Here is a 117,229-nt window from a genome sequence, read left to right on the forward strand (position 1 = left end):
CACACTTGCTGCCAGGTCTCCTGAGCTGGAGGGCTCAACAGCAACCAGCCCAGGCAGGCAGAGAATCTCCAAGTGGAGGCATGTGGACTGAGAAGGCAACTGATCCAGTTAAGGCTCCTCATAGTTCAGAGGATAAAGCCCTGAATCCACTACCCTCCATGGAATTCATGAAGAGAAATTTAGGGAGTTCATATATTTGGGTGGGAAAAATGGCTACTTTATTCCATTTGAACTGAAATCTAGTGTTTTCTTCTGCCATGAGACAATGAAGCACAGTGGAACTGTGACTGTGTCACCAATGGAAAACGCAGATATTTTCATCTCACTACCACTGGTGAAGATGCCTCAAAATGTCACTTACTCTCATCACTATAGTGGTCCCCCTGTGAATACGTTTCAAGTCCCCTGGTGAATGCTTGCATCTGGAGAGTACTGAACCCTATATACCTTATGTTTTTTATATTCCTATTTGTATACACCTATGATAATGTATTATTTATAAATTAGACATATAAGAGATTAACGGCAATAATGTATAAAATGGGACACTTGTAACAAGATGCTGTAATAAAAAAGTGATAGGAATGAGCTCTACTTCAAAATACCTCATTGTGCAGTACTCACCCTTCTTGGGATGGTATAAGATGACAGTGCCTGTTTTGAGAATTGAAGTGAATGACATAGGTACTGTGGTATAGCCAGCCCTAGGCCACTATCAACCAGATGATAAGTCAGAAGGACAATCATTGAACCAGTTGCCAGTTGACCACAGGTAACTGAAACCACAAAGAGAAACCAGGGAGAAAAAACTACTGTATTTTAACATCACTGTGACTACTTGGCCTGACACTAAAACGTACTGAGATTTGATACGTGAATAAAGAAGCCCATGTATCACTGTGAACCAGATTTGTTTTTAGTATTTTGACAGATGTGTTTCAATGCATTTCCTTTTTTACCCATTACATTTTTTTAACATATTTGAAAATATTATCCCAGCGTGGGGGTATAGCTCAGTGATAGAGCACTTGTCTAGCATGCATGAGATTGAGCCCTGGGACCTGGACTCCGTCATTCCTGGGCTTCCTATTGAGAAATTGAGGGCACAATCCCCAGCTCTGCAAAAATAAATAAATAAGTAACAAAAATATTATTCTAACAAAAGTCCACAGGCTTCAGAACATCCATGGCTATAAAAAAACGTCCAAACCCCTGCCTTGGAGAAACACATCTCCCCCCAGGAAAGAGAGAAGGAGGGGCCTCTAGTTAAGAAGAGTCCTCTTCCATCTTTGCAGAAATGGGCCAGGGAATCTTAGAAACCATTGTTCTGGGGCAGGGGCTGGGCAAACTTCCCAGAAAAGGACTTTATTCCATCTTGTCTTCTTTCTACTTTATTTTAACTTGTATTTTTGGCTTCAACTTCTGAACTTTTCCACTGTGCCCAGCATGCAACTTGGCAGAAGAGGGTTCCCAGCAGAGTAGAATAGAAGAGGAGAGTTTGACAGGCACTAGTCTGTGGCCTTCTGAATTGAGGTGTTAAGTGGTGGCCAGGGACCCACAGAGCAGCCCTCAGTTTCCCCATTGGAGGCCCAAGAATGACAGAGCCCAAGTCCCAAGATTTTCCTGGACAGCAACCATATTATCTGTCCTTCAAGACTAGTGAGACAGGGTTTGAGCTCCTGGGCACAAACTACAGTGAACCCTCACTGCCTTCCCTGGGAAGCTAGTGGCTGAGAGGAGGCCTTTAAAGTTCACAGCCTGGATCCCTGTTCAAGAGGAAGGGCAGGCAAAACTAGCAAACTCCCTCTGTCAGACATGCAGGGTGATTCCCCAGTCTGACCTCTGCTGCTTCTACCAGATAACCAGTGTTTTCTTTCAGGGAGTGGACCTCCTCTAATTATAGCCACAGCTGTGATAGATGGGTCTGTACAAGATCTCAAAGTTCCACTTCAAGAGCATATAATTTTCTCCCTTGTCAACATTATCAACAAGGTTATCTTTAAGCTGCAGAGTCATGGGAGTATTGGAAGGGGGTACAGCCAGAAAATGCAGGGGTGTTAATTTCCCAATCTGGGACCCATGGATGAAGATCCCAACTTCTAGCCCACTCAGAGAGGTTTCTGAGGTCCTTGCTGAGTTGAGCCCCCAACCTGAAGCAGAGACCTCAAGAGCCCTCTCATTGCTCCCTTCCTCTAACCCCCTATGAAGTCCTCTCACAAATAAATGACCCAGACCCACGTCCTTGGTCCCAGCTTCTTCTTTCAAGGAAACCCAAACTAAGACAAATAGTATTAGAATTTCTAAGCTGGGCATAAATGCTACATTTGTCTGCTGTGTATGAGGTCATGAGACTTAAGTTTTGGCAGGTGGGATATGAAAAGAAGTGACTGTGAAACTTCCAGATAACCCAATTAATAGGAAGGGGCATGCCCTCTTCTTCCCCTCTACTGCTTCCTATTAACTGGAAGCAGAAGTAGGAGTGAGCCAACCCTGGCCATGGGGACAAATATCTTTACCTCCTGGTATTCCCAGGAGCCTTCTCCTATACTCAGAGAGGAATGGTTTCTGTGACCAATAGGACATAGCAGAAGGCTAGTCAGAAAAGGCACTCTAGCTATCTTAATCCTTTGGGTCCCTTGCTCTAGAGGAAGACAGCAGCCATGGTAGAAGGAAACTCAAGCATCCCTGTGGAGAGCTCTAGGTGGCCTCCTGCCAATAGCCGTGGGATATGGTTTGAATATGAAGTGTCCACAAAGTTTCATGTGTTGGCTTTGTCCCCCGTGCAGCAGTAATGTTCACAAGTAAGGCTTTTGGCAGTTTATTGGATCATGAGAGTTCTGGCCTCTTCAGTAGATTAATCATTTGAATGGATTACTGGGAAGTGGGAAACTATAGGAGATAGATCCATTCTCATTCTCTGTCTCTCTCTCTGTCTCTCTCTCTCTCTCTCTCTCTCTCTCTCTCTCACACACACACACACACACACACACACACACACACACACAAACACACACACACACACACTCTTCCTGGCAGCCATGAGCTGAGCAGCCTTCCTCTGCCAAACTCTTTTTCCATGATGTTCTGCCTCATCTCAGGTTCATAGCAATGTAACCAGCCAACTATGGACTGAACTCTCTTAAACCATGAGCCAAAATAAATCTGTTCTCCTTTAAGTTGCTCTTGTCGGGTATTTTGTTTACAGAAACAGAAAATCTGATTAATACATGTGAGCACATCACCTTGAAAATGAATCCTCAATCCAGTCTTTCCTTCAGAAGATTGCTAACTTGGTCATCTGATCGCAAACTCAAGAGAGGGTCTCAAGCCAAAACTGTACAGCTGAATTGCTTCCAAAATCACAACCCACAGAAACCATAAGAGGCAAAAAAAAAAATATGGTTTATTTAAACCATTAAGTTTTGGGGTACTTTGTTATCTTGGGTAACTGTTATGGGTTAAATTGTGATCCCTCCAAATTCACCTGGTGAATTCTAACCCTGCCCCCAACCTGTATCTCAGAATGTGATGCCGTTTGGAGATAGGGTCTTCATAGAGGTAACTAAGTTAAAACGGGATAACGTGCCTTATGAAAAGGGGACAATAAGAGACAGGCAGATTTGCTAGGAGGGCATGACACAGAACCACAGACTAGGGGGATTAAACAATGGAAATGTATTTTCTCACGATTTTAAAGGCTTGACATCTGAGATCAAAGTACTGACAGAAGAGGTGGTTCTTCTGAGGGCTGTGAGGAGACCCTGCCCTACCTATCCTTCTAGGTCCTGTCTCATCCCAGGAAAAAAGCACAGGGGCAGAAAAAAACTGGCAAGTGACTTGGGCAGGACAGGACCCAGGACAGGGAGGAAGTGAGAGAGACATAAGTAGCTGAGGCTATTTTTACCCAGACCTGGGCAAACAGAGGCGTGGGCTGGTCTGGCCAGTTCCTCCCTTTCCTGGCACCTGGCCTAGAAGTCCCTTCCCAGGTAGGCAGTGCCCACTGGGTCAGGAGCCAAAGAAGAGTGATGAGTAGAGAAAGGGCAGATGTGAGAACTGCTTCCCAGTCGCTCCCCAGACTCCCAGCCTTGGAGCCCTGGCTCCCCTCTGGGTGCTGTGGACCCAGGCTCCATGGCTGCCTGCTATGACCCAGCCCCACTCTGTGTCCTCCCCTGTCAGACAGTGCGAACTGGGCTGGACTCAAGGTTAGGGGATCACCATGGGGTCAGAAGTCAGCTGGACTGAGGTCTGTGATCAGAGTCAAGGACACCCTGGGGTCACAGGTCACGCTGGGCTGAGGCCTATGATCAGGATCAGGGGCTAGTCTAGATTGAGATCTGTGATCAGGATTAGAGGTCAGGCTGTGCTCAGGAATCAGCTTAGGGTCATGAGTAACTCTGGGTGGAGACCCAGGATCAGAGGTAGCCTAGGATTAGCCTAGGGACACAGGAAAGGCTCAGCCAAGCCTAGAGTCAGAAATAGATTTAAGCAGAAAAGTCTCCTAGCCTAGTCATTTCTCCTACTTCTCCAACCTTCACTGACTCAGGGCCTATCATCCCTAGCAAAGGACCCCAAAGTCCTCCCAGAGAGGTGGTGGACATGGATTCCAGACCCAGGCATGACAAAGGTCCCCTGGGACCTGTGGGAAGGAAGGCATTCCAGGGAGAAGGAACAGGCCAGGCAAAGGTTCAGAGGCCTGAAAGGTAAAGCCCAGGCTGGGGTGCACAGAGGACTGCAGGCTCCAGGTGGGGAGAAGCCCCCCAAGGCCAAGGAAAGAAGGGCCTGGAGGAGTTATCCTCAGAGCTAAGTGAGAGGGCAGGGTCGGTCCTGGGTTTTAGGAAGATTCATTCATTCAGTAACATAGAGAGGACTTACTGTGTGTCAGGTACCACTCCAGGAACCTGAGACATCCTGAGAATAAAAGGTGGTCCTGAATCCCTACCCTGGTAGAGCTTACGTTCTAGTGGGCAGGGAGACAAATAATGAATGTAATAAAGTGAACTCACAGATAATCAAGTGGCATGGTGCCTTAGAAGATGATCAGAGCTTAAAAAATAAAATAAAAAAGTAAGGTGAAAGAGTTTAGGAGTCCGGCGGGGGGAGGGAGGGGGGAGAGCAGTTTGCAGTTTACAGGGATTAAGGTGAAGCCAGGGCTTCCGAAAAGAGGTAGGGGGACATGGGATACCTGTGGGAGAGAGCACTCCAAGCAGAGAAAGAACACCATGCAGACCCAAGAGCAAGAGTTGGTCTAGGAATAAGTTCATTGGGAGAGCAGGAGATCAGTGTGACTGGAGGGGGAGCAGAAGACAAGAGAGGAAAAGGGGAGTGACAGAGGGATCTCGGGGTCTGGCAAGCACTGTGCACTATAGAGCACCAAGATCTCACTGATGTTTTAAACTAAGCTCCGAGAGAAATAGCTTAAATAACACTGCAGGGATGCAGCCTGCAGACTCCCATTGTGGAATGCTAATGGAGGGGGCCAATGACCCCATTTTCTTCAAAAGAGAAAATGGAAGGAAAAGAGAGGCATAAGCAGAGAGATCAGGGGTAGTCTCTATATGAAATTCTAGTGTGTGGATCTTACTCCAACAAACTGGTTTAAAAAAAATAAAAACATCATAAGTCAAGGAAGGAAAATTAAATAATGACATCATTTAATGCTCTTAAGGTGTGAAATGCTCTTAATGGGTGTGAAAAGGATCTTGTGTGTAATGATATTGTGGTTACTTTTTTTAAGCATCCTTAACCTTTAGAGGTCCATACTGAAATACAGAAAAAGTGACAGATCTGTAATATGATTCAAAATGATCGTGGTCGGGGAGGGGACAAGAAGAAACACACCGAGAGGTGGGTGGACAGGAGTTCATTATAGTGTTGTATTCACTTCATACATTTTGAGTTTTTTTTAATGAATTAAAAAATAATAATAGTCAATCCAAATGTTGAGCTTGGAGTGTGGGTGCCATGGAGAAGCCAGAGGTCCTCAGCAAGCTCCTGGAGTGTGCAGGTGGCCTCAGATAAAGATGACCTGAGACAGAAAGCAAAGAATGGGAGGGGGACTGGGATAGGTTTGCAAGAGAAGATGCTCCCTCCCTCCTCTTCCTCTGGCTGCCTCCTCCTCCCCTGCCCATTCCTTTCTTCCTTCCCAAATTTCCTTCCCTCCCCCTACCCCTCTACCCCATGCCTCCTCCCCACCCTTCTTCCCCCACCTCTCCTTCCTCATCTCTCTTCCTCAAAGCTCTATTCATCTTCAGCAAGTGTCACCCTGGCTTAGTTCCCAGTCTTGTACAGGTGGTCACACTCATCTGGGTTTTCTCGGCAGCTAGGTTGCCAGGCAGCTCCAGTTTGATACACCCAGGCACTACCACCACTCCCTGCAGGCTCCTGCTGCTCTCTTTGCTGAGGGCTACCACCTCCATGTTTCCCCTCAAAAAAAGGAAACAGGTTGCTGCTGGAGTGCCTCTCCGTCCTCAGAGCAGGTATCACCTTAGCCTAAAGCGGTTCTGGCCCTACTGGGGGAAAGGTGAGGGTGGGTATGTGGGGGTAGCTGGTAAGGCCCAGATTTGCTCTGAGAATATGGGACGGTCCTTGCCATTCTTCTCCCTAGAAATAATTCCTCTCTTGGGCAAATCCTCTCTTACCACAGAGGGGGGTTGAGGCTGGGAGGAAAGCAGAAGTGGGCTCAAGACATTTCCTGTCCAGGCATTTGTTTTCAAGTGCCAAGCCTGGGAATTGGGAAGGAGGGAGGACTTCTTGATGCCTCCAGACGGCCTCCTGCACCTGCTCCCCACCTCAGGAGGAAACTGGAGGGTTTACAGGAGGCTGAACCTGGGATGAGGCTCCACCAAGATTCCCAGGCCTCCAAAGCCTCAGCCCCTGGACTTGCCAGGACCACCCAGGCTGAGCTACTATGGATCTTGGCACCAACCCACACAGCCCAGCAACCCAGGGGAGGATGGAAAGTAGGGGTTTCCTAATGCCTTCCCAGCACAAACCACTCAAGGAGACAAAAAGGCTGAGTTTCTATTTCCTACCATCTGACGTAATGTCTTTATAGTCAAAACTCATTAAAATTCTAAAAAAAATAATGATGAACATATTTCTTGAGCTCCAGTCTGAGATTCCTATCCAAATGAAGAAAAGACTGGGAGAGAGACTGGAGGCTTCTGACTCACAGAGGCCCCATATTATAGACCACAGTCCCTGTCCAGTGGCAGCACACTAGCTCACCTTGCCACCTGTGGGTGGCCATCAGGGATTATTCTAGAGACAACCTTGCGATCCTAAAATGGCTTTGTGTCCATGAAGAGAGCAGACGCATGTTCCCAAAGATGTGAGAGGGAAAAGCATGGGGCTGGGACTCTGATGGCAATCAGAATAATAAATGAGACAAGAAGGAGCATTTCATTATTTGCCTGTGGCCACAGTCAGGCCCCAGGGACTCCAAGGCCTCTTTGCAGGACACCATGGTCCTGAGGGTGTAGGACAAAGGCAGAACCTGAATCAGGCTCTCCCAACTTAGTCCAGGTCTCTTGCTTTTTCTCCCAGTCTTCAAGCCATTGGCTGGGTCCCAGTCCTAGAACCCATCCTTCACTTTGGAAAACAAAATCACACTGTGACTGCTGAAAAAGCCCCAGGTAAAATCCTAGGTCCTGCTGCTGGGTAAAAAGGAAGTCAAGTGGCAGCTCCCACCTCTACCCTGCAAGGACCAGAGCAAAGACTCTGCCTGCTATTTCCCAGGGCTGGGCTGGGTTCTACCCTCTCTGTGATGGAAGAGGCCCAGACTCTGATGCCCTCCCTTTTTGAGAACATCTGGCTTATCAAGAGCAACTTTCATGCTATCAGTCAGGGTCCTCTTCTGCAGAGTTTTACCACTTGCAGATAAAATTTGCCTTATACCCCTCCTTGCCCGGGTGCCCTCACCTCAATAGACAGCGGCCAGCAACACGCTCCCTCAGCAAGTGTTTCATACATGCTGTCCCAACCCTGCCCCGTTGGGGGCCATGGTTTGTCTCCCTTGCCTCAGCTCAGGAAGTGAGTTTTGTTGACCTTGTTGTTTCATTTTTACTTCCATGTTTCCGTATTAACAGAAATGTGAAGTAGATGTTAATTAAATTATGTGTTAGATTCATGAATTTATTAGTATGCATTAAATTGTAAAATGGAGTCACAGTTTTCTCTTCTTGGGCTTATCCTTTGTTTTATGATGATTATCATGGCAACTCATGGAACGTGCTGGTAAACACGACCTCTTCTTTACTACTCTGGAGCAGTTTGATAGGAAGTATCCACCCACTCAAGGTTAATAGACTTTTCCTACAAAACTATCTTGAGTTTAGTTTTAGGGATGATTTTAATAATTTCTATTTCTTTAGAAAATCACCCATTTCACCTAGGTGTCCAAATAATATATTGGAATAGAAAGAGTATCTTTTTGTAGTTTTAAAATACTCTATTCCTGGAACTATGTCCCTTTTTCTTATGTTTCCACTTTTATTCTTGATCATATTTGCTAACCTTTTGTCTCTTCAAAGGTCTTCTGTCCAGGAAAAATTTTATTTCAGTCATTCGTTGAATATTTTATTTTTATTTCAGTACTTTATCTTTAGTAATTTCTTTTTCTTTCCTTGGACTTAACTTATTGTTTCTTTATAGTTTGTGGTGTTGTTTTTGGCTGGTTGGTTGGTTGGGTTTTTTGTTTGTTTGTTTGTTTGTTTTTACCAGAGATTGAACCCAGGGGCACTTAATCACCAAACTGCACCCTTTTCATTTATTTATTTATTTATTTATTTTTTTATTTTTTTATTTATTTATATTTTTTGAGACAGGGTGTCTCTAAGTTACCTAAGGCCTTGATAAATTGCTGAGGTTGGCTTTGAACTCACAACCCTGCCTGGCTCTTTTTTACTATTTTTAGTTGTAAATTTTTTTAAGTGTTTTTTTTTTAATGTATGAAATTAAAGCTAAAACTTTTCTCTAATTATATAATATCCAGACCACTTGGTTTTTAATATTCATTGGTATTTAGAGGAATCATAGATTAATTTATAATTTCATTTGTATTCCTTTCTTTTAAAAAATATTTTTAGTTGTAAATGAACACATTTATTTTTATGTGGTGCTGAGAATCGAACCAAGTGTTTCATCCATGCTAGGCAAGCACTCTACCACTGAGCTACAGCCCCCAGTTTTTATTCCTTTAATACAAAAGTTACTTAGTGGCAGGTGGGGGGATTAAACTTATTGTGTTGATGGGTGAAATATTTCCAAACATACAAAAGAATAAGAAAATCAGATCCACTGTATCTACCACCTAGTCCCATTAGAAATATAATGCCATATTTGCTGTAGATATTTTTTTAAATAAGTCAGTGTTATTGGAGACCCACTGTGTATCCTTTCCTATGGTTAATAGAATTCTAAGATAGTGCCCAAGATTCCTGTAGTGGGGGGGAGCTGTATAATCCCCTCCCCTTGAGTATAGGGGGTGCTGACTTGATCAGGTGAGCCCTTCTTGAAAAGATCTAAAGTCTGGAAACAGAAATCAGAGAGGTTCAAAGATACAATGGGTGCTGTCTTACTGGCCTGGTAAACACAAACACCTATGGAGAGGGTCATGGGGCTGGGACCTGAAGTCTGCCTCTAAGAGCTAAAAAAAAAAAAAAAAAAAAAAAAAGAGTCCTACTGCTCCAAGGAACTGAATTCTGCCAACAACCTGAATGAACTTGAAAGAGGACCCTGAGTTCCATACAAAACTATAGCTCTGGTCAAAACCTTGGTTTCAGTAGAGGACCCAGCTAACCCACATGTGGACATCTGACTACAGAAAATGTGAGATGATAAATGAATATTGTTTCAAGCTGCTAAATGTGTGGTAATTTGTTACACAGCAATTAAAAATAAATATACTTTATTCCTTTCTCTTCCCTCTTTATGCAAAGGTAACCACTAATGTGGCTTGGGTGTTTACCATGCCTGAACACTATTTATACCTTCACTATATTATGATGTGTCCATAAAATACTAAAAATATTTAGTATTGTTCTCAGAATTTTAAATCTACCTAAGTAACATTGTAACATACATATCATTCTGCAACCTGCTTTGGTTGTTCAACAGCTTATTTTAGTTATGCACACCTCTATTGAGAGATGTGTGGCTCTTGTCCATTTATTTTAATGGCTGAATAGAATTCCTGAGAGAAGCATTGTAGACTTGACAGTTCTTCCCTTTTAAAATACCTGTTTTATATGCCTTGAGGCTATTTCATTCAATGCATAGATGTTTGGGGTTACCTTCTTGATAGACTGAATGTTCTAATAATATGAATTGTCCTCTTTGTGGTTTTTTTTTGTTTTGTTTTGTTTTGTTTTCCACCTTAAATTCTCATTTACTCAAGATCATTATACTGTCATGTGTAACTAATTAAAACAAATTTTAAAAATTCTCATTTACTTTGACTATGATAATTAATGTTTACAGTTATTCTTGATGTCTGCTTTTATGCTTCTATATATCATGTATTCTTGGTTATCCTCCCATACACACAACCTTTTATTGGATTGTTGGTATTTTCTTAAGTTTCATTTTTTTCTTTTGGTTATTTGGGAGTTACATGGAGATTGCCATTTTTTTCACATGTATATCTACGAATTTTTAACTCACACGAATCTCTGGTGGCATTATGTTTATTTAAAGTCAATGTCTATTTTGTCACACTCACATTATGTCTTTCTTCCAAATCTCTGCCCAAGGTCAATGACATACCAATTCAGGAAGACAGGCCTTGGAGTAGGGAAGTGAATATGAGAACTTTGAGCTTCCCTGTGGAGTCATTCTGAGCTTTCCCTATGGTTGAACATGCCATTCCCCGTGGAATCTAGTGCCCCAGAAATGAGCTCTGAGAAACAGTCTGGAGATGTCTGTGGTCCTGGGCACCATTTCTGAGATTCATCCCTCTCTGACCCTAGCTTTCCCCAGCTCTACTCTCCTGGGAACCAGCCAAGCCCTACTTTGACTCCCACCTGGGAACAGATGAATCAGTACAGACCCATGCCCATACACAAGGACACATACAGACACGGAAACATATGGACAGACATACATGTGCACTCATGCATGCACACACACACACATGCATACACATACTCGTACCTGCTGCAGTAAGCATTTGGCCAGAGTCTGTGGCTGTCATTGGAGAGTAAATGGGAGGGAGCAGTCCCTCCCTCTTCAGTCTCCCAGACTCACGGCACCATGACCCTCATGCCAAGCTGCCTGGTGATAGACTGCTGACCCCTGAACCAAACTGAGCCCAGGATTGTGAGGAAAGGAATTCTCAGGTCATTCTTCTCTGTGCCTAGACTAAGAGCTCCCAAGGGCAGACCAAGTTCTCCTCTTTCTCTATCCCCTAGAGCAGGGCAGAATCTCCCCCTCCCTGTTTCATTTCCCAAGCCTCAGTTTCCCCACTGTAAGATTTCCTGTGCCATTTAGCCATAGGGCATGCCATGTGACAGCCTTAGCTATATTACCTTCAGGGCCTACCACAGCATTTAAGCCATGACTATGTTCTTCTTGACAACCCCAACCATTGACCAAGTACAGTAGAGTGACTAAGGCTTCTATGTGCAATCTTTGTTCTGGGACTCACAATTGGGTTGGCAGAAATTTACTTTCAGATCTGTACAACAGTCCAAGGATCTCTCTGCCCAATTCTTCTTTCTTCTCTATCTTTCATAGGGACCCCCTGCCATCCAATAAACTTCCAGGACAAGCTCCCAGGACAAGCTAAACTGAGGCACCTATAGTTGACACTCCCTCTCCCCCACACATCTCTAAGCCCCATTCTTCAGGATCAATGATTGGCCTTTCCAGAACTGGTCCCTGGGCTTTATTTCTGTATCTGGCAGTCTGAAAAATTCTTTCTTTATCACCTGTACTTCATGAACTTTGTTTTCTTCCTAAACTCACTTTTAGCAATAGCAAGAGTTCCTCCCTAACCCCTGCCCAAGCAATGCTAGAATCTCCTGAAGGGGATGTGTCTAAGTGATTCTCAAATCCCTAGCCCCATCACAAGGCCAGACCAGGATAGGTGATACGTGAGAGGTGAATGAATGAACAAAATCCATGCTATTACCAAAGGGATCTCCTACCCTCCACTAAACCACAAGTTGGAGTTAAAATACACCTACACACAGAAAGAAATGGCCCCCAAAGAAGGAACAGCCTGGGGAGGTAGTAAGCACCCCATAACCCTGGAGCTGCCAGACCCATTCCATGAATATAGGCTTTCAGGTGTTGGTCCAGAAATCCAGAGAAGGCAAAGCTTGCCTATATCCTAACAGTAATGTGGATGGAGAATCCTGGAGTGGTGACTCCCCCTGGTCAGGTCATTTCCTCTGACCTTCATTATGCAGGTCAAGGCCACTCTAGGTCCCCACCCTTCTCATTCTACTGAAGAACCTTGCCACCTTTGAGTTCCTATGCAGGATCTTTAAGACAGTGTGTGCCTGATTATGAGAGGGGCTGAAGGACTGGAGGAGGCGAGGGTGGCACACACTGCAGGGATGAGGCAGGCAGGAAGCCAGGCAGGCTCCCAATGAGTAACTGCAGATTCCCTTGTGCTGTGCCTGTTGTCACGGGGGATGGCAAGTGATTCTGTCTCCATCTCTTTTCCCCCACTTCCTGCATCCTCTGAACCCCTGTGATTCTGAAAAGCAGGAGGGAGGCGGGAGCTTGAACCAAAGTCTGAGGGGAAATGCCAGGAATCCAGGTGGGGAGAACTCTGAACAAAACATTCAGAAAATGCAGAAGGATATGGGGACTGGGAGCAGGAGGTGTCTGTGGCCCTCCTCCCCTGTCTGTACTGTTAAGGCCACTAGAGAAGCTCAGACTTGGCACAGTGTAGGGAGGTAGGGAACAGACATCCCACGTAACTACTTCCACTCCCTGTAGCCTGTCTCTCCCACCTCCACTTCCTCCCCTCTCAGAAGCCTCCTCAGGTCACCTGAGTAAGCAAAAAATGACTTCCTCATCAGAACTCCCCAAGAGTGAGTCCATGTTTGGTTTCCCCAGTGTCTGAGAACACAGGACAAGACATTTTGGAGCAATTAGTTGAAGCATGGTCAAGTTTAGCCTTGGTTGAATTTTTTTAGGTTTTTGTTTATTTCTGCTATTTTCTCTTCTCTGCTCTTTTCACTTCTGAATATGTTTTGGGACCTCAGACAGGTAAGGAAGGGTGGATGCCCCAGAGGAACAATTCTGAGAGAACAAAGAAATGATTTTCATTGCAAAGAATGTACTGCAAAACTATTCTCCCTGAGTCACCTTCCCTTTCCTGGGAGGAGAACTACAAGGACACAAGGAGGCACTATTTAGTCTCCCTCTCTGCTCCAGCCCAGCCATCCAGCCCTCAACTGAAGAGGGGATTCGTGTAGACAGGCTATCCCGTTCTCACTGATGACCTTAAGATTCTCTCTCTCTCCCTTCTTACCCTGTCCAACAGCCACCAGGTAAGAGTCACATGGCAAAGTGGGATCCCTCCTACTCCCCAATCCTCATCCCTCTCAGTACTCTCTCAAGTACCTGAGAACACTGATCTCAGAGAGAACAGGAGAACTTCAACAGGCCAGGAGGATATCACAGCACCAGTGAGATACCAGCATCCTGCAGCTGGCTAGGCAAATGTGTATGTGAAAGGGGTGGTGGTGGTTATGAGAGCCAAGATGCACAGATTTGCTGTTCACATCAAGGGTTCCTGGGTGCCGCACCAGCGGAGGTGACTCCTCAGAATAAAGACATGATTCAACTGCCCTGCTGGGTACTGAAGCCTGAAAGGTGGTACACAGGATCATAAGCAGAAGCTAAGTCCTGAGCAAACAGTGTTGCCCCCCAGGAGTACTGACAGTTGAGGAACTGGCCAGCCATCATTCAAACACTCCCTTCACTGAGTGGTTGGGTCCAAACCCCAGAAAGACCAGAGCAGGGGGCTGGGGATGTGGCTCAAGCGGTAGCGCGCTCGCCTGGCATGCGTGCGGCCCGGGTTCGATCCTCAGCACCACATACCAACAAAAGATGTTGTGTCTGCCGAGAACTAAGAAATAAATATTAAAAAAAAAAAAAAAAAAAAAGACCAGAGCAGAGGCACTTCCAGTCCCCACATGTTGGGAAGCTCCCTAATTAATGAAAAGGAGGTGGAAACTGTAGGGAGAGCAATAACTACCCAGGTCCTCCTCTGTTAAAGGAGGGCCTCAGACGTATCCACCTCTATGCCACCAGTGCATAGCACAGGATCCAGGGCATAGCCAGTGGTTCATAGAGGACCATTGAAAGAAGGTCGACAAAAGAGGGGAGAGGAGGAGGTGAGGGGTGACGGAATGCTGGAAGAGAGAAAGGAGGGAAAGTAGACAGCCAGGGTACACCACAAGTAAAAGGAACCCAGGAGGGGCCGGAGTGCTCATCCTTTACCGGCTCTCCTCAAGCCCACCCCAACAGCAGTCAGGAACTGGAGCTTCCTGCGCTGTAAGGAGGGAAACCCCAGCAGGTCCTCAGAAACTCCAGCGCACCTGCTGGTCAGCAGACGCCTGGAATCAGATTTCGTGCAAGCCGCTGCAAGCTCTGCTTCCTGAGTGTAGACGCGCAGCCCTCTCCGTCTCTCCACTGGACACAGCCACTCCTTCTATTCATATTGATCCACTCCCCTCCTCCCATCCTGGCCGCTGCCACCACACCTCTAGTCTCTATGGTGCTAGATCGAGCCCTCGGAAAGAGGCAAGGCAGCTATCTGAGCTTGTTTCATAAGAAGACGCGCTCAGAGGGCGTCCCGTTCTAGAGGCGAATAAACAGAGCCCGAAGCACCGGCTGTGGAGAGAGGCTAACTCGAAATCACCCAGCGACCGACGGGCCTGGAAGCGCAGCGCCAGAGGCAGGCAGCCGAGTACTGGACCCTCTCTGGACCTCAGTCTCTCCAGCTGTAAAATAAAGAAGGCGGGATGAGGACAAGGTCTCTTGGTTCCTTTTAGGTCAGACCTTCCCTCCCCGCGCGAGGGCGCTGGAACTTCGGCCCAGCCTCCCTTGGGAGGTGCCCGAGCCGAGACGCACGAGGGTGCGGACGCTCCCATCTCCCTGGAGCAGGGCCCCTCGGGGTATAAAAGGCCAGGGCCTTCTGCCAGTGCAGAGCACGTCCCGCCAGTTGACCCCAAAACAGAAACGGCACCGAAGATCATCGGGCATCGTTTGCCGCTCTTTTGCCCTCGCCCAGCCTCTCGGGCGCGACAGAGAACACCGGTCAGTTGAAAATGTACCAAACAACGCGTCCCACCTACCCCCGGTCGCTGCCAGCCCTGAACCCAATGCGGGCCCCAGCCCTCGGCCTGGGAAAATAAGTGGCACTTCCTGTCTTGTAATCCGTTTCACGTTCCAGAGACCAAAGATGCGCAAAAGTGGGAAATAGGGAGGCTGGCGGGGAGGCCTCCTGGAGAAGGTGGCTCCAAAGGCAGATGTGAAGCGCTCTGGAGTAGAACTGAGGGGGTGGACGGAGGTGGGACACCGCATCCCGGAGCTCGGGGAAGTCGTGAGCCAAGCAAGGAAAAATGGGGCGTGCTGGGGTCTTGAGAATCCCCGGAGATGAGCCCGGAGGGGCGAAAGCTTATGAATGCCTCACGACGAAAAAGTGACGCGTGGGATTGGAAGAGGAAGCTCCGGGGACTCCCCACTTTCGGGGGCGCCCCAGCCCCGCCCCATACCTGCGCGCCGGCCCCGCCTCCACTGATCCATTGGCTAGACCCGCCGCCCGTCAGACGAGCCCCCGCGGCCCGCCCCCAGCCCCAGAGCAGCGCCTCTTAGAGCTGGGGCCACTGTGCCAGCGCCACTCTGTCAGGCTGCGGGCCATCTTCCGAGCTACGCCGTCCGCCAACCTCTTACCCGCGACCGGCCGCCCGCCGCGGGTTCAGGGCGGACCATGCGCCCGCCGAGCCCGCCGCCCGCCCGCTGGCTCTGCGTGTTGGCAGGAGCCCTCGCCTGCGCCCTCGGCCCCGCGGTAAGTGTCTGCCCAGCTGCCCAGATTCCCCGCACTTGGGGGTGCAGTGGGGGCGGCGGGAGCCGGGCCATCTGTGCGCGCGTCTGGGTAAGGCCGATGAGGGGCACCCGGTGAGGAATAAGGCGCACAAAGCTCCAGGTTCTCGCCTCCTCCCTCAACCCCCAACCGGATCTAGACCCGAGAGGTGGGGTCTAGTTTGTGCCCAGTCCTTCCCAGCGCAGCCCAGAACCCGCACAGTGAGGTGATCCCGGGATTGACAGACAGACTGGGAAGAAGAGAGGGCCCGGAACTTGCCTTCTGAGTGCATGGTGTACGCGGAGTAAAGAGACAGAGTGGCAGAGTCGGTGCTGTGGTGGGTTGAGATGGAAGATCTGATAGACTGCGGGTGGGAGACCGTGAGGGTTGCTCTCTGTGTGGTGCCGGAGTAGAGGTGTCCCTGGGACGTTGTGGCTAGGTTTGGGATGAGGTCTCAGCAGCAGATCCCAGCGTTGGAGCCCAGGTCCTGGGAAGGGACTCTTAGGATCAGGTGGGTGACAGGCAGACGACGAGAGCAGGAAAATACTGGAGTCCAAGGAGGATGGTGGTGAGCAGTGAGGGTGTAGGGGTGGTTTTTAACAGGAGGGACCAGTCATATGCATGGGGAGAGCTGATCAGGGAGCCAATGGCCAACAAGCTGTGGTTTCCGTCTCTTCCTCCTACTTCTGCTTCCTCCAGACAAGCTTATGTATGCCCCTGACCCATGTATACCCCTGTGCTCCACTTGCGGGTGTGCTCACGCGTGGCTGTGGATGGCTCTTCAAGGCCACAGGGCAGATGCTGGATCATCTACCCAAGAACAACAAAATCCTCAAGACTCACTGAGTCTACCCAAGCCCATTTGTAAAATGGGCAAAGTGAAGCTCAAGAGACGTCAGAGCCACACCTTTTCCCCACCAATCAGAACTGGACAGAGGATGTTTTTGTTTTTGTTTTTGTTTTTTGTTTTTCCCTACATCTACCCGATCCCTTGAGGAACCTAGAGTTGCTGCTGGAGCAGGACCTACAATGCAAGAGAACTCCAGTTCTGGAACCAGCTCCAGTTTGGCTGTGGGAGGGTGGGTGATCTTGATTATCGATCGAATCCCTTCTGTCCCAAGATCTCTAACCACCCTCTCCCATGGCAGGAATCTGATTTTCTACCTAGTTGGTGTGTTGCATACCTTGGGGACGGGAAGCTCATTAGCTGGCCTTAAGACCCTACCCCTCACACTGATAGACATGAGACCCACCTTCTAAGCTTTCCAAGCTTCACCAAGCTCACAGAGGCTACCCCAATAGGCTACTCCAACAACCCTCTGGTTCTCACATCCCTGGATTCCAGCCACCTCAAAATCTTTTTGGATGAGCCAGGGATCTTGGGCTACCATTGGCAACACATTCCTTCATCCTTGGAAGTTTCTGTGCCCTGAGACACAATGTTTTCAGAGAAGCCTGCCTCTCACACCAGACCATATCTGCCCTCTGCATCCTGAGACAACCCAAACCAGGCTCCTCCAATTCTCATTCTTTTCTCTTTCCACTACTTATTTGGTGCCCAATCCTAGCACTCCTCAGAGGACCTTCTCCGATTTCTCTGGCCTACTCAGCCTCCCCCAGCTACCCTTCAGGCTTACTCACCTCCCAGCCCAGGCTGTTCTGCCCATCCCCCAGGATCAGGGACAGGGTGTCTCACTCTCCCCTGTTCCTCACAGCCCAGACCAGGACTGGGTCCACAGGTCAAGGAGAAGCCAGAACTGGTTGAGGGTGGGCTGGCGTAAGAGGTTCCCATTTCTCTCTCTGCTTCTCCCTCCATACTTGCTCCCTCATGGAATGGACACTAGGTAATTCTGCTCCAGTCGGACTAGGGGGGTGGGGGATGGGGAGAAGTTATCAGAGTCATAAAATGGCAGCTGCAAAGTTCAGTTTGAAAGCTCAAAGCCTTATCACTCCTGTTTATGGTGCCCTGGCCTCAGCCTGGGGAAGGGAAATCTCTGAACAGGGAAGCAAAAAAAGGAAAGAAAACCTCTAGTGTCTCAGAGGAGGAAGTCTGCCCCAAGGCCACCCGTCAAGCCTTCCACTGCTCCTGCCCCCTGGACAGTAGACGCCGGGCTCCTCCCTCAGAAGCAGAGCCGCCCAGGGCAATGCCAGCACAAGACTGGGGCAGGGGCCCAGATCCTACCCTGGGAAGGTTCTCAGAACCTGGGAGGTTCTCACCCTCCTGGGTGGGGAACCCAGGAGGAAGGGTCCTGGGGTTTTGCCTCTCAGAACTGGGTAGTCAGGGAAGGCTCTCTGGAGGAAGCAGGACAATGTCCTGAAGAGTTTAACTAAATGAATCAGCCTTCCACCCCAGACCATAAAACATCCTCTCTTGCCTGATCCCAGAAGGAAGAGGACTCCCCCAGCTGCCTTCAGTGTGGGATGGCCAGGGGTTTAGGGAAAGCATGGCTCCTCTATCTGCTGAGGCAGGGGACTGGCCACCTGCTCTGGGGACATCATTTTGTCCTAGGCATTCTGCCCTGGCCACTTGCTTTCAAACACTACAGGGCTATCCACAGCTGCCCTGGCCTCTTGGCCCCCAGCAGGCCACCCTGTCGGCTTTAGGAAACATGACTACACCCTATCTCTAAATAATATACAAAAATAGGGGGCTGGGGATGTGGCTCAGTGATTAAGCACCCCTGGGTTCAATCTCTGGTACAAGGGTGGGGGTGGGGTGGGGTTGACATGACTGCAGCTAAATCAGGTCGCTGCCCCCTGAAGGGAAGTGACACCTTGATTAGGCCTGCTCAGGGATTCCAGGGGGCTATGCTAGAAGAAGAAGCTATTCTTGGAAGTTTTCATCCTCCCATCCTGGTGCCCTGTGATTCAGCCTTCCCTGAAGTTTCTGGGGATTCCATGGGGAGCCAGCCCCTATTGGGGACTAAAAACCTAGCCCATAAACCATCCATAGCAAGGGCCAGTTGACCTGGGAAACATTTTTAATCTCTGCAGGTGGTCCTCTGTTTCCTCATCTCAAAAGAGAAAGCAAGAACCATTGGTTCAGTGTGCAGGAAAAATGGGAAGACAGGGCTGGAATAGAGCCAGCTCCCCCTCCTGACTGGGGCATCTTCCCTGAGCCCCAGACCCTCTGTGAAACAGGGCTGGGCATCCATTAAGACCTTTATGAGCTTCAAAGGAGGTAAAGGTGGCAAAAGTGCTGTGTTATCTGTGACAGAAATCCCAGGGATGGTGCTGATCCCCAGCTAGGGAGACCCAGGGACCCTTATCCAAGGTAGCCAGGAGCTCTGGGAATGGGGACTGTGACCTCATGAGATGGCCAATCTGGGGGTGAAGCTCCAACTCCAGATAGATGATGGGTCCTCTCAGAGAGGGCTGGGTGGTGGGTAATGCATACTGTGGGGCAGCCTCAGTGGCAATCCAAACTGGGTCATAACATCAACATAGGACCTCTAGCCTGCCACCCTCCTGCCATTGTTGAACCCCTACGGTGGCCCCTCTGGCCATGGATGAGAATGAACAAAGCCTAGAGACTAAAGGAAACCCTACCCTTTTCTCAGTCTCCCAGAATCTACCCTCCTGTTTGAATTCTCAGCACAAGGTATTCATTCATTGTGCCCAACAAAATTGCACTATGTCTACACCCCCTCTTGTACCTTAAGTACCTAAGATGTACTTTAGAAATTTTTCTGAAGGAGAAAAAAAAATTAATCTCCCTACAACATGTATGAGTTTTGGTTTTTGTTGTTGTTTTAGTATTAGGGATTGAACCAAGGACTTCCAAATTCTGAGCTTTATCAGTAAGCTACACCACCAGTCTTTTTATTTTTTATTTTGATACAGGATTCTCACTAACTTTCTCAGGCTGGCCTTGATCCTCCTGCCTCAGCCTCCTAAGTAGCTGGGATTACAGGTGTGTGCCACCATGTCCAGCTGCCTTAAAAAAAAAAAAAAAAAAAAAAAAAAAAAAAAAAAAAAGAAGAAGAAGAAGTTTTATTTCTTTACTAGCAAAGGGACGCACAGGGGACTCCTGTCCCAGAGGCTGTGATTCTGCCTGTGGGGGAACAGGGGATTTGTAAAGAGGTGATTCAAAGGCTACATTCCATGCATTCTCTGTATGGAGTTGTAATTCACTTGTTAATTTGGGAGGTTGTCATTTCTGAGATCTTCTGGTACCATCCCCAAAGACTAGATTTTTTTGTGTGGGGGTTACTGGGGGTCAAACTCAGAGGTGCTTGACCACTGAGCCATATCCCCAGCCTATTTTGTAGAGACAGGGTCTCACTGAGTTGCTAAGCACCTCTCGGTTGCTGAGGCTGGCTTTGAACTCAAGATTCTCCTGCCTCAGCCTCCTGAGCCTCTGGGATTACAGGCACACGCCACCACTCCCAGCTGCTTTTTTTTTTTTTTTCATTTTTACTGTGGAAATTTTCCAAGGTATGAACAAGTAGAAAGAATGGTATAATGAGCATGCAAATACTTGCTAGGTTTGACATTTATTAGCTATAACAATATTTGCATCATTTGCTTTTCTTCCTAAGTATATTTAGTCAATTGTAGACATCCTGACCTTGAACCCCATATTATTTTGAAATACACATCTAAAATCGAAGGACATTTTCTTATAGAACTACATTATCACACATAACAAAATTCGAATGTTAGTGTCCTTAATATCTAATATTCAAATAACCCCGATCACATTTAATGAAGCACCACAAAGTGAGTGGTGACATCAGGGAACTGTCCTATCCCAGGAGCTTTTATATCTGTATCTGATGGAATTGGATAACAAGGTGGCAGGTGCGTGGAAAGAGAACAGTGTGCATTGGCAATGAGCATCTAACGGGGCTCCACCCAGTTGGATCAGTCTTACATGCATCCCCCCTCTTGTGTAGCTCAAGATATGAAGATCCATATCTCTCAGGAAGTGCCTCCTCCTATCTAATTCCAAAACAAGTTCTTCCTGTATATTGAGTCACCAGAGGAGACTGCCTGGTACTGAGGACATGCAGCCTGGTGGCTCCTTGTTCTAGGGGCCTAGCCCTCTGCAGATGGCCCCAACACCAGCATGGCTCACAGACAACTTGTTTGTAAACTAGATCCTGTCAACCCCACTTCCCAGAGGGTGCCTATGATGACTTTCAAGGGGCAGAGGATTTAAAGTGAATATTTAGCCTGAAAAACTTCATGTCCCAAAGGAAATCTTCTAAGAAGCACTCTCAGATGGGAACTGGATGCATGTTTTTGCTTAGATTCTGCTAATTATGAGAGCCCTCGTCCTGGTTCCTTTCTGAGCTCTGGAAACTTTTGTTTTGTTTTGTTTTCCCAAGCCCAAACCTGTATCCTTATATTTCCCCTTCTTCCTCACTTCAACCCCAACACACACACACACACACACACACACACACACACACGTATTCTCATTCTACTCTTCTACCATTCTAGATCCCAGCCTTCCCCAAGAAGAAGTATGGTTTGCAAAATTTGGCTTTGGGCTACTGAGAGAGGGAAGAAAAGCCAGAATCAGCAAGGTAGGGATATGGGGGAAGGAGAACAGACAGACTGGACACTTCTACTCTGGTGGTTACAGCTGCCACTTATCAGTGGGTGAGCCAATCAGGCTGCTTGCGCTTATGCAAAGCACTAAGATGGGGTCAGGGCCAACCTGGCTTGGGGACTGGATGTGACAATAACTGTTAATCCTTATAGACAGTCCCTTATTGCCAGGCTGATATCCTCCAATAGTGACCTTGGACACAATCCTAGAAATTGGTGGTACTTTTGCCCCATTTTATAGACAAGGCTGGCAGAAGTCTGTTTCCAGAAGCTGTGGTTTTTAACTGGACTTTGCTTCAGTAAGAGGTGCTATTTCTTCCAGAGGGGTTATGGCATGCTCCATGCTGCCCTGAGATTTTAATTAGTAAAATGTATAAATCTGAAGTGATGGCTCAGTGAATTGTCATATATATGCATAATGGTGTGACTAGTTCCCAGGTCAAACCGTTAGGCCCAGGATAACACGTTTTTCTGTCATCGCAGCTGGCTTCCACATGCCATTTCACAATAAGATAAAGATCTTATTGTCAACTTTTTTAGTGCCCTCCGCAAAGCTGAGAGCATGTTTCTCCTCTCTTCTGTGACTTCCAGGTTCCATGATCTACTTTGCTTTCCCACTCCCAGCCCCCTCCCTTCCTGCCCTTTTCTCTTCCTCTCCTTCCCCCCCCACCCCACCTCCCTGACTACAAGATCTCTGCCTCAGACACAAAATGCCATACAGAAAATCCCATGTGCCTTTTTTTTTTTTTAATTTTAATATTTATTTTTTAGTTATTGGCGGACACAACATCTTTGTTTGTATATGGTGCTGAGAATCGAACCCGGGCCGCACGCATGCCAGGCGAGGGTGCTACCGCTTGAGCCACATCCCCAGCCCCCCATGTGCCTTTGATCACACTGCTTTTTCCTCTCTGGGTTCTCAGTTTCCCTCAATGTCTGTGACCTCTAGATTTCAAGTTGAGAAGGTTTAAATAGATGTCGGGGTCATGATGGTTTCCTCACAGGACTGCAGTAACAGAAAAGATGATAAATGAACACTCCTGAGCATTTTGTCCTCTCCTCCCCACTCCCCTCCCTCCTCTGATGGTCCCAGGAAGGAAAAAGAGCCCCAACCTTTGACAAACCTCAGAAGCCCAAATTATCCATGGTTAGCTCCCAGTGCCTGCCAATTTGCAGGCAGAAAATGCTTTCTCCTGACTCTCTTAATCCTCCTGTTGCATTTTAAATCCCCCTCAGAAATAGCTGCTCCTCTCAAGGACTCACGTTCCCTTGTACCCCTCCAGCTGCAACCAAAGGGATCTTTGCAAAATGTGTATCCCCCCATTCTCATTCTCCTGCTTCAAATCTTTGAGGGTCCTCTGTAGCCTGTCACTTTTGAACTGTTATTCAAGGTCCTTTCCAATTCCACCCCTTCCTGCATGTCTCCATTCATCTCATGATGCCTTCAGAATTGCTTGCAGCAGCCACACCAGGCCTCTTGCAACCTTGAATATGCTAGGTATTGTCATGCCTCCATGCTGATGCATACACTGCTCTTGCTTTCTGGGATGCTCAAACTCTACTTCTAAATGTCCAACTCTTACACATCCTCCAGGACCAAGCTTTACTACTCATTCTGTATGATGTCCACACTCCAGCTATGTACAGCCCTGGAAAAGACTAGGTTACATTGGGCCAGGGAATTTTCCAACTCTGTGTGTGTACCTGGAGTCTGGAGGGATAATGAGGATGTTTAGAAAAGGGAAATAAGTGGGAGAGGAAGTCCAAAGTCTGCCTGAATTCCTCAGTGATAAGGACTACAGGGAACTGTCCTGGCCCTGGCCCTTAAAGGGCAATGGTTGACCAGAAGGCCAAAGGCAGGGCCATGAAAAAGAATTGATACTGTCCAGACCGATAGTCAGAGACTTGGTCCCATCTGGGAATGCACATTTTCTGGATGACCTCAGGTCCCTCTTTGGTTCTCCATTTCCTCTAATCTTTTCCAGATGAGGTCCATCACTCAATTATATTCCGTCAAAGGAAGAATTCATCTTCTAGGTCACCCCGACTTGATTCAGAGACATCCCAAGCTCCTGGGTTACCCTGGACACTCCTACGCCCACCTCTCTTCCAAAGTGCTTCTCTAAACTACCTCTCAGGAAGGGCTCTGTGGCTGTGCTTCTGGGGAAGCAGAGTTGGTTAGCAAAGTTGGCCTAACTCTCTTTCACTCTCAGAGAGTTCCAGGCATAAGCTGCTAGGAATCCTAGGTCCCCACAGTGACTGGGCAGGGGGAATGTATCTCTTGGTCAACTGAAAGATCATAGCCCTGGCTTAAGAGGACCTAGAAAGTAAGGACATCCATTTTCCTGTCCTCAGACCATAACATTAAACATTTTGAGTTCCAAGGACAGAAAACTCAACTGGCTTAAGCCATAAATAAAGGCATTGGCTCATGTTGTGGGAAACAGTTCTGGTTTCAGGCACAGCTTCAATCAAGGGCTTAGATGATGTTAAGAAAACCTGGTTTTTCTCCATCTCTTTATTCTGCCTTCAGTTGTATGGTTTTCATTACTGTGTTCCCTTTGTCAACAAGATGGTAATGGAAGTTCCAGCCCCTCCTGCCTCCTTTAGGTTTCCAATCCAGTGGGGAAAAGTAAATCCACTTGCCTAGTAGCTTAATCCAAAGTCCCAGGAGTGAGCCTTCTGGCTCTGAGCAGCCTGACTTGGGCACGTGCCAGGCAATGTGGCTGGGAATGCTCTGATTGACTTAAGTCTTGGGCATATGTCCATCCTCTGGAAAAGGGTTCATCGTAACCCCATGAACTAGGGGTAGGGAAGGAAACAGCTTCCCAGATAGAGATGAGGATGTGGCACCAGAGAATAGTAAAGGGTGGTGGAAGGTAGAAACAACAAGATGTCCCCTCCACTTCCTCCATCCAGCTTTCATGTCACAGTGTGATGGGAGGTGAGGATGGGCAGGACAATCAGGAGAGGCTGGAAGGGGCCCGGAAAGCATAAAGAACCCTGTTGTTGGTAGACAACAGGGCTGGCAGGTACCTGCAGGAGAAGCATGCTCCTAGACAAGCAAGATAAACCAGTGATCTTGCTTAGGGTGGCCAGTCCCTGGATTTCTCTTTTAGAGACCATCTCTGGGATCCTCTTGACCATCCTTCTTCCCAAACTTGAGTATGAGCCAGGCACAATGCTTAAGACACAGCATTGTGAGCATTTCAGCCTGAATAACCCTCATGGAAAAGAGGGGAAGCTCGTGACCCCCCACCCAATGAGAATCCCTCGGCACAGTTTCCTTTAAGTCTCCTGTCTTTTAACTGTTTTGCAAATAACTGTATCCTGTTCCATGACAGATGTGTTTTAATATGCCAAGTTTTAAATGACTTACCAGCTCAGGTGTTTACCCCAACTGACTGGCAAAGTAAATGATCCAAGATGAGACCCATGTTCACTGTTTAGCTTCCAGGCCAGTGGCACATGGGCAGGGTTCTGGATGCTGGGAGAGTCTGAAAGGTGTCTTGGACAAGGAGACCTTTCTTTGGACCTGAACTAGGTCAGCCATGGTACCAACCACATACGGGAAAGCTGGACTGTAGGAGAGCTGTCAAACAACAAAGCTCCATAAAGCCTTCAACAAAGAATGAGAGAGTTATTGGTGTGAAAGAGACTCAGCTTTGCAGCCTGATAGGCATTGGATTGTTCAGCCTCAGCTGGGACCCTTCTCCCTTGATGACAATGGAGAGTCACTGTCACCTGGGATGCACATTCTTCACAGGGTTGACTTACTTAGCTCAATGGTCAACTTGCTGTGTACTTTGGTGCCTGCAGTCCAGATAGGGACCCCCTTAAAGGAAGGAAATGAAAGGAAGCCCCCACCTATGCTCTTCCCACAGACTCACTTCAAGAAACCTTCAAATCAGCAGGGAAGGTGGTTGGGATCCATTTTGCCTAAAGAGAAACTGAGGCCCAGGGAGGTAAAGACCCTGTCCCAGGATGGGAAGAACAATTTGAAAGAGACACTAAGAATCTCTGATTCTGGAGAAGTCTTTCTGGATCCTCTCCTATGTGCTAATGCAATATTATCCTTCCTGGGCATAAAAAAGAAAACTTGTTGATTTGCCAGGAATGGCTGCTACTCCTCTAAAGTCAAAGAGACAGATAGGAGCTACCACCAGCTTAGTCGTTCCTCCATGGTAGATTTAACCCACCTTTTCCCACTCAAGAACTTCCAAAAACTGTTTTTTTTTTTCTTTCTGGTTGCTCCTATACAGCCATCACCCCTACTCACATGTCTGCCCAAGTGCCAATGTCTTCCCACACTGATCTGCCCTACCTACACATTGATCCCTGTCCAGAGCACTGTGGAAAGCAGGAGAGAAGTGTAGGATTTTCCACCCCTTCCCTCCAGTTTCCAGAGACAGAGGAGGCCTAGTGGGAACTCAAGACATTCTAGAGGAGTCTTAAACCTCCCTGACCTTCATTAGATCTGGTATAGCTTGAATCATCCAGAAGCTAAGGAGGAGGAAGGTAAGGTCTAGACAAGGCACACCCCTTCCCAATCTAGTGAGCATGGGACTGACAGGCTCCTGGAGTGAGATCAGAAGCTGGAAAATGCCTCTATTCCTGGATTCCTCCAAGGCCTGGCCACACAAATTGGAAGATGGAATCCAGCTCCTCAGAACAGGGTAGCCCAGCTGAGCCCCAGCCATCTAGGGAGACTAAGGTGAGAATGGCCAAGCTGAAGAATGGCAGACTCCAGTGGACCAGCTCAGGGATCGAAGGAGAGGCTCTCTTATCCCTTGCCAGGGTCATGCCACACACTTATGGTCAAAGCAGCATTACTGGGGAGCCACCTAGAAGCCATGACAGTGCCCTCAAAGCAGACCAACTTTGGGAATAATGGACAACGATGTGGGGTCAGATCTAGGTCAGGGTCAGGGTCCAGTCTGGGCCTAGGATGGATATGTAGTCTGGGGTTGGGATGGGGGTTCAGTATGGCATTTGGATCACCCCAGGGAAGTCCTGACTGGGTCCTACCTGGTCCCATGCTCCTGGAGGTCCTGGATGAGAGGCAGGCTGTGGACAAGGCTGATGAGCACCCCCCTGTCTGTTTTCCCACAGGGCGGCCGGGCAGCCAGATTGCAGCAGGAATGTGATTATCTGCAGATGATCGAGGTGCAGCACAGGGAGTGCCTGGAGGAGGCCCAGCTGGAGAATGAGACAGCAGGTAAGGCCCCATGGGAAGAGAGGAGCTGCAGACCCCATGGAGCCCCATGTCTTCAGCTCCTGTTGTGAGCTGAAGTCCAAGTCACATACACTCCACATTGGTTAGATGGAGATCACAGGGGACAGGGATTGCACCACAGAGCTGCTAGGTGGTAAGTTGGGAGAAAGAAGGGCGAACAGGTCTTCCTGTTCTCCTCACCCTACCCCAGGTCTGGGGAGCTCCCAGCTATCAACAAAGAACCTACTAATCTGAGGCTCTGAAAATGGTGTGGATCCAACTTTACTTTTGGGGGTTCAAAATGAGTGGGGATGATACCTATGGCTGCTGGCCCATCCAGGAAGGGAGGTCCAGGGTTCTAGGTGATAGAGGCTTATAGACAAGAAGGCAGGCAAGTTCCAGGACACCCAGCCCAGCCCAGAGAGAGGCTGGAGTAGCTGCCCAATGGGAGCACTACTGAATCAAGTCTCTAGCCACGGACTTGGTTAGAGTGAGGATGCGGAGGCCTGGAACTAGAACACCATACTCTAGGATTAGACCATTGTACTGGTAGCATCTCAGAGGAAGAGTGGGGCATTCAGCCATGTGACCTCCATAGGGACTACCTGGAAGCTCAAAGCCATCTTGGAAATGCAGAGCAAGGAGTACTAGGCTAATCTGGACAAATCTGGAATACTTAATCATAAGAGAAGCTGGAACCCTGCTTCTTTCTCCCAACCCTAAATGCTGCCACCACAATACCCAGAGGACTAACAGTGACACTGCCCATACATAATAGTCCTTAGGCACACACAGTGGCCTCCCCATCCCAACCCACCCTCAGCAGGCCCAAGGAACCATCAGTTCATTATCCTGCTTAGTAGACCAGTCAAGGTCAGCCCTAGAGGCTGAGCACATGAGAGTCCCTGCTGCTCCTCCTCAAGGATCTGGGAGAACTCCAGCCTGGTAGTATGAAGAGTGGTACCCAGCTGCCCAGGACAGGGCCACCAGGACAGATGATAGTACCTTCCCCTCAGCTCAGCAACAGAAGGTTGAGCCAGATTTTGGAGGGTGAACAGGTTTGGAGAAGCAGAGAGGCTGGGAAAGTGGGGATACCAAGGCAGACTGCCTGTTGAGAGCCAGGCGGGTCAGGTTCAAGGCTCACTGAGGGTAGAAGTTGGTTCCTCAGGCAGAGAGAGTGAAGTAACTGCACCTGCTCTGGGTCTCCATCCCAGGTCATCTCTATAAGGCTAGGCTTACAGGGATGGGACAGCCTCAATGAAGAGTCAGGAGCACCTCTCTGTCCTGCTGGGTTCTCCAGATCCCCAGCTATGGCCCTGAGGCTGACAGTCATGGAACCTCTCCTGAGCCCCTGCTCCCTGGCTCTGATGCCCAAGCTCTATCTCCTGCACACATAAGTGAGTGTATGTGACCTCACAGATGGGCCTTGCCCCTCACAGGGTAAAATGACCCTGTCTCCTGAGTCCCGGGACTAAGGCCTGGGACAAGGGGTAGCTAGACTTGCCCACTGCTTATGTGTCCACACTTGCCTGCAAGGGTAGAGAGGAGGATCAGGCTGCAGATAGGTCCCAGGAGGCCTTCAGATCATGGGCTGGCCTGGAAGACCCAGACCCCAGACTCTAGGCCCCACTTTTGTGCCTTCCCAGCCCTGGGGCAGGCCACCTCGTGATGTTGATGAGATCACTGCTGGCACCGGGTGCCTGCTGAGTGCCAACACCCTGTCATTCGGCAGCCAGCTTGAGATCCAGGGGAGGGCAGGCGGGGGTCTATGGGCTGTGTGTCTGCCCGTGACCTTGTGTGGGACTGGGTGTGTGTTCCTGTACATGTGAGTTCACACTTCTGGTGCATACCTATCTGGGGTTCTGTCTGTCTCTCCGGGGTCTGTTGCTCTGACTCTGAGTATCCCCAGAAGTCGTGGATATGTGCCTGTACATGCCTAGATGCATCTGCCTGGTATGCTGTGCCCCTGTGTGTCAATTTGGGAGCATTTCTATTAGAGTAAATGTCCATGGTATGCTCAGATGGGTCTGTCCTTGTGCATGTCCGTCTCTGTGAATTGTGTGGCCTTCTGTACCTGTTTGCTTGTGTCTAGTCTTCTCATGCCCACATAAGTGTGTGTGTGTGTGTGTGTGTGTGTGTACACACTTGTGCACGCGCCTGGGGTTCTGTGTGAATATGTGTCTCTTTGTGCATGCACTTCTAGAAAATGACACAGCAGAGGCCCAATGCCACCCTGCCTTGCCATTCCTTATTTCATGCCTCAGGTTGGGCTTTCCTATTGGGATAACAATCCCATCCAGTGGGCACACAAAAAATATTCCCAGGCCAACAGGCCATTCCACATACCAAGCATTTTCATGGCTATGACCCCTCCACTTCTTCCCTGACCCTGCTGCCTCAGCAACCAGTCCTACCCTGCCTTCTACAAGAGGCTTCCCCGAACACATCCCCCATATTGTCCTCTTCCCTGGCTTCCTGCCTTACTTGATGGCCTGCACCTCAGGACCAGTTGTTTGGTTGTGATTCCTTGAGGCCCAGTGTGACCTACCTGAGGTCAGGGCCTAGTCTCCCTCTCTTCTAATCCACCTCTGGTGAAGCCAAGTTCCGGGCCAGAAGCCGGGTTCTGAATCGGCTCCCCAGACTGTGCTGGCAGCTGGAGCTTCAGAGTCTGAAGTCTGGAGGGGACCCAAACAACAATAGCTGGCCTACAAAACAGGGTGTGGCAGGCACTGTCAGAGAAGGGTAAACAAAGGCCAGCAGCAACCAAATCCACAGAGAAATGTCTCGGAGCCCTTCAAACCAGCAGTGGGAACAGGCGAATAGGCTGCACCTCCCACCAGCAAGGTGACCTTCAGCTATGCCTAATCATGACGCCTTAGTTTCCTCAGATGTGAAGTGGAAGGGTTAAATAAGCTATTCCTTTAAAGAGGGCAGAACAGTGCCAGGCACATACCAAGCCTACATGTGTTTGACATTAACAGGGTCTTAAACCATAAGCAGAATTTGACTGGCCTGACAGGCCTCTACGTGGCCTCCAGAGAGGCTGGCACAGGAAAGGAGGAGAACCAGCAGCCAGACCAAGGCTGAAAGTGCTCTTGGGGTAGGTTGGGGTGGAAGCGGTTGGGGTGCACGAGGAAGGGAGACTAGTCCAACCAGACCCCAGGGTTCAAGTGTCTTCTTCAGCCTTTAGCTGCAGGTGCCACCTGACTACTGCAAACCCAGAGGTCCCTGCCTCCAGTCTCCACTCCCACTGCTGCCCCAATCCAGCACTCAGAGTCTCTTCCCCTAAGTGGGGACATCCCTCCACCTCCTCTTCCCAGGCCCCCTTCTTGGGAACTTGTGAACCTTCGGACCTGGGCTGGGCTGGGCTTGGCCCAGCTGGCGTTGACTTTGGCTCAGGGGTTGGGTTTCCTGAGCAAATCTATGGGACTGGCAGGATTGCAAAGAGACAATTAAGCCTCCCCCAGGGGAGGGGGTCCAGAGTAGTTGTAGTCACTCAAGGGCACCCTGATCCTAAAGAGGCAAAATTATGGCATTTGCATCTGCCTAGTAAATCAGATCTCTGGAGACGACCCTGACTAGCCAGGTCCTGCAAAACTCATAGCTACACAGCGAAGCCCACAGCCTGTGCTGCAGGCGTTTCTCTGATGCCCCCATCACCATTCCTAACCCAACTGAGCTGGAAGCATCTGTTCTGATGTGTGAGCTTTATGCAGAGTGTCAAAACCTTGGTGAACCCTCATATACTTGTCACCCCATTGTACCCAACACCTCCTTTTTATAACAACATTTTTTCTAAGGTCACTTTTTACTATTATAAAATGAGATTCACAATCCACTCATATTCATTCTTTAAAAAAAAATAGGGTTTATAATCGGCCCTTCTGGGACATGTTTTGCTTTCTGAGTGTGTCGTAAAAGTCTTGTTTGTGTCAGTAAAGTAGGATCTATCACCATTGTTGAAATTCCTTAAACTGCTGCTGATGAGAATTTTGTGATACATTTTTGAAATCTAAATGTCAGTTTTCTCAAAAATCGTAAAAAGAAAGGTCATTGTGCTACCAAAAAAAGATGTTCTAGCTATAATATGAAAGACAAACAAAAAGGAAAGTAACTTGTAATACAATGCTGTGTACACATTCAGGCATGATTGCACTAAAAGATAAGAAGATATGGTCTGAAGGTTGTACCTATAAATATAAATTCTGGGAATGTGAGGGCTATAAATGCAGATTGATATATGCAGGTGGTTATATCAGTGACTCAAATATCACAAACAGTGTTGCTGTGGGTAACATGATTTCCCAAATCATCAAATGACTCTAAAGTTCAGAACAAAACAAGGTATATATTCCTCTCCCCCTTTTCTCAATGGTTACATTCCTGGAAAACTTCATGTATGTTAAGCCTGTGCAAAAAGCACCTTACGTTTTTACATAAAATAGAACAAGAGTCCAAGCTCTGGTCATTGCAAAAGGTTTTCATCTACACAGAGGCCCAGTGGCACATCTGAAAGTCATGCAGAATGTAAGAGGATTTATCACTGTGTAGGACCATCCAGGTCACCTGCCTGGCATCCCTGGTTACTGCCCATCAAATACCAGATGAAGCCTTCCATCACTGCAATAAACAGTGAGAAAGGGAGTCCCACCCCAAAGGGGCACTCCATCCCTCACGAGGACCATGGAGTGGTAGTCATGCCTTCTCTCCCCTCTCCCTGTCAGCACATGTCCTGAACAGCCTTGGCAAGTCTGTGCCTCCCCTCTCAGACTGGAGCTCCTCAAAGGTAAGAGACTGTCCGGAGGAGGAATAGAGTGGTACCTATGAGCTCAGGTCCCAGGGCTTCTCTGGTGACCCATGTGTCCTCTGCCTTCACCACACAGGCTGCAGCAAGATGTGGGACAACCTTACCTGCTGGCCAGCTACCCCTCGCGGCCAGGTGGTCGTCTTGGCCTGCCCCCTCATCTTCAAGCTCTTCTCCCCCATTCAAGGTAAGAATCCTGGTCTGAAGGGCAGGAGCTTTGGTGGGTAAATGTGAGCCTGCTGGAGTAGGGACTCCCTTTCTCAAGGAAGGGGAAAGGTAAAGGGATGTAGACAAAAGGGTTGAAGTGATGGGGGGGGTCCTTAACAGGGAAGCAACAACACTGGATCTTTGAAGGACTCAGGGGATTTGATTAGCTCTTCACAGAGAGATAAGAATGTGGGAAGGGCTCACTAAATATTTGCTTAACAATTGATAACTGATTGACTGACAGGTGCTTAATTAAATTATGGCTCCCATGTTCCTGTTGTCTTGGGTTGGTTGTGATTCAGTCTTTTGCTGCCTGGAGCCGATGATCTTTTGGGCTCCATGAAACTGCCATATAGCTTTGCTTACACACATTGTCTTGTTCTGCTTAAATGAATGTTCACATGTGAGACAGAAATTTTTTAAAAAGGTGGGGGGGAACTCTTTAGGAAGTGGGTTTTCTTGCTCCTGAGTCATTAGAAGCCTCCAACACACAGTCATTCATTCTTCCTTTCAGTGGATGAAGTACCTGCTAGTACACAAAGAACAGGGTTAGAAAACAGTAGGAAGGGGACACTGGAAACAACCACCCTCTGCCTGCCCTCTGGGAACAAGGATCTAGCTGGAGAGGCATTTAGTGTGGCAATAAACAAATACGTCATAAGGGGTCAGAAGTTCTGGGAAGGAGAAAGAAGAGAGTGAGGGCACTGTAAGGCAGGTGTTTCAAACAGCATTTCTGAGGAGGTGATGCTTCAGCTACAGTGTGAAGAGCTGGCGATGAGAAAGGGTCACTAGGCAGAGATCCTAAGCCAGGGGATAAGTGTGAGAGAGAATCACTAACTGTACAATAAACATTTAAGGAAACCCCTGAAGGATGGCATGGCTGGAGCTCAGAGGAAGGAGGTGAAGGTAGATACAGATTCTGCAGGGCATTGATGGCCTATGTGAGTTTTGTCCCAAGTCTGGTGAGAAGCCATAGGGGATTTTGAGCAGTGGACAGGCACGGTCCAATTTAGGTTCTTGTTGGAAACTCTGGTTTCTCTGAGAGGGAAATGGGAAGACTCAATGACAAGGCATGCAATATTTGATGGTGGCTTGAATTCAGTTAGAAACTGTGGTGGAGGAGAAAAGTGTGAGAGGTTTGTGTAATGACAGTGTGGAGGTGAGAGAGGGGACAGAGAGAGAGTCTACATACACCCCACACAAGTCCAAGTTGCAGGAAAGTACAGGAGGAGCTATAAGGGGGCAGGAAGGATCCAGAGAATAGCAGGATGGATGGAGAGAACTGAGGAAGGAGGAGAGAATATGGAAAGAATGGATAGAAGAGCAACGTGGTGAAGTGAACTGGTAAAGGATTAGGATGGATGGAGAGAAGAGAGACAGGGGAGCATGATGGACAGAGAGGACTGAGTCAAGAGGGGATAGTTGTGGGATAAGGAGTTAGGAAGGATTGTGGTGGGTGTAGAGAACTGAAGGAGGAAAGGGGTGTAATGAGAAGACCGAGAGACGGGCAGGATAGAGGAGGAGTATGGGAGGAGCATAGTTACATGGAGATGACTGAGGGAGGAGCAGGATGGATAAACAGGTCTCCTCAGCTCTCTCCATCCATCCTTCTCCATAACTCCTACTGATCACAGCTCTGTTCCTCTTTCCTCGGGCCTCTTCATCCACCCCCGGTCCCGCCTTGGACCCATACATCCACCCTGTTCTTTTCTCAATCCTTTCCACCCATCCTGCTCCTCCCTCTGTCCTCTCCATCCTTGTTACTCCTTCCTCCTCCTCACTGTGTCCTCTCCATCTGCCACGTGCCTCCCCAGGTCTGCCTGGTCCACATAGTTCCTCCATCTTGATTTTCCTACCATATTGATCCTGCCTCACTGCTCCATATCTGTGACAATTCTCTCCTCCTGCCGTCCTTTCCAGCCATCCCGTTCCTCCCTCAGTCCTCTCAATCCACCATGCTTCTTCCTCTCTCCTACACATCCTGGATCAGGATGGTTGGAGACGACCACATGAGGAGCAGTGTGGAAGGTGAGAGAGGATGGGGACAGCATACATGGAGAGGACTGAGCGAGGAGCAGCATAAATGAAGAGGATTAGGGGAGGAGCAGGGTGAAGGGAGAGGACTGAGGGAGCAACCAGCTTGACCTAGAAGACAAGAGAGGACATGGATGAATGGAGAGGACTTAAGGAAAACAAATACAGATGGACAAGACAGAAAGAGGAACATGAAGGGTAAGGAGGAATGAGAGTTGCAGCACTAAAAGGAAAGGACAGAGGGAGGACTGTGTGAATAAAGAGAACTGAGGGAGGAGAAGGGAGGATGAGGAGGAGCCACCAGGGAACAGGCTGAACCCAGAGGGCTGAAGTAGGAGCAGGGTGGAATGAGATGATTGAGGGAGGAGTTGGATACATGCAGAATACCGAAGGGATTGTAGGAGAACAGAGGGCTAAACCAGGCAGATGAAAAAGACTGAGGGAGGAAAGGGAATGAAAAAGTCCTAGGGAAGAGCATGATTGGTGAGGATGAATAACAGAAAATGATGTTAATGTGGAAACTAAGTGCGGAGGGAAATGGATGGAGAGGACCGAGGAAGGAACACAGGAACACCACTTATGAGGTGGTGCAAGGGGAGAGCACGGTTTATGGAGAACACTGAGGGAGCTTCACTGTGAATGACAAGCAGTGGGGAATGTGCACTGTAGGAGAAAGGCAGGTTGTGTGGGGTAGAAAGGGGGACAATCACCCTGAACTGACAGGACTGAGGTAGGAACAGGATGGCTTTAATGAGAAGAGTAGGGCTGGGGATGTGGCTCAAGCGGTAGCGCGCTCGCCTGGCATGCGTGTGGCCCGGGTTCGATCCTCAGCACCACATACCAACAAAGATGTTGTGTCCGCCGAGAACTAAAAAATAAATATTAAAAATTAAAAAAAAAAATGAGAAGAGTAAAGGCGAAGGAAGATAGATGGGGGAGGAGTGAAAGAAGAACTGGGCGGGAAAGCAGGAGTGGGGGGAAACAGGGTTGGACGGGGAGGACTGAGCAGGTTGGATATGAAGGAATGAGAGAGCAGCAGGGCTGGATGGTGATGCCTGGTACAAGAACAAGAAGTATGCAGATGAGGAAAGAGGGGGAATAAGGGTGGTGAACAGAATCGTGGGGGATTATCAAGGTGGATGAGGAAGGAGAAAGATGGAGAGGACTGAGGGTAGAGCAGGGTGGATGGAGAAGACTTCGAGATGAGCCATTTAGATGAGCAGAAGAAAGGGAAGGGAAGGTTGACGGAGAGGACCAAAGAAAGGACAGTTGATGAGGACTGATGACAGAGTGGGATGGAAGAAGAGTCCTGAGGGAGAAGAAGTGATGGAGAGGGGTGAGGAGATGATGAGGAGAGTGAGGAGGACAGAGGAATGAAGCAGGTGAGTGAAAGCTGGAGGGGTGAGCAAGGCTGAGGAGAAGGTGTGAGGGAGGATCAGGGAGGAGGGAGAAGGAGGAGGAGGGCAGAAGACTGAGAGACGATGACTGATCATGAGGAAGAGGAGGGGAGGGCAGGGCCTAAGGAGAGGACTGAGGAAGATGTTCTCTGGATGTACAGGACAAAGAGGGGGAACATAATGGATTTGGAGCAGGAGATGTGATGGAGGAGAAGGATGGGTGAGGATAATGATGAATGGATTCATGAAGGGAGTTTGGAAGGAGGAGGGCAGCATGGAGAGATTCAGGACACATATGGAAGAATGGTGGAGTGGCAGGGCTGGAGGGAGAGAACTGAGATGATCAAGGTTGACAGGTAGTGAGGGAGGATCAGTGTGAATGCAAAATACTGAAGGAGAAGCAAGATGGATGGAAAGGACAAAAGAAGTAGGGTATTTGTGGCAGAGGAGGAGTGAGGGAGGAGCAGGTTTAGTGGAGAGGACTGAGGGAGGAGCAGGATGGATGAAGAGGGCTGATCCAGGAGCTGGATGGATGGACAGGATGCCTCATTACACTCCATCATCCTGCTCCCCCAACACCCCTCCTAACCTCAGACCTCCTTGTCTTACAGCCCTCCCTGTCCAGCCATGCTCTTACCTCAGTCCTCTTCAACCTGCTGCTATTGCCATCTCAGTCCTCTCTATCCATCCTGCTCCTTCTTCAGGCCTCATCTTCCATCCTGCTTCTCCATACTCCTCTTCCTCAAAGCCCTCCTTCTTCAGTCCTCTCTGTCTAGTCCTATTCCTCCCAGTCCTCTCCATCCCCCCTGCTCCTCCCACAATCCTCTCTCCTCCTACTGCTCTGTCCTCAATCCTCTCCTCCTACTGCTCTGTCCTCACTCCTTCCTCTGTCCTCTGCATCCACCATGACCCTCCATTGCCCCTCCTCATCCACATTGCTCCTCCATCCCTTTTCCTTTCCATACTGCTCCTCCCTAATTGCTCCTCAACAGCAACTCTCCTTCCTCTAGGACCTCTCTAACCATTATACTCCCTCCTCAGTCCTCTTCATCCACCATGCTTTTTTCTAACTCTTCCACATCCTTATTCAGGGTGGTTGGAGGGGATCATATGAGGAGAAGTGTAGAGCGCTGGGCATGAGAATGCAGCATCATAGATGGAGAGAACCTAGGGATAATGATGGACGGAAGGATTGAGGGAGCATCAGGATGGATGAAGAGGACTAGAGGTAGGAGAATACTGGGAGAAGGTAACCATGGGAGGAGCAGGTTGTATGGAGGTTAACTAGGGGAAGGCGTAGATTGGGAAGCGAGGTCTGAGGAAAGAGCAAGATGGAAGGAGAGGGCTCTGGGAGGGACACATTGGGATAAGAAGACTGAGGGAGGATCTGATGAGTAAAGAGGTCTGAGGGAGAAGCAGGATAAATGGAAAGGGATGGGGGAGGATCACAAGGATAAAAAGGACTGGAGAGGAATAGGGTAAGATATAGGGAGAATGACTGGAGAGGACTAAAGAGGAAATTGAGGGAGAAGCAGGAATGATTGAGAGGAATGAGAGAGGAGCAGGATAGAGGGAGAAGAGGGAGGGAAGAGGAGGGATGGAAGGAATGAGGGTGACGAGTATTGGGAGTAGACATCTGAGGAAGTATCTGGAGGGATAGAGAGGGCGAAAGGAACAGCAGGGTAGATTTAGAGCGCTGAAGGAAAGGTAGGATGGATGGAGAGGACTGATTGAAGAACAGGATGAATGGAGAGGACTGACAGATGAGTTGAGGGATGGAGGAGAGGAGCAGGATGGATTTGACAGGACACAGTGACAAACAGGATGGTAGGAGAGGAAGGGGAAGAATCAGGAGGGATAGAGAGGAGTAGGTTATGGAAAAGATTGGGAGGAAAAGACTGAAGGGGAGGGAGAAACAAATTTGGAGTGAGGAGGAGTTAGGGAGGAGCAAGTTGGATGGAGGGAGAAGGATGGATGGAGAGAAGTGAAAGAGGATCAGGATGGATATAAAGGAATGGGGTGAGGAACAGATTGGGAGGAGAGGACTGAGAAGGAACAGATTATTTGAGATAGCTAGAGGAGAAGAATATTAGATGTAGAGAACTGAGAGAGAAACAGGGTGTATGGAGAGGACTGGGGTGAGGAAGAGATGAGGAGGAGAAGATTTGTGGAGAGCAGGATGGATGAAGAGGAATGGGGAGGATAGTAAAGATGGAAAGGATGAGGAACAGATTGGGAAGAGAGGACTGAAGGAGGAGGAGGAGGAGGATGGAGAGGAATAGGGGAGAAACAGAACTTTTGGGTGAGGGTGTGTGAGGGAGGGTCAGGTTGGGTTGAGAGGACTGAGAATCAGGATGCATAGGAAGGAATGAGGTGGTCAGGATGGCTGGAGAGGGTGGATGGAGGAAGAGACTGGGATAAGAGGACTAAAGAATAAGCAGAATGGCTGATATGACTGAAGGAGGAGCAGGATGGATAGAGAGGACTGAGAGGGGAGCAGAATGGATGTAAAGGACTGAGCCCAGAGCCAGATGGATAGACAGGCCAGCTCAGGCCACTGCATCCATCTTGCTCCTCCAACATCCCTCATCACCACAGCCCTTTTTTTTCTTCTAGCCCTCTCCATTCAATGTCTTTCCTCAGTCTTCTCTATCCATCCTGCTCCTCCATCACTCCTCCTCTTCATAGCCCTCCTTCTTCAGTCCTCTGCATCCAGCCCTGCTCCTCTCTCAGTCTTCTCCATCTATTCTGCTCCTCACATCAGTTCTCTCCATCATTCCTCAAAATAGCCCTTTCCCTTCTTCAGTCCTCTCTGTACAGCCTTGTTCTGCTCTCAGTCCTCTCCATCCATCCTTCACCTACCTCAGTCTTGTCCATTTGTACTGATTCATTCTTACTCCTTTTTCTCTCCTCTATGTTGACCATGATCCTTCATTCCTTCTCATTATCCACATTTCACTTCCACACTGCTCTTCCCTCACTATTCTTCATCCACAACAACCCTTTATCCACTCACTTCTCTCCTACCATCCTACGTCTCCCCCACCCCAGTACTCTCCATCCACCATGCTTCTTTTTAACTCTTCCACATCCTTGTTCAAGGTGGGTGGGGAGAACTATGTAAGGAGAAGTGTAGAAGAGTGAGTGTGAGCATGGAGCACTATGGATGGAGAGGATTGAAGGAGGAGAAGGGTGGATAGAGAAGAATGAGGGAGGGTCAGGATGGGTTAAGAGGACCAGGGGAAGTATATATTGAAAGTAGACATCTCAGGGTGTAGCAGGGTATACAGAGAGGACTGGATGAAGAGTTGGATGGATAGAAAGGACTGAGGGAGGAGCAGGGAAGATGTAGAGGAGTGATGGAGCTGCAGGATGGAATTGAAAGTAGTAAGGGAGGTAGGAACATGGTAGAAGGAGAGGAGTGGATAAGAATCAGTATGGACAGAGAGGACTCAGGGTAAGGAACAGACTTGGAAGAAAATAATGAGGGAAGCACAAGACAGATAGCTAGGAGTGAGGAATAAACAGAAATGTGTAGGCTGAGGAGGAGTTAGGGAGGAGCAGGTTGGGTGGAGAAAACTGAGGGAGGAGCGAGATGGAAGAACAGAAGTGTGGAAGGACCCGGATGGATGATGAGGAATGAGAAAGTTTTGGATATGTGTAGAGGACTAGGGATGGGGGGACATATTGGGAGGAGAGGACTGAGGGAAAAACAGGATGGATGAACAATAGAGAGGGAGGATCAGGATGGGTGGTGAAGACTGATATGAGAAATATATTGGGAGAAGAATATTGAGAGAGGAGCAGGATAGAATGAGAGAACTAGGAGAGGAACAGATAACTAAGGGAGGAGCAGCAGTGATAAAGATGAATGAAGGAAAATCAGGATGGTTGGAGAGGACTGAAGGAGGAACAGATTGGGAGGACAAGATGAGGAGCAGGGTGGATGGAGAGGACTGTGGGGAGGAGCAGACTAGAAAGAGAGGTCTAAGAGAAGAGCGGGACAGATGGAGGAGAGTGAAGGAGGAGCAGGATGGGAGGAAAGGACTAAGAGAGGAACACATTAAAATGAAAGGACTCCATGAGGAACAGAATGAATGGAAAGATCTGGGAAAGCAGTAGGATAGATAAAGAGGAACATGAGAGGATCAGCAAGGATGCAAAAGACTGGGGTGAGGAACAGATTGGAAGAAGAGGAGTGAGGTAGGAGCAGAATGGGTGGAGAGGTATGAAGGAGAGCAGGATGGATGGAGAGTAGTGAGGAAGAAACAGAATGGATGTCAGTACTAGAGGGAGGAACAGATTGGAAGAGAGAACTGAGGGAGGAGCTGGGTGAAAGGAGAGAACTGAGGAGAACTGATAAAGAGGACTGAGGGAGGAGCAAGCAGGATGGGATGTCCTGAGGGAGGAGCAGGATAAATGAAGAGGACTTGGGGGAGAACAGATTGGGAAGAAAAGCTGAAAACCAGGAGGGATGTATAAGTAGAGGAGAAATGAAAAAATTTTGTAAGGAGGAGTAGGATGGATGGAGAGGACTGGGCCAGGAGCTAGATGGATAGACAGGTCACCTCTGTCCTCACTATTCGTTTTGCTCCCCCAACACCCCTCACCCCCACAGCCCTCCTTCTTATCTTATAGATCTCTCCATCTATTCCTGCTCTTACCCCAGTCCTCTCCACCCGTTCTTCTCCTGTTAGTCCTCCCTCACCATAACCTTTTTTCAGTTCTCTCCATCCACCCAGCTCCTCCATCATTCCTCATCATCATAGCCCTCCTTCTTCAGTCCTCTCCATCCAGCCCTGTTCCTCTCTGCTCGCTCTATCCATCCTGTTTCTCCGTCATTCGTCTTCATCATATCCCTCCTTCTCCTTTTTCATTCCTCAGTTCAGTCCTGCTTCTCCCTCATCCCTCTCCACCCTAATGCTCCATCCTCACTCCTTACCCTCCCCTCTACATTGACCATGACCCTCCATCATGCCTCCTCATCACATTGCTCCTCCATCCCTTTTCCCTTCCACACTGCTCCTCCATCACTGCTCCTCCAATAAAACAACCCTCTTTTCATTCAGTCCTTCCTAACCATCCTACTCACACCATGTTTCTTCCTAGATCTTCCACATTCTGTTTCAGGGTGATTGGAGAGGATCATATGAAAAGAAACATAGAGGAGTGGGCATGAGCATTGAGCAGCATGGATGGAGAGGACTGAGGGAGGAGAAGGATGAAGAAGGATGAGGGTGAATGAGGGGGTGGAGAGGACTGGATGAGAAAGAGATTGAGAGAAGATTACTGGGGGAGGAGAATAATGAATGAAGAGGTCTAAGGAAGTACTAGGATTGGTGCAGAGAACCAAGGGAAGAGCAGGATGGAAAAATAGCACGGATGGGGAAGCAGGATGTATGGAGAGAACTGAGGGAGGAACAGAATGGAAGGAGAAAACTGAGAAGGAGGATAGATGGAAAGGAATGAGAGGATCAGGATTGATAGAGGGGGTGAGGTGAGGAAGAGATTGGGAGGAGAAGACTGAAGGAAGAGCAGGATGGATGGAGAGGACTGGATGAGGAGTAGATTCGGTTGAGGGGGCTGAGTGATGAGGGGGAGAATGGAGAGGACTGAAGGAGAAGCTCGATGGATGTAGAGGACTGGAGGTAGGAGAAGATTGGGAGGAGAAGACCAATGGGAGGAACAGGATGAGAGGAAAGGACTTGGAAAAAGTACAGATTGGGAGATATGTGAGGGAAGCATTGGATGGATGTAGAGGAATGAGGGAGAAATAGAAATTTGGGGTGAGAAGGATTGAGGGAGGAGAGAATTCAGGGAGGAGTAGGGTGAATAGAGAAGAATGAGGGAGGATCAGGATGGATGGAGAAGACTAGGGGAGGATTGGTTAGGAGATGACTGGGGGAGGAGCAGGATTGATAGAGAGGAGTGAAGGAGGACCCAAGATGGATGAAGAAGACTGGGAGCAGACCAGATTGGGTGGAAAGGACTGGATGAGAAACAGACTGGGAGAAGCACACTAACGGAGGAGCAGGATGGGAGGAGAGGGTTAAGGGGGAGAAGGATGGATGGAAAGGACTGTGGGAGGAGCAGGATTTATTGAGAGGACTAAGGTAAGATCAGGATGGACAGAGGAGACTGAGTGAAGGAACACATTGGGAGGAGAGGACCAAGGGAGGAACTGAATGGAAGGAGAGGAATGAGGGAGGATATAGATGGATGGAGATGACTGGGAGAGGAATAGATTGAAACAAAGGTATTGATGGATTGATTATAGGAGTGGGATGTTAGGAGAGGTCTGAAGGAGGAGGTTGAAGAGATCTGAGGGAGACCTGGAGGGACAGAGAGGACTGATGGATGGACAAGTAACCATCCATCCTTTTTCTCAACACTCCTACTTGCCACAGCCCTTCTTCTCTCACAGGCCTCTCTATCTGGACTTGCTCTTACCTAAGTTCTAGTCATACATTCTGATCCTCTCTCACTCCTCTCCATCCATCCTTCTCCCACCTCAGTCCTCTCTGTCCACCCTGATCCCTCAACCCTCCTCATCATCTTAGCTCTCCTTCTCCTTCTGTCCTCTCCATCCATCCTGCTTCTCTCTGTCCTCTCCATCCACCATGCCCCTCTTCCTCATTCGCATTTCTCTTTCATCTCTTTTTCCTTTACACACTGCTCCTTCTTCACTTCCCTTCATCCACAACGATCTTCTTTCCAGGTAGACATCTCCAACCGTACTATTCCCGCCTTGGTCCTCTCTATCCACCATGCTGCCTCCTGACCCTTCCACATTCGGGATCAAGAACTGAAGGTTGAGTAGGTTCAGGGGAAAGAACTGAGAGAGGAGCAGAGTCAATGGGGAGGACCAAAGAAGCCAGATGCCTGGAGACAACTGCAAGGAACATAAGGTTGAATTAGAGGAATGCATCAGGTGGATGCAGAGGACAACATGGAGGTGGGGGGCAACAGGGATGGAAAGGTCCTAGAGAAGGACGAATGATGTGAATGAAGAAAACTGAGCAAGGAGTGCTCAGTTTTCTTCATTCACATGAAGATGAATAGAGAAGAATGAGGGAGGATCAGGATGGATGGAGAAGACTGGGGGAGGAGCAGGATTGATAGAGAGGAGTGAGGGAGGACCCAAGATGGATGAAGAGGACTGGGAGCAGACCAGATTGGGTGGAAAGGATTGGATGAGAAACAGACTGGGAGAAGCACACTAACGTATCTCCCTAACCCTAAAGAGTGCTCTTTTTATGAGTTGGCAAGATGGAAGGGAAGTGTTGATAGGAAGGACTGAGGGAGGATCACTGTGAATGGAATACAGTGAGAATTTTTGTGGGTGAGGAATTATGGAGGAGCAGGTGGTGGATATAGTGGACTAAAGGAGGAGCAGGTTTTATGGGTAAGGATGAAGGAGAACAGTCTGAATAGAGAGGACTGAGGGAGGAACAGGATTGCTTTTAGATGAGTAGTGTGAAGGTGAAGGAGGATAGATGGGAAGGAGGAGCCGGGAAGGAAAGCAAGAGGTTAGGGGGGAAATGGGGCTGGGTGGAGAGGAGCACAACAAGAGCAGGTTGGATATGAAGGGAGTGAGCAGCAAGTTATGGCTGACGGAGGGGCAAGATGTGTGCGGATGAAGAAGGAAGAGGGAGGATGAGGGTGAATGAAGATGTATGAGGAGGAATGAAGAAGGAGGAAGGTTGGAGAGGAGTGAGAGTAGAGCAGGGTGAATGGAGAGGAATGAGGGATGGGCCAAGTGGCTTGGCATGAGTGAGGGAAGGGAAGGGTTGATGGAGAGGCCAGCGGAGTATCAGAGTCTACAAAGAGGACTGGGGAAGGTGTCAAGAGTAGTGAGCATGGAGCAGTCGAATGCAGAGAGCTGAAGGAGGAATCGGCTGAACAGAGAGGAATGTGCAGATAGCAGGGTAGATGCAAAGGATAGAGCGAGGAGCAGTGTCGGGGGTGAGGGCACATGGACATTCCTTCTCAATGAGAGCGCGTGAGGCCTTAGAGAGTTGCAGGCTATCTGGAGAGGTCTGAGGTAGGAACACGGTAAAGGGAGAGGACTGAGGGAGGAACAGCATGGATTAGGAGGGGGAGGCGAGGACCAGATGGACAATACGGAAAGAGGAGCAGGTTGGATGTGGAGTGCTGATGAGGAATGTAGGGTGAAGGATGGTGGATGGAGAGGACTGAGGCAGGAGGGGCATGGATGAATAGGAGCGAGGGAAGTTCAGAACAATGGAGAGGACGGAGGGATGAGGGTGGATTGAGAGGACTGAGGGAGGTGCTGGGTAATCAATGTAGTCCTGGGGCAGGAGCAGTATGGGTGCAGAGGATTGAGGGAGGAGTCAGATGGATGGAGATGACGGAGGGAGGAGCAGTGTGGATGGGGAAGACCTGAGGAGTTGTCAGGGTGACAGGGCAGAATGAGGGAGGCGGCAGATGGATGGTAGGACGGAGGGGAGAGCAGGAAAGAGGGTAGAGGCAGGCACAGAGTGGATATTGGGGACCGAGGGAGGCACAGCCTGGATGTCGAGTATTGAGGGAAGGACAAGATGGACTTGGGGAGGATCAGGGTAGAAGGAGAGGGCTGAGGGAGGAGCAGGATTTTGTCAATGAGTAGGAGTCAGGAAGAATTGGTGTGTAAATCAATCAACAAGTACATGAAAAAATGCTCACCATCTCTAGCAGTCAGAGAAATGCAAATCAAAACCACCCTAAGATACTATCTCACTCCAGTAAGATTGGCAGCCATTCTGAAGTCAAACAACAAGTGCTGGAGAGGATGTGGGGAAAAGGGTACATTTGTACATTGCTGGTGGGACTGCAAATTGGTGCAGCCAATTTGGAAAGCAGTATGGAGATTCCTGGGAAAGCTGGGAATGGAACCACCATTTGACCCAGCTATTTCCCTTCTCAGACTATTCCCTGAAGACCTTAAAAGAGCGTACTACAGGGATACTGCTACATCAATGTTCATAGCAGCACAATTCACAATAGCTAGACTGTGGAAACAACTTAGATGCCCTTCAATAGATGAATGAATTAAAAAATGTGGCATTTATACACAATGGAGTATTACTCAGCACTAAAAAATGATAAAATCATGGAATTTGCAGGGAAATGGATGGCATTAGAGCAGATTATGCTAAGTGAAGCTAGCTAATCCCTAAAAAACAAATGCCAAATGTCTTCTTTGATATAAGGAGAGCAACTAAAAACAGAGCAGGGAGGAAGAGCATGAGAAAAAGATTAACATTAAACAGGGACGAGAGGTGGGAGGGAAAGGGAGAGAGAAGGGAAATTGCATGGAAATGGAAGGAGACCCTCATTGTTTTACAAAAATTACATGTAAGAGAATGTGAGGGGAAAGGGGAAAAAATCAAGGGAGAAAAATGAATTACAGTAGATGGGGTAGAGAGAGAAGATGGGAGGGGAGGGGAGGGGGATAGTGGAGGATAGGAAAGATAGCAGAATACAACAGACACTAGTATGGCAATATGTAAAAATGTGGATGTGTAACCGATGTGATTCTGCAATCTGATTATGGGGTAAAAATGGGAGTTCATAACCCTCTTGAATCAAATGTATGAAATATGATATGTCAAGAGCTTTGTAATGTTTTGAACAACCAATAAAAAAAAGAATTGGTGTGTAAGATAGTACTCTGTGGGGAATGGGGTGAATGAGGAGGAATTAGGGAGGAGCAGGATGGACAGAGAAGACTGAGGGAGGAGGAGTGAGGGAAGAGCAGGCTGGATGGTGAGTACTGAGGGAAGACTAGGTTTGCTGTGGATGAAGAGGAGTGAGGGGGTTCAGGGGTCACGGAGAGGATTGAAGCAGGAGCATGGTTAATGTAGAGGTGTGAGGAAGGATGGAGGGCCCTGGGGGAGGAACAGGGTGTATGAAGAGGACCTAAGGGATGAGCAGGGTGGATGGGGAGGACGGTGTTTGGAGCCAGATGGTTGTGGATGAGGAGCAGTAAGGGAGGATCAGGGTCAATGAGGAGGACTGATGGAGGAGAGGAGCAGCGTGGATGTGGGAGACACAGGGAGAAGGGGGGTGGATGAGGAGGAGTGAGGGTCCAGCAGGGTGAACTGAGAGGACTGAGGGGGAATCGGGGTGTATGAGTGATGGAGGAGCTGGATGGATGGAGAGGACTGAGAGAAGAGCAGATTGGATGGGGAAGACTAAAGGTGGAGCAGGGTGGAGGAGGCAGAGGGAGGGAGGGAAGATCAGGGCCTTGATAAGGTTCCAGCAGAGGTCCCTCACTTCATGTGACTTTAGTCCTTGGACTTTAGTTCTCCTGTTTGTAAAGTGGAGAGAGAAGGTAGACCAAATGGTCTCTTTGGCCTGTGCCAGGTTTTCCCTCAATGCTAAGGGTTGTGACCTTCACTGTGAAGGACAGACCTTGAAGCGCCCTCTAAGAATCTGGAAGCAGTAAGGTGTGCCTTATTCCAGGTCAGCATCCCCCTTATCCAGCCCTTCTCCAGTGAGGACCTAGGACCTGGGCTGGTAGGAGATGAGCTCCTCTAGCAGACCCCATATTGAGTCCCAAGAGCAGAGTCTGGCAATCAGCCTTCTCCAAGCATCAACTAAATGCTTCCTCTCCATGTGCTACTTCCTTCTGTCCCTGCCGGAATGTATCTAGGCAGCTCCTTTGCTTAAGAACTCAGACTCCAGTTCACCATCTGGCTGACCTTGAGGGTGCTGGCCTCAACAGGACCCATTCAATGCCTTTGTGCAAATGAGAAAAAAGCAGGTCTTTTTCAGGTGGAATCAACCTCTCAACAGAGCTCACTGAGTGGCAACCTGAATGTGAAGTCAATTTTAGTCTGTCATTCATCAGCCGGATGTCACATGCAGTGAACAACCTGTACAGCTAACTCAGAGGACCTCACTCTAAAAATGACGGAGACTGTGGCTGGGGCTGAAAACATATCTGGGCATTGAGGCAAAGAAGGCATGAGGAACTGGCCTTAAATTCCAAAGGGGGATGTTTGCAAGAGTGGGATAGGGATGAAGTTCTTCTGCCCCTTTGGATAACTCCCCTAGGAAATGACCTGGTTCTACAGGAAAAGTCAAAGAAAGCTTATAGAAGATAAAAAATCTTGGTGGGTTAGAATCATCTATTTAGGCTGGATATAATACCTGGGGGAGAGGGGCTGGCTAGGCAAGTGATTGCTCATTAAGGTACCAAAATGTTTATGGTGGTTTATTTCTTTAGTTTGTAATATGCATACATATATCTGTGTGTTTGGTTTTCGGGATGAAACCCAGGTCCTCAAGCAGGATAGGCAATTATCCTACCACTGAGCTACATCTTCAGACCTTTTGAGATAGGGTCTTGCTAGATTTCCCAGTCTGGTCTCAAACTCACAATGCTCCTGCATCAGCCTCCAGAGTAGCTGGGATTACAGGCATGCACTGCTGCACCTGTTTCATCTGTGGGGCTTTTTACCTTTAAATATTTGAAGGATTTTTTTTTAGAATAAAAAATAAGATGGTTATTTTGGTTTGAAAAACAAATACACAGTCTATGTCAGCTACGTCTGCAGAGCCTGTGGGCACCCTCTTTCCCCTACCCAGTTCTTGATTCCAACCTAAGAAGTTTACACTTGCTAACTGGATGGGGAACCCTAGACAGATCTTGACAGGAGAGCCCTAGGGTCAGGTATGGATGCCAGAACTATCCCTCTAGCTATCTCAGGGTAGTGATCTGGTTGGAAGGCTCAGGAAAGCAGACAGACCCATCAGGAGACTCCTACCTAAGCCAGGGAAGACAAGATACAGTAGAATTGAAGAAAAAAGAATCTGGGACAGGACTTGTGGATCCTGGAGGAGGAGAGGAGAAACAAAAATTTCCTAATTTCTGGCTCAAGTCACTGAGCAGCAAATTTTAGAAAACAGAGAACCCCCGGAGAGGAGAGGGGTGTGACTGCTTTGTGAGCCATTGGTGAGTGGGAGGAAACAGAATGTGGGGCATCCCTGTTAGCTCAGGATTAAAGTCCCTTGGCCATTCCCTCCCACCCCCTGTATCCCCCCTGCAGACACAGAGCTAAATGGCAGAGACTTGGCTGCTCCTTGGGTCCCATGGTGACTGCCTTTGAAATCCCCTCAAGAGCAGCTCTCTTTGTGGCCTAGGCCACTCTCCCAGGCTCCTCAAAGAGGCCGCCTGCTCTCCCTTCCCCTATTACCTAGAGCGGCCATGGCTCCAGAGGACAAGGTGGCTCCCTTTGGCCACTGCCAGGAGCCCAGATAGATCTGGAGTCAGGCTGGCTTGAGACTGTAGCTTTCTTGCTGTGACTGAGCAAGTTACTTCCTCTCTTAGTCTTTGGTTCCCCATCTTTTTGCAGGACTAGTGATAACTCCCAATCCTTGGCCTTAACACGTTAATGTTTGTCCAACACACACTCTCTCTCTCTCTCTCACACACACACACACACACACACACACAGCATGTGAAGCTACTGTGTAGACACTCATGAGTCACCCAGTCTTGGTATGCATAAGTATGATAATATCAGGTGCCCGCTCTGTCCTTGAGCTTGATCTTTTGAGCCCTGATCCATCTGGTAAAAAGGGAATCCAATATTTTAATGTCCCTGCTTCAAGGCTGATTGATTTGGCCTGTCCCTCTTTTCTACTTACCCAATCCCTAGTGGGTGGAGTCCCCAGAAGAATTGATCCTGAGTGGGAGGCATGGCCTCGGGGCCTTAGGTATAATCCTTAGAACTGGGGTGAGGCAGAGCTGCAGTTTGAAAGGGACTTGCTGAAGGCTGCAGGCCTGGCCCACCTTCAGCCACAATGACAGGAAGTGGAGAGGGCTGAGAGGGGGCTACTAGAGACTGCTCAGTCCTGCAAGCTCTATGGCAGTGTGGTTGGGAATCCTGGGCAGCAGAGCCTGCCTAGGCAGGAAACCCAGCCCAATGCCCTTCCCCCAGCCACCTAGTCCCCAGGCCATTTATCCAGGGCTGCTCCTCACTGGCTCTCCTCCCCAAGCCCCAGCTGCCCAAGGCCCCACACATAAAGTAGGAAGATAAGGACTTCTTTCAAAGCAATGTCGGGAGGCTCCTGTGGCCTGCTCCAGAAAAAGTGACTATGGAGTCACCTGGTATATTCCAGGCACAGGGCAAAATTTGGAAATATTAAAACACTCTTGCACAGAGACCCTCCCTGAGTTCACAGGACAGCTCGACACCTCCTGTGGCTCTGCACCTGGACATGGAAACAAGTTCTCAGGTCCCCTCAGTGCAGGCGAGGGACAAGCTTACCTGACAGGACTTGGGAGAACAGACCAGCTCAGCTCCACCCTGCCCTATGAGTGACCTTGAGCAAGGTACCAACCTCATGGAGCCTCCCCTTCTCAAGTGTGAAATGGAGTTACCTTCCTCATTGGGTGGGAGCAGGATTAAAGTGCTCTGTTCAACTCTGACACATGGAAAGGTCAAAACTGGCCATTATGATGAGGCTACTGCTGCTGCTGTTGATGATGGTGACGGTGGTGGTGGTCCTATGGGGGAGGGGCACTCTACTGTCCCCCCCATTGTCTATTCAGCCCCTCCCCTCTCTCTGAGGGGAGAAGACACCTCCCTAGGCCTGAAGAGTGGGGAGCCTTGGTGTACCCCTCACCTCACATGCCCCTTGGCAATCCTGCCCTTTGCTGCACAGAGACTTGATGGAGCGGGCCCTGGAGCCCCAGCCGCAACTTGTTTCAGCTTCAAGATCCTGCAGTGCTGCCCTGCTTGAGTGCCCTCTCACATGCATTGCCTTGCAGTTTCCCCTGCCAGGAACCCCTTACTTCTCCATTTATGAGAATTTCAGATCTGTACCTTTATCAGGTGTCCTCCACCCCCCAACCCTGTCCACCTCTACCTTTGGTCCCTCTCCAGAAGCACATCTGAACATGTGGGAGGACATGGCCTCACAGCCCCACCCAGGATGACCAAGGAGGACTAGGCTGATAGGGCCTCCTGCCTGAGCTCTGTCCCAGTGACAAGGGTCAGTGTTCAGCTCATGGCAAGGGTCAGGGGTCCTTCTGTGATGAGGATCCAGTTGAGTCTGTGACAATAATAGAATTTACATTTCCCCTGGAATGAGGGTTGGTCATGACAGGGGGTAGGACTAAGCCCAGGTCTGTATGATCTGATTCTGCTGTCTGTTCAGAAGGTCCCCTGGCACTCTGAAGGGGCTCCTCCCTGCCTCAGGTGCCCTGAGGGTCTGAAAGAGAACAGCTGGAGCCTGGCAGCACCAGGAGTCAGTGGGAATAGGACTCTTATCTGCCTCATGCCCAGCACAGAGGCAGCCAGACCCCTGTGGCCTGCTCCAGGGACTAGCCCTCCTCCTGGTCTCAGCCACTCTCCTCCCTGCTCTTCTCTCCCATCTAGGCCGAAACGTGAGCCGCAGCTGCACAGATGAGGGCTGGACGCAGCTGGAGCCTGGCCCCTACCCTATTGCCTGTGGCTTGGATGACAAGGCATCAAGTTTGGATGAGGTGGGCCTTAGTGCACCCTCCCCCCACCCCCAGCTCACCTCAGCCCACCCATGTTCCTTTCAGCCTCCCTTGAGGTTGCCATGTGTGCAGGAGCTGGACTCCTGGGACCTGCCCTCCAAGACTCCCTCTCCAAGCATGGGTTTCTGGAGACTCATCCCCTCAATCCCCCTGACAGTGTGCATTGCAGGTGGAGGGTGGTTCATGAGGACAGCACACAGGAAGTTGTCCCCATAGCAGAAGCTAAAGCAGTAACCACAGGCTGGGCCACCCCACTGTCTTGAGGGAGCCTGGTTTCAGCCTGGAGGTGGCACGGCAAGCAGATACCATCACCCTATCGTGTCCAGATGGAAATTGATCATGCAAAAAGAAACAGCCTCAGATACCCAACATCACATCAGGGACAGGATAGGAAAAGGGCACATTGTCCTCAGTCTGAGGACAGGGATCTGTCCCTGAAGCAAGTAGAGCACAGGTGGTCTCTATAGAGATTTGAGGAGCCACTTAGTAATATGGATGCGAAGGCTGGATAATAACTGTAGTCCTTAGCTAGAAGCCCCTCACTGCTTTGGGGTGTAAACATCCCTGTGGGTCTGTGATGACATCTGCCCCACCCCAAGACACCCCATCAGACAGCTTTCCTGTCTCTGAAGGGAGCAGTAATTTCCTGAAAGGCTTCTGAAGCCTACCAGAGCCTCCGGCCCTAACTCCCCAGAATCCCTCTTAACCCCTTACCTCTCCTTAGGCACAATGTGGGTCATGGAGGAGAAAGTGGGGTTTACCAAAAGACTGTCACTCTGCATGTGTGTCCATAGGGAGGACACTGAGGGAGGGGGCCAAGTGAGAAGGCTTGGGATCCAGTATTGTCCTGTCTCCTACAGAAAGGCTAGATTTTTCTCACCCTGCTGTCCCCAGCCACTGGGAACCCCACATGGGAAATTACGCCCCATGTCTTCTTTAACAGTCTGCACTTCCTATGTGCCTCCCCGAGCTACATAGAAAGAGAGCTTCATGTGCAGGTCTGAAAGGACAGCAGCCTTGGTCTCCTGGGGCCCTGAGCCCAGAGTTGGGACAGCAAGGCCAGACACATGACTGAAGAATGAATGAATCAACAAGTGGAATGTGTGAGGTCTCCATTCTGTCCCTCACTGACACATCCCTCTTGAAGAGAGGGAGTGACTTCAACCCTCACCACACCCCGGGACATGGTTCTGTCCTGGAAACTGAAGTGTTAGGGGGTTGGTGGCACAAAGGGCACTGCTCAGCTCTTCTTGGGAGCCCTGGGCCACAGCCTCCTCATCTGCCAGGGTCCAGTAGGCAGAGTGTAGAGCCCCTAGGTGAGCCCACCTTGCCCCCCACCCAAGATCCTTGCCTGCCTCCCTCCAGCAGCAGCAGACAATGTTCTACCACTCCGTGAAGACTGGCTACACTATCGGCTACAGCCTGTCCCTTGCCACGCTTCTGATCGCCACCGCAATCTTGAGCCTGTTCAGGTAAGACCCCGCCTGGGCATTAGGCCTCAAAGCAGTCCCAACGAGTATCATTCCCATGATTGAGCCCAGCCTCTGCACTGTCAAACCCCAAGCTAGTTCACAGTCCCTGCCCCAGCCCTCCTGAGAGGCCAGCCTCCTCTGGATGGCGGGGGTCAAGATGTGCCATCTGCTGCAGCTTAGTCACCCACAGGATGGCCTATAGCTGTGGATATGGCACCAGAGGTTGGGTGCACCCTGCTGAGGCTCCTCGGATGCACAGGAGAGTGGGGTTCCTGAAGTTGGGCCCACAGTTTGGGTTGGGACCCCCTTGGAGGCCGGACCTGTACTCTGGAGCCCACATGCTTCTCAGCCCCACCCCTTTAATCAGAGCACAGGTCCATGTTGGCTGGGATGAGTGTCCGAGGTCTTTCCAGCCTCCCTTATCTGCCTGCCCCATGCAGGAAGCTCCACTGCACGCGGAACTACATCCACACGCATCTCTTCGTATCCTTCATCCTGAGGGCTGCTGCCGTCTTCATCAAAGACTTGGCCCTCTTCGACAGCGGAGACTCAGACCACTGTTCTGAGGGCTCGGTGAGGACTCTGCCCTGGATCCCTCCCTCAGTCTTGCCTTCATCTTTAATCTTGTGAATCTGTTCTTCCTCCCTACTTCTCTCCTCTCCCTTCTCGCTCCCTCCCTCCTCCTACCCTGCCCTCCTTTCCTCTTCTTTTTCTGTCTTTCTCTCCAGGAATGGCCAACCCCTCTACCCAACTCCATGATAGCTCCTCAAATCTCACTGCTCTCCCAGCACCTGATCTTACAGCCTTTCCTCTTATAGACCTTTCCTGCCAATGAGCAACACAGGTGGAAAGTGGGACATCTCACAGCCACAGCCTAGGGCCTACACCCTACCTCCACTGCTAACATTCTGTTGGCCTTGAAAATTCCCTGCCTTAGTTTCCCCATCTGCACAAGGACTTCCAAGATTCCTCCAATTCTGTTCTCTGCCATCTGCAACCAGGGCTCTGCTCACCATGCCACCCTTCCTACTCCCCACCCCCTCCTCTTGCCATCTGGACTCCATCCAAACACTGTTCTGAAGCCTTCCTCTTCTGTTCTTCCCCTGCCCTTGGTCTAGTTCTGAACCTTCCTAAGGAGGGGAGGTCAAGGGAGCCTCTAGGGAATTAATTGTTAGTCACTAAGAGATTCATCTCCAAGTGATTCTGAGCCAAAGCGCCCTCTCTGGGTGTCCCTGTCATAGGACAGAGAGCTTGAGAGTGGCCCTAGCTCTGAACCATCCCTTGTGGTCAAGGACTCATTGTTTCATGAATGATCCAAGAGAGAAAGTACCTAATATCAAGGGTCAGCAATACCTTCCCCCAGGGAATGAACCTTTGATGGTGGAATCTCAGGCATCTCAAGAAGAAGGGAAGAAAACCCAGTGTTCATTTCACAAGGTGGGGACCAAGTGCAATAGGGACCACAGAGCCTGGGGAGTGACCTGCGGCCTCTAGCACACTTGCTGAGGATAATTGTGAAAACTGTCTTCCCAATTCATTTTATTAGCAGCCCTGTGAAGCTTTTCTATGGCAAAGGAAAAGCACAGAAAATTGTCCTGTTAAAGAACTGAGTATGCGGGCTGGGGATGTGGCTCAAGCGGTAGCACGCTCGCCTGGCATGCGTGCGGCCCGGGTTCGATCCTCAGCACCACATACCAACAAAGATGTTGTGTCCGCCGAGAACTAAAAAATAAATAATAAAAACCAGAAAATAAATAAATAAAAAAAAAGAACTGAGTATGCTTGTTGTAAAGCTAATGAGGGGGAAAGGTAGGGAAGCAAGCACACCTTGCAGCTGGAGGGACAGAAATGTGGCCTAAGGAAGGACTTCCCATCCCTAGGGAGGGAATATGAAGCTCCTCTCTGAGGATATCTCAAAACCAAGGGAATGAGAAAGAAGGGTGGGTACAAGGAAGTAGAAGAGGAGCGTAGCTTTAAGCCCTGGCTCACAGGCATCTTGGTTTCATCTGAAATAGAGACTGTTTCTGGGAGGGGACAAAAGGCCCAGAAGACTTTCCAGTCATGCCAGATGGGCCACCCAGAACCCACTGATTGCTCCACTCAAGGGTCTCCCTGACTCCTTCATTGTCCTTACCTCCCTGGGGAACCCATTCGTCCAGTAGCTCCATTGGCCCCCAGAGAAATGACCACCCCTTCCCTCTTCTTCTTTTCCTCATTTCTACTTCTTTCTCCTCCACCTTCTTCTCAGTCCCAGTCTCTCCTCCACACTTCCTTGGCCCCACTCCACAGTCCACAGCCTGTACCCCCAAGCAGTCAGTAGACTTTTGAAAACTCAAGCAAGACTTTTGCCCTCATATATCTCCCAGCTACTTTCAGTCCTAATTGGAATAAGATGAATGCGTGGGGACAGGGGATGGGAAGGGGATGGGATGGTTGGTGAATGGGTAAATGGTAAATGGGTCCATGGGTGGCTCAGTAGGCAGAAAGAGAGATGGATTAAGTAAGGAAGATTGAAGAGATGATAGGTGAGGGGTAGGAGGGTAGGCAGGTGGAGGAATGGATGCATGAGTAGGTTGATGGGTGGATGGATAAGTGAAAGGATGGCTAGCTGGGTAAGTGGGTAAGGTTGGTAGATGAATGGAGAGATACATAGGCAAGTGAGTGAATGGATTGATGGTGGGGAAGATGAATAGATGATAGATAAATGCATGGACAGCAAATGAACAGATGAGTTGGTGACAAATGTCTAATGGGTGCGTAAATGGATGGACCATTAAAATTGCTGACTTGCTGGGTGCAGTGGCGTACGCCTGTAATCTCAGCAGCTCAGAAGACTGAGGCAGGAGGATCTTGAGTTCAAAGCCAGCCTCAGCAAAAGTGCCTCAGTGAGATCCTGTCTCTAAATAAAATACAAAATAGGGCTAAGGATATGTCTCAGTGGTCGAGTGCCCCTGAGTTCAATCCTGGTACCCACCCCCCCAAAAAAAAAAGAATTGCTAATTTATCCCAAAGCATCAGATGATCTAAAATCAGGAATGGTGGGAAAACCACCAAGTACATTCTAAAACAACAAAGAGATTAGGTTGGCTGGGCCACAACTTGTTTGTCCCTGCCCCTAAGCAGAATTATGGGTAATAAGGGATCCCTGCTAGCCCTAATGAACTCCCTTTTTCTCCTCCCTGCAGGTGGGCTGTAAGGCAGCCGTGGTCTTTTTCCAGTACTGTGTCATGGCCAACTTCTTCTGGCTGCTGGTGGAGGGCCTCTACCTGCATACCCTGCTTGCCGTCTCCTTCTTCTCCGAGCGGAAGTACTTCTGGGGGTACATACTCATCGGCTGGGGTATGGTACCAGGGAGGGCTGTCAGGCTGGGAACAGAGGGGGCAAGGCCTGGGAAGTTCACTGGGGGAGGGTGCCAGCCCAACCCACAGTCTTAGTTGCTGCCTCCAAGGATCTTGACCAAGGATAATAAAAGTTACTGGAATATCTGACCCTGGGACAGGAGCCCTTAGGCTGCAGATGCAACTAGGGTCACTCTGAGGGACAGATCAGCTTTCCATTTTCCCTTTAGTCACTGTCACATGCAGAGCCACTGCTAATCTGTAAGATGCCTATCAACATTAGAAAAAGACTGTCCCTCACGGTGGGACACAGCCCTAGGGGCACACAACTTTGCCACCTTGAGCATCTTTGCACAAGGAAAACCCCTTGCAACCACAGACAGCAGCCCTGAACCACACCCTTTTCTCTCACCCCCTTCTCTCTGGTTCTTTGCCCTAAATCTCTCCCTCGGTTCTTCTACCCTTGCTTCCTGTGCCCTCTCCTCTCTTTCTCTCTCCTTTGTCCCTGACAGGGGTGCCCAGCACATTCACCATGGTGTGGACCATCATCAGGATCCAGTTTGAGGATTATGGGTGAGCGGTCACCCTGCCCCCACCCCTCGGCTTCCATCACTTGGGTGAGATCCCCTGGGTGGAATGGCAGGTGGACAGTGTCCCCCAGAGGGGAGGTTAGAGGGAAGAACAGACTCTGGGCCCATTGTCTCTAGGGCTTGGGGCAGAGCCAGGGACAGTGGGGGTGACTGCTGACTCTCTGGGACTGAGGACAATCTCTTGTTCCCCTGCTCATACTCTGATCAGGTGCTGGGACACCATCAACTCCTCATTGTGGTGGATCATAAAGGCCCCCATCCTCACCTCCATTTTGGTAAGACTTCCTCCCACCCCGTGAAGTTGGAGAAACTCAGACCCAGATTGGAGAGGCAACTTCCCTCAGGTCACACAGGAAATTAGTGTCAGGTCAGAGCTGAACTATAGGCTTCCCACTGCCTGATATGGGGTCATCCTATCTCCATGCCCCCAGCTCTTCCTCTAGAGTAAACGGGTTGAGAGGCACGGTCATTAGAGATGTGAAGTAGAGGTCCTAGATGACCACCCCAAAGAGGGAAGAGCTAGTGAGGGGCAGCATAACCCCAGAAAGACAGGCCATCAGCCTGGAAGACTAAACATCCCCTCTCTGAGTGACCAACCGCCAGGTCCCCACTCCACCAGGTGAACTTCGTCCTGTTTATTTGCATCATCCGAATCCTGGTTCAGAAACTGCGACCCCCCGATATCGGGAAGAATGACAGCAGTCCATACTCGTGAGTGTGGGCCCAGTGCTCTTGTCCCCTACCTCCTCTAACCCCAGCCCTCAAATCACCTTGCATCCCCTTGAAGAACCCCTGTCCCAAACCTCTAGAGTCACCAAAAAAGCCACATTGCTCTTGCCCACTGCCATTCCATGGCCTGGCTCAGCCTACCAGTGTCCCTTGGCCCTGCCCACCTCACCAGGCTGCCCTCAGAATCCCTTGTCTGCTTCTTCTCCACTAGCTCACCTGGCGTCGTTCCCAGGTACACATCGCTGTCAAGCCACAGAGCTCAAGAGGACAGAGATAACCTGTGTCTTGTTCGTACTGTGTACCCAGTCCCTGGCATGTGCATGGTACAGAAAAGGGGTGCAATAAATGCATGGCAGATGAAAGCCCTAGGGGAGTCCCCCCAGTCTACCAGTGTGATAGCCATGTTCAGACTCAGTATTATAATAAGGACATCTGCAATTTACATGTGCTAAGGGATCTCCATGCATCGACTCATCGTACCCACTCAGTCCCCTGTAAAACTGCTCTCCAGGGCTCAGGATCACATGATCATAGGCAAGGAGAAAGGGGAATGATGTCCATGGGATAGTAAATATGTTCCTTGCTTAGAAAGGCATGAGGGCTGTCCCCTGTGCTTGAGACAACTAGAGACAGAGGCAGGTTTTTATTGGAGCAACAGGATTGAAAAGCAGAAATAAAGAAATGTGAAAATATGAAAAGGGCTTTGGGAAGGTGAGTAGGGTCTGCATGCCCAGAAAAGGGAGCAGGAGATTGAGCATCCGTGCTGTGCAGACAAGACAAAGCTGGCAGTGCCACATGGGATTTCTGGTCCTGGGATCTTAGAATGTTCTTGGCCCGGCTTTTCTTTCGACATTGTGTGCTGTGGCTCCAGATTCCAGCTATAATGTCACGAGCTGCTGGATTTAGGATTCTATTCTGGAATCGTGTGATTCTCTCTGATGAGACTTAAGACTCACGTCCCTGGTGTGACCGCGTCCTCTCCTGCCTGCCAGGCGTGTAGGTGGAGCGTCCCCTCCTGTTGAAGAAGGGAAGGCCCAGTGAGGGTCTGCAATCTGCTGAGGAGCAGCACATCCGGTTGTGCACGCTCACCCTCTCCTCTGCCCGTGGAGCCTCATTTCCCCCAACATGCATATGGGCTTGAATCTGAGGGAAAGAATCTGAGCTGGGCCTGGCCAGGTCCGTGTGGGTGAGATAGATGGGAAGGGAACAGCTGTCATCAGGCAGAAGGGGTGGCAAGAGCTGGAGATGGCGCTCCCTGAGGAGGGGCTGTCAGCTCCCACTCTCCACCTCCCCATAAGCCTTCAATTTAAAGAAAGCCTCCATCTGTCAGCCTCAGTGAAGGATAGGTTTGTGGCCAAGGAAGGGTGGGCAGTGCTCTGGATCCTTGCATGGGTGGGAGCCAAGCCCAGGAAGGAGTGGGGGGGGGTAAGGCCAGCTCCTCTGCTCCCAGGTTACTGGGGGAACCTCAGACCCACCTCCCCGCTGGACTGACTTCCCGGAGAGGAAAGATAGGGGCAGAGACAACCCCTACCAACCTCTTCCCAGACTTCCCCCATCCAGGAAACCATGGGCTCACACTGCCTGGACCAGCTGTGAGGTCAACTGGTACAGAATGAGCCCTGTGCCATGGAAGAGAGGAGAGAATTTAGAGTGAATGCTGACCCTGCTGAGCACTGGTGAAGAAGGAGTTGGTCCTTAGCAACATGAGAGAAGCATACTGGGAACGTGTGCATTGGTGTGCAGAGGTGGGGGAGTGCGGGAAAGGGGTGCAATCCCAGGGAAGATGGCAACTCCTGGAGAGGTGGACACAGCAGAAAAGCTGAAGACAGAGAGCTGTACTGAGTAACCCTAGTGACCAGGCATAAACTTGGGCACTCGCCATACTCCCAAGGGGCCTTGAACCTATGGCACTGCAGCTGGAAAGATTTTCCTCCCAGAAGTCCTCATTCCCAATAAGGAAAATGCACTGTTTTATAGCACCCAAAGCACTTCTGAGTTTACAGTAGGCCCCCAACTCTGTTACTTGACTGTGTTGTGCATACATTTACCTAGTTGTATAGATTGGAGAAACCAAAGACCAGGAGAGGGAGAACCAGGATCTCTTGTTCCTGAGAACATCTCCCTAGTAGCTGAAATCCCACACTTACACATCATCCACACTGGCCTCTCCTTTATAGTCTCTTCTCTGTAAGGATGAGAATAGAGGGACTTTCTCTCTCATGCTTTCCTCCGGGCTTGGAGGCCAAGGGCATGAGGGCAGTGGCAGTGCAGATCTAGGACAGGAACAGATGTGGGTATGACATGTAGGGGAGCCAGCAGTCCCTCCTCGCCTTGTTTGCATATGTCATGCCTCAGCAACCCCACACCAGGCCCTATGGTATCCACATGAGTAGACACACCTGCCCACAGCTGGCCCTCCCTGTCCCCAGGAGGCTGGCCAAGTCCACGCTCCTGCTGATCCCCCTGTTTGGAGTGCACTACATCATGTTCGCCTTCTTCCCAGACAACTTTAAGGCTGAAGTGAAAATGGTCTTTGAGCTCGTCGTGGGATCTTTCCAGGTAGGAACCATTGACTTCAGGATGCATTCTTCTTAGGGCTTTAAGGGATTTCAACCTGGACTCTGGGGCTCTTGCCACTGAACTCCAGTCTTATTGTGATAAGTGTTGGTTGAGCATCTACTTGGTTGCTTAGTCCTTTCCTTAACCAGAGGAACACAGGGATTGTGTGAGGCCAAAGGCGGGGTGGGGCTGGGAGTTCCTGCTATCTGTCCACCTCACTTATGCCGTCCCCTTCCTCCCCAGGGTTTTGTGGTGGCCATCCTCTACTGCTTTCTCAATGGAGAGGTAAGTCCTTCCTAGACCTTGAGAGCCAGGGTCCATTAACAGTGATGGGCTATATGCAGAGCAAGGACAGGTTAAACCTCACTATTAGACTATTAGCAACTCTGTCAACCTAAAACCTGTTAAAAATGCAGATCTCTGAGACCACCCCAGACCTGCTGACCTAGAATCTGCATTTTAACCCTTTCCTCTGGGTTCAGGGCTGATTGCTGTGCTCAGCAGAGCTGGAGAGGCATCTAGTTGGCTGTATACAGTGTTGAGTGGGGGTAGGGCAGCCAGGGAAGGTGGAGTTGCTGTGGAGTCCTGGCTACAGAGCACGGACATCCTCATGGATGAGCTCCAGTGAGTTGGAGTGTGGCGATGGGAAGAACCGGGGTACAGCCACCCCCAGTCAGCACCCTTATGGTGCCTGAAATTCCACCATTGCAGTCTAGGCTGCATTCTGTGATCCTCTTTGCCTCCCACCTCCCCCCACTCCAAGGTCCTGATTTGATCCTGGCCCCAAAACGTTCCCAACTCTGCACAGCCCGAGAAACAGCATCTGGGTGTCTCAATTTAGACTTCCAAAGAGGATATGACTGGTTGGCTCAGCACCCTAAATAGACAACAGCAGAATTGGCCCGTGGAGTGGAGAAAGCTCCAAAGTGGCGGGTCTGACCACCCTCCCCTCTCCTAGGTGCAGGCTGAGCTGCGGCGGAAGTGGCGACGCTGGCACCTGCAGGGCGTTCTGGGATGGAACCCCAAACACCAGAACCCGTGGGGAGGCAGCAGCGGAGCCACGTGCAGCACGCAAGTCTCTATGCTGACCCGCGTCAGCCCCAGCGCGCGCCGCTCCTCCAGCTTCCAGGCCGAAGTCTCCCTGGTCTGATCATCCCCAGGCCCGGGGAACCAAGGCGGCCCCTTCAGCCTCTTCATACCCACCCTGGCCGGCACCGGGACAGAGGCCTGCCCGAACGTGGGCAGCCACAGGCTGAGGCTGGAAGGCTGCCCTGGAGCCCTGTTCAAACACTCCTGGAGAACTTTTGCACCTCTGCAAGCACTTCTACGTGGGCTGGAGAGCTGGGAGCTCCTCCCCTGGAGGATGCGATGGAAATATCATCAGACTCCTTCCTCCTCCAAAGGGTCCCCTGCCGATCAAAGGCAAGAAATCTGCATACGCCCCTCCCGATTGCTCCCGTGGTCTTTTCTGACGAATCCAATCAGAGCAAAGAAACTACCCATCCTCAAAGTTTTTGACATCCGAGGGCGAAGAGGTTTTGTCCCTACAGATCACCCGCCACCACAACCCTTATGATGCCTGAAATTCCACCACTGCAGTCAAATTCCTTTAAGTTAAGCATTGCCATTCAGGCATCTTCCTCCCCTGTGCCCTCTTACCTGCCATCTCTCCAGGTGAGTGAGTTTCTCTACCTCGGGCAGATAAGATTGTGGTTTGGAGTTTGTGTTTGGCGAGCACAGCTATCTTTGTGAGACCCACTGAAGTGGAGTGGGTTCCAGCATCTATCAGGTTGGACAATGCAACCCAAGGACTGAGGAACTCTGGGGCCTTGGGAAGGAAGGAGACTGCATCAGCAAATGCTGAGACCTAACACTAAGCCCACCTGCTCTACCAAGCTTCCGTGGCTTCATCTATAAAGTAGGATCAGTCACACCAGCCTTACGCACAACCAAAGCATTCAAGATCTTTTCTCCTTGGCTGCTCACCTATGTGCCAACTATTGAACTAGGCTCAGAGATGTGCACTCATGGGCCCCTTAATCCTCACATCAACCCAGCCAGGCAGGAATTAATCTCCCAATTTCACAGATGGGAGACTCTCTCTCTCAGAGAGAGCAGGTATCTCACCCTGTCTTATAGACAGGAATTGAACTCAGATCTGGCTGATGGGGAAGTGAAAACATAAGACTCTTACTTTACTACCTTTTTATGTATTGTAACCAGCTAAATCTTCTTGGCTTTTTGTATTACCACTGATATTGTTATTGCCATTACTCCTGAATCCCCATCACTACCCCAACCTTCATGGACTGTGGCTGAGTCCTCCAGCCCATGTGTCTCGACACAACAGTCTGGTGGTCAGAGTATACTAGGTCTGTCATTCACCCATGTGGCCACGCAGTTTCTCATCCAAGCCTGTGCTGGAAGATCCCTTCCGACTGCAACAGGCTCATGCAACAATAAATGTTGACTTTAATTGGCTTGGTTCCCCCTGGTAGTTGTTGTTCCTGTGTGGCCTGGCTTCTTATTTACAGTGTCTCCCTCTACTCCAAAGAGAGGTGAAGCCAGATGCCTCCATTCCTCTGGCTTTTGACAGGAATCCCATGTTACTATGTGAGGAGCACAAATTTTGAGGGATTTCAAATCACTTTTTGAGTTGTATTCTTTCTCTTCTTCTGAGTGCAATAAAGTTATTACACATCCACATTGTGACTCTCACCCCCTAAATCTAGCCAAGGGGAGACGATTTTAGTCTTGGACCAATACAATATCGCTGACAGAGCTGCCCATGGTCCTAGAAATGGCAAAATTTCACAGGCCACAGTCATTCCTGAAAACAAGGAGGAAACATGAAATATATGGATAATTCTTGCCACTCCAGGACACAGGCAATCCATATATATAACCATTACCTAGGGTTCAGCCAAGAGCAGATAGAGGACAGAATAAATGTCACCAACATGAGACAGGGAACAGAGACAGTATGACTAACAGAAAGGCTTAGACCCAGAGACAGTATGACATCTGTCAGCAAGAGATACCTCCAAAGCTGTTGCCCAAGCTGACCTCTTTGGGTTCCACCTCTGCAAATTTGCAAAGAGCTTGTCTTGCTGGAAGAGCCAGTGACAGATGCCAAACTGGTAAAAAGAGGTCAGAAAGGACTGGCAAAGGCTCAGATCTGCCTACAAGCTTTCTATAAAGCCCGTCCTGTTCAGTAACATCCCAAGATGTATCCCACCAAATGAGCGAACCCTATGGAGTGCCTGAGTTGTGTGAAGGTCAGAAGGAGCCCCATGCAGAGCTGGACCTGGGCCATTCACCACAGTGCCTGAAATCATCTCATGGCTTCAGGGTAAGGCAGGGAAGCCTGGAGGGGAAAGCAGTTATTATCCAAGAAGGTAGGGAGTGAACTAAGAAGAGAGACCCAAGATGTGGACAACAAAAGTGAGAAGTGAGTTGGGGTCCTGCTCAGAGAGTGACAGGAGGTGAGAAGCAGAGTGCTGGGCATTCCGGCTGGGGAGAAGCTGAAACAGTCTCAGGTGAAAGGCCTAGAAAACACAGATAGACACCCCAGGCTGAGAACAGCCGTGAAGTAGACCCGGAACTTCTCCCTTCACCTCTCGGGTTACCCTAGTTCCCAAGTCCCTCTCCTGCCTGGTCAGGCAACTGTCAGGCCAGGCTAACTCATCTCTATTGCCACCTGGTGGGTGCTTCAAGGACTTCACCAAGGCTGTCCTCAATATCCCCATGCAGGTCCCTCTTCAGGAGGCCAAGTGACCCAGAAAGTAGGACTCTGTCCTGAGCTCTATTCAGAGTGAGATGCAAAAAAAAAAAAAAAAAAAGAGGAAGTTGTATAGCCACAGGACTGGTCCTCAGGTTTAGTCTGGGATTAAGGAGACACAGGGCCTGGCTCTCAGACCAAGCCTCTAACCTCTACCATACATGAACCATGCCTCTGACCCAGCTGTAACCCTAAGTAAGAGCCCTAGCCCCTGGGTTGGCCACAGGCTAGACTCTGGTTCCCTACTGAGCCCTGACCCCAGACTGTGAAGTCAAAGGCTAGTTAGCTCAGGTTAGTCAAGGCACCCCCACCATCCCAGCCCAGAGAGCTGCAATCCCCTCTGCCGGAGAGGCCACCATGTGGATAATTCTTGCCACTCCAGGGCACAGGCTATCCAACGAAGGTGTCTGGTCTGCTAGCAGAATTGATGGAAGACAGCTTCTCAGTTGAGGTGACACTAAGGTGGTCTCTAAGGACTAGGTAGGGATCTCCGAATCCATAGGTTTGTGGGGCGCCAGGGACACCTAAATCCAGGTGAGCAGACGCTGGGAGCTCTGTCTAGCAAGACAAAGGGGAGGGTTCACAAATGAGGTTGAGGAGAAGTCAGGGGATTTGGGGTAGGCCACTCTGGCTGCTGAAAAGGGCCCAAGGGGCAGATCTAGGGAAGGTTTCCAGTTCATCAACCAGGCAAGGGAGGAAAAAGAGAGCTGGGGAGAGGATCACCTGGTTTGGGACATGCTGAATATAATGTCTGTGGCACATCTGGGGAAAAGCCCCAAAACTTTTGAAATCAGGACCTGAGGAGGCAGAAATGTGGATGGCCATGATGGGGGAGCATGTGCAGGGACATCCCACACAGTATGCTCGGCAGGAGCGGGGTGAGGAGTCAGAATCAGCTCTGACATTTCCACTGCTTGCCCAGGGCCTGTTTTAATGAGCAGTGACCCAGCGTCCCCCTTCTCCCCCCATGTGGGAACAGGAACTGCCCTTATCTCTCCTGGGGGAGGGGGCCAGAGCCACAGCTGGCAGTCATTAAACACCCTGCTTGGGCCAGGGATGGTTGAGATATTAATAGCCAGGAGTCAATGGCCCTGGAGACATAGCCTCCCAGGAAGAGGGACAGTAACTTCAACAGGCCATGGGGACAAGGAGGACAGGTCAGGAGGCCATCTTGGCAAAGCCCCAGCCTCCGTGCATGACAGATGAAGTCCAGAGAAGGGAAGAGATTTGCTTGGGATCACCAGTAAAGGCATTGGTAGATCCTGACCTTGAACCCTGTTCTCCACATCCCAGAACCCTAACTCTTCTATTGTATGGATTGGGAAGGGGGAGATCCTTGGGCGTGCCCTGTATGAAAACACAAGAAGAGCAGATCTAGTTAGCAATACTGATTCTGTCTGTATTTAAAATCTTGATATTTTGTTCATCATGTATTTTTTCATTAATTTTGACTTTTTAACTATTGCATTAAAACATTATATACCTTGATTACCGAATTATTGTTGTTTTTTCCACCTTCTTTAATTCTGCACCTGAGGCAAGTTGCTCACTTGTCTCACCTTAGTCCCAGTTCTGTTCCCAGGGGTCCCAGCATCCCTGAGTTGCAGGATGTCGACATAGAAGAAACTTTGGTGACCTCTGGGTCTGCCTCTAGTGCCTCAGAAAGAAAGGATTCTGTCAGCGTGATGCCAATGAGAAGGAGGCAGTTCCCAGCCTAATTCAGCAGCTCAATAATGTTGTCATAGACCTAGTATTTTCTGTCTCTCCACTCTACCATTCTCAGTGTGTTGGCTTCCCTCCTCAAGACTATTCCCTTGTGAATGCAAGATGGCTGTCACTGTCCCAAGCTTTATGTTCTCTTAGAACCTGGTCCACCAGCAGGAAGAAAAAATAGGGAAGATAACCTATCCAGGACCCACCTTCTGCATACTATCCTACACCCAGATTGGGAACATACCTAACCCCAGCTGTAAGAGACAGCAGGGTTCTATAAGGGAAGTTAGGGCAATCACTGTTGAGTAGGAAAGAGTCTGGCTCTCAGCTTGTTTTTGGATATCTCTGGGTAAGTGTGTGATCTTTGGATTTACTCTACCTAATCCTACTCAGAAATATGTGATAGAAGTGAGGGAGCCAAAATGGTCACGATTCAGTGTGAGGAGACAGAAAAGTCTAGGGGTTTGGTGCAGAGATATGCAATGCAGGAAATTTGATATAGGAAGACTTGCAGGAATGGAGTTAGGGCACATTTCTATGCTCATTGTCACACTCCATAGCTGCCACCTTGCAGAAAAATCATTGCCAATGTCCTAATTGTACATCCATTAAACTAATGACCAAAAAAGTACAGAATGTAGTGTCCTACTGCAAAAAAAAAAAAAAAAATCATCACCACAACAACAAAAACTCATGTCTGCCAGTTCTACCCAGTAGCCACCATCCTTCAGAAAGAGCTGCCTCCACCTCCCTGTGCCTGCTCTCTTGGCTGTATTTCTTCCTCTGGCAGAGCCTAAACTGCATAATTCAGGAAACATAGTCTTAAGGCTGCCAGCCCATGCAACACAGGGGAACATGGAAGGGACTAAAGAAGAAGTTAATGACAATAGATAATGTCTAGCACAGGGATTCAAATGGTATTGTACTCCAGTTCCCTGAAAGCAGGGTCTATAACTAGGAAACAGAGAAAAGTGAAAAAGGGAAGTGAAGAAAACCAATCTAAAGGTAAATTATTGAACTGGTCGCTGCTGGGACAATGGGGACTCATTGCCACTGGGACCCTTTGAGGACCTGGCAGAACATGCATCATAATTGTCCTCCTGAGGGGCATAAAAGGAGAGCATGAGCCACTGAATCCCATCACCTATTGCTCAAGGTGTGCCCATACCCACCCCCATACACTTTCAGGGGAGGCATGTGTGAGTGTCCAGGTTCCTGTAGGTATCCCACACCATGGCGTCAGAGGAACTCTGGGCAGAAAGTGCTGGCTATGAGGCATGGTTGAGGTGGGGGGCTGCCAGATTACCCAGTAGAAAATCAGCAAAGGTAGGCCAGAAGGATATGAGATGGAGGGTCCCATATAGGTGACCCCAACGTTCCTTGCACATGAGGGTCTTCATAGACACACACTGGCCCTGCTGCTGAAGTTAGTTGCTGGTACTCATAGCTTGGTCTCACTTTACCCTAGCTGACTCAGCACCACTGTGGCTCTCTCTGGCCCCTCAGGCCCCTCTGGTCTCTGCCCCGTCCTGGGTGTGACCTGCCCTCACCAGGACCTCCATGGCAGATTCACCCCACCATTCACCATGGCAGTACTCTGATAGGCCCACCAATTCCAACTTCCTCATGTCCTGTGGCATGCAGGAGCTTCTGGATCCCTTCCAGGCCTCTGGGAGCTAAAGGTGGCTTAGTGTCGCTCACTCACACTGTCTTGCAGTTAAATCTATACTCCACCATTTTTACCCAGAAAGCAGAGCACAAGCTGCCTGGGGGTCTGTCTTCTAAATACAGAATGGGACATACACACTTTTTTATTTTCAGCTTTCATTTTCTTCCTTCAAGATGTTGTCCCAGATAATGAGACCGGGATACTGATGTCAGATTCTTCTCCTTCCCATTCTTCACCAGCTTTCCTCCCTCCCTCCCCCATCTCCTTTCTTCCTTTCCAGAGATGGCACCCCCCTCCCCAGCTCATAATAGTGGAGTAGCTTCAGAGGAATATACTTTTGGGAGTGAAGGAGTGAAATTTATGTCTATTAAATGTTTTCAATGTATCACCACCATGATAGTCATCCAACAAATGATTACTGGGTACTTACCATGTGCAGAATTCTAGACACTAAGGGTAAAGTGGGGAGAAAGGCTGAGCCCCTGCCCTCATGGTGCTATAATTGTGGAGACAGGTAGTAAATGAGGAAGATCAGATAGGAAAGAAGCAGGTGAGAGGCTAGAATCAGGGGCTACATTGTTGGTTCGGGTGGTCAGAGGAGGCCTCCCGAAGGGGCTCAAGTAGATCAGGTCATTTCTCTTCTTGGTAATCAGAAGATTTTAAACCACATGTGCCAGAACTGAAGTCCAGAGATCTTGAGGTCCTGTTCAAATCATCCAGTCCCCTGCCTCTGCATCAACAGCTGGACAGTGTCCAAGGAGAAGCCAAGGCTAGGGCTGGGGGCCACAGCATGGTCTGAACCTCCCCTAGGCAGGGGTTCAGCTGCTCACTCCTTGGCAAGCAATTGGGAACAGGGATGAGGTGTGTTTCTTGAGCTCTCTATGGCAGCAGTGACAAGAGACCACAGACTCCACCTAGGCATGGGGACCCAAGAGGTTCCACTACCCCCCCACACACCCCTCGGCTCAGTGTCCTCCATGCCAAGTGACAGAGAACAGGCAGCTCTTGAAAAGACTAATATTTACTCTTCAAATGGGAGCTGGCACGAGCTGTTTCCTGTAGCCGGCGTCTGGCTCACCCGTGGGATGGACACAACAGGAGGCACTCAGGGAGATAGGCAAACGTCCCCTCAGATATCAGCATTTAGGACAAGACAACGTCTGCTAGATGAGAACAACATGTTCCAAGGTCCCAACTCGTCTCCGCTAGGACACCTCTACGGTAGAGACCTCACTGCTCCCCAGCCCTGTTGGACCGCTCTGTGAGAAAGTTCATTCTAATGTTGGCCCTGCGTTCCATGCGTCTGGCCCTTGCTCTTATCCCTGGGGCCTCAGAAAATGTGCCTGAAACAACCTCTCTACCAGGACTATGGTGGTCTTGGTCACCTTCTCCCTTTCCACCCCCAGCCATCTCAGGCTCAACTACCCCAGGCTCACAATCTGAGCTCCATGGCTAGCACAGGCTATTTCTGGGGTGGGAGGAAGAAATAGCCTTGGAGGCACCTCTGTCCCCCAGCAGCTGTGTTCCTTGTCCTCATGAGAGCCCTTCAGCTGAGTGCCTCCTGTGGGAAAGAATCTTGGCCAGGAAACTACTGGTCAGGCGGCCTCAGTCCAGGGAGGAAAGAGTCCCTGGCGGCCAGACTGGCTCCCACTCACCAGCTCTTCTCTCTGGAGTCCCCTCCTCTCTTCTCTCCCCTTTCCGCATCCCTCATGGCCTCTGAAAACCACTCTTGATGAGTACAGTCCCTGGCCTCTGGTTCAGTTCCTCCCCTTGCTCACGGAAAGCTAAAATAATCCAGTAGCATGCAGGGCTTTGGAAGCCCCGGAGGCTGTCCTTCTCTGTCTTGTCATGTCAACTCCAGGAAAAATACAGGCCCACTTCTTCCTCCCAGGACTCTCAAACCTGACTATTGACTCTAGCGATTTTTTTTTTTTTAATTCTTTATTATCCCAATATCTAATTCCCATGATGCTGGCCCTATACGCAACCATTTGAATGTATTTGGTTATTTGCCTATATTCCTACAAAATATTTTATCATTTTGTGCATATATTACTAGCCATATAAAAGTTATTATTCACTCAGCTCTGAGTGAACGTCCACATTGACGTTCTATCTAAACCCAGGGCTTCTGCCTGCTTCGTGGTGTTCCATGGGCAGCCTGTGCTTATCTGTCCATGATGCTGTACAGGTTACATTCCACCATCAAAAATAAAACTTCCATGAACATTTATCTCCATACCTACTTCCTGAAGGATCTGTGTAAGAGTTTTCCTAAGACATAAAACCAGGAATGAAGTTTCCACATCATAAGGCATGTGCACACTTAATTCGGTAGGTAGGCCGTATCAGTCTGCCTGAGCTGCCATAATAAAACATCACTCAGTGTGGCTTAAATGACAGAAATTTATTTCCACATAATTCTGGAGGCTGGAAGTCTGAGATGAAGATGTCTGATGGCTGTTTCCTTGTCCTTCACAAGTTTTCTCCCAGTATCTGTGTCCTCCTAATCTTTTCTTATGAGGACACCAGTCCTATTGGATTTGGACCCACCCATATGACCTTATTTTACCTTAATTACATCTTTGAAAGGCACATTCTGAGGTCTGGGGTAGGATTTAAATATGAGTTTTGGGGAGACACAAAACACCATGGCTTTGCAGGTGATCTGTGCCTGTCTTCTCACTGCCAGCACCCAACAAAGTCCTTCTTTTCTCCACATTCCCTCCAACACTTGGTGCAAACTCACGAGCCTAAGATGGTATCTTACTGTGATTTTAAAGTGTATTGAAAAGTATCTTAAATCTAATCTGTATCTAATTATCTTGAATATCTTCATATACTTATTAGCTTTTTCAGTTTTCTCTTCTGTAAATTGATTATTTTTTTAAAAAATCAGGACTTCTGGGCTGGGGTTGTGGCTCAGTGGCAGAGCACTTGCCTCGCACCTATGAGGCACTAGGTTCGATCCTTAGCACCATATAAAAATAAATAAACATAATAAAGATATTTTTAAAAAAGAGAGAGAAAGATAGTTAAGAAAAAAAACAGGATTTCTGTCTTTCTCGATGATTTACAAAAACTGCTTCTAAATTAACCCTTATTGGTTTTAAGCATTATAAATATCGTCTCCCATTAAGTTTGTCCATGAAATCTTACAAATAAGATTTACAAATTTATGAACTATTTTGCTTTAAGGGTTGTGCCTGTGATGTTTTTGTTTAAGAAGTACATTTCTGGGCTGGGGATGTGGCTCAAGCAGTAGTGCGCTCGCCTGACATGCATATGGCCCGGGTTCAATCCTCAGCACGACATGCAAACAAAGATGTTGTGTCCGCCGAAAACTAAAAAATAAATATTAAAATTCTCTCTCTCTCTCTCTCTCTCTCTCTCTCTCTCTCTAAAAAAAAAAAAAAAAAAAGAAGAAGAAGAAGAAGCACATTTCTACCCCAAGCCAAAAGGATATTTTTCCTGTTCTTCAATGAACTGTACAGATCTGGCCTTGCATATTTGATCCAATGTCTTACAGCTGACTCAGCAGTGCCAGACAGGGCCTCCCTGCTGGGTGCATGCAGGTGGGCCCCTTCCTCTCTGAACTTCTCTTCCACCAGCACTGCCCAAAGATGCTTGGCACTTCTTGACCTTCAAGGGGTGGGGCCTATAAATAAAAAAGGCAACCCAGCAGCCTGAACTTCTCACCCAGCCCTCCTAGCACAGAAAGGACATCTTCATGGGCTAAGATTCCCTTTTGTTCTTTGAGAATGCTGCCAGCTATGTGCAGTCCCTTGTTCCAGCCCAGGGGACAAGTCTCTTCTTCCCCACCTGAGCAACAAGGCTTTGCTAACCTTCAAATCCCAAATCTAATAATTTGATACTTATTTTGGAAGCTTTGCCTTTCTCCAAAAGAACTGGGCTCAAGATAGATACAGTAGGGATACTTGGAACTTCCAGCCCCATGTTTAAACGGAAGATGGTCAGGAGAGGATGGCGCACTTGCTTCCTTTCTGGGAATTCTGTCAGCTGCTGCAGGAAAGCGTCTGTAAAAGGACACCATCTCTGGGCTGGGAACCCCATGATGAGGCCAGCAGCTGCGCCTCCTGGTGGTCATTTTGTGACCAGGTTGGTCCCAGAAGATGAAAACTTCCATCACCCTCAGTGCAGACAGAAGCCCAGAACCCAGGGCAGGGGATATGCCTGCCTATGGACACACAGCAGGTGGGGACAGAGTCTGCAGAAAAGGCAGGCAGCCCAGCCCCCAAGGCAGCACTGTGACTGCTGTCTTGGCTGGGGACTCCTGCGAAAAACTGTACCTGTCCAGACGTCACTGGACAAGAAAACCAAAATGTCACTTCTTTCAATACTCCCTTCCTATTCATCAGGCCCACCTAATACCACATAGGAAAAAGGACCTACATCTCCAAATTGTTCATACAGTACAAACACAAATACACACATTAATAAACACCTTAGATTTATTCTCCCACTTCTGAAACCACCTCATTTAATTTATATATACATAGTATATAAATGGCTATACAACATTCTGTATGTACACTGACATGAGTTTAGGTTTTATCACTATGTGAAAGTTTGTTAAAATGTACCCATGATGTACTCAAAATAGATCTTTGCTGTTACATGAAAACAGTAAGAAGCTTGTGTGACAAGGACAGCAAATACTGGAAATGAGTATGTAAGATAAATGGTTTTCCCCTGGCTAGATCAGCCTCAATTTTTTATGCTCTTAGTAGAAAATTCCATTAAATAAAATTGAATCCTGGGGGTTAAGTCATATTAATAATTCATTAGCTAATACTTCTGAAGCAATCCCAGAATTATACAAATGTAAGGGCTAAAGGTCATATGTACCACATACAAGTTAAAGGAACAGAATGGGTTTGATAATTTTACCCTAAAATAAAAGGCGCTTGTGAGACAAAGCTCTGACATCAGTACACATGGGCAGATGTTTCCATATCCAACCATTCCCAGATTTTAACAACAAGCCCCTTTCCACACGTTCCCTGCTGATGAGGTTTCCCCAGCAACAGAAGTTTGATATCACTGTTCCCAGATAGGAGAATTAAAGGTCTGCTAATTTGAGTTGGTGACAGACACTGAGGTTTGGTCCAACCAACAGAATGGGCCTCCTTAGATCCTGGAGTAAACCCAATGCCAATGCTACCAGGAGCTCTGTGCCTAGGAAGCAGGAGGTCCAAGGGAAGAGAGGCCACGACCTTTCTGGAATGAAAGAATGAGGTCCTTTGCACTGCAGTCTCATAAAAGGCCTTTTTGCAAAGGTCAGAAGACACGGCTGTGCCAAGCTGCCTAATGCACCCAGAGCCTACAGGACCAGGTTGACTCAAAGACCTCCTCCTCCTGCACATGAACAATGTATCACCTAGTATTACCCTCCACTACCACTGCTGATTCTCACAGCAGCATACAGGATTGCAGATTGATGTTTTCATCATTTCCCAGAAGAGAAAACTGAGGCCAGACAGGCAAGGGACTTCCACTGTGATGTAGGACTGAGTGGAAGAGCCAAGCCAATCTCAAGGCCATCTGGTCAGTGGATCAATGTACATCTTCCAATGCCTCATCCCTTGAGGGCATGTCCACATACTCTTCCTCTACCATTATTATTAGCAGTCAGAGTACACAGGCAGAGCTCCCCATACCTGTGCAGAATTCTGCCTGGGATTCTGGAATATAAGCAATGGATGAGCAGGGTTTGCTGGGCACATCTGATTGCAGTAATCACTCCCATCCCTATCCTCACTTGTGCTAGACTGTGCATATAGCAGATTATCTGAGAGCCACTGTCCTGCATGTTACTAGCAGTCAACTCCTAGTTAAGGAGCAGCAAATGGCATCCCTTGATAAGGTGCAACATGCACCCGCTGCATGCCAAGGGGTGGCTGTTATCTTCCAGCAGACAATAGAGCCCTCAGTTCAGCTCCCCTAATTCCCCTGTCCCAAACAGCCATTTGTGGCCTGTTAGCCATCATCTTTGACTCTGAGCAGGGCTGACCACCAAAGTACTAATCCTCCCTGAGGCCTGACTCTCAGACAGGCTAAGAGGGCTAGCCTCAATGCAGTCTGTTCCCATTATGAAGTCCCTCTGCCTACCCTCTCAATCATAATTCAGTGGCTTTACTATTTCTTTAGAGACTCTGGTTCTACCTCTATCCCTAGGTCTGGAGTATAATAGGCAGAGATGGAAAAAGGCAGGGGAGTTGGAGAATCAGAGCACCTAAGAAAGAATAGAGGAGCTAAGGGGTAAGGCCTACTGAAATGACTAACTGCTTTTATTTCGGCACTCCTCCAGAAACCCTTTCCCCCATCCCTTAAGGAACTTGAAAATGTTGGGCTATGTTCCCCAGGGCATGTCAACAGAATTCACAGATAATGGGTGCACTCCTAAGAGGCAAAATCAGGTGTCTATGGTCACACTGCTAGCACTGAGAGGGAATGCCACCCCAAATGGGCCCCAGTTGTCTCCACCAGCACAATAAGGCCAACCACAAGAAGAGTAAAACAGAATCTTCTGTATCCTGCCTAAGAGCACTGAGCCACACTCCTGCCCTGGTGCTACAGAGAGATATAACATTCTCTGAAGCTCAAGCTCTCACAGCATCTGATCTCAGAAGACACCATTAAGGTTTTGTTTTCAGTACTGCTTCCTTTGTCCCTAGATCTGGCCCCATGAGATGGTTAGGCGAGTAGCATCAAATGCTGGGACAGTGAAGGTGCCAGAACAGCAGTGGGTCCGTGGTAGACTAAAGAAAACTCCTGGGACGTGGAACCAGCTTTCTGTCATCAGCATCACACAAAGGGCTACAAATTTCCAAGTCTGAGCTAAGTCAACCCCAATCCTGGGATTTCCCTTGGAGGAAATCACCAGACTTCTTTCCTGTCATTAGTCTCTCCCTCCAGCAGGTTGAGGTGTCTTTTAGCGGGATTTCAGTTAAACAATGTTCTTGTGGTCATTATTTACACTGTTCTTCTAGTACACCTTTTTCCTTATGTCTGAAAAAATAAATCTCAAACCCCATCTAGATGTTACCTGATTAAAACCACATTCAATCAAGTATAGATAATATCTCAACTGATGTACAGGTGGGTGGGCGCAGAGCTTCACCAACAAGGGTTCATCTTCAGGGACTGCTTTTTTATTGCTTGTTAAATGGGCATCACAGTCTCAGACCCAAAACACATGGGGTGCAGGCTACACAGCATCACCAACATAAAACTGGCTCAAAAACAATATATTTTAAAGCTGTTTCTTATCAAATTTTAAAGCTTTGTGTGTGTGTGTGCTTTAATTTAAAAGGATTCTTCTCTCCTCTGGACTTCCCATTCTATCTTAACTGCCTCTTCAAAATTATCTCCCAGGAAAACTGAAAACTTATCTGTCAGGTATGTAGAAATTTTGAAGATGCAAAGTCAATGGAGATATAACCTTGAAGTTTATGTCTGAGGATGCTGCCCATATACTTCTCATATCCAGATATTTTGTAGTTGGTTAAAAATAGAAAATTCTATTATAAGAAAATAAAGTTTCTATGGCAACATTTTCCCAATCCAGTTCAGCGTCATATAAACTTGTGTTTCTTAAAATGATACCAAGGTAGCTCAATAACAATACCAATAATAACCAAATCTGAATTCTCTAAAACTACATTCTTGTTTCCCCACCAACTCAATCACTCTCACAATGGTTTTCTACTTTAAAAACTATCAAAATAGAATTTTAGCTTATCAAGTTACATAATTCAACCCAAAGTATTCCATGCAATTGTGGTTGAGTTATTCAGATTCCAGACTTCTACCAAAACAACCAAAGAGCAAACTCCCAAATAACCTCCTGGGCCATTTGAGCCTGACAACCCAGGCTGAAATTTCTGGAGACTTGAAGGATGGATCTCATTCTGAGCTATACTTAGGAAAATGATGACCAATCAATTTTTTGACAATGAAATAAACTTTCCAGACCATATATCAGTTATAGCTTAATAAAGTTTTAAAAAGTTAACATTACTATTAATAAAAAAAATGAGGTTCTTGATCTAAGTAAGATTATCAGGAAAGATGTAGAGGAGTAATTAACTTGGGGGCCTTTGGGAAGAGGCACACTGGATCACATAGTCATCACCATTAAAATGACAGGCATTCAGCTGCTATTTCAAAGGCTGATGCCAGGAGTTTCTGCCAACTGGGGCTGGGAAGTATGTGAATCCACACCATCTGCCTACTCCACTTTGTGGTCAATTGTCAGGCATCCAGAAATTCTCAGGTCTGCTCATGCTTATAAGCTTATGATCCAACAGTATTGATTAATCAATTAATTTTCTGATAAAAATATTCTGATATACCCTGCAAATAAATATACAACATTTCTGTACCCACAGTCCCACCACCATAAAAGGTTATCTATAAATTAAGTGACCTCAGATTTCTTAACCATTTTCTTGGCTTACTTTTGTCTTCACCCTAAATGAAGTTCAGTTTATATCCAAAATATATTTAAATATTTCAATGGTATATCAAACCTAAGTTATCAAAAATGTAAACAAAATTTACCTAGCTTATATCCATGAACTATATGTTTAAGTTTTTAATTCACCCTGTACTGACCCTCTGTAAAAAACTAACCAAGTCACATTTACACTATTTACGTTTTAAAGTAGTTGCTTGGAGACAACTGCCAATTACTAAAACTAGTATTATTGAATTTAGTAGTTTATTTTTGTATCATTTAATTTAAAAGACCAAAATGTTTCCATTCTGATCTTCCAATAATTCTCCTTCTGAGTAAGCCCTCGGATTCTGCTGTCCTAAGTAAACATGCTCAACTAGAGGTTCTGCAATGATGCTCAGCACACAACCAAGACCAGGTGGGTATTGAGTGACCTCATGATTTCCACAGCACCTGTTAGAAATCCCCAATCTCGGCTTTTCAGTCCAATTTAGTTGAAAGGAACGTTAAGCATGGAAACTTGAGGTGAACTTGGAGAAGCAAGAAGGGAAACACAGATTGACTCTCCAAAGAAAATCAAAGGATCCATGGTGTCCTCACACTCCACAGTCAGACTGCTTTTCCTGAAGCTGTCTTGTCAGTATCTGGTATGAAGACAGAAAAGCAACTCCTATGTGGAAAAGGATCTGCCAGAGGTTCCTCAGCCCATGCAGGTACACATTACCCAGGCAAATAAAGAGCAGCATCAGCACCACCTTCATAGTCCTGGCTGGACTGTAGAACAGGTATAAATAACACTGAAACGAGACCACACAACACAACCAATCAGAGATAATCAAACAGCCACAAGATTAGGTGCAAGAGTCACCTCCTGCAGGTGCCACCAACAGCATCATTTCACATGCATTCACTAATTAAATTATATTCACTACAGTGAAGCTTGATTCCTGGTTAGGCTGCTGCTGATCTTTGGATGAAAGACAGGATTTGAAAAAGAGGAAAGTGAAACAGATGTTGACAGAAGGAATGCTGGAAAGAAGCTGAAGACATAAAAGATGGTATCCAGGCTGTGGGCTGCGGAGGAGAGGGAGAGGGTTGTGGGGAGTGGGCAGATAGCCAGGGTCTCCCAGCAGGACTGACTAGCCTCCGAGGGAAGTTTTTCTTCAGGGAGCCATGACAGGCAAGCAAGCCGGTGAAAGTCATGATTTTACTATTTTGGTTTCTCCTGAGTCACAACCTCAGTTCCCTTGGGCACGTTTTTTTAATCACATCTTCAAAAGCATCTCTGAGTCAGAGAAAGTTCTCCCAAAAGAGAGAGTAACGTATTTCATTTAGGGTGACCTCACAGAAAAGGGGCTATTCTTATTCTGCAAAAGCTGGAAAGAGTTTTTTTGTTCTTTTTTTAAGAAAAATAAAGCATATTCTCAGATCATGAAGCAATCAACAGGGCTTAAGCTACAGCAGGGGAGAGAGAAAGAGAGATTCAGGATAGGAGCACAGCTGAAGGAATGAAGATGGAACTGTAAGGTCCCTGCAGCCCTGAAATGCCAGCTCTAGAAAACTGTTGCTGGCTATACCCAAGGTTTTAGAGACCAGATTCCTAAAAAGTGAGTGCATTTTTAATCTAGGGTTGAAAGCTTCTTTTGGCACAATCAAGTAATTCTTGAAAAAAAAAATTCTAAGATGTGTCCTGAGAACAGACATTTTTTCCCCCCATGGGTGTGGAGGGGTACCAAGGATTGAACTCAGGGGCACTAAACCACTGAGCCACATCCCCAGCCATTTTTTTGTCTTTTATTTGGAGACAGGGTCTCACTGAGTTGCTTAGTGCCTCGCCTTTGCTGAGGCTGGCTTTGAACTTGGGACCCTCCTGCCTCAGCCTCCAAAGCCGCTGGGATTACAGGAACACCCCACTGTGCCCAGCCAGAAATTTTAATTAAAAAGCAAAAAAAAAAAGCTTAAGAATGTAAAGAAAGTATTAAAATTTTATCAAGGATGGAGAATTTGAGTTGGGTTTTTGCTAGAATTAACTCTGCCTACAAGGAATGCAAAAGCTCCTTATCATGCTACCCCTTTTAAGTATTCAGCTGGTATGAAAATAACTAAATAATAACCCAGCCCTCTAGTTATTGTACTAATTTTCCTAGGGATAGATTTGAGTCAGAAGGTATTACTATTAAAGAACCTGTAATTTTTTTGTTTTTTAGTCATAAGTTTAAAAACCACATCTTCAGGGCCAGGGTTGTAGCTCAATGGTGGAGCAATTGCCTAGCATGTGTGAGGCACTGGGCTCAATTCTCAGCACTGCATATAAATAAATTAATTAATAAAAGGTCCATCAACAACTTAAAAAATCAAAACAAAACACATCTTTCTGCTCCTTATACAGAAGGATATTTCTGCACTTGAATTGTCCCAAGAATGAACACAGGGTAACATCCTGCCTTACCCTGCAACCTCATCCCTCCCTTCTAGAGAATCAAACCCAAATTCCTAGTTCCTATTCCGCTGTTTTCAGTGGCCCTGTGGCCTTGGAAAGTGGCTTTCCCTTTCTGAGCCTAAAGTTCCTCCTCTAAAATGAGAGAATTAGGCAGGATGGGCCACAGATCCTTTCACTTAGTACGGTCCAGGATTTGAACCAAGGCCTTGGTAGAACAAAAGCAGGATCTAAAACTTGCCGATAATTCCAGAACAACCAAATAAGGCCATCAACACTTCACCCACCTGGAAAATACAGGCTACGAAAGGAATAAGAAAAGCCAGAATGTTTCCAATTTCCTCACGGGCAACCTAAAATAAGTACAAGAAACATAAGGAAAGAATATTTAGATGAAACACTATAACCCGGAGCTTTTTAACCCTCATTCAGTGTGGTATGGCTGACAGCACAATGAGACCTAAGTCCCTCTTATATACCAGATCAGGGTCTGGCATGCAACTATTTTCAATGAACTAGATAAACCATGTGCCCTCCTGTCCCCACAGATCTAAGTCCTCAACCTGTATTGAGCCCACAATCACTCCACCTCTCAAAATCCTACTTTTTGTCAATACCACAATTTCTCTAATTCCTCCCAGCCCCAGCCATTGCCACATCCTCAGTGCTGTCACCACACTACGCTTTGTACCACAAGAGTCCTCAGGGACAAGGTCTTAACCATCTTATTGGCATCTCTTCTAGTTTTACAAACAGTTGGCAAATATCTGATTATTAATAATCAAACAATTAAGAGTGGAAACCACACCAAACACTGGTCAAAGATGAGATGTGTTATCAAGCAAATACACTCTGGTAACAGGCCTGCTGCCACTCTCCACACTCTCCTCAGTCTCTGAGGTCCAACATCCACTGCACTTTAGACTATGGCCTCCACATATGAAGGTACCAGCATTATAGCTCTATCTTTTAAAACAATATCTATTTGCTTATACTAATAGTGATTCTGTTCCTTTAAAAAGTTTTTGAAATTCTTCAAAATCCAAAAACATATTTTAAAAAGCATTGAGCTGGATATGATGGTGCACACCTGTAATTCCAGCTACTTGGGAGGCTGAGGCAGGAGGATCAAAAGTCTGAAGTGAGACTGGGCAACTCAGTTAGACTCTATTTCAAAATAAAATAAAAATGGATGGAGATGTAGCTCAGTGGTCGGGCACTTGCCTAGCATGCACCAGGCCCTGGGTTCAATCCCCAGTAACAAAACAAAGAACAATGAAACAGAAAGTTGCTCTGAGATGAGCAGGCTAACAAAGAACTCTATCCTATCCTAGTGATACAGGTCTTTACAAATCAGACTGTAGGACAACCTTTTCCCAGGGCAAAAAGAGACTTAACCTTAAAGTCTGAATCAAATGTTTGCCATAGGTGAATAATCTATGCCCTGGAAAGACACCTGTACTCCCAAGGAAAACAAGGTAGTCCAATATCCTTGAATTGAGTTGTCCATTTTATACTAATATCCCAGCAGGCAATTTCCATGTATGTTCAACTTACTACAAAGTACAAAATTTTTTAATTTTCATTTGAATTTTAAAAATTTTAAACCTCAGTGAATAATAACTTTATAAATAAAATATATCCTAGTTTCTTCTTAGATGTGTCCTTCAATTTAAAGTGTTAAAAAAAAAAAAAGAGGTTACCTGTAAAGAATGTTCTGCGAGATGAACACCACGAATGAGGTTCAGAGCAGCGCACATGATGTTGAGGACGAGGGAGAGAATCCCCAGGGCCGTCACTGGCTCCATTCGGAAATTAGGAGCTTCACAATGAAAAGAAAAAATAAGTGTCTATAGAGAAAATAACATCTATATGAAAGAAAGACAAGCAAAGCCATTAACTAGACCTCCACTAATAACAGGTTTATGATGTTAAACACAAAATTACAAACATGCTAATTTTAAAAGCAGCAGAAGTTAGAAGAAAAAAGGCAAGAAATGAAGGACAGAATGGACCTGGGAATCTGAGGTGAGTATCTTCCAGAAATAAGCCCTTTTATAGGCAAGTGCAGGTTTTCAAGTGCCTATTTCCTTTCCATTTAGAGCAGTGGTTCTCAAACAGAGTGATTTGCTGCCCAGAGGATATTTGATAATGTCTGGAGACATTTTCTATTGGCATCCAGCGGGCAGAGGCCAGGAATGCTTCTAAACAACCTAAAATGCACAGGTTAGCCCCCAACAGTAAAGAATGGACTGGTACAAATATGTCAATCGAGCATAGATGGAGAAACTATGATTTTAAACAACTTCTGCTATAAGAGAGGACCATGGCTTTATTTGTATTGGGTGTCAAATTCTGATAGATTTTTTTTTTTTTGGTGGGGGTGTGTACCAGGGATTGAACTCAGGGGCAATCAACCACTAAGCTACATCCCCAGTCCTATTTTGTATTTTATTTAGAGACAGGGTCTCACTGAGTTGCTTAGCACCTCGCTGTTGCTAAGGCTGGCTTTTTATTAGATGCCTCAACCCCCAGCTTGTAAAATATTCCACTCTTTTTATAAAGACAATATTCAGGGTAATGTGTGCATCTAAAGAGACTGATGACAAATAAATGTGTTTTTAATTCTAAAATAATAGGGAAGAGGAGGGAAACATTGATTATTTAGGCTATAAGCTATTTCTGGAATTGTAATTAGAACAAATATTCCATTCTCTCCTGAAAGATAACTGTTGAAGTGGATTCTGTTCACACAATTAAATGGTGTCCCACCCATTCTCTTGCTATGCTCTTCTAAAATCATCCTTTCTTGTCCTTACATTTCTCACACTCGTGTGCATGTGTGTGCTCATGAGCATGTACACACACACACCCACACCCACACACACTCTCATACCCCTGGCCACAACACAACTTATGCCTATTGTTAGTGTGTTAGAGTTTTCACTGAGTAATTCAAAGTTCCTATTAGAACAGAACATGCTACCTGTAAAGATCTAGCCTCAGGACAATAAGATGAGTCAAACCACAGTAAAAATGTCCTAGAAAGAAGGCAAGCTGACACTTTCTGGATTTGCTCCTCTTATCTAAGTGTTTAAAAAACAAAACATATATTATAAAGTTATCCCTGTGTTTAGGGAGAAACTTGGGATTCAGTTACCCAGTCTTCTTTCTACAAAAGTTAAATGTTCTCCCAATACAAATTAGAACAACTTACTGATTGGCATGAGAGCCAATCTAAGAACTTACTGGTTGAAACATATTAAACCAAAACACAATGTTAAACCAAAAACATGAACATTTTTAATACACCACTTTTTAAATTCAAGCAATGAGTTTAGTACAAAATAGTTAAAAACAAAATAATTAGACTGTTACAGTATAGACAGCTCTATCTCTCAGGGGATTCAGCTCTTACACCATTATGGAATTCTTAGAATACCTTAGTAAATATCTACTTTAAATATTAGTTTAACTTTATGTGATTACAAAACTAGGAATGCAAAAAATCATGCTTCATTATGTGCTAAGTGGCTAATGGTGTTAATTCCAAAGTTACAAAGTACTGGGCCACTGTGATCATGTCATTAACATCACATTCTTCAGATGAGGACTGTGAAATCCACTGGGACAGAGGGAGCTCTCCAGGTCTCATGGAGAGCCAGACAGCAAGCAATAGCACTAGGAGCCTTGGCCCCTATCAAAACATTCATTCCCACAGCCCTCTCTCCAAGAAGGTACACAGGGATTCTCAGTGGAGATTTGCAACATTTCATTAAGTGCTGAGGTAAAAATATGTATAAATCCGTGCTGGGATTGTGGCTCAGCGGTTGAGCGCTCGCCTAGCATGGGCGGGGCCCGGGTTCGATCCTTAGCACCACATAAAAATAAAAGTATTGTGTTGTGTCCATCTACACCTAAAAAATAAATATTAATATATATATATATATATATATATATATATATATATATATATCCATATGATTCAATGAGTAGCTTCTAGTGAAAGAGAAAGTATATCATTTGCAAAATTTAAACTTACAGATTTCACCCTAATTAAGAAAACAACCTCCCAAGTCACTCTTCTCAACTCTTGAATTTCATCCTCTCAAAGCTACCCACGATCAGAACTGTCAAGGTCTATATAATGAACACCTGGAAACAGAATCAGTCTGATTTCTTCCCAATATATACCCTCCCATCTCAAGTATACATTTCTAATATTAAAAAAATCTACTTGAAATACATAGAATCACTTCATATTCATCAATATCAGAGAAAATCAGGCCACTTACCAGGCTCCGAGTGCATTGGTATGTGGCCGTTCATCATCCCATTTGCCACATCTGTGTCCTCCAAAGTAAGAACCACTGGAGGCTGGAACTCTAGCTCCTCCTGAATTTTCTCCAAGCTGCTCTTTATCTGAGAGGAACTTACATAGTTAAAATGCCACTTCATTTTCTGAATGATGCTGTCTGGAAAAAGAGAGCAACCCAAGTTGAGCATTCTCATAAGAATGGATGTTTAGTAACATTTGTACAAAGTTCACATTTCTAAGCAAGCTAGTAAGTCAGGCAGATTCTGAAGAGTTAAGTTATATATGCATCAAGGTCAAATAATTATTAAATACCAACATAAGTCTGATCAATCTCTTCAAAGTAGAATGAGTAAAAAGTAATTACAGAGAAGGCAATAATGCATCATAGGACAAAAGTGACAAGGGTGTCAAGTGGAAAGGGGCTGGAGTCTTAGACAGTACAATCTTAGGTGATTCACACAACATCTCTACCCTTGAAAATGGGGCCAGTTTTTCCTAACTTGATTATCTCAAAAAAAAAAAAAAGCTTGTTTGAAAGTACAAGTGAAAATGAATATGTTGTGCAAACTAGGATTACATATTTGAAAGTGATTGATTTTAATTCTTTTACGTTACTCTATCACCAAGTCTTAACAAGCTTTTGAAGTGAAACTTGCTATACAAAACAAAATAATGTACAATTCTAATATCAATGAGCTTTGACTCTTTCCACTCCCATTCAATAGTGAGCAAATGTGGTGCCAAGGAAGGGGCTCCTATCAGATCAAGCACACTGCTTTGGAAGAAGGGCACATGCAGAGATGAGGGAAAAGAAGAATCCAACTCCACTCCACTCCACTCCAAATCAACAGAGAGCCAAAGGCTTGCTGCAGCTGTGGTCTGCATTGGGAATAGTGTGTTCTCTTCAAAAGGAAAAGTGGGGCTGAAAGCCTCAAGAGAGAGCAAGAACCAGAGCTCTCCATCTATCACTGGTCTACCAGAGTGGGTCTGGCATACTAGGAAGCTCCCCAGTTCCTTCAAGTGACACCAAAAGAGGGCGCTGGTTCCATTTCTAAAAAGCCAGCAGGCAACAAGAGGGAATGTGAGGCTATCAATCACAGTAGCAGCCAGAAAGCCCAACTGGCAGCATTTCCAGGTGCCGTCCCCTGCCTGACCACGCGTATCAGATGCTGCCAGCTTCTTGTTCAAGAGCATCACAGCGATCCAGAATATTCCCCAACCCCAAGAGCTCAAAATGAGCCACACTAACAAAAACCAAGCACTCTCTATGATTATCATGTTGTAGTCCAAAGCCCCTGAGCCTCCACAGGACCTTTCTAGCAGAGCCTAGAAAAGAAGTATCCTTTCCAGAGCAGGGCTTCTCAAAGTTAAGAGAGGAGGACCATACTTTTCTTACTTCCAAATGTTACAGACTGATACTTTTTGATAAAATACCATTTTTAAAATCACAGGAATGTCAAATTACAGTAAGTTTCTGAATACTTTTTCTCATTTTCTGTGCTTACATCATGAAAGAAGAACACTCTGAGTAGTACTGCTCTAGTGTAGGGGTTGGCGAAACTTTCTTCAAGCACCCAACAGTATTTTAGGCTGGGGGGCTCTGTGGTCTCTGTCAGGACAACTCAATGGTGCTGTGTGGGGCAAAAGCTGCCAAAGACAACTCATAAAAGAATGAACATGACTGTGTCCCACTTTACTTGCAAAAATAGGCAGCTGGCTTCTGGGCCACAGTTTGATGATCCCAGCTTCAGAGGTTTCACCCTTTCTCGACCTCCCCCAGCTCCCAAGACATGAAAAGCCAGAGTATTAAACCTGAAGGCCTTCTAGTCCATTTTAATGGCTGTGAAATCTCATGATGTGAGGCTCTTTTTCAGAGCCAGGTGCTTGTGCCTCTCAGGGCTTTTCTATATGATCAAAGCTAAACCTCAACTGTAAGTTCTACACATCAAATGCCACAGGAGAGAACAGTAAATATGAAAGAGGGTTACAAACCAAACTCGAGAAAAGCATACGGCCTGGAGGCGAGGCCAATGCAGGTGGTGTCATAGGAAGCTGTGAATTCCCACCACAGGGTCTCCAGGAAGCAGAAGGCCATGGCTGCTGGATACTGGCGGGAGCAGATAGCCATGCAGGCCAGGTCCCCAGAAGAAGAAAAACTGAAATAAAAGGGCAACATCTGCATAACCAGGAAACAGATTCATGTGTTCCCACCCCATACCCAGATACAACCTCCTCTCACCTCTACCCTTGCTTGGCCTCCAACAGTCTTATAGCTGCCTGTGGCATACATATTATTTTTTCAGCCAGACCAGTTTCTAAGATTGTTTTTCTTAAGACTTCCTTTAAAATGTCTAACAGTATTAGTCACCAACACTGTGTGATTACTCACTTATGCATGCATGAGGGATGCATTTTCTATTAGGGAGAATTAGCCTCCAACTTCTCTACACTGAGAATAATGTTTTCCTACTTTAATCTACCTCAACACATCTTCTAATGTTAAATCACTTTGGCACCCAGAAATAAATCCTTGTTGTGCATTTCTACATATTCATTATTAATCACATGCTAGGTTTAGTCTGATAATGTTTTATTTAGGATTTTTGTGTCTATGTAAAATTAGACTGTTCTACAATTTTCCTTCCTATGCTGACTTCATCTGGTTGTGGTATTAGAGTTATTCTGGACTCAAAAAAAAAATTCCATTTCTTCTTTTTATACTCCTTTTTAGACTGCCATGCTATCATTTCACTTTTGGGGTTGAAGGGGTCTAGTTCACCTATTTGGGATGTCTACTAGCTGCCGCTCATGATGGAATATCTCCTTGGGGATTATCATTTTTGCTCAAAGTTCTCCACTGTGGGGCTTGTCATTTTCTGTCTTTTGTAACTACAAGTCTCTACATAAGACCTCAACTTAAAGAAAAGGATGACTCTCCTTTTGTCAGAAGGAATTCTCCAGAAGGGGCCTAACTTCTTTAGGACAGAGGTGTTTCTACATGAAAAAGGACCCCTGTTGTGGGTTGAATGTGTCCCCCAAAAAGATACCCTGAAGTCCTAACTTCCAATGAATGTGATTTTATCTGGAAACAGCATCTTTGCAAATGTAATCAGGATAAAATGAGGTTATACTAGATTAGGGTAGGCCCCCATTCAATGATTGGCACTCTTACAGAAGGAAAGAAGAGGCCATGTGACCATGCAGACAGACAATGAAATAATAATGTATCTGTAAGCCAAGGAAACCAGGGATTGCCAGCAACCATCAAAAGATAGCAGTGGTATAGGAAGGAGTCTTAAAGCCTTACAGAGGGAGCAGACCCTGAGATACCTGGATTTCAGATTTTTGGCCTTCAGAACTATAAGAGATTCTGTTTTTTGCTATTTGAAGCCAGTGTGTGTTAATTTGTTGTGGCAGCCCTAAGAAATTAATATGACCCTTCAACTGTAAAAAACTATGATACTGGACTGGGATTGGTAGCTCCGTGGTAGAACATTTGCCTCACACGCATGAGGCCCTAGGTTGGATCCTCAACACCACATTAAATAAATAAATAAATAAATAAATAAATAAATAAATAAATATAAAGATATTGTGTCCAGGGCTGGGGTTGTGGCTCAGTGGTAAAGTGCTTGCCTAACACATGTGAGGCACTGGGTTCAATTCTCAGCACCGCATGTAAATAAATAAATAAACAACTAAAAATATTTTTTAAAAAGACATTGTGTCCATCTATAACTAAAAATATATTAAAAAAAAAAAGCTATGATACTGCTCACCCAAGATTTCATTCTGAAACTGTAGGCTTCTTTTTACTGAGAAATATAACCTTCAACAGAGAAAAGGTGTCCTATCTGAGGCATAGCACACATTAGCTCATCACAGCCTCATGAAGAAGGACCAGTCAAGGAAGGCAGGTGCTTTCAGGCAAGCAGAGAAAGGAGCTGCAAATGTGGACAGATGCAGCTCAGCTTTTTGTGCCTGAGCACTCAGTCCACACTACAAAGTGACAGCTGTAGGTGCTGGCCATCTGACACTGCTGACAGGACACAGACCTTCTTACCTGATACCATCACTTAGCCTGGACGGTCCCTTTTGTTTTTATGATTCTAAACCTGAATTACCCTAAAAGGACTCCATATTATCAGATCAACTAAAAATCTATGATTCAAGAAAAGCAAAATGGACTTGGTAAAAGAAGACTAAATACTACAAAACATAGATATAGTGTCTATAACTATCTATAAAATTTTGATATTTTAAAACCTGTCTTGCCCCTGATTCCTCCACAAAATAATTGGCTTCTTGCTCTGAGTCCTAGAATAAAATGTGAGAAGCTGACCTCAGTGCCTGAACAGCCTGCATTCAAATCTTAGCTCCACCGCTTGCTAACAGTACAGCTTTGGTTAAGTGGCTTAACCTCAATTTCCTCCTCTGTGTAATACTGCTGCTTGCCTCATAAGCCACAGGAAGCACAGGAACAGTGCCTGGCATATGGAAAGCACTCCACACAATTACCTGTTATAGGATTATTATGACCACCTGAGTCCTACTTCCACTGGCATTTTTTCCATTGTATTCTGTTCAGTTATATATTTCTCTTCTTCCTTCATTAGACTGTAAGTTGTTTGAAAACAAGAGACCTACTCACTAATTTTTCACTCCATGAATCCTGTCACATAATAAAAATTAAAATGTGAAAAAATTTTATTTAATATATTTTTTTAGTTGTAGATGAGCACAATATCTTTAGTTCATTTATTTATTTTATTTGGTGCTGAGGATCGAACACGGTGCCTCATACTTGCTAAGCAAGCACTCTACCACTGAGCCACAATCCCAGCCCAAAATACAAGAATTTTTAAAGTAAAAAAATTAAAACGAGGGGCTGGGGCTGTGGCTCAGAGATAAAAGTGCTCGCCTACCATGTGTGAGACACTGGGTTCAATCCTCAGCACCACATAAAAATAAAATGAATATATTATGTCCACCTGTAACTAAAAAATAAATATTAAAAAATTAAAATTAAAAAAATAGCTCTTGAAGATAATAGCTATTAAGTATTTTAATTTCCTTGGCTTTCTCTAACATTTTTCATCTATCATCTCCTCTTCCTCCTTATCCTTTTCCTACCCTGAATCTAAGTACAGGGGGAACAAAAAACAACTAACAACCTAAAGCCAGAAAAACTGGCTGAACTCAGGTCTTCCAATGCTTGTGAGCACTCCATTGACAGAAGCCAGCAGTTGGAACAGCAATGCTTGAGGCCCTGAGGACACCCAAACCGTTCTTAATTCCATTGTTGTAAACATACAACCTAAGACCACTATCTGACACCATATCTACTCTTAACACACATGGTGATCAGCATAATGTGACTTCAATGTATGGAAAAAAGTAATCTAAATTCTGCTGCTGTTCTGAAAAAGCGAATATGTTCACTTACTGTATACAAAAGTCACAGCTTTCTGCAGAGCCTCGACCTGGATACTGGGCCAGTCGCAAGGCTAAAGTCTTGAGACGTCTCCTGCATTCCAGAAAATCTTGGGTGTGGTAAAAGTCAGTAGAGGCTGAGAGGGGCAGTCCATCCCTCACCCGTACCACACTGGCAAAAAAGATCATGGACATGGTCCGCAAGAGAAGTCATGAGGACACCTGAGGGAAGCAAGGTCATCCTGTTAGTGCCAGAGATGCACCCACCCTCCAAACATGCACTCCATGTTGTTTCACCCTCAGCCCCACTATAACCAAATGTTGCTTTTATTATTATTACTCTGCCCTCTAGAGCTATGTGGATCCCAATTTTCCTGTCTCTTTTTCATTTGTAATCCTTCTTTTCCTTCCAATTAATGAATATCTCCCTTTCCAGCATTAAACCAACTGGCATGAGGGGTAATGGGATAGAGAAGCAAGGGGGCAGTGATACACTGTCCATCTGTCTCATTTCCACACACCTCCCCTTGGTGAATAAACATGTGAAAAGCCCCAGGAGTGACAGCAGTTAACAGTAGGACACAGTGCCAGACAGACCTACAGAGACAGGAAGTACCTAACACTGAAGAGGTGGAGATAGAAGCCTAATGATCTGCACAACTCAGGTCACCCAGGGTGGTAGGGGCTAAGCAGTGTAGTTGCCACCTCCTCACCTAAAGGAGATGGAGGAAAGTGGAGAGATTCTGAGCATTTAACCTAATGCTGATGACAAAGAGAGCAGAAGGCAAAAATGGGACTGAGCAAGCATGTCCTCCTGAATTTCGGCAAATGTCTGATACAGAGCCAGTCTTCAAAATGATGACTGAGTCCCTACTGATGGCTAAAGGAAGTCATTTAACAAATTATATTATAGTAAAACACTAAATATTTAGCTATGATATGGAACACATTAAGAAATAAAATAAAATGGATCTAAGCCCTCATGGTGCCTTTGGCAAATTAGAAAAAGGTGCCTCTCAGGGTGGAAACAGGCCCACACCAGGTCAGCTGGCACAGTCTGGCTGGGTTGAAGCCCCACCTGTCAACTCCACTGGATGTTCTTATAGGGCATAACCTACACATCTTTGTGTGGCAGCTCTGCAGCAGGGTTTAGTGAGGTGGCCAGTATAACTTTAATGTGTCTGTCCAAGTGTGCACATATCCTGTTTCGCAGATTCTGTTTATCAGGTCTTCTACTTGATAGGATGTTAATAGTTATACTGGTGAACTTGTCTTCCAAAGAACTCAAGTGATGAAACCTGACTTGGCATCTCAATTCTTCCTCTTCTCAAATACAGGAGCCCCCAGCATGTACACCACCCCTCACCTCTGCTCCTCTTCACAGTCTACACCTGGGTCTATGATGTCACTTTTTTCATTTCCTCATATCCAAATCCACATCAAGGGCTGTCTCGATTCACCCACTACATAAAACCTCCCCAGATATGTCCAACTGGAAGCCCTCTCTCCCTCTTGTAAGAATCTAAAGAGACTACTTTTCTGTTCTCTGTTGTACTAATTTAGCATTTCCACCACCTAAGAGTGAGTTCTAAGAACAAAGATCACATCTGCAATGGAGGAATGAATGAATGATTATTCCATTGTACACATGAGAAGCTGCAGTGATAACACTGTCCATTTGTCCTCTTTCTGCATACCTCCCCTTGGGGAGTAAAACTGTGAAAAGCCCCAGGAAAAAATACATCCCTGTGCAAAAGCTACTGAGTTTCCAGCAGGCCCAGGCCAACTGCCAGAAGGTTCAATGGGCTTTAACCCTTGTTTGACCAATGCTGAGAACTCTAGTACCAGAGAGAAAAGGAAGGCACAGGAGTATGAAAATTAACTGTGCTATCTGCTATACTTTCATGAATGTTTGAAATATTAATTTAACAATTTTAAAAGAATGATATGGCATGAAGTCCTAAGAGAGTTAGGCAGAGACTACAAGATCAATTTAAACCAAGGGTTTATAACTCCAGTAAGACCCTTAAACCATGATATAAAGACACTCAGAAGAAGAAGAAAAAAAGATAATTAATGATATACGGAAAGTCAGAACAGGACAGAAACACCCTACAGCAAAATAAGAAAGGTCCTTTTGGGAGACAGAGTAAACTGTATACTCTTGTAAAGGAAAGCAAGTGTGCTTTTATTCCAACTGTTAATCCCCAAACAAGCTCTGTAGTGCTGTCTTTTATGGAGTATCTCAGATGTTGTGTTAAACCAGTAAGAAGAAAAAGGTTGCATTTCTGAGTGCTAGTAATCCCAAGAATCACTTCTATTCCTCACTAAACGATCGAAGCCATTTATGAGTTATCATGAGACAGGCTATAATCAAGTAAGAGATGATGATTATGAAAAAAAAAAAGTGAAGTTCTGCTTCTGGAAAGAGAGGTAGAAGAATTTTCCAACTCTTCCCATGAGATACAATTTACAAACCCTGAGTATTATATATGTAATAAATATGCAGATTCTGAAAGGTGGAGAGGAGATGACAGCCTGGTTTGGACCTTGGGCCTTGAGGAATATGAGTTTGGTGGGTTTTCTTTTTGCATCACACATCCCAGACTTTGTGTGGGAGAAACTAGCAACCAGAAACAACAATGGGCAGAGATATCCACCACTACCCCCCAAAAAAGTCATCACAACAACAAACCTCGAAAAGGTACAGTTTAGCAAATCAGAAAATTTTAAGATAAACAACCCTCTATTCTAGTCCAACACCACGGGGTGGAGGGGGAGGAGTGGACTGCACTCTGCCAGGTGTGGTGGTACACACCCCGTAACCCAGCGGGAGCTCAGGAAGCTGAGGCAGGAGGATCACAAGTTCAAAGCCAACCTCAGCAACTTTGTGAGGGCCTGACTAAAAATAAAATACAAAAAAGGGCTAGGGATGTGGCTCCATGATTCAGTACCCAGTACTAAAAAAAGAAAACCTACAAAAACAAAAAACTATACTTACCACAGACCCACCAACAAAGGCCCAGTGAAGAACCTATTTACCCACTCTCGCCTTGCAGCGAGTGGCTTGCCCTCTACCTCCCACCCTGTGGAGTAGTGAGACAGGAGGCCCAGTGGGGAGCTACAGGGCAGTAATGTGTCATCCCCTCCCCCTGCATTATTAAGGCAATAAACTGCCCATCTCTGCCTAGCAATAAGCAGCCTCTTTCCCCTAGGTATCAACAGAGGCCATGCGGGGAACCTGGATTTCACTGTTGCCAGAGTGGTGTCAACAAAGGTTAATTTAAACACATATTAATTATACATTAAAGGGATTCACTGTGATGTTTTCACACATGTGTATATTATGCCTTGGTCATGTCCATCCAGCCTTCTGCATGCTCTCTCCCCTCAGCTCTCTCCCCCTCCTCTCTTTCAGCCCCCAGTCCCTCTTCTACTTTCAGGTCTCTTTTTTTTTTCTTTTTTAAACTTCTACATGTGAAAGTCCGATACTTGTTTTTCTGAATCTGCTTTATTTTGCTTAACACAATATCCTCCACTCCATCCAATTTCCTACAAATGACAGAATTTCATTATTCTTTGTGGCTGAATAATAATCCATTTTACATATATCTTTTTTATTTATCCATTCTTCTGTTGATGGGCACCTGGGCTGACTCTATAACTTAGCTCTTGTGAACAGTGCTATAATAAACATAGGTATGCAGGTAACTCTTTTGTAAACTGACTTCATTTTCTTCAGACATAAACTCAGGAATGGAAAAACTGGATCATATGGTAGTTTTTAGTTTCTTGAGGAATCTCCACACTGTTTTCCATAGTAACTATACAAATTTACATTCAAATCAACAGTACATACCAGTTCCTCTTTCTTTATAACCTCAACCTGACTAGCATTTGCTTTTTGGTTTTTTTAATAATAGCCACTCTAATTAGAGTGAGATGGAATCTAATTATAGTTTTGATTTGCATTGCCCAAATGTATTAAGATATCAAACATTTTTATATTTTTCAGCCATCTGCATTTCTTCTTTTGAGAAATGTCTGTTGAAATCTTTTCCCCATTTTTTATTGGATTACCTCTTTTGATGTTAAGCTTTCTGAGTTATTTACATTCTGGATATTAATTCTCTGTCAGATAAATAGCTGGCAAAGATTTTCTCCCAATCTCTAAGTTATTGCTTCACTCTGTACCTTTGTGTGCAGAAGCTTTTTAGTTTGATATAAGCCCATTTGTTTTATGCATTTGCTTCCTTGCTTTTGGATTCCTGTCCAGGAAATTGTTGCCTGTGCCAATATCTTGAAGTGTTTCCTCTGTTTCCTTTTAGTGGCTTCAGATCTTACAATAAGGTCTTTGATCCAATTTGAGTTCATTTTTGTTCAGAGTTAGATTGGGGCCTAATTTCAATCTTCTAAATGTGAATATCCAATTTTCCCAAGCACCATTTATTAAAGAGGCTGTCCTTTCTCCAGTGTATATTTTTGACACCTTTGTCAAAAACCAGTTGGCTGAAAATGCATGAATTTTTCTGGATCCTCTATTCTGTTGCACTGGTCTCTGTATGTCTTTATGCCAATGCCATGCTCTTTTTGTTACTGTGGCTCCGTAGTATGTCTTGATATCAATGCTGCCAGCATTGTTCTTTTTGCTTAGGATTGCTGTTGGGTCTTTTTATGCTTCCATACAAATTTTAGGGTTGTTTATTCTAGTTCTGTAAAGAAAGTCATTGGTATTTTGATGGGAGTTACACTAAATCTGTAGATCACTTTTAGTATGGGCATTTTAATAATATTAATTCTCCCAATCCATGAACATGTAAGTCTTTTCACATTTTTTTTACATTTCATATTATCCAGATCTGACAAAATAATATCGGAACTGTCCAAATTCCAACAAAAAACCACCGGTCAGTGCATGCCTGTAATCCTAGCAGATCAGGAGGCTGAGGCAGAAGGATCGCAAGTTCAGCAAAAGTGAGGCACTAAGTAACACAGCAAGATGCTGTCTATAAATAAAATACAAACTAGGGCTAGGGATGTGGCTCAATGGTTAAGCATCCCTGGGTTTAATCTCTGGTACCAAAATAAATACATAGACAGATAAACAAATAAAACTCTATAAATATTTAAAAGTTATAGTCTATAATATATTTGAATTATCCATAGGAAGGCTAGATAGAGAAACAATAAACAACAAAAACCAGATCAGAAAACAAAAATAAAGGGCAGACTCTGATACATTTCTGATTACACTGAATATACATTACCTAAATACACATTTAAAGAGAGACTGCAGAGTAGATAAAATATATCACCCAATTTTATAATATCTGTATGAAATTAACTTCAAATATTAATACATAGGCAGGTTGAAAGTAAATAGATAGAAAAATATAGCATGCAACATTAATCAAAATAAAGCAAGGGGTGTGGATATAGCTCAGTAGTAGAGAGCATGCCTGGCATTCCCAAGGCTCTGGGCTAATCCCTAGCACCACAAATAAATACGTTTTTAAGAATAAAGTAAGATCCTGATGCAATGGTGCCCACCTGTAATCCCAGTGACTTGGAAGCCTAAGTCAGGAGAATCACAAGTTCAAGGCCTGCCTGGGCAACTTGGCAAAACTATCTCAAAATAAAAAAGGGCTAGGATGTAGCTCAGTGGTAAAGTACCCCTGAGTTCACTCCCCAGTATAATAATAATAAATCATAATAACAACAACAACAGTAATATCAATAATAATGTAAGAGTTATATTACTATCAGATAAAGCTGACTTCAGAGCAAAGATAATTTCCAGGGAAAGACAGTAATATTACATAATAATAAAAGAATAAATCCATGAAAAAGACATAATAGTCCTAACCAACCACGTATGCACCAAACAACAGAGATGCATATAGGTGAAGTAAAAACTGATAAAGTAAAATGAAAATTAGACAAATCCAGAGTTATAGTTAGAGACTTCAACACCTTTTCCCCCAAAATAAAATTAAACCGAAAGATACAGAACTCAACAACATTATCAACCAAAGCATATAATCAACATTGATAAAATATTCCCTCCAACAACAGCAGAATTACCTGTAAGCACCCATAGAGACCTTATCCTGGGATTTAAAATAAACCTTAATAAATTTCAAAGAATTCATATGGAGTGTGTTCTATGACCACAGTGTTTTCCAAGAAATTAACAATGAAAAGGGAATGAAAATCTCCAAATGCCTGAAAACTAAACACACATATAATATAGGGACCAAAAAGAAAGTCTCAATGAAATTTGTAAAAATACAATGATGGTAGGTATGGTGGCACACTCTTGTAATAACCACTACTCAAGAGCCTGAGGCAGGAGCTTTGTGAACTCCAGACCAGCTTTGATTTAGTGACACCATGTTTCAAAATAAAAAATAAAAAGGTCTACAGATATAACTCAGTGGTTGAGTGTCTATTTTAGTCAGCTTTTTCACTGCTATGACTAAAAGACCTGAAAAGAACAATTTAAGAAGGAAAAGTTTATTTGGGGGCTCACAGTTTCAGAGGTCTTAGTCCACAGAGAGCCAGCCCCATTCCTCGGGGCTCAAGGTGAGGCAGAACAACATGGCGGTACAGTGTGGTGAAGGGAAATGACCCAGGACATGGCCAAGAAGCAGAGAGAGACTCCACTCACCAGATACAAATTATATACCCCAAATGCATGCTGCCAAAGCACATCTCCTCCAGTCATATCCTACCAGCCTATAAATACTACTCAGTTAATCTCAATCAGGGGATTAGTTCACTGATTGGGTCAAGACTCTCATAATTCAATTATTTCACCTCTGATGTTCTTGCCTTGTCTCACACATGAGATAAGGGGACACCTAATATCCAAACCATAACAGTGTCCCTGGGTTCAATTCCCAGTACTCCCCACTTTTATAAAGCTGGATAATAATGGAAATATATCAAATTTTGTGGTTCACAGCTAAAGCAGTACTGAGAGAAGAATCTACAGTACTAAATGCTTATAACAGAAAAAAAAAGTCTCAAAACAATAGGTTAGGCTCACATGTCAAGAAATTAGAAAACAAATCCAAAGCAGGAAGAAGGAAGGAAACAATAGAGATGGAAATGAAAACAAACAACAACAACAACAAAAAAAAAAAAAAACAGAGAAAATCCATGATACAAAAAGCTGACCCTTTGGAAAGATCAATAAAATTAACAAACCTCTACCAAAACTGACAACCAGAAAATAAGAAAAACCAAATTACCAATGTCAGGAATAAAATAAGGGATGTCACTACAATTCCACTCTGGCATTTATCCCAGAGAAATAAAAACTTATGTCCCCTACACAAAAACCTGAGCATAACTGCTCATTACAGCTTTATTTGTAGCAATCAAAAACTGGAAGTGAACAAAATGCCCTACAAATTGTGAATAGTTAAATCATAGTACATTCATACCATGAAAAATGCTATGCAGCAATAAAAGAGAATTAATTATTGATACAACTAGGATGGATCTCAAGAGCATTGTGCTGATTGAAAAAGGTCAACATCAAAGGTGACATAGTACATGAATCCTTTTATGTAACTTTCTAAAAATAACAGAATCATGGATGGAGAACAGGATGGTGAGGAGGATGGAAATGAGCATGACTATGATGGGATGGCAAAAGGATAATCTTTGTGGTGACAGAATAATTTGGTATCTGGATTGTGGTGGTGATTACAGACATTAATACATAATAAGATGGCATAGTATGATATATATACTTTATACTGAAGTCAATTTCTTGGAGTTGATGGTGTACTATAGTTATGTAAAATGTACCCAATGTGGGAAACTAGGTGAAGGGTCTGGGGGACCTCTCTGCACTATCTTTGTAACGTCCTATGATTATAATTATTTTAAAATAAAAGTTGAGGACTGGGGATGTGGCTCGGTGGTAGAGCTCTTGCCTGACATGCATGAGGCCCTGCATTTGATCCCCAGCAACACAAAAAATAAATAAGCTAATAAATAAATAAAAGTTGAAAAACAGAATTAACTTAAGGTCCTTCATGTGCCACTCAAATAATGCTCATACTTCATTTTTGTTTATATATCATTTTTAAATATTTCCACCAATATCACAATTGTCTTAACCACTAATTCACTGTAGTTCTGATTGTGAATGGATATTGAAGGGAGTGCTTTATAATGAACAGCTCTAAGACTACAGGACATTTTCAAACTGGAAGATAATATAATATCAGTACTTGATATTATAAAATAAAGCTGCTTGAAGATAATTAATACTGAATTTAAAACAGGAAAGTAATGGTATGAATCTGGAAAATCAGGTCACAATTATAGAAAGAATAGTATAAATTCTGTAAGGACAAAACAACTAAGCAAATGAGTGAATGAGAAGGCTGTCTAGTTTTTGTTCACTGATACAAGAAATGTAGGTGTGCACATCCCTTGCCATAATTCTGAACTATATTTTGAACACTTTTCCACAATAAATCTTCTACTTAGAAAACAAGAAAGGTTTATACAGATGGAATTCTGTTTAGGTAAAAATGTGAAGTAGTAATCAAATACACAGCATCCATATGTGTTTTTCCATATTACTAAGTTTTGTATTTTAATCTGCCTCTAGCATTTTCTCTACCACTTCCAATCATCTATTCATAGATTATCCCTATTTTACCAGTAAGAACTTTATGCCACTCTTGTTCCTGTTATTCCCACTCCTTTTTTTGCCCTAAAATCCTACCGCTAAATCCCTACCACATACGGGGAGAGGGCCTGTGAGAGATGACTGGGCACTGCAAAATAGAAATTTAAACTAGAAAAATAAGTTTAATTTGGCACACAAATTTGTTACAATTATTTACCATAAGGTGTATCTCCCACTCTTCAAATATATCATATAGAAGACAAAACTTGAATTGTGTCACCCCCCAAATGGATTATCCTATAGCCACAGGACTGGGATACTGGTCACCTAATTTGTAGATCCTCTGGGTAACTTGGAGATGGGATGGAGAGGAAAATAGAGGTCAATTATGATACTTATTAAGAACTTAGAAGAGTATGAAAGTGAACTTGATAGGAATTAATATTATAGTCACCCTTCTGTATCTATGGGTATCAATTCAGCAGATCAACCAATCTCAGATGCAAAATATTATGAAAAACTGCATGTATACTAAACATTTACAGACTTTTCTTCCTGTCATTATTCCCTAAATGGTACTATATAACATAGTGTTTTACTATTTTATATAAGAAATCTAGAGATGATTTTGAAGTATACAGGACAATGTGTATAAATTATACACACTGTATATGCCATTTTATATAAGGGTATTGAGCACAATCCTCTGAGGATACTGAGGTACAAGTGCATATGCCAGGCACTGTGCTAGGAACTTTTTTATATTGATAATATTATTAACTGCTCATAACTATCTATGATACAGACATAAACTACACTGGATATGTGGGAAAACTCAGCTCTCAGGCTTAAGAGGTAGAACTAGGATTCAAACTCAAACTTGCCTCATATGATCTTTCCATCACATCCTGCCTCTCTAAATCCAATTTAGCTACTCCATTTCAGCTACTCCATTTCTCTAAATAATTCTTTCTCCTAGAGCATCAAAACACACACACACACACACAACACACACACATCAACAACAATAATCATCGATACTTGTTGGTAGAAAAGGAGACTAAGGTTACACTTGTTAAGAACTGCCCTTACCCACTAGATTCCCTTAGTCAATATTCTTCTGACCATTAGTCATCTTTGGGATACAGCTGATCTCTAAATTCCTTCTAGGACTAAAAAACAATGGGACCTCAAGTTGTCCTCTAAGTCGTAAATACAATTAAATTAGATGTTTAACAATATTGTTTACAAATATTTTCCTGAGGAAACTACTGCCAGTTTATTTTTATTTAGCGATGTTAAATCACTTCCAACTATTTCCATTTTATTTTACTAAAATTTTCTTTAACAGAATCAGTTCTTTGCAAAACTTAAGATTCTATTGTGTGCATGTAAGAATATGTAACAGATCCCATCAGTATGCACAACTATAACGCACCAATAAAAAAAAATTAAGATTTACCCTATCCATTGGTTCTGAATTGTGATTCCCCCCCCCCATAATGTCACAAATTTCACCCATTAGTTTCACCATCGGGAACATTCTTTCGTGGCTTTGATTTCTCCAAACCTAATGCTTCTCTGGAACGCTCTAATTTTCTGGCTCTGGAGGTCTAAGTAATGGACACAAAACCTGAAATGAAACATCCTACACCTGATGTTCCGAAAAGCTGGTCCAGGGTATTCAGCATTTGGTCGTGCAACTCTAAAGACACGCTAAGGGGAAGTCTGCTATTCGAGTAGCCAATAAGCTTTGTGGATACTTAAGGAAACAATCGTCTCCTCCCTCTCCTAGGATACTCCTCCCACTGAGGGCAGGGCTGGGCGCGCATCTGTCAGTCGAAGACACTCTCAGGCGAGCGCCAGGATTTGTCCAGGGGTCCAGAGATCCGCTGGCGGGAGAAAGGGGACCAAGGACTCGGGAAACCCCAAGGGCCCCACGAAGCCCTAAGGATCTAGCCAGGGAGAGGGCGGGGCGAGCCCGGGCCGCCTCCACCTCCAGGCCCGCCCTGCGCCACACCCGACCCCGCCTGTTTTCGGCTAACGGACCTCGCGCCCGCCTCCGCCGGCGGCCCTCACCTCGCCCCGACGGCGGCCTTCAGAAGTCGGCGCCCACCAGTTTGGCCGCGCCGCCCGCCGCCTCCTCGGCAACCTTAGCCCATCGGGAGGACCCGGAGCAGGACACCGGTGGCCCGGGCGCAGGTAGGCAATGGTGCGCACGCGCCATCCACGAGTTCCCATTCGCTACTGCTAGGCGACACCCGCACCCAAACAGACCAATCCTGGCGCGCCTTCACAGCCCAGTCCCTGCAGAGTCCGGAATTGAAGCGTTCTTAAAGGGCTGAGACCCAAATGCTGAGGGGGCGTGACTGGAGCGCGCGTTTCCCAACTCTCTTCCCATCTCCTGACTCTCACCCTCGCGGGTTTGAGGTCCAAATCTCGCCTCTGGAGGTGCGAGGAGGCTTCGTGGTCTAAGCTCGAATTCTGCCGGGTAGCGGACAAGACCGACGTCTGGAGGCTGGAAGGCTCTGCCTGACTGAGCGACTCTCCCGGGCTTGGGTTTTGCGGTCTGCGCGGCTGGGCGGGAGGCCGCAGATAGGCAAACCGAAGAACACGGCCCACTGCCAGCCTGGAGGAGGTGCCAAAGTCCGACCCCTGAGCGGCACACCCCAGATGGGGGCGGAGACACCCATGGATGACTAGATACGTGAGAGCACAAAACAATTAAAACCTGCATAAATACAAACTACTCAGCTGACAGGAGCAGGATTTGGGGTGGGGTGGGGGATTTGCAGGCACTTCTAAACTTGACTCAGAGGATTCCCGAGTAGCAAGCAATAAGTAGGCAAAGGAGAGCTGAAATAGTAGTCACTAGGCAGAGAGGAAGTGTGTTTCAGAATGAGAGATCAGCATGTATAAAGAAATCTATGTAGAAGGCAAGAAAGCTCCTCAAATTAGAGAGATAGAAAGAAACCTGGAGAGGGGAGAATGGGGATTTAGTGTTTATTTTTTTTTTAAAGAAAGTGATATATTTTTCTCAAGTTTCTTTCTTTTTCTTTTAAAGAGAGAGTGAGAGAAGAGAGAGAGACAGAGAGAATTTTTAATATTTATTTTTTAGTTCTCGGCGGACACAACATCTTTGTTGGTACGTGGTGCTGAGGATCGAACCCGGGCCGCACGCATGCCAGGCATGGCGCGCTACCGCTTGAGCCACATCCCCAGCCCGGGATTTAGTGTTTACGGTACAGAATTTTATTTGGGAAAGATGAAAAAGCTCTGAAAATGGATAGTGGTGATGGTTGCACAACAAGGAAAATGTTAAATGCCATACATAGAACTTTACTGAATAGCAAAATGTATATTATGTATATTTAACATCCCTTTTCCCTCCCCCCCCCAAAAAAAAAGAAAAGACAAGACATCCAAAGTGTAGAGAGTAAAGGAGAGGAATGAGAGCCATTAGAGAGAATAGAAGGAGCTGAACCATGGGGCCCTTTTCACAGGCCACAGTGGAAAGTTTAGATTAGCAGAAAACCACATTTGCATTTCGTAAAAAATCACTTTTGGTTGCTAAAGTTAAGATTAAAATAGAGACGGCCCAATGAAGCTATGGTGGAACTAACCTCAGTCATCTGGGCAAGAAAGGATGGAGTTGGAGTGTGAAATGGGATGAGAAGAGAACAGAGCAGACTGCAGGGAAATGAAGAACATAATCATCATGCCTTGGTGACCAACTGGATGTGAAGGATGGATAAGGTGGATTCAAGAATGATGCCACTGTTCAGCCTTGGAGGGAGGGATGAATAGTGGAGACATTCACAGATATGGAGAATGCTGGAAGGAAGTCTGGTTTGGAAAAGAACACTGATTACAATCTCTGTCTTAGACAAGCTGAATTTCAGGTACCTTTGAGACGTCTTTGTAGAATATTGTGATGCTGGTTTTGAATGTCACCTTGACTGAATTAAGACATACCCAAATAAAGGTGGTAAAACTTTATTTATGTATATATGTCTATAAAGTGTTTCCAGTATAGACTGACATTTTAATTACTGGAAAGAGTGAGGAAGATCTGCCCTCACTCAGTGTGGATGGGCACCATCTAATCAGCTGAGAGGCTGGATAAAACAAAAAGACAAAGGAAAGAGAAATTCACTCTCTCTCCTCCAGAACTGAGACATCATTTTTTCTCCTGCCTTTGGCATCAAAATTCCACGTTTTCCAGCCTTTTAACTCTGGTAGTTTCACTAGTGACTCCTCAATTTTTCAGGACTTCAGCCTCAGACCAGGAATTACACAATAACAGTCTCCCTGACTCAAGGCCAAGTCCAAGTCAAAAATGGACTTGACTGAACCACACTACTGGCTTCCTTGGTTCTACATCTTATAGATGGGATTTCTCCACCTCCATAATTATGTGTGACAATTTGCCTAATAAATCCCTGTCCTATAGCTATATATAGCCCACTAATTCTGTTCCCCTGGAGAACCCCCAGTAGAGGTGTCAACATAGCAGTTGGACAGACAGGTTCAGTGTAGAGGTCTGAGCTGAATATAGACTTCTGAAAGTCATTATCACATGGGTGGAAATGGAAACAGAGCTTACAGAGAGACAAATTACAAAATAAAAACAGAAGAGACTTGTGTTAAGAGTCCAAGATGGGCTCTAGATATCACTGCCTCCTGTGTAGTCCCCTCCCACAATGAGTCAGAACTGGACCATGTGATAATGGGACTAAGTTATAATAGGCACAAAGGAGAAAAAAAAAAAAAAGGTGATTCAGAGTTGGGGAGGAGACTAAATTGAACATGCCAGAGCTAGATAAGGAGAGAAAAACAGGTGCTAGACCTACAAAATTCTGAAGCTTTCAAATGTGGAGCTTTGGGCTCTTAGAACCTTGATGTGAGTGGACCCACATCTAGAATAGGGCCTTATACTTTTGACTGGTGCAGCTGGTGTGGCCCAGACACCAGCGATTTGGACAAGAGCAGTAAAATGTAGTAGCTCTGGTTCTAGCCCTTATCTCGAGTAATTGGTCACTTTGGCTCCAGGCCATTGTCATCTCCATAGGCTTTCCCTTCCAAAGCCTCTTCAGCCCTCTATTCCGAGGACCTCTGTATCACCACAGAGGTACTCCATCTTGTGGGGCAAGTGGTGCACACCTGTAATCCTGGCTAAGGGAAGCTGAGGCAGGAGGATCACAAGTTTGAAGCAACTTAACAAGACCCTGTCTCAAAATAAAAAGGGAAGGGCTGGGATTGTGGCTTAGCAGTAGAGTGCGTGTCTAGCACGGGTGAGGCCCAGGTTCAATCCTCAGCACCACATAAAAATAAAGGTATTGTGTTGTGTCCATCTACACCTAAAAAATAAATTTAAAAAAAAAAGGGTTGGGACACAGCTCACTGGTAGAGAGTTTGCCTAGCATGTGCAAATCCCTGGGTTCACTCTCCAGTACTATTAAAAAAAAAAAAAAAAAAACTCCATCCCTAATTATGTATAACTTCAGACACTGATCTCTGACCTGTCCTATAGCTAATCTCTGAATTCCTCCTACTGTTTTCTGGTCTGTGGAAACTTCCAGTCCAGTTGTCTCTCTACTTTGTTCTATTTATCAACTCCTTTTAGTTTTCACTTCCTTCCCCATCAGCTAAGAGTCCAGGGTCCATCATTCCATAACATTCTTCTCAATATACTTACATCCCTTACACAGTCACACCTTCCTGGCAGTGCTCCACCTGCCTGGTGATGCTGCACCTTTCCAGACAACCTTCTATCTTCTCTGAGCCTTCTCCTTGCTGTCAATGCTGTTGGACAATATCTTACAACCACAGAAATCACAGTGTTAAATAGACTGCCAACCTTAACTAGATCCTCAGAGCCATCCGGCAGTTCTAGGCTTGACAGGTCTGCTCTTTCTTAGTTCTCCCCAACACCAAATTCCAAATCTCTTGTATGCCCCCAGATCTCCCATTCCTCACCCCCTCTTTGTTCTCCTAGGTGCCTCCTACACTGAAGAAAGAGCAAACATCAACGTGATATCTGTCAGCTCCCAAGGACTCTGCTTCCCTCCAGCTACCATCTTCTTTCCTTGATCCCTTAATAGCCAAATCTCTTAGAAAAAGTGGTCTGTGTTTGAACATTCCATTGCTTTATCTTTCCCATCATTTCTCAGTCCCCTTCAGTTTTGATTTCTGCCTTACCTCTTTACTTACATTGCCCTCATCAAGGACATCAAGGATCTAGTCTTAATCTTGCTTAACTTTTCAACATTTATCATTGATAATCTCTCTCTCCTTCTCAGTTGCTCTTTTATCCTTAAATTCTATGACCCTACACTCCTCTGGTTTTAATCTCTTTCTCCACTCAGTTTCTATTGCAGTTTCTTTTCCTTTGCCATGAGGGAAACCAACACACTCTCTTTGGTCAGTCTTATCCATCCACTACATGGTTCCAATCAATCCCCACAGTTGATATTTCTCAAAGCTATATCTCCACGCAGCCCTTGTCCCTGAGTTCCAGACCCAAATAGCTAACTATGAACTTCACATCTCTGTATGACATCACTCCAAACAATATATTTCTACTGTACTGAATGTATCACCCTCATTTCCAGTCCACCTTCTCCTCCACTAATGGTATCACTAGTCTTTTAGTTGCCAAAGCCAAAACTCATGGAGCTATCCTTAATTTCCCTTCCCATTCAATCACTGGCCTGCACATCACTTCTCACTGCTCCTTTTGTTTCTCATCTGCTTCCTGATCTTTTACCCTATTATAGCCAGGAAAATTCCGAGATACATCTCTGACTTCATCACTCTTCAGGCTCCAATTACTCCTAAAAGAGTCCAGATGCTAGACACCTGCCACCTGCATAATTTCCACAATGTAAGACATGAGTTCTCCTGGAGGGTGTTCCCTGTATGTTGGATCAGGTTGGTTCCCTGCACCTGTCCCATATTAACACCACCTCATGTTATTATCATTCCTCACTTGTCTAAATAGGAATCAGGCTGAGCAGGACTATGCAAGGTGTGCATCCTGCTCTAATGGGCCTTTCCCTTTCCCCTCTGTTCTGTACAATCTTTGGGGAAATTTCCTTAGGTGAAATCCTGATGAAGGGGTAATAGTACAGGCTTGGGAACCAGGAAGCCCTTAACTTTGCCCCAGCTCAAGTATATTATCCTACTTTCGCAGTGAATTTACCTCACTGCGAAATGAGATGAAAGCTGACTCTTAAAACAAGTCGAATGCAAGGATTCTGCAGGGAGAGCCCAGCAAAGCCACTCATAGAAATGGAGCTCTAGAAAGTTCCCCCTTGGAGGAGTATAAGCTCCTAAGATCTCCCTCCTAAATGCAGTGCCCATGGCCCTCTGTGTGCTTCAGGGAAAACCAACTTTGTTAGCATGTCCACCAAGGATGGGCTAGATACAATCAGTTCAAAGTTTTAGTGTTCACTTAAAGCAGCTACATGGCCCAGGAGGGTAGGCCCAGGTTCCTCGTTGAATCTTGCAGCAAAACACCCTCACATACAGTATGCTGTACGGGGTAGTAGTTAAAAACGGGAGTTCTAAAGCCAGATTGCCTGTGTTCAGACACAGATTTGGCCATTAGTAGCTAAGAACTTTGAGCAAGTTACTTAACCTGTTTTCTAATCTGTAAAATGGAGAAAATACTGGTGCTTTTTAGGGTTGTAAATATAATAAGCATTACTAGTGACAGGGGGAAATATAGTTATATGCGAGAGTTTCTCCTCAGCAAAAAGTAAAAGCAACACCAGTATCTTCCTGGCTCTGCTATACCCATGGTTCATGCTCCAGAGGCACCAAGGCAATATCGAAAGGGCCATATTGGCTACTTGGAGCCTTTTATATGGGTTTAAGCCACGAATCTTGGGTGAACCAGAGAAATCGACCCATGCAGACTACACACACAGCTCAAAACTCAAGTAGCTGAAGATAAGGAAGGTCACGACCACGGACCCAGCAAGCGCAAACCGCTCCAGGACCCTAGGGGCGGGGACCGTAGAGGAGGTCTTGCGCGTCCAATCACAAGTGACGTCTCTTCCGCCCCAGGCAGGAGGGCCCAATCAACGTCAATATCATAGCCCCGCCCGTCGTGGGCCCTGCGTCCAATCACAAGTGGCGTCCCTCGTAGTCCCGCCTCACAGGCTGGAGGACCCAGTCAAGGGAGAAAGGGTAGCTCCGCCCGCCCTGGGCACTTCCGCGCGGAGATAGAGTCTATCTGGCCGCAGGGTGCGCGTCTTTTTCCGAGGTGGGGTGCCGACCCGGGCCCTCAGCGATGTCGGTGGCCTTTGTACCTGACTGGATGAGGGGCAAGGCGGAAGTCAATCAAGAGACTATCCAGCAGGTGAATGTCTACATGGGCTGAGAGGAGTGGAGATCCAGAGGGACTGGGTGGTGAGGAGAACTTTCTGGAGTCAACCGACCCTGGTTGAGACCTGTAGTCCACCTAGCGAGCTGACCTGCGGGGGGTGTGGAGTAGGGTGGGAACTAAGTTGTTTAAGGCACCGCAGCAAGACATCCTGGCTTGGAGGGTGGGGGGCGGCGCACGCTTCGCCGCCGTCCTGACGTCACACTGCTCTGACTTTTCCCCTGATCTTTCAGCTCCTGGAGGAGAATGACCAACTGATCCGCTGTATCGTGGAGTATCAGAACAAGGGTCGAGCGAATGAGTGTGTCCAGTAAGTATCGCCTTCCCGCCCCTGAACTTTGAGTGGAGGGGAAGCCAGTATGATGATGCAGCAGCTGTCCTCAACTAGGAGTTTGGGGTGATGGATCGCAGAAAAACCAAATTTTACAGTTGAGGAAATGGAGGTACAGAGGTTACTTCTTTGCCCAAGAGTATACAGCGAGTACATTGTAGAACCTGGAGTTAAATGTGTCTCTCTCTTCAAAACTTGATTATTCTCATTGCAAAGCCATCTTCCCTGGATGAGGATGGCCCCTTTATCATCATAGGTCATATTGCTTCATCTCCTCGTGAAGTAAGAAAGTCAGACAATTTGGCTGCTAAAACTCCCTTTCATTTCTTTCCCTCTCTCTCTCTCTTTATGGTGCTAGGTATCAAACTCAGAACCCAGGGTCCTGTGCATGCTATGCATTCTAGGCAGGCACTCCGCCACTGAGCCACATCTTCAGCCCACTCCCTCCCATTTCTGATTTGTAGTTAATCTGTGAGTGACATAGTCGAAGACCAAGAAAGGATTTCCAAACCAAAGGTAGTAGTAATTTAATGTGATCTCTAGCCAAATACCAAAATGAGACAAAGTAGAGTCTGAGTTGCTTTTCCAAATCTAGTCCAGGAATTATGCCCCATTTCTTATAGAAGATATTTTATTGTTATGAAGAAATGTTTAAGGGTGCCATGCTTTCCTTACCCAATAAAAAAATTGCCTACAAGCTGTGTGTGGTGTCACACACCTATAATCCCAGCAACGGGAGGACGATCTCAAGTTCAAGGCCAACATCAGCAACTTAGCAAGACCCAAAGCAACTTGTAAGACTCTGTCTCAATATAAAAAAATAAAAAGGGCTAGGGATGTGACTCAGTGGTTAAGCACAACTGGGTTCAATTCCTGATAACAATAACAACAACAAAAAAGTCACCTACATTCCTCACTGAATACCTCAATAGAATAGTAGAGAAATCTATTAAGGGTAAATCTTTATGTTTGACTCTGACATTTGGCACTTTTCTTTTTGGCAGGCTATAGTAAACCCTCTCATTTTTCTATATGAAAAGTGGTTGCAACACTTTTTTTTTATATTGTGAATTATTAATGCAGGGGTGGGAAACTTATCAAAATCTTCTAGTGAGCTTTTTCTCACAAGATCATGCTTCCTGACCCCTGATCTGATTTGTTTTCCTGCATGGGGAGTTTGACTCACTGATTTGGAAATTGTTGTGCTAGGGCTGTGGCTCAGCAGTGGTGCACCTGCCTGGCATGCATGAGGCACTGGGTTCAGTTCTCAGCACTGCGTATAAATAAACAAAATAAAAATCTATCAACTAAAAAAGGGCTGGGATTGTGGCTCAGTGGTAGAGCGCTTGCCTAGCATGTGCGAGGCCCTGGGTTCAATCCTCAGCACCAAATAAAAATAAATAAATAAAATAAAGGTATTGTGTCCAACTACAATCGAAAAATAAATATTTAAAAAAAACTAAATTTTTTTTATTAAAAAAAATTGTTGTAGTAAACACATTAATTTTGGAGGTATCTTATCCATTCTTGAAATTTGCTCAACAGTACTGTAGAGGGCAGTGCTTGAGGTAGTGGGGAATTATTAGCAAAAAAAGATACCAATCTTCTCTCATGGAGGTGACATTGTAGACTCTAGAATCTACAGGGAGACAACAAATAATTAGGCACATAATATTAAGTGCTTTGAATGGTAATAATGCAGAAGACTAGAGATGTAACTCGGTGGTAGTACACTTGCCTAGCATGAATAAGGCTCTGGGTTTGATCCCCAGCTTGCAAAATAAATGAATAAAATAGGGAATGTGGGGAGAGCTGTACTCTTTTATGTGTTCCCTCACATACCTGTGTGTGTAAATAAGGCAGAGAGAGCACCAAGTAGAAAAGTTCCCTGGTATGAGTTCTCTGAATACCTTCATGTCACAAGAAGGCCACAAAGGAAAAGCCATAGATGGGATCAGAGAAGTTACTGAAGGCCCTTATCACATAGGGCCTTTTAGAGCATAAGAAGGATTCAGCTTTACTCTGAATGAGAAGGGAGGGATTTTAAATCCTTATGACATGATCTTGACTTAAATTGTACAATGATCACTCAGACTGCTGAAGAATAAAATGGGGCCACAAAGGTAGATCTAGGAGAGTATTCCTAGAGTCTAAGCAAGAAATTATGGTGGTTAGGTCTACAGAGGTAGAAGAGGTATAGAAGTGGTAATGTTTTCCTTGAATATGTTATGCAAGAAGGTTGATACTACTGAATCATCCAATCAGTGGATAAGCCATTCTTACTAGAGTAGGTAGATTCTCTTCCAGTTTTTTGCTCATGGTCAGTAAAAATAAGCCTCTAATTTTTGCTTATTTTTCCCTCTTAGGTACCAGCATGTGTTACATAGAAATCTCATTTATTTAGCTACCATCGCAGATGCCAGCCCATCCAGTACTTCAAAAGCAATGGAATGATCTTTCAGTTGTAAGGAGTAATTGAATGTAATCCATCTCCTATAAAATGGAGACAGGATCTTTACCAACTCACTGCTTAAAACATGAAACCTCTGATTCTTTTTAAAATGTGAAAATGTGAAGGAAGCTACTAGTTTAACTATATTCTCAATGTAAATATTTATTTTTAATAATTAATCAGATCTCCCAGAAGGTAGACCCCAGGTGTCCTCTTTCCTGAAATGGGAGTGTGTTTGGATAACAAAGACATCATGGGCATCTTCAAGACTACTCTTTAGTTTCAGCCTGAAGAGGAAACTGAGTAGGTGTTGGAGGATCAGCAGGAATTGCTGAGACTTCTGACTGAGCCTTTGCCAAATGGATACAGTATCTGTGTGCTCCCATCCAGTTTGTAAATGTGTTCCCCCTGACCCCTCTTCTCTTTTTGGGTTACTTTGAAATAAAGCTTGCTTTTCCACAAAAGAATGATATGAAGGTATAGATATTTCCATGTAGAGTGTTGTATTTGGTTCCCTCAAAAATTGTAAGGATTTAATAACCATAAGGTATGTAACAATACTACTGTTATATTACTACTGTTATGTGTTGCCAACAAAATTAATAGTGATTCTTTAGTATTATCTAGTATCATCTGATAATAAAAGATGTGTAATTTTCTTTATCTCAAAATGTCTTCACATTCATTTGTCTGAATTGGGATCCAGTTAGATTCACACTTTGCACTTTGTTGATGTCACTTTAAAAATACTTAATAGTGGGGCTGGGACTGTAGCTCAGTGGTAAAGTACTTGCCTCGAATGTGTGAGGCACTGGGTTCAATCCTCAGCACCACATAAAAATAAATAAATAAAGATACTGTATGTTCATCTACAACTAAATAAATACTTTTAAAAAATACTTAATAGTTCTTCCTCTTTTTTTCTTTGCCACTTCTTAAAAAATGTTGGTGATTTGCCTAGAATTTCTCATGTTTTAGATTCATCCGGTTGTATCCTGGTAGTATCATTAAATATATGCCTCTGTCACACACTTTTCCTGTAAGTTGGTCTAGAGGCTTATTCAGACTCAGGTTCTGATATTTGGGGCAAGAAAAAAATCATAGGAAATAATAAGTACTTGACCTGATTTATTTTCAAGTTCCCAACAGCCTTTGGCTTAAATTATGATCTTCCCAGCTTGGATCTTGTAATTCATTAAAGATTGCATAGTGGTGATTTTATAATTTTGTCATTTCTTCTGCCTTTATTAAATTATTGAATTCTGTTTTTAAAAAACTTTTTCCCTATTTAAATTTTAAATGAGGCAAAGAGATTCTTGTAAGTGAACCCCAATTAGAAGCCCAGGTCCCTATTCCTTTTGCTGGGAACATGAAGAAGAAACAGTAAGTGTTGGGATCGAAACCCAGAGTGGCTATAAAACATAAATGGTGAAGAGAACTAATTTTGAATCCCAGCTTTATCCCTTAACCTCTGAGATCTCTGTTTCCTCAACCTATAAAATAGTGATAATGAAAACAGTAACTGAGCCAGGCACAGTGACACGCTTGTAATCCCAGTGGCTGGGGAGGCTGAGGCAGGAGGATCTAGAGTTCAAAGCCAGCCTTGGCAAAAGCAAGGTACTGAGCAACTCAGTGAGACCCTGTCTCTAAATAAAATACAAAATAAGGCTGGGGATGTGGCTCAGTGGTCGAGTATCCTTGAGTTCAAATATCCTAGTACCAATAAAAAACCCAAAACAAAATAAAAAACTACCTGCCTCCTGAGACTGAGATTGAAATAAAGCAGTATGTGTTGGGCCATAGTAAATACTCAAGGTGTGTTAGCTCAGATGTATTATCTGAGGGCTCTGGCCCTCCCTAGGCCTTCTCAAATCTGGGAGAGAGCCTGATCCTTAGCTTTCCCTCTCAATTGGCTATCCTAATGGTTTTAGCTCATTTATAGTCTCTTCACTGTTCATGAAGTTGTTGCCCATACTTTATACCAGTTGGCACAGTGGGCTGCTCATGGGCCTGATCTGGTCAACAGATGTGTTGGGACTGTGCATTGTTTTTTAGTTTTGAATTTGTTGCTAACATTTAAAATATTTCCCATTAAAGCCTAGGTTTCTAGCAGTTCTGGGCTTGCAGAAATATGTGGTAACCATCAGCTGGAGTGGGATGGCAGCTGTCCCTCTTTGCTAGGCAGCTTGATTTGTTTACATAGGACCCAGCACCCATGGAGCCACCAGACTAGTTCCATCTGGGATGTGGGCATAGGCTGACTGTTCAACTTGAGCCTTCTCTAAAGCAAAACCCAAAACAAGACCTTGGGAGCAATATGATTACTTAAAAGATGATCTCAGGGAGTAGGAGTAAGGCCATAAGGAGAGAATGAAAGGAAGGAAGAAAAGCCATTGCATTGCCATGATAGGTAATAGAAGTTCAATTGTGGGAACTTCTGAGAAGCATGCAAGATGTCCCAGAACTGACAACCAGAGAGAGATGAGGCAACCTGTATTAACCCCTTGTTATAACAAGCAGGCTTTAATTGGCTCCCTGAATGTCAAAGGAGACAGAATAAAGGAGTTGCATGGCAGGCCTCTAAGTTGGGCTCTGCCAGCAAAAAGTGAGTCTTACTTTGTAGGAATTATCTGATACTGGCTGCAGCCCATTGGATGGGACAGGGTCTATGACAAAACACCAGAGGCTCCTCTGCAGGGGAATACAGGCTCAGCAAGAGAGTGTGGCCTATAGTAATTAAGTGCAGCTTCTGAGATGGGAAGGGAAATAGTCTTGAAGACAAAACTCAGCTATCCCTCAAAGGGAAGTAGATTTGTGATGGCTGTGTTTCTCTCCCTTTGTCTTTTGGAAGGATGCTTAATTTGTAGACTAGGCAAATCCCAAGCCTCTGAGAATGGCTGGGGTTACATGGCCACAGCCTAACCTATGACCTGTTTCCAGAAAATACCCTGGAAAAGCTGGTGCAGGCTAGATAGCTATCTGCACTCCTGCCCATCCAAAACACAGCAGCCACCATCCCATTCAAAGGGCCTAGGAACCAATATGGCTGTGAAAAACGATTAGGGAAAAAAAGACCCAGCAATGATCTATATTAATCAGACTGTATTAATCACTCTCCCTTCTCAGAGGACCTGCTTCAAGACTTGACCCGCCACGCAACCTATCTGAGCCCTTCTCCAACTCACATTTTTAAGCTGATTGATCTCTCAATAGCCCAGGAGTGTGTCTGTTCTCTAGGGATACCATCCCAAACTTGCCTCTTAAGATTTGCAACAGTGGTGACTTGTCATTATCACACTCCTCGGATGAAGTTATCAGCTAAAACAAAGAAAGCAGATAATTTGAGGTTGGATTGTGTTCCACAGAATGTTAGGCTATTTTTCCACTTCATGAGGTCTCTTGACATCCCAATTTTACCTCTGGAGACTCTTAGTCATGATGACTAGCAAGGAAATGATGTTAAGTACTATCTTATGTGCCCTTGAACCTTTGCAATAAACCTCCATTAGTGGAGATGATCAGAGTGTATTAATTAAGCTGAATACATAGTATCTTTATTTTATTGTTACTCCACCACTTTTTTTTTAAACTGGGGATTGAATCCAGGGGTGCTCTACCACTGACTCCATCCCCAGCCCTTTTAATTTTTTGAGACAGAGTCTCACTAAGTGCCCAGGCTGTCCTTGAACTTGTGATCCTTCTGCCTCAGCCTCTCAAATCACTGGAATTACAGGCATGTGCTACCTGATACTGTTTTAAAATCTATTCCTTTTTTTTTTTTTTTTGTACTGGAGATTGAACCCAGGGGCACTTAACCACTGACCCATATCCCCAGCCTTTTTTTATATTTTATTTTAAGACAGAGTCTCTCTAAGTTGCTTAGGGCCTCACTAAGTTGTTGAGGCTGGCTTTGAACTTGCAATCCTCCTGAGTCAGTAGGATTATAGATACGTGCCACTGTGCCTGGAAAATCTATTCCAGTTTAATAAAAACAATTTTCAGGAGTTAATTTGTCACCTGTTTTCAAAGTCCCAAATATTCCTCCAAAATCTAAATGTTCTCTTGAGTTATTGGATCTTCTTCCTTTCTAAACCCAAAGGAAGTTTTTTTCCCCATCTCTGTGCTGTTTAATTCAAAAAATATTTATTGATCAACTAGAATTATGCTGAAGATACCACAGTGAGGAAGCCAGATGGTGTCCCTGATCTCATGGAACCTTTTTTTGTGCTTCCTGTGGGAAGCAAAATGACAATAAGCATAAATAAGATCAGCTTTATTATGCAGAGAATTACAACAGGGTAATGTGCTCAAAAGTGTTTGCTGGTTACTTTAGATTATGGAACATAAGATGACCTGAAGAGGTTGAAACTGCAGCTGAGATATAAACAAGGAAAGTGACACATGACCATCAAAGGGAACAGCAGAGGCAAGAGCTTAACAAAGATCCTCCATTATGTTTTTTTCTCTCTCTGTGTCTATTCTATTTATACGGCAATACCTATGTGTTCATGGATTCAATTATACCAGGAGTCCTCATTTGACAAGGCCTTGTACAGGGCTCTCCAGTGAGGAAAACAGGTAGAGGGACACTGGGCCCTGCCTTTGGTGAACCTCTAGACCTGGCAATATAGAAAAGACCCACACTCTGGCAGAGACCAGGGCACCCTGCAGGTTCAGAGATGCCTGAGCAATTGCCCAGATGTTGAAGCTGCAAAGAATTACATGTGAAAATTATCAAGTGCTTCTTGTATGTCATAGAAAAGTCTTACGATTTTTCAATTCCTAAACAAAAAGCTGACTTGTCAGATGTAGCTGAAGCAGTCAGCACCCACTCTCATTCCTTGAACTTTTTTCCAACTTCACTGAACATTCCTACACATGGGCTCCAGATGACCCCCTGCTGTCTGCTTCTGTGTCTCTATTCCTGAGGGCTATTTCCTGAAAACAGAAGCCTGCCTTTGCTGTGAGGCATGGTAGGCCAGAAGAATCAGGGGATTATCCCTCCTGAGAGTTGCTCTCAAGGGAGGACTCTCAGGAGATGACATATGAATATCCAGCGCCCTCACCCCTCTGGTGGGATGATTCTAAGGTGTTTCATTTGTACTGGTTGCCTGAGTTCCTCAGCCGGATGACGCTCCAGTCTCCCTCTGTGATAGCTGGCTTAATATCATACACTATTGGTTATCTTTTTTGTTTTACTCCCCTGCTCCCTGAATGTACTTTTGCAGGATTACTTCCTGTCTTAGTCCCTTTGAACTTCTATTACAAGATACCATAAACCGGATAGTTTATAAATAACCAAAGTCTATTTCTCACAGATCTGGAGGCTAGGAAGCTCAAGATCAAGATCCCAGAAAATTTGGTGAGAGCTCATTTCCTGGGTCACAGACAGCCCTCTTTTCATTGTATCCTCACATGGGCAAGGAGTCTCTTTCAGGAATCTTTTATAAGGACTCTAATCCCATTGATGAGGTCTCTACTCTAATCACCTCCTAAAGACCCTGCCTTCCTAAAACTATCACCTTGGAGGTTAGAATTTCAACATATGTATGAATTCTGGAGGACACAAACATTCAGCACTTCCTAAATAAACAAGCTGCACTAAACTCACTGTCTCAGAACCCACTTCTAGAGTAAAACAAAACCAAGATATTAGTTGTCTAATGCCTCATTCCTGGTGGGTAGACAAAGATGGACTGGCTCAGCCAACATGGCTTCCAACATCACTGGGAGTGCTTGAACAATTTTTTACCCAAACCCAACCTGCTTTCAAAGGCTTGTGTCCAGGAAAAGTGTCAGAGCCAAGATTTCGAAGAAGAACTGAGGGGAAATGAAACCAGTAAACAAGTAGGGTTAAAATAAAATGAGTAAGGGTCCCATTTGACAAGAGGTATATGTTGCAGTCGGCTTTTTATGGGATCCATGCTCCCTCCTAAAAAGGATGAAGCAGCACATTTTTGTAAAAATACAACTAAGCTTTAAAACAAGTTAGTGGCAAAAAGGTCACTAACCTAAAAGGCCAATATTCTTTTGTTTGGGGGGTGGAGGGGTACCAGGGATTGAACTCAAGGACTACTGAGCCACATCCCCAGCCCTATTTTGTATTTTATTAGAAACAGGGTCTCACTGAGTGGCCTAGTGCCTAGATTTTGCTGAGGCTAGCTTTGAACTCCATATCCTCCTGCCTCCGCCTCCAGAGCCAGGTGTAGTATTCTTAATTGAAGTAGCTTTTTAGTTCATAGCCATTGCCTCAGTGACCATCTCATACCTCCATGCCATACCTCCATGCCTTCTCCTGATTACTGGCTCCACCCTAAGCTGATCAATCACAGTATCTGCCCATTCCCTTGGTCACCCAGACTGATACAGAGATGGGCATATGGACCTGATCAAGCCAATCAGAAGCTTTTCCTAGGATTTTTTCCTCACTGAATCTGGCAGGAAAAACGCTTTCCCCTGAGTTTGCTAGGTTATAAAGATGTATGCCTGAAGCTTCCATGTCAGTGTTCCCTGCTGTCCACGCAGAAAGAACATCTGACTTTGACCAACAACACAAGGATATTTTTCTATCAAAATACATACTTCCCTGTACCCCATCAAATATTCTTGTAGTCAACAGAGGGGGAAAAAATCAAGTATTTAAGGTATACTTTCAAAAGTTATGTGTGTGTGTGTGTGTGTGTGTGTGTGTGTGTGTGTGTGTATATATATATAGAGAGAGAGGGGGGGGAGAGAGAGAGAGAGGGAGAGAGAGAGAGAGAGAGAGAGAGAGAGAGAGAGAGAGAGAAGGGGGGTTTCTTCTGCATGATCCTATTTAAGACCTAGGATAGTTTTTTGGGTTTTTATTTTTTGCATTTTGATGAGTTCTTTTTTAAAATTTATTTATTTGTTATTGTTGTTGTTGTTATTGTTATTGTTATTGTTGTTATTGTTGTTTTTGGTATCAGGGATTTAACCCAGGGGCACTTAACTGCTGAGCCACATCCCCAGCCCTTTTTGTATTTCATCTAGAGATAGGTTCTCATAGAATTGCTTAGGGCCTCACTAAATTGCTGAGGCTAACTTTGAACTCATGATCTCTCTGCCTTAGTCTTCTGAGCCACTGGAATTACAAGTGTGGGCAACCATGCCTGGCTGTACATATATTTTTAAACTAAATTCTGGCCCTATTTTTATGTCATAGGTCCCTAAGGTTACCTCCAGGATTGACGGTTCAGTAGAGGGAGTCACAGAACTCAGTATATAGTCTTAGCTATGATAGATTATAAAAAGAGGACACAAAACAAAGGGAAAAGGCATGGGGCAAGGCCCAGAGGAAACCAGGTGCAAGCTTCTAAGAGTCCTCTCCCAGTGGAGGCACACAGGATGTGAAATTCCTGCAGTGATGAATTGTGATAACACATGTGAAATATTGTCTACCATGAAATTCATTAAAACACAGTGCCCATGTTTTTGTTGGGGGCAGGACGTATATGTGTCCTCGGCTTAGCACATACCCAAATTCCAGACTCCCAGAAGGAAAGCAGGTGTTCAGTCTAAGCCATATTGTTTGCACAAATAATTTATGCAAAGGGAGAGTTTTATGAATGGAGTATTTGCCATTCAAGTTCTCGGACTTCAGCCAAAGGTTAACTTTGGGATCAGACCTTTCAGAAGATTCTCGTCTCAGACCAATTATATACATTAATAGAGATCTTCTGCATGATCCTATTTAAGACCTAGGATAGTTTTGTGGGTTTTTTTTTTTTTTTTGCATTTTGATGAGTTCTTTTTTTAAATTTATTTATTTGTTCTAATTAGTTATACATGACAGCAGAATGCATTTCAACTCATATTACACAAATGGAGCACAATTTTTCATTTCTCTTCTACATGTGTCATCATACATGTACCTAGGGTATTGATGTCTGTTTCATTCCACTATCTTTCCTACCCCCATGCCCCCTCCCTTGCCCTCCCTCTGCTTTGCCCTTTCCAAAATTTCTCCATTCCTCCCATGCCCCCACCCCTATTATGGATCAGTAGAGAAAACAGTCAGCCTTTGTTTTTTGGGGACTGGTTTACTTAAGACCTAGGATAGTTTTTTTTAATTTCCAAAATGCTGTAAGAAAATAGACATTGTTCAGGTATGATCTCATTTTATTCTCTCCTTTCTCCTTCTCTCCGGTTATAAGTATGTGAAAGTTACTTTTAGGGGAGAGGGGTTGGATCAGGGATCCCTGCTTGAGGCTGAATAGTATATTACAGAGGATATATAATGAAGGGTGCATTCAGAGTTTAAAGGCCAAAAAATTGATAACCAATGCATCAAATATTGGGATAATTGTCTAACTTTTTAAATGTTAATCTGGAATTATAGAAATATATTTATTTGATGTATTTTGAGTAATATCCCTGAGCTAAAACCAATTAGGTCATGAATATTTTGGGATTAAAATATGGCCAAACTTGCCTTCCTAATATTTTACTTGAATTTTAAATTCATGTTTATAATGAGATTGGTCTACAACCTTCTTGCACTGACTTTGGTCTTGATATCACAAAAATAAATGTCATAGCTCTCTTCCTATTTTCTGAAATACTTTGAGAAAAGCCTTATTATTCATTGAAGATCTGATAAAATTTACCTGTAAAATAATCTGGGCCTATCTTTTGTAGAGGAGGCTATATATGTTCTTACTGTTTTATTATGAATAATTTCAAAGATATATAAAAATAGAGAACACAGCTAAATAAACCCCCCTTTTTTAATCACCTAGAGGCAACAATTAAGATTTTTGACACATTTATTTCACTTGATGTCTATTTTAAAATTTATTTTATTTTTATTTTCTATTTTTTGGTACTGGCATTGAATCCAGGGGTGCCTAACCACTGAATTACAGCTCTTCTTATTTTTCATCTTCAGACAAGGTCTTGCTAAGTTGCTTAGGGCTTTGATAATTTGCTGAGGCTGGCTTCAAACTTGCAATTCTCCTACCTCATACTCCCAGGTCGCTAGGATTTTAGGCTTGCACCACCATAGCTGTCTATTTTATTTTTCTTTTATGAGGAATTTTAAAGCAAATATCAGACATCATGTTTTCGTCCCTACACACTTCATTATGCATCTCTAAAAAAAAAGGATATTTTCTTATACAAACAAAATTTCATTATGACATTTAACACATTAAATATATTTCCTTGGTCTTATTTCTAGAAGACAATTAGATTTCCCATTTGATTGTCTCAAAATGTTTCCCACATTTGTTTGGAGAAAAATTTGAGATTATTAGATCAATTTCTTCAATGATTATTGATTTAATCAGACCTTTTCTGAGTCAGTTTTAGTCATTCCATCTTTAGAAAATTATTTATTTCATCTATTTCACCAATAGCATTCTTGATTAATTTGCCTGAATTATGAATTCACAATTAATTATGAATAATGAATTCATAATTCCAACTGTTGATGTGATTTCTCTCTCAAGTGCTAGATACCCAGAATCAGTACCTGAAAATTCTCACTACCAAGAGTTCTCCTTCATGGTAATTGTGGGCAAATTAAGTCTGAGTTTGTAAACTTAGATACCAATTTCTACCACTTTAGGGATGAGGGAGGAGGTGTTGGTCCTTTTGTGGATTCCAGTCCAGGCCTGTCTTGTTCCAGGAGTTTCTTCATCTTAACATCACACTAAATAATATATTTTATCTTCAAATCATCTAAAATGTTATTTCTTCTCACAGGGCAGAATAAAAAAAAAATCTGAGTACGGCAGAACTTTAGATGAGATTTCACTTATTTTACAGGTAAAGAAACTGAACTCCAAAGAGATCAAAGTCATTTGTCCCAGGTCAAATAATCAATATTATCAATAGTAGGAAGGAGACTTTATAAATGTTAAGAAAAGAATGAATTCCAGGAAGCTGGGTGTGGTGGCCCATGCCTGTCTGTAATCCCAGTAACTCAGGAGGCTGGGGCAGGAGGATCACAAGTTCAAGGCCAGGCTCTGCAATTTGGCAAGACTTTCAGCAATTTAGCAAGACCCGGGCTTAAATAAAGGGGCAGGGGAAGGAGAGAGAGAGAAAAGGTCCAGGGTTCCAATATCCCCTTCAAGGATATGTTCCAAAAGACCTAACTCCCTTCCATTAAGCCCCACTTTGCAATAGCACCACAGATAAGCAATTAATCCTTCAACACATGATCTTTGAGGGACATTTAAGGTCCAAATCATAACGACCACCAACTTCTTAAGCTTGAATTACAAATGTTAAGTCCAAGAGACCGTTCATCTGGTAGATATTTTGGACTTAAAACTGGCAAGCTCTAAGGATAGTACTTCTGTGACGTGTAGAAGGGCCAGTGATCTGACATATAGAACGAGGGCAGAGATGTCTTTAAAAGTATTTAAGTGAATTTATTTTAACATTTACTATAAAACTACAGTAATCAAAACAGTGTGCCACTTTATTAGGATGGTGATTATCAAAATCCCCCAAAATATGTATTGGGTGAGAATGTGGAGAAACTGGAACCCTGTGAAATGCTGATGGAAATATGAAACAGTGTAGCTCCTATGGAAAACCATGTCAGTTCCTCAAAAATATTAAAAATAGAGCAGGTGCATGGGCTGGAGTTGTATCTCAGTGGTAGAGCACTTGCCTCCTATGCGTGAGGCCCTGGGTTTGATCCTCAGCACCATATAAAATAAATAAAGATACTGTGTCCACCTACAACTAAAAAATTTTTTTTTTTTTTTAAATAGAGCAGGTGCATGTTTGAGGTAGGAGGGTCACAAGTTCAAAGCCAGTGTTAGCAACTTAGTGAGGCCCTAAAGCAAATTAAGAGACCCTGACTCTAAATAAAATATATAAAAAGGCCTAGGATGTGGCTCAGTGGTTAAGTGCTCCTGTGTTCAATACCTGGTACCAAAAAAAAAATTTTTTTTTAAATAGAATGAGCATATGATCCAGCTATTTCAATTCTGGCATATACCCAAAATATTTGAAAGCAGGGGCTGAAAGAAGTATTTGTACACTCACATTCATAGTAGCACTAATCACAACAGCCAAAAAAATAGAAGTAACCCAAGTATCCATCAATGTAGATAAATAAATT

General features: G+C 45.7%; 3 protein-coding genes across 5 annotated transcripts; 2 read left to right on the forward strand and 1 right to left on the reverse strand.

The window, feature by feature from the left end:
- The first annotated feature begins 15,819 nt into the window (after positions 1–15,819).
- Positions 15,820–61,203, forward strand: Vipr1 (vasoactive intestinal peptide receptor 1). 2 transcript variants are annotated; one of them, XM_026408081.2, is made up of 13 exons: positions 15,820–16,030; positions 26,717–26,822; positions 31,703–31,810; positions 49,655–49,761; positions 51,145–51,251; positions 51,692–51,824; positions 54,437–54,590; positions 55,102–55,162; positions 55,388–55,454; positions 55,799–55,890; positions 58,338–58,467; positions 58,711–58,752; positions 59,426–61,203. In XM_026408081.2, the coding sequence occupies exons 1-13, from the start codon at positions 15,953–15,955 to the stop codon at positions 59,615–59,617; spliced, it is 1,377 nt and encodes a 458-aa protein (XP_026263866.2). In that variant the 5' UTR covers positions 15,820–15,952; the 3' UTR covers positions 59,618–61,203. The 2 variants fall into 2 exon arrangements, with proteins under 2 accessions (XP_026263866.2, XP_026263867.2); XM_026408082.2 differs by having other exon boundaries at positions 51,148–51,251.
- Sec22c (SEC22 homolog C, vesicle trafficking protein) lies at positions 56,831–97,560 on the reverse strand. Of its 2 annotated transcripts, XM_077796282.1 has the most exons (8): positions 97,036–97,560; positions 86,314–86,522; positions 82,860–83,023; positions 80,845–81,024; positions 78,253–78,371; positions 76,837–76,902; positions 58,056–58,181; positions 56,831–56,923 (listed from the first exon to the last, which is right to left on the reverse strand). In XM_077796282.1, the coding sequence occupies exons 2-7, from the start codon at positions 86,493–86,495 to the stop codon at positions 58,080–58,082; spliced, it is 813 nt and encodes a 270-aa protein (XP_077652408.1). In that variant the 5' UTR covers positions 86,496–86,522; positions 97,036–97,560; the 3' UTR covers positions 56,831–56,923; positions 58,056–58,079. The 2 variants fall into 2 exon arrangements, with proteins under 2 accessions (XP_077652408.1, XP_026263869.1); XM_026408084.2 differs by lacking the exons at positions 56,831–56,923; positions 58,056–58,181 and adding an exon at positions 70,113–74,909.
- Positions 97,561–103,161: 5,601 nt separating this feature from the next.
- Positions 103,162–107,000, forward strand: Ss18l2 (SS18 like 2). Its single transcript, XM_026408080.2, has 3 exons — positions 103,162–103,324; positions 103,582–103,658; positions 106,046–107,000. The coding sequence occupies exons 1-3, from the start codon at positions 103,256–103,258 to the stop codon at positions 106,131–106,133; spliced, it is 234 nt and encodes a 77-aa protein (XP_026263865.1). The 5' UTR covers positions 103,162–103,255; the 3' UTR covers positions 106,134–107,000.
- The last annotated feature ends 10,229 nt before the right edge of the window (positions 107,001–117,229 follow it).

Source organism: Urocitellus parryii, chromosome 3 (genome assembly GCF_045843805.1).
Source record: "Urocitellus parryii isolate mUroPar1 chromosome 3, mUroPar1.hap1, whole genome shotgun sequence".
Taxonomy (NCBI): domain Eukaryota; kingdom Metazoa; phylum Chordata; class Mammalia; order Rodentia; family Sciuridae; genus Urocitellus; species Urocitellus parryii.

What these genes read in the sequence shown, in the direction of transcription:
- Vipr1 (XM_026408081.2), top strand. Translation starts at nt 15,953, where the DNA reads ATGCGCCCGCCGAGCCCGCCGCCCGCCCGCTGGCTCTGCGTGTTGGCA. An exon ending in CCTGCGCCCTCGGCCCCGCG is followed by an intron (nt 16,031 to 26,716) that starts GTAAGTGTCTGC and finishes GTTTTCCCACAG; the next exon opens with GGCGGCCGGGCAGCCAGATT. An exon ending in ACTGCTTTCTCAATGGAGAG is followed by an intron (nt 58,753 to 59,425) that starts GTAAGTCCTTCC and finishes CCCCTCTCCTAG; the next exon opens with GTGCAGGCTGAGCTGCGGCG.
- Sec22c (XM_026408084.2), bottom strand. Translation starts at nt 86,495, where the DNA reads ATGTCCATGATCTTTTTTGCCAGTGTGGTACGGGTGAGGGATGGACTG. An exon ending in AGCTGTGACTTTTGTATACA is followed by an intron (nt 83,024 to 86,313) that starts GTAAGTGAACAT and finishes CTTTTATTTCAG; the next exon opens with TTTTTCTTCTTCTGGGGACC. An exon ending in GTATGCTTTTCTCGAGTTTG is followed by an intron (nt 81,025 to 82,859) that starts GTTTGTAACCCT and finishes CTCTTTTTCCAG; the next exon opens with ACAGCATCATTCAGAAAATG.
- Ss18l2 (XM_026408080.2), top strand. Translation starts at nt 103,256, where the DNA reads ATGTCGGTGGCCTTTGTACCTGACTGGATGAGGGGCAAGGCGGAAGTC. An exon ending in ATCAAGAGACTATCCAGCAG is followed by an intron (nt 103,325 to 103,581) that starts GTGAATGTCTAC and finishes CTGATCTTTCAG; the next exon opens with CTCCTGGAGGAGAATGACCA. An exon ending in CGAGCGAATGAGTGTGTCCA is followed by an intron (nt 103,659 to 106,045) that starts GTAAGTATCGCC and finishes TTTCCCTCTTAG; the next exon opens with GTACCAGCATGTGTTACATA.